Source organism: Lytechinus variegatus, chromosome 8 (assembly GCF_018143015.1).
Source record: "Lytechinus variegatus isolate NC3 chromosome 8, Lvar_3.0, whole genome shotgun sequence".
Classification (NCBI taxonomy): Eukaryota; Metazoa; Echinodermata; class Echinoidea; order Temnopleuroida; family Toxopneustidae; genus Lytechinus; species Lytechinus variegatus.
In genome coordinates this window covers 14,486,973-14,631,151 of record NC_054747.1, presented here as the reverse complement: position 1 = coordinate 14,631,151, position 144,179 = coordinate 14,486,973, and the positions used below count along the sequence as shown (strand labels likewise).

The 144,179-nt window shown below is 36.8% G+C and overlaps 6 protein-coding genes and 4 long non-coding RNA genes across 12 annotated transcripts; 3 read left to right on the top strand and 7 right to left on the bottom strand.

Moving 5' to 3' along the window:
• Positions 1 to 3,206: 3,206 nt before the first annotated feature.
• On the top strand, positions 3,207 to 9,898 carry LOC121420035. The gene is made up of 3 exons (XM_041614560.1): positions 3,207 to 3,304; positions 3,999 to 4,249; positions 9,189 to 9,898. Exons 1-3 carry the CDS (start codon positions 3,243 to 3,245, stop codon positions 9,290 to 9,292), a joined length of 417 nt encoding a protein of 138 aa, XP_041470494.1. The 5' UTR covers positions 3,207 to 3,242; the 3' UTR covers positions 9,293 to 9,898.
• Positions 9,899 to 13,194: 3,296 nt separating this feature from the next.
• LOC121420807 lies at positions 13,195 to 18,681 on the top strand. The gene is made up of 3 exons (XM_041615440.1): positions 13,195 to 13,279; positions 14,591 to 14,859; positions 18,206 to 18,681. Exons 2-3 carry the CDS (start codon positions 14,625 to 14,627, stop codon positions 18,301 to 18,303), a joined length of 333 nt encoding a protein of 110 aa, XP_041471374.1. The 5' UTR covers positions 13,195 to 13,279; positions 14,591 to 14,624; the 3' UTR covers positions 18,304 to 18,681.
• Positions 18,682 to 22,047: 3,366 nt separating this feature from the next.
• On the bottom strand, positions 22,048 to 26,377 carry LOC121420779. Its single transcript, XR_005970833.1, has 3 exons — positions 25,876 to 26,377; positions 24,841 to 25,050; positions 22,048 to 22,674 (listed from the first exon to the last, which is right to left on the bottom strand). It is a non-coding gene; the product is annotated as an uncharacterized LOC121420779 (long non-coding RNA).
• A 16,475-nt stretch (positions 26,378 to 42,852) lies between these two features.
• On the bottom strand, positions 42,853 to 52,759 carry LOC121420680 (angiopoietin-4-like). The gene is made up of 5 exons (XM_041615342.1): positions 52,744 to 52,759; positions 48,922 to 49,077; positions 47,045 to 47,196; positions 44,176 to 44,455; positions 42,853 to 43,064 (listed from the first exon to the last, which is right to left on the bottom strand). The coding sequence occupies exons 1-5, from the start codon at positions 52,757 to 52,759 to the stop codon at positions 42,853 to 42,855; spliced, it is 816 nt and encodes a 271-aa protein (XP_041471276.1).
• A 4,432-nt stretch (positions 52,760 to 57,191) lies between these two features.
• Positions 57,192 to 61,579, bottom strand: LOC121420034. Its single transcript, XR_005970684.1, has 3 exons — positions 61,346 to 61,579; positions 58,523 to 58,667; positions 57,192 to 57,728 (listed from the first exon to the last, which is right to left on the bottom strand). It is a non-coding gene; the product is annotated as an uncharacterized LOC121420034 (long non-coding RNA).
• A 3,086-nt stretch (positions 61,580 to 64,665) lies between these two features.
• LOC121420033 lies at positions 64,666 to 68,816 on the bottom strand. Its single transcript, XR_005970683.1, has 3 exons — positions 68,618 to 68,816; positions 65,785 to 65,929; positions 64,666 to 64,943 (listed from the first exon to the last, which is right to left on the bottom strand). It is a non-coding gene; the product is annotated as an uncharacterized LOC121420033 (long non-coding RNA).
• A 1,982-nt stretch (positions 68,817 to 70,798) lies between these two features.
• Positions 70,799 to 76,405, bottom strand: LOC121420032. Its single transcript, XR_005970682.1, has 3 exons — positions 76,358 to 76,405; positions 72,357 to 72,507; positions 70,799 to 71,519 (listed from the first exon to the last, which is right to left on the bottom strand). It is a non-coding gene; the product is annotated as an uncharacterized LOC121420032 (long non-coding RNA).
• A 1,146-nt stretch (positions 76,406 to 77,551) lies between these two features.
• LOC121420722 (proline-rich receptor-like protein kinase PERK1) lies at positions 77,552 to 79,881 on the top strand. The gene is made up of 2 exons (XM_041615375.1): positions 77,552 to 77,818; positions 78,824 to 79,881. The coding sequence occupies exons 1-2, from the start codon at positions 77,665 to 77,667 to the stop codon at positions 79,771 to 79,773; spliced, it is 1,104 nt and encodes a 367-aa protein (XP_041471309.1). The 5' UTR covers positions 77,552 to 77,664; the 3' UTR covers positions 79,774 to 79,881.
• A 7,593-nt stretch (positions 79,882 to 87,474) lies between these two features.
• On the bottom strand, positions 87,475 to 107,275 carry LOC121420031. Its single transcript, XM_041614558.1, has 18 exons — positions 107,067 to 107,275; positions 104,723 to 104,843; positions 103,901 to 104,073; positions 103,112 to 103,241; positions 102,806 to 102,945; positions 101,128 to 101,263; positions 99,570 to 99,774; positions 98,209 to 98,354; positions 97,222 to 97,431; positions 96,633 to 96,850; positions 95,830 to 96,061; positions 94,545 to 94,818; positions 93,706 to 93,968; positions 93,276 to 93,507; positions 92,740 to 92,846; positions 90,138 to 90,314; positions 89,299 to 89,620; positions 87,475 to 88,106 (listed from the first exon to the last, which is right to left on the bottom strand). The coding sequence occupies exons 1-18, from the start codon at positions 107,234 to 107,236 to the stop codon at positions 87,973 to 87,975; spliced, it is 3,390 nt and encodes a 1,129-aa protein (XP_041470492.1). The 5' UTR covers positions 107,237 to 107,275; the 3' UTR covers positions 87,475 to 87,972.
• A 10,321-nt stretch (positions 107,276 to 117,596) lies between these two features.
• On the bottom strand, positions 117,597 to 143,881 carry LOC121420030 (double-strand break repair protein MRE11-like). Of its 3 annotated transcripts, none has more exons than XM_041614555.1 (19): positions 143,810 to 143,881; positions 139,835 to 139,906; positions 138,806 to 138,950; positions 138,280 to 138,440; positions 137,815 to 137,902; positions 136,078 to 136,219; positions 133,860 to 133,974; positions 132,746 to 132,931; positions 131,971 to 132,136; positions 129,801 to 129,881; positions 128,267 to 128,393; positions 125,936 to 126,039; positions 124,251 to 124,418; positions 122,295 to 122,360; positions 121,273 to 121,441; positions 120,480 to 120,637; positions 119,641 to 119,711; positions 119,124 to 119,160; positions 117,597 to 118,411 (listed from the first exon to the last, which is right to left on the bottom strand). In XM_041614555.1, exons 2-19 carry the CDS (start codon positions 139,885 to 139,887, stop codon positions 118,337 to 118,339), a joined length of 2,112 nt encoding a protein of 703 aa, XP_041470489.1. In that variant the 5' UTR covers positions 139,888 to 139,906; positions 143,810 to 143,881; the 3' UTR covers positions 117,597 to 118,336. The 3 variants fall into 3 exon arrangements, with proteins under 3 accessions (XP_041470489.1, XP_041470490.1, XP_041470491.1); XM_041614556.1 differs by having other exon boundaries at positions 143,805 to 143,874; XM_041614557.1 differs by lacking the exon at positions 143,810 to 143,881 and adding an exon at positions 142,108 to 142,187.
• Positions 143,882 to 144,179: the final 298 nt, after the last annotated feature.

The following is a 144,179-nucleotide window of genomic DNA, read 5'->3' as shown; positions in this document are numbered from 1 at the left end:
ATCCAAAAAATATTCTTTACATGGCCAAATTTTGTTGACCCTAAATGAGATATGGCCTTGGTCAATGGACCTGAAACAAGCATATAATGTTAAGTGATTCACGATTATCCTTAGGTCTAGGTTTTATGAACTGGTTTCATATACCTTCTAAGTTATGATATTTCACAAACTTAACCTTGGTTAAGATTTTTTTTGTTTTTGCTTGTTTTGTCAAAATAAAGACATAATGAAAGTAAAATTGCAACATTTACAACTTATTAAGACAGATCAGAGTTATTGTGGCAAAAACAAACAAATCAATGAAATAATACAAGACAAACACACTAACAACATAGCATTGCACAGTTGTTACTTGCTGTACACGAATGAGTTCAAAAAGACTTGAAAAATCCAAGAAAAAACAGCGAATTAAAATCACATTTATAAATATTAGGATTACATTTCAAATTTCAAGTTTTGGAAGTGGATGGAGACCTTATTTCTCCTTTTTGGGCCAAAGAGTATTCCAAATCTGTTGGTTTTTTTTTAAACAAACAATGTAAAGGCCTGAATGTTTAGTAAAACATTTTTGAATTTACAAGCATATATAATATTTAGCCTAGTAAAAACAAATAAGACAAAAAAAACTTATCAGTTGGTACTCCAAAGAGTTTTCAATGTGGCGACTATATAGTCTCACTCTGCTATCATGGCTAAATGCAAGCCAAATAATACGATTTAGGGGGGTAGTCATGGATGGCTCGTGATTTGACAAGTGTGATTAAGATTCCGTTTTAAATTCTAAACTTAATTCGCGTTTAAGGTGCTGTGGAATGGAGTTCCAGAAGTTTGCTCTGATTTAGCTAAAACTCCTCTTCTTGAAAAATGAACTAATTTCGGCAGTAAAAAAATTGATTGAATTTCCCACGTTGTAATTTAAGTGCTTTAGTTCAAAAAAGTTTAGCAAGTTTATATATGTTATTCATTGGAGATACACCATCACTATGTAGCACTAGTGCGTCTGTTGGGCCAAAGCACAAGTTTAAGTTAATGCTTCTCGTTAACCACTTTTTGGTGGGAAAGGGTTTCGTGTCGGAAACTACCATCTTCCCTCTCGTTAGTGTCTGTCCGCATCTCCGTTTCGCTCCGATGACAGAGAACAACGCATATTCTACCATCCATCCGCATCCATCTTAAAGTCATGAGGCATCTCCTTTCAAGTGGCTGAACCCGACTTTGCTTTTAATTGACCACCTACCGTTATTGGAAATACTGCAAATGTAGAAGTAATATCAAAGTCATGCATCTATGCCTTTCCAAGTATTGAAGGAGAAATGCCATTCGCTATCGTGTCGCATATCCCCAGACCCCTTTGTTTCCCTCTTTTGGGGGAATGAAACCTGATACTGTTGCGATGGGGGAAGTCTTGGACATCTAATAATTTTGAACCAAAGCGGTGGATATATTTTAATAATAACGGAAAACTTCATGAAAGAAATGGCGTCATTTCCGCATCATTTGATTTTTTTAAGCATTTCATCTTGCTCGTTAATACTAATTCTAATGTGTCAAGCGATTTTCAAATTACGGTCGCTGCACAATGGTAATGATGTTGAGGATTAATACTTCACGTGAAACTAGTAAAAGATCAAACATGCCAAATGTCCTTCGCCGTCTTTTTTTTCTTCCTTCCTTATATTCCTTAAATTTTTACTTGTTTAATTATTGTATTGTATCAACAATAAAGTCGTCCCTCGGGTATTTCGATGACGATGGCGTACTTAATGATTAGACATTTCAAGGGGCAGAAGTTTTAGACAGATTTTGAAATCATTCTCATAAAATTATTATCATATGTCATGTATGTTATCCTTTTTTTCTTCATTTTTTCTATTTTCTTTTTTTTCCAGGGGCAGGGGTCTCCAAGACACCATCTCTGTGTCCATGGTGATTAAAAGCTATTAAATAGAAATAAAGGATTTTCATAATTGGAATGTAATGATGTACCAAATTTAAACGGTATAATTAAAATGTCAGTACTTGAATGTGATAATTGAGATAAATGTGGCTAACATGCACTGTAGTGTGGACAAAGTAAAAATCACTTAACTGGTGTATACAGTACAAAAGTGTCAACTCTCGTCAATACATGCCGTAAAAAATATTTAAGATCCTAGGACAATTTTTTAAGGGAAAATTCAAGTTTTGGAAATTTGAAATGAATATAAGATACTTTGAATGATTTAAAAAAATTGTCTGTACACCGTTTAAAGCAAATGAAATTTATTTTACGAAAAAAAAGTATAGCGTTGTCCTTGAAGGAATAAAAGGATCTGCTGAAAAGGTATGCTTATCGAGTCTGAATCTCTCAAAAAGATGTATCATGGTAAGCAAAACTTTAATCCTGCCCTTTTGTTCTCTCACGTCGTTCTTTTGTTTCAAACATGAATTATGCTAATTAAAAAACCTATAAAACGCACATTGAGTAAAATGTATACTACAATATTCAATATTACAAATAATTTAAACAACGATGTTTACTACGTAAATCTCACAATAGTTGTCTAAACAGTTTAAACAAGTGTTTAAAATCTTCAATAACCATGCTTAAATTATTGATAATTAAATATTTGAATTCTAACTTTGTTGCTTGAAATTTTAAACACTTGTTTAAAATGTTTAAACAACTACTGTGCGATTCATGTGGTAAAAAGTGTTGTTTAAATTAGTTTTAACTTTGTAGGCCCTACAAAAAGACTTTTAATTAAAGTCTTTAAAGTTGAAGACTCCGATCACATCGCGAAGAAAGTTCGAAGAAACACAACTAGAGTATGGCATTGCATGTCGTCAATCTCTTCAATTTGAAAAAATTAAAGGGGAAATGCAAAAAGAAAATGTAATTAAATAAAAATTTTGCCATGTTGAGCACCATTGAACTGCATCCAACATCGAAATCCTAATGTAAGAGAGAGAGAAAGGGGAGAGAGAGAGTGAAATATTGCAAACACTTCGCTGACGACTCGACAATTGAGATATTTAATTACCTCTTGCGATATAAGAAAACCACAAATTATCTTGAAACTCCATCAATCGCTCCCCCTTCCCCGGAGGGTTTGTTAATTGGTCCGATAGATATGGAGGTGTGTATGTCGTTTTATAATTACTTTATTCAAATATTCGGTAAGAAGGGGGCAGTCATGGGCGGGGCTGCTGGGTTGTGTCGGATGCAGATACATTAAGGGAAAAGGTATATAAGGAGAAGAATGCATCAGAGTCTTCATCTCATCTCGTCTGGCAGAAGAAAGCATCCAAGCTCTTATTTTTTGTGAGTATATCTTGATATTTCTCAAATTATCTCAATTATCATCAGATTAACTCGATTCTTTGTAATCTATTCGCCTTTTTTCCCGTTTATAAAGGAAAATGAAGATGTAGTCCGCCTCATTAAAATTTTATTTTTCTTAATCAGAATATTTCATATTTCATTTTCGGGACAATTATGATGATGCGCATGCATGGCACAGTTATTTCTAAAAGCGCTGAATGAAACAACTAATTGGTACTAATGTATTTATTTCGTGGGTGTATTATATAACAGTTTCAAGAGTCTTGGTAGTATTTCTTTGCACACTGTAAATTCATTTGAAAAAAGAATTTTCATTAGTAAAGGTCTAACTTAAACAAATCAAATTCATTTTTGTATTCCCATTCGCGTATATCAAATATAAATATATTTAAATTCGTGTACATATAAATATATGTCACAGAATTATGCGAATATCACTACAGAAACGATTTTTTTTTTATTTAGATTGGCCAGAATAATAAACAATGCTTTCTACCTGATACATTGACAGTATGACAGAAAATACGACATTTTAAAGTGGCTGACTGTTAAAAAAAGATTTTATACATGTCTTACTTTTTAATTTTATTGTTGAAAATTTGAAATGAAACAAGTATAGTCTTTCTATCTGTCAACTAACCCTTTTTTATTACATTCATTCATCGTCATTCAGGCTACAATCAACTCTTCCGTTAACACCCAACCAAACCATAATGGCTTCCAAGGTGCTCATCATGATCTTTGCTGCTGCCATGGCAACCGCCTTGGTTACCGCCGAAGCGTTCGACGATCTCACAGGCGCCGATCTGGATGAGATTCTGGGCTTGATTTCTAAGAGGGTTGATTCAAACGACGCCGGAATGGTGTTCGACGAGGGCTTCGACGAAATGGACAAACGAGGACGAGGAGGGAGGATGTTTTTCCGTAAGTACATTTTGGTTCTCTTGATGTTCGTTAAATCCAATCTTCCGTAGGGGAAGGCGGGGTAAGTTGAGCATAGGGGCAAGTTGAGCCACCACGCCCAGGCCAATACTGAATGAGTCAGGCATTATGGTGGTGTTATGTATTGATGACCCATTACATAACCCTTAACCCCACCACATTGTTTTTAACTTTGAAACAAAAAGTACTTTTTTAGAGGGAAAAATACAAATTTCAGCCAAAAAAGTACAAAAGGGTGTGAAATAGATCATTGCTTTTTACACACACATGTCTTTAAATATAATAGAGAAATACGAACAATATTGTTAGTCCAGGTATAGATTCTTATTCTTGTCATGGTCTTTTACAAGATGGATGCATAAAAAATGTGTGGATGTGAAAATACTGCATTAAGTTTGGACTGGGGTAAGTTGTGCCAAACAACATGGGGCAAGTTGAGCCATGGTAATTCTAATGGTAATGTAAATAAAAAAAAAAAACCTTAAAAAGCCATCGATATGCAGGCAGAAAAGAGCAAATTCATGTGACAGTTCTTTTACTTTTAGAGATTAGAGAATGTTAGTATTTATAGAGAATTAGCAAGTGAAAAGACTTCGAATAAAAAAAATTGACATTCTGGTTCTGGTTCCTGCATACATTTTGTACATAGTTTTTGTGGCTCAACTTACCCCAGAAGGTGGCACAACTTACCCCACAGATGGGGCAAGTTGTGCCACTTGACATCGTTTTTTTTTCAAAGGTCACAGCGACTTTCAGTGTGGGGGTAGAAAGTTGTATATAGGTGAAAAAGATTTCCCAAGAATCAACTTTAAAGGCAAGGTATTTATTTCTACAATATTATTAGTCATATCAATTCTATCACGCAAAATGCAAAAAGTGTCACAACTTACCCCGCCTTCCCCTACTCATTATTGCTTAGCAAATCGTGCTTTACTCAATCATGAATTCTAGTCTGCAAACACAGACTCAAGTTTGATCGTTTAACCGATTATCATGTCTATCGAATGAAGACTACTCCAAATTCTCTGTATCAAATAGAAGCGGAGACAGTACATGAGCGAATCTAGTCTCATTACTTCAGACTGTGCGTTATGCACTATGCGACTTGTGAAGAAAAAAAAAGTTTGTGCTTCCAGACTAGATGGGCAGTGATGATAGGCTTCATTTTCGATCCACTATCCTTGAGTGAAGGGTTTGCACAGCAGAATAAAGTAATTGATAATATCTTAAAAACCATTCGCGCCCTGAAGTTGCAATCTTGCACATTCGTACAATTGAATTAAACTATGATTAGTTTTCTACCTACCTTCAAATTGGAAACGCTAATAAAAAGCAGTAGGTCTTGAATAACATCTATATAATAATAATAAGTAACGACGGTGCAATATAGATATCGTAAATTAAAGAAAACCACATGGAAACAGTTGTCATTATCATCCCTCCAAAAAAATAATTCAGCGTGCAAAGAGTTGATTAGATGTAAAGTGTCTGATGAAAATATTTGATGATTTTCTTCATTTCGAATAAACTGTATTGTTTTGTTCTTTATACGGTATATAAAACTAAACAAAAAGGAAACGTAGTGCAGTTATGCAGTAGTAGTAGTAGTATTAGTAGTAGCAGTAGTTGCAGTATTATTATTATTATTAGTAGTAGTAGTAGTAGTACAAGTAGTAGTAGTAGTAGTAGTAGTAGTAGTAGTAGTAGCAGCAGCAGTAGTGGTAGTAGTAGTAGTAGTAGTAGTAGTAGTAGTAGTAGTAGTAGTAGTAGTAGTAGTAGTAGTAGTAGTAGTAGTAGTAAAAGTGGTATATAGCAGCAGCAGCAGCAGCAGTAGTACCATTTATTGCCGTATAAAAAAAATCATATACAATAAAATACGGTGGACACATTCAGCTCGACTGGCATAGTCATGCTTATCTTCCATGGGGTCCTGGCCCCGTCTTGCAAAGAGTTACGATTGATCCAATCAGTCGTAACTCTATGGAAATCCATCAGTGTCATAATTTTTAAACAGGGAATTTGCAAAATGTCCATGGTAAACAAAGGAGATCACACCAAATTGTCAAGAAATGAATTAATTTGTGGATATACATTCATATCTAGGTTTTTTTTAACTAACATTTATTTCATATGTTGACTTTGATGGCTTTTCATAGTTACTGGAAAGGAAAAAGGTGTCCCCCAGTGTGTCCACAGAGTGGAACACACTGTGAATCACGTTCACACTGGTAAATTTGAGCTTTTGTGACAGTGGGAATCACATATTCTCACAATCGAGCATGTGAACACGCTATGAACAGACTGTCAAGGTTACCACAGCGTAAAAATTTCTCCGCACTGTTGAATTTGGACAATGTTCCAAAGTGTGATCACAGTGTGTTCACAGAGTGGACTAAAGCCCGGCGCACACTGTGCGATCCGATGCGATTTTCTAATAAATCGTATTTTGCCTTAAATGAGAAGGAAAAGGTAAAATTATTTCATTTAGAGTTCGACATTGTGTGAGGAGTAATAAAATCATTAATTTTCTTTGCGACAAGTCCTATGGTCATGATGGTCGGAGTAAAGTCCAAGTCGGTTTTAAGTCGCAGCCGATGATGGCATCATTGCGATTTGAAATTTAACTTGCTTTCGATGTCAGGATTCCTTACCACTATTCTGAACCTTTTTTTTTTATTTTTTTTTCGGTTGGAATCTTCATCTCAAAAGTTATTACAATTCATTTGAAATTCGGATCGCAACGAATCGCATAGTGAGCGCTGGGCTTTATGTGAGCACACTGCATGGCCCTTATTCTGAAGTCAGGTTTAACTTAGACCATGGTCTAACTCTGTGCTAAAATTATGGGAAGCCAAAAGTGTCAAAATTTTTATTAACTTGAATGTTTCGTATTATTTACTGTGCTCTTTCCCGATTCTTCAATGGTGAAGACAATCATCTATGTATGCTCCCTAGACAATCAGGAATGATTTGAGAGCAAAATGAGCTGAAATAATTATGATCTCTACTGTCAGTGATTTGTGTATCAATTGGCTATCCATACTTAAACCACAACTTTAAACTTGATTTTAAGGGGATGATCCGGGCTTAAAATATTTATAAATTATACATAGAGTAGATTTCACTGAGCGAAATGCCGAAAATTTCATCAAAATTGGATAACAAATAATAAAGTTATTGAAGTTTAAAGTTTAGCAATATTTTGTGAAAACGGTCGTCATGAATATTCTTTAGGGTTGATGATGTCACATCTCAACTTTCCGTTTTCTTATGTTATTACATAAACTCATATTTCGTTCATTATTTCATAATTGTGTGAATAATATGTCTCCCTTATAATGTAATAAGCTGCAGCAATAAATATCTAATGGACTAGATCAGTTGTCAATACAATTTTTCTAGTTCTTGAAGGAAAAAGATTGAATAAACCTAATTTCATACAACAAAATACAAAAGAACAAGTGGGGATGTGACATCATCAGCCCACCTTATGAATATTCATTACGACTGTTTTCACAAAATATTGCTAAACTTTAAAATTCAATAGCTCTGTTATTTGTTACCCGATTTTGATGAAATTTGCGGAATTTTGCTCAGTGAATTCTACTCTTTTTATTAAGCTCTAAACCCATGGTGATACACTATGAATATTACTATTACTAATACCAATACTACTATTACTACTACTACTACTACTACTACTATACTACTACTACTATTACACTACTACTAATATAACTACCGTACTACTACTACTACTATTACCACTATTAACAATCACAACAATAACAACAATACTAATAAACAACATAGGATATCCCTAAGGTGCAATATTCATATAAATTTTGATTATGTCAAAATACAACTGTATAAACTTCTCACTTTATATTTTGAGCATATCTTCATTCCGTTTACATAAACTGTTTCTTACTCTATCACAGCAATTGATGTACATGTAATCCTGGAAGCATTATAAAACAAGGCCGTTAAACAATGATTATGTTATGTTTATGTTTTTGAATTAGTGATTATATGTAATGATTTAATAATTTTTCATAATTTTTCTCCATTCGTTTATACATCATGACCATTATCAAATGTACGTATTTTACTTTGATATACATGTATATATATATATATGTATTATTTCAATCAATATCAGGTGTGTCTGGTCAGGTATGGGGAGGAAGGTCTGCGGACCATAGTTATTAAGTTAACTTTTTCCATACCCTGGCAGCTTGACCAGACGCACCTGATACAACGTAATTTTGTCTTGAATTTTATATTATGATCTGTATGACTCTATTGCATTTTGTGTTCACTTGTTTGTAATATTTGATTTGATTCTGTATGCCGAATAAAATAATAATAATAATAATACTTTCAGCCCGGACCATCCTATTGAGTTAAACCCGACTTCAGAATACGGGCCACTGTGATCACGCTGGTCTTTCCAGCAGGGAAGCCTTTTGGGAGCTGGGGCCGCGGAACCAGGGGGATGCACTCTTTACAGTGGCCATGCACACACAAAGCGAAAATGACCATCATATTGTGATTTCATGTAATCATGCCCCCTCCCCCAAATTTTATTTTATCCTCCAATTCCTTTCAAATCTTCCCGCGGCCTACTAACCTATCAATATTATAACCTGTCTGATCTAGTGGGTGTTTCATAAAGCTGTTCGTAAAGTTACGAACGACTTTACGTACGACTGGAACCTGTTCTTAGGTCATAAATCAATTACGGATATCACATAGGACAAGAAAGGATCACCAGTCGTGCGTAAAGTCATCTGTATCTTACGAACAGCTTTTATGAAACACCCACCTGTTAGCTGGTTTTGCCTAGTCGCGGCTAACTTTCGACCGATTTACTCATCACTAATACATATTTTTCTCTTTCTCAATCGTTATTTTCCAGGCTGTACACACCCTCTGAATGGCTTTAACTGCATCTGTGACAAGCGATTCCGCGAGACCAGCCCAAAATACTACAGAGTGTGCGGATACGGCGGAGGTCAGTAGACGGAGACCTATCATGGCTGACCACCGGGTAGCACATTGAAGGACCGAAAGTTGAACAAACCAAGACCCGGCTGGACCGAGATCCGGTTAACAATGAAGACAACACGTCCGAACAACATACAGATTGCAAACAATTAAACTACTAAATGATTTTTGGGAAAAAAAACGTGTCGAATACACATTGGATAGAATGGTTGTCCTATCCATACGCCTTTACCTTGGTAACTTCACAAATATTGGGTAGGACGACCGTTCTTGTCAGACAGAGACTAACATGACTAATATAAGCTCGCTTCCGATAGCAGACTTTTACATTTACAATATTCATCATGCTCTCTACAGATATTTCTCTTCAAACTGTTCAACTATTATAATACGAGTGTGCCTGCGAACTGATTTCTTTCGTTGTTTAAGGTGCACGAATTGATATTCACCTCAACGTCACGTGACACCAATCTATTATGACGTATCAATGCGTGCACCACTTTGTACTTCCCTTTTTATATTACATTTTTATATACAATTATGAATACCGTTTGTGAAATGTAACATTATTTTGAAGCACAATTTGTTTAAATTGGTAATTATGATTTACTAAAAAGCATTATAAAAAGACTCAATCTATAGTCGATAGCTAGGATTAGTTATACAAAAAGAAGACTCATCGATTAATGTATAAGTCAAGTTTTGATAATACTGTCTTGCAATGTAGGTAGAAGGTTAGAATTGTGAAAATCTGTAGAGGATAGTCTGATAGCGTCTGATAGTGTCTCCTAGAACTCATGATTTGTAATCAACATGCTCCTGGAATCAAGTGATCGAAGTGTTTCTATTTTGGTACATCACTAATTCTTAATAAAAACGTGGTATTCATAACATATCTGTTCTCCATTTCATTGCATTGTACGAACGTATCAATTGTGCATGTATAGAGGAGGAGTTTGTGGTCTGTCACACCAACTAAACCGACTCCAGACCGATCAAAGTTATTACATTATTTATAATGTTAAATCATCGGTCGGTTTTGAATAGGTTTCAATAAGGCATTTATGTGATCAAGAGCAAATGTAGGATGCTATTTGAATGTAATTGTCTTTTCCCTTATTACCTCGGACACAATTGCTCTACGGCGGTCGTATGGCAAGTGGAAAACAGCCGTTTTAACAATTTCTGTACCAGCTAGATAGGTTTGCATTTAAAAAATGAATAAAACGGCTGTTTTCGACTCGCCGTACGGTCGCCGTAGAGCAAATGTGACCGAGGTATTACTATCATGGGAGGGACGAGAGTCGTGTCAAGAGATGCACGGACATAAAATATAAGTTTGGATTAATGGAGAGTAGTGAAAACGGGAGGATGTAATATTTTGTGAGAGGGTGTGTGTGTGGGTGTGATGGTGTGTGTGTGTGTGAGAGAGATATATATATATATATATAGAGAGAGAGAGAATGTTTGTGTTCAACATCTAAAGAGTGTTAAGATGCCGGTTACACTTCGTAATTCCGAAGGTTCGTAATTCCGAAACACGTACATGTAAATTGCCTATACCTCGATGTTCGTTAATCCGAAAACGTAAAAGGGTTCGTTAATCCGAACATTTGTGGCGTTATTCCGAAGGTTCTATAATCCGAAAACGAAATAACGTTCGTTGTTCCGAAGGTTTGTTTATCCGAAAACAAAATAATGTTCGTTGTTCCGAAGGTTCGTTAATCCGAAAACAAAATAAGGTTCGTTGTTCCGAAGGTTCGTTAGTCCGAAAAACGAAATAAGGTTCGTTAATCATTACGTTTTCGGACTAGCGAACCTTCGGAATTACGAACCTCATTTCGTTTTCGGATTAACGAACCTTCGGAATTACGAACATCACTTTGTTTTCGGACTAACGAACCTTCGGAATTACGAACCTCATTTCGTTTTCGGAGTCACGAACCTTCGGAATTACGAACCTTCGGAATTACGAACCTTCGGAAATGCGAACCTTCGGAATATCCGAACCTTCGGAATAACGAAGCTTCGGAATTACGAATGTATGCGAAGATGCCAGTCATTTGCCCATAGTTTTGGCACAACTCAGAGCCATTTTCATTGCACAACCAAATGAGAAAGGTGTATTATACATAGAATGGTGCTAAAAATTTAGGGGCCCCCACCATAAGACGAACATATATGTCAAGTCTTCAAATTCTTAGATATTTTATTGTGAATTCGGGTGATAAACTATTACATTCAATAAAGTTGGTTTCTCTGGGCGCGCCGAACATTGTCATGATTGTAGTGTTGTTGTCTCCATTCAACACTCGGCATGATTTTTCTGGTGGGGTCCACTTACTTTTTAGCACTACTGTAATATGTAAACTAGAAAAATGGAGGGTGAGGGGATATGAATCGAGAGACGGGTTGTACTAGAGGGGAGAGAGATTAAATTGAGAGAGGGGGAGATTGTAATTCAAGGGGAAAGCGGGAAGGGGAAACTACAATAAATATGAGAGTCTTGGGGCTTTATAAGAACACTTGCTTTACTCCACCCATCTCCATAGCCAGTCAAAACTATGATTAAGCCTCAATTTTTCAGAAATTTTTAGAATGTATTTGTTTTTAAAGAGAGAGACTGGTTCTATTTCTGGGTGGGAAATGCATGTTTTCTCTTTTGTAAAGTAAAAAAAAATGATTTTTGCTTGTTAGTCATACATCATTTTCTTGTTTAACTATTAACTTGATTTAACTATTAACTTGATTTTATCGTTTTTACCGCTGTTTAATATTTGACAGTGCCTGTATTTTTTCCTACGCTTCTATTTACTATACAATGCATGTTTGTATATGTACATGTATACGAGGGCCCTCGAAGTATATCCCAGGGCTCTCTTGTAAATCAGTTTATGTAACTGAAGGGACTACCCTAGTAAAATTGAAACTGAAATGAATAAATACTGTAGGGTTTTGTTATTCTCCTATTATAATATGCTGTACTCTGAGTGTATTTGATTGTTCAGGAGTCTCTTGTCATACAGTGTTATACTGAAGAGATCATACACTAGTTAATTAAAACATGATAAATAAACTAAGAAGAAAAAACCTGGGGATAATCCCAGGTGTCTTCCCACTCTATACGATTTAGGTCCTTGATCTTCACGACATTTCAAGCAATCTCATCACTTCTAGAATGGATTACCTTGAATAGAAATAGCTCCATTAAAACGCCATGGATTCTCCACGAGAATCTTTTTCCATTTCCCTTTTATACTTTGTCACTTCTCACCGCTGTAGGTACTGGTTTTATGAAAAATCAATGAAAACGGATGATAGCAATTCTATAAGCAAATCAACGAGTGCGATGATAACCAAGGCTACCTTCGTGTGACCATATAGTAGCAAAAGAAATGCTGGGCCTATGCACCCTTCCTTTCTACCTCTATCATGTCTATCATGGCCTTCAAATTTCGACACCTGCAAATTACGATTCATTCAATTTGCACTCAATTTAAACATGATAAAACAAAATCCATGAAGCACGGAATACCGACCGGTATATCAATGCAATTTAAATTTCAAACTGAAAATTGCAATGCCACATGAGTATTACCACATCAATAATTAACCAAAACTAATAGACCTTTGTTGTTAACCTCAAGATGTATATTTCATCATCTCAATAATAATAAAAAAAATAATAAATAATAAACAGTTATTGAAAAGCGCATTATGATTATAACATCTCTCAGCGCTTCCAAACGACTTGGATATTATTACCCCGGCTTCAGCTTGGCGGCCGTAATTATTTACAGCGCACACGCATTTCAAAGAATTAATTCCAATACCAGGTACCTATTTATCTTAACTCGACTGCCTTCCGTCTTGCGTAACGAATAATCACAATAAAACTTCCAACTGAAATATAAACTCTGGGAATTTTGAAAATCCTAACATTCCTGAAGTTATCTTTTGACTGCGAGTTTTGTACAGGGAGAGCAATTTCAAACACTACAGGTAAGTTTTCATTTCATATTATAGTTACCTTCATTTTCTCGTTTTTTTTTTTTTTGGGGGGGGGGGAATTATCCTGTCTTTTTACCGCCAATTTCTATTCTGGTAGTTTTGGAGCGATTTTACGTCTTGGTCTCACATCCTCCAGTTTAAACTTTATACTGTGAGTTAAGGTGAGGTCGCTCCTGATGAATAGTTATTTTGTCATGCTTTTTTGTAATTTTCTGCCTTCCCGTTTTTACTATTGTTGTTGTTATACTTTTAAGCGACTTCCTCCCATTATTGATCTCTTGTAAATATTGTGATTTTTTTAGATGGATTTATTTACTAATTAAAACATAAATAACATTATGAAAAACAGCTCTCATTTCATTAACCACTTGTTAGTTAATTAGAACAAATTTTCTTTACTGCAATTCTTAAATATTAGTAAAAAATGAAGTGCTAATTCAGCTCTTAAAGAGCGTGTATAGTGACTGCACTTCGGAGTGGTGATTTGTCTAGTTCAAATTTGAACGAGAAAAATCGAAGTGCAGTCTATATATACACGCTCTTTATGAGCTGAATTAGCACTTAATTTTTTAGAATGTATGAACCTTATAACTATATTGATTTGCAAATCCAGGGGCTTGCTACTGATAAAGCGTTATTATTTCATTATGATGATGTTGAATTTGTAGTCCCCCTGAATATAATTTTGATCGTCGCATAATAATAGAGTTCACATTTTGCGTCAGTTCACAGTCACTTGAAACAACTATTTTGTATTCATTATCATGATTTTTTTAATCATAAAATATGTAATATTTCAATCTTGCAATACGCTTTGATGCCGTACAGATAATTTTAATGCACCGCTCAAATTCCTTATGATAAAAAAGAATTACCCAATATTGGTTAAAATGGAAACATGCATGTTGGATGGGTAAAAAATGTCACTGTCAATTCATAACTATACGAATATTTTAATGACAAAGAGGCCCATGTGTTTGTATAATGAGAAGCTTCATTATCTGCTTGCAAAATAATAGCAGATATCATTAACTATTTTTGTTCTAAATATTGTGTTTAGAAATTAATAGCTTATTTAAAAAAGGTGCTCAATCTATTAATTTGATAATTAGTATGATGACATCATTTCTATATACTTTTACCTTTGAACAGGAGTTTTTTGTGAGAATTTCGAAAAAACTGGTTTCATTTTGTTTGGGTCGATCCTTTGAGGATTCTTTCGAAAAATCAATTTCCCTTCAGTTAGCTATAAAAATTAGTGTTTAACCTTTGAAAAAAAAAATCATTTTCATTATATGTCAGACTCCCACAAGAGAACACATCAACATTTGATAGAATGGCGGGAAAAACGGGTATCCTCTTCCTTCTCGTGGTCCTCGCTCTCGCCTCGACGTCGGCGATTCAGTTAAGTGACATCAGTGAAGACGAACTCAACGCCTTGTTGGACATGGCAGTATCCAAGCGGAACTACGAGCAAACGGTGTTGGGTGGCGGGCCCGATGACTTGGAGGGGTTTGATGGGCAGTTCGACAAGCGCGGTCGGGGACGGGGAAGGAAAGCACCTTTGGAAAGTAAGAAAACTTGAATATTTTGGGTCTGGGTTGGTTGCCAAGGATTCTTTTTTATTGTAAATATTTATAGATATTTTCGTATTCTTTTTCACACATTTTTAAAGGTCAAGTCCACCTCAGAAAAATGTTGATTGGAATCAATAGAGAAAAATCAGACAAGCACAATGCTGAAAATTTCATCAAAATCGGATGTAAAATAAGAAAAAAATTATGACATTTAAAAGTTTCGCTCATTTTCAACAAAATAGTTATATGAACGAGCCAGTTACATCTAAATGAGAGAGTCAATGATTTCACTCACTCACTATTTCTTTTGTTTTTTATTGTTTGAATTATACAATATTTCAATTTTTATGAATTTGACAATTAGGACCTCCTTGCCTGAAGCACAAAATGTTAAAATAATGGAATTCCACGTGTTTAAGGAGGAATGAAACTTCATTTTATATGACAATGACGAGAAAATCAAAATATTTAATATAATAGAATACAAAGAAATAGTGAGTTAGTGATGTTATCATCTCTCTCATTTGGATGTAAAACTGACTCGTACATATAACTATTTTGTTGAAAATAAGCGAAACTTTAAAATGCCATAACTTTCTTATTTTACATCCATTTTTGATGAAATTTTCAGTTTTGTGCTTGTTGAATTTTTCTCTTTTTATTCAAATCAAGTTTTTGTTGGGGTGGATTTGTCCTTTAAAGATTATATTGTCCTCCACTTTGCACTAATTCAAGGTCAATTTATTAGTATGAGAGAGCGTGACTCTTATTTCAGAAGATTATTGTGTGAAATTTTATTTACAATGTCAGATACGAGTTACACTCTTAGAATGTTGGGCAACATACTGTCCACAAATAATTGGTTAAAATGTTATCCAACTTTGGGTAGTTTTCAACCACTACTGCGTAATTTTCACCCAAAGCACACATTAATGGTTTAAAACTACCCAGAATTGGATAAAGTTTTAACCAGTATAGTGTGTGGCCAGAAAGTTGCCCAACATTTTTAAGACTGTACCCTTCAGTATGGAAATATTTAATGGTATGAAATGAATCGACAGCTCTCTTTTTTGTGAAATCAAATTTTTTTTTCAAATTCAGAATTGGAGTTCTGAATGAAAGCTATAACCAATGAATAGATTAAAGGAATTATTTTCTTCCCTTAGAAATGGCGAGAGTACATGAAATACAATGAATTAGACGCCAGCAAACTGTTAAAAGAAAGGCGGCGATTGGTTTTACTCATGATATATTGTCTGTGTTTACACATTTCAGTCAGATCTTAATGCTGATTATTGAAATAGTACACATCAAAAACTGTGGTGTTAACCGGTGTACATAGAGGACCACACCAGTTATTTTACACCGGTGTTGAATTGGTGGTGTTAGTTTTACACCTATAGGTGTTATTACAACACCTATGGTTGTTACATTTACACTCTTTGGTGTTATGTTCAATCTCTAGGGTGTTATTTTAACACTTCAGGGTGTGGTCCTCTATTAACACCAATTGGTGTCAGTTTAAACACCGCAGTTTTTACAGTGTAACAATAATGGAATCATCAATGGTGACAAACATGTTTTCCCTTGATAATCTACAATTACTTAAGTTGATTAATAGTCATGTTAATAGATAAGAACATAACTTGGTTGGATTTAGCCCCACAAGCCTTTTAATTCGTACAGGCATTTTATTTCAAGGATTTTAATTCCTGTCAACGGGTACACGTTATCAATATTAACGTACATAGAGTCATTTACCTCACCTGGGTAGAGTGCAGTCCAATGTACTAATTTATTGTTGTAACATCGTCTGGAGACCTATCCATTAGTAATTGTGGTGGTGACCAATGGCGGCGGAAGCCAACAAAATTAGGAGGGGTCCACCTGAATTTTTTGATGGACACAGGTAAAAACTTTGACAAGCAAAAAAAAAAGGTCATCCACCTAAATTTTAGGGGGGACAAAACACATTTTAGGAGGGTCCATATGAATTTAGGGGGACGCAGAAAACAAAATTGACAAGCAAAAAAAAAAAAGTTATCAACTAAAATTTTAGGGGGATCGTCCCCCCCACCTCAATTTTTTTTTGGGTGGGGATCTGTCCCCCATCCCCCCCCCCCCGCTTCCGCCGCCTACAGTGGTGACGAACATTTTATAGAAGAAGTAAGTGGTGTTAGATGTCATTTTGTTGCCTCGTGTTGCATTTAGGCAAAAGCCATTAAAAAAAACACCGAATTGATTCAGAATATATACAAAAGCCAGTCAAAGTCAGTGTGATATTGCTTAAGTGATAGAATGTAGAACATAGCAAAACAAATTCATGCACTTCATAAATATTTGAAAACAGAACCTTGCAATTATAGACGACTCTACTACAGCATTGGCGCCGCATGTTGAAAAGGGTTCAGTTTTAAGATTCCTAGCCCAAAAGAAACCTTTGGAATAAGCAGGCTTGTGTCGAAACAGAAAAATCAAAGATTACGAACAAAGAAAGTTTGAAGAAAAATCGGACAAATGATGAATATTTGAATATTGCAATCACTAATGCTATGGAGATCCTCCCATTGGCAATGCGACAAGGATGTGTGATGTCACATGTGAACAACTTTCCCTTTGATGGACAATAAAATACCCTCAAAATGTTTCTTTCTGCTTTTTCTTGTGATGATACAAACTCTATATCCATGATGTATTCCCTAAAAATCTGTATTACATGCCCTCCAATAGAAAGAACAAATGATCTACTGATAGATTTTTATAAAATAGGCAATTTAAGTGAAATATATACTAAAGTAATGGGGAGAGTTGTTCACAAGTGACATCACACATCTTAGTCGCGTTGCCAATTTGAGGATCTCCATAGCATTAGTGATCGCAATATTCAAATGCTCATAACTTTCTCATTATTTGTCTGATATTCCTCAAACTTTCGTTGATCTATTTCTTTGATTTTTTTTCTGTTTTCACACAAGCTATCTTGTTCCAAAGGTTTCATTCTCTTTTAACAATACAGGAGTGATTTTTTTTTGTATTATCATATTCATTAATCCATTAGAATTAACATTTGTTTTCTCCCACCAACCGCCTCTATTTGTTTCTCTATCTCCCTCCCTCACCTTCTCACCTCCGCTATCATGACTGTATACCCTTTATTTCTTTATACCCGTTTCCCGTAAAATACCAATTTTTATTTGCCCCCCCCCCCCTCTCTCTCTCTTATGACATTTTTAAATGTTATTCTCTGTCTTGTATGTCCCTTCCCACCTTCTCTTGCGCTCTCTCGGCCTATTCTTCTTCCTTCTCTCTCCTCTCCGTTTGGTTATTTATCGCTCAACAGAATGCGTGAATCCTGTGAGTTTGCGGAACTGCATGTGTGATCCTAGATTCACGGACGACGAACCGTTGAAACGCTACAAGGTCTGCTTCAACAACTAAAGCCTGGTGGACTTCTGGGCTCCATAACACAAAGATTAGTCGCTAAAAAGATCAAAGATCAATCGCTTAATGAACTGACCAATCAATATCAATGTTACACGCGCAATAGGTTTAAAATACTGACAAGGGACCAATCAGGGCGGTTCTTTCATATTTGCAATTCATCGCAAACCTTTTTTGTGATACGGAGCCCTGATCGTCGAGGAATATGGACCATCAACAATGGAGACATTATATACTGCAAAGTTTGTTAACCAGGAAAAATGAAAACGTGGTCATGAAAGGCCTCCAGATTTTGCTTACTTGTGGTGTTTTACAATGATTTATGCATCCTTATATTGCGGTCGAGTTCGTCTCCGAAATAAAGCAACTTGCTATGCACTAAAATAATTTGTTTGTTTTTCATTAATCTAATCATGGTTAAGTTAGCAGTTGTGAGGGTTATGTTACTACTATTGGCGGCGGAAGCCAAAAAAATTAGGGGGTGTCCACCTGAAATTTTGGGATGGACACAGGTAAAAAATTGGACAAGCGCCCCCAAAAAAGGTTATCAACCGAAATTTAAGGTGTGGCTAACCAAAGAATTTTGACAAGCCCCCCCCCCCAAAAAAAAAAAAGTCATCAACCTAAATTTTAGGGGTGGGGACAACACACGTTTCAGGTGGTGTCCACGTGAATTTAGGGGGGGACGCAGATAAAAAATTGACAAGCAAAAAAAAAAGGTTATCAAAAAAAAAATAGGGGGGACCGTCCCCCCCCCCATCTAAAATTTAGGGGGGGGGGCACGTCCCCCCCCCCGCTTCCGCCGCCTATGGTTACTACAATTTCTCCCTCTGTTCTATTTCCCTCCCTTCGTTTCCAATTTCTCTGTCCCCGTTCCACCTCCCCCTTCCCGTGCTCTTTTCGGGGGGAGGGGGCGCTGATCATCTCTTCAACGGGATGTACACATGCCGCGATCCAAGATCATGTCGTCTGATCATCTCTTTCACTAGCCTCTTGTCGAGGCCCTATCAGCTGCTTTCCGAGCGAATATGGCGAAGCAAGTGATGTAGCGAAGCAGAGCGCCGCGGCTAGCGCCAGGCCTAATTCCCTTCGCGAATTAAGGAATCCATCGCTTCGCTCGGGAAGCAGCCGTCAGGGCCGAGACAAGAGGCTACTCCTTCACAGGATGTAGACATGACGAGATCCGAGATCTTGTTATCTCATCATCTCTGCCACAAGGATGTAAACAAGACGAGATCTAAGATCACGGCGTCTGATTATCTCTCCTAAAGCATGCAGGACAAAATGCATTTTTGTATGCAAATGTTACGCTGGAAAATGAAACATGAATTCCGATACACCAAACGTTTTTACTTGTTGAATGACAACTTCAGTACACCATGCGCATATTTCGTACACCAAGCGTATATTTAATGTAGGCTTTTGTTTTTAAAAGACGTCAATTGGTACTCTGCTGTTTATAAGTATGAATACCAGACATGATTGAGTAATTATAATATGAGCAGTTTATAAGGATACTTCCAAATTTAGTAATTACACTATACTAACACCTACATTTCAAGGCAGAGCTGTTGAAAGTAATACTATTAGATTGAATTATTTGTATTTTTATTAATGCGCTCAAATTTAATTCCTCCTTTTACCATGTTAACGCATATGTCATATTTCGCAGGAAGTCATGTAGATCAAATGCGATTTTAAATTGCATAATCATACGATAATTGAAATACACCACATGCATACTTTAATTAAAATGTATAACGTGCTTATATTTGAATACAAATTTTGATACACCATACGTATTTTGATACGTTGTTCTCATTCAAAATATATAGCCAAAAGTAATAAGGTGGCTAAAACGATTACTCTCCCAAACATGGCAGTGGATAAAAAATTCACAATGCAAATTTATTTTTCGAATAGATATCTAAAACAGAAATACTCCGAGAATTCATTTGCTCAATTTCATCGTGGGTCCGGCAGTCACTACGCAGCGCCAGATGAAGTAAATGAAAAAGCACTTACTGTTTTTGTCGCGTTGAGACCATTATATTTAAAGATGTGACCGTTATCGTTCCAAAATTTGGGTTTAAAATATATCTATTGACTTGCGAATAATCACCGTTTTGGAAAAGATATGTTTTTTTTACCTTTTACTCAAACTGGAAAAAAGGATTTTTTTTTAATGAAAAGTGGGTGTTGGGGGACCTAAAATCTTTTTGTTTTCCATCAGGTTTTTTTTTTCTTCTATATTTCACGAGAACATGCTACCTTAAATTAATACTTCCATACCGATTAGGAAATAAATGCATAATAAATGATACATTTTTATCTTTCCTTCATACCATAACCTTTCGTTTGGAAATTTTTCCAAACTACTAGTAAATACGAATGAAGATATTGGACATATCGCAATGATAGATTCACATGTTACATCTTTGCTAAAAGGGGATTAAGTACACATTTCCGATAGTTCTCATTTAATTGGATATATTCTTGCTGTCTTTTATAGGATGGTGAAAACATTTCAGACCATCATAGATTTTTGTCGTTCGGTATGAATACTCTGAATATCACAGTGACAGTGTCACGTGACCAGAACAATATTCCTTAAAACTGTTGTCATATTTAACATCGCTATTCAGATTTTAAGATAATGATCAGAACATCAAATATAATAATACTGATGATAAATAAATTCATAACGAACACATAGCCATTCCAAGGAAGGAATGCCCATGGCCGCTTTAAATAAAATCATATATGAATAAAAAATGTGATGCAATTCATAGGGATCAAATGTAATATTAAAGGCGCTGTCACACCTTGGCGTTTTAGACAGCGTATGCCCGACGTATGAGGAATTTGGCGAATACGCTGGCGTACGTCGAATACGTTACGGGTAAGTTTTGCATACGTTAAGAGTACGCTAAAACACGCTGGTATACGTCGTCATACGGCGAGGTCGTCGAAAAAATTTGTGCAAGCACAAAATTTTTCGACGTATGCCAGCGTACGGCTCATACGTCCCGCATACGCGGGCCATAAGTTGTAGGCAAGTTACGCGATCGTTGATACACGTTGACACACGTTACTCGTAAGTTACTCATAAGTCGATGTACGTCGAGATAATGTCCAGCGTACCCTTAAACTTACTTCTAACCTATGAGTAACGTGCTTTGAACGTAAGTGTAACTTAACTCCAACGTATATTGACGTATGAAGACGTATGAAGACGTGCTCCGGACGACCACAAAACTTACTGAACGTGTTTATAACTTACAGCTACCGTATAATGGCGTATTGACAACGTTTATAGGAATTGGTATATAAAGGTGGGGTTCACAGGAGTTTTCTTCGGCATGGCGGTGGTGTTGATAGGTGATGTATCGTGCGGTTATGATTTGAATAGTCGAGCGGCAGCCTTTTTGTAGGCTACGACACGTGTTCGTCAGCGATACGCTGCCGCGCGCTATGCGTAAGTTAGGCTATCGTAGGGCATAAGTTGTGTACGCCAGCAATACGCTAAGCATTCGTTGGAATACGTTACTTATAAGTTAACGAAGCGTTCGATATAAGTTACTAATACGTTATGTATACGTCCAACTCGTTATGAATACGCTAAGTATACGCCAAGAGTTGAAAAAAAATCAAAGTTTAGCGTATGCCGACGTTTTAGAGAAATTTTGATACGTCGGGCATACGCTGTCTAAAACGCCAAGGTGTGACAGCGCCTTAAGGTTTGCAAGTTTCTTTAGAATGACTAAAGAGACTGTGAGATTTAATATTGTGTGGGAAAGAGAGTTCGAGAGACGGGTTGAAGCAGTGAAGAATGTTCTATCACCACAAGTCCTTTTTGTACATATCTTCAAATGTTATTGAATCAATAATGTCTGGTGATTAAGATTTTGTTTTTCTTAACCACGATCATCATCACCGTTCAGACCTATCTCTGTTTTCCAGTTGAATGCAATTGCTAAAACGAAATTGACATTAACATGATAGAATAAGTAAAATTTAACCTTTTGCCCATAACATCATAGCTTGTTGTTCTATACATCAAAAGTTCACACAAATGACCATATAAATAACAAGAATGTTACATTTGAATATTGAATACAGAAATTTTACATGAATTCTCTCGTACGTGAATTTCGATGAAATGTTCAAGAATATGACTTCAGTCTTTATAACAATACTCGAAACTAGTTCTTTCAAGATGATTTCTGTCAGGACCCAGGTTTTGAAATGTTCCTCAATCGTCGTCCGTATTACCCAATACCGCCCGTAGCCCGCAAGCCGAATAACGCCTTTCGTCTTTAAATCTGTAGTCACACCAGCAGTATTGGTTTTCTGGATTCACGCATACTGCAAATAAAAAATAAAAAGAAAAGATGAAAAGCGACTTACGATGAGAGTAGTAATATCAATGACGACGACAATGATGATGGTGGTGGTGGTGTTGATGGTGATGATGGTGATGGTGGTGATGATGATGATGATATTGATAATGATGATGATGATGATGGTGATGATGATGGTGGTGGTGGTGGTGATGATGATGGTGGTGGTGGTGGTGGTGATGATGGTGATGATGATGATGATAATAATATGGTGGTGATGGTATTGATGATGGTGATGATCGTAATGGTGGTGGTAGAGGTGGTGATATTGATGATGATGATAATAATACATGGTATGGTAATGACAAGGAATTATAGCAAGAATATTTCTCTTCCAGGAATGACCCTAATAGGCTGAACAGAAGGTTGGAAACTCCTTTCCTAATTATCTACGGTACAAGTCACCCCACACACACACACACACACACACACACAGCTGCTATCTACTGCTGATAGCAAGCTAGTGCAACAGCTGTGTTCCATCAAAAGAGTAATCGTTGTAAAACTACATTCAATAACTGTGTTAAAATGATTTTTCAGATCTTGCCACCATTAACTAATACCGTGTGAGTCTGAAATTTTTTTTTAGACGTTTAAACCAGTCAATGTAATGCAAAATCCTTTCCAGGTACAAGTCATCATATATTAATAATAATAATCACACAACGGATCAGTGCCCACCTATTGTTCTCGCGCTTGTGCGTACGGTCTTGGAGATTAGTATAAATACAGTACGATATCGGACAATCCTTGTCACTTGATAAAGAGTTGCAGCGGCACTCGAAAGCTCGTGAACTTGTAAGCTAGTGAACACTTTTTGCGAGAGTGATCACGAATTTCCTAGAAAGCCAGTGAACACTTTTTGCGAGAGTGATCACGAATTTCCTTGTTGACCATAGTAGATTGCGAGACAAATGAATACCCTCTAGCGATTATTAAGAGTTATTTTTGAAAAGTTAACTTTTCTTCGTAACAACGTAAATTAATATATGAGCAAAGTCTGCAATATTTTATGACATGAGCTTTTAGTCTTCCAAAACCCAAAATTAGATAGTAGCTTTCAAAATCTGAAAGGGCAATTCTTAACTTTCATACTGTGAAAATTTAAAGTCATGAAGTTGAATAAAAGAAAAGATATACAAGAGTTTCTTAAACACTACTTTTTCGGACACTTGCAAGTTTCACCGAGATTACACAATACGCATTCTCATGCTTGGGTGCACCCCAAACTTCAAACCGTGTTTTCTCCCTGTTTTAAAAGCTCTTGCTGAATTTCCTCTGCATTCAGTCAGGTACTTGTAATGGTTTTTGCTGGTCAATTTTAACATATTATACATCCTTCTAAAGCTTGGGAAATAAATTTTCAAGCTCAATAAAAATCTCAATATTCATTTTGGTTGACATATTGTTAGTTTTGGGGCGGCAGGTCAGATTTTCCTCTGGTGGTAAACTTCATCAAAATACTGAATGTTCCTCTTGTTTGAATTACTGTACACCTGACTATTTAATAATAATAATAATAATAATGGTGGCTACTTATATAGCGCACAGGTCCACCTTTCGGTGCTCATGGCGCTTTAAAAAGGCACTGCTATTATTATTACCCCGGCTAAGCTAGGCAACCGATTAAGGCGCACACAGCTTTTTGAGGAATTACTTCCTGCCGGTACCCATTTACATCACCTAGGTCGTGTGCAGCACACAGTGGATGAATTTCTTGCTGAAGGGAATTACGCCCTGGCTGGGATTTGAACCCACGACCCTCTGTTTCAAAGGGCCACTGGGCCACAACGCTCCATTTCAATGAGACAGGTTAAAACAATACACGTGATATATTGCGGGATTTTTTTTTTTTTTTCTTAGGGGGTAGAAATGGTATGAAATATGTCGTCCTTTTCGCTCATTTTAGCCCGGAACTATGGAAATATCAATTAATCAACTATGACCGTATGCATTGGAAAGTAGATTTTACATCATTATTAACTTGATGATTTTGATGATTTGTAAGTCCAACTGGACTTACAATATTAATATATTACTTAAGTAGTAATAGCAATTCCAACCTTTTTAACTACATGTAGTTCCGACTATACCCTATCAAAGCGGGGTATATTGTATTATATTTACTTACAAAATGGCTTCGCCCTCTTCACCACGACATCTAAGAAATTTACTTCCGGTCCTGCAATGGGCGGTTCGCCCCTTTTTTCCTCCTCGAAATCATCGAACAGGTCATCTGCATTCCATTCCTCGTCAATCAGGGGAAAGGTTGCCATAGTAACAGCAATACACACCACCAATGTGAAGATGAAGATTTTAAAATCCATATTTAGCTCAATATCTGAGATAGATAGAGGAAATGTGAAGAATTTTGCCAAAGACTTTTTTATATTATCATTTCACTTGATATTTCTAAACAGCATGAAAAAAGAATGAAAATGAAAATATAACGACTTTTACTTATTTACTTTTTACTAGAATATTTGTAATTTATATATTTCAATGCTTGAAAAATAAACATTGCAAACCAAGGTCTGATGTGTTTTTCTCAATGATATCATCTGAGACAATATGTTACTTATTATATACTAAAGAATCAATATAAATATTGCTATCAATGGAATATGGCCTTTTACTTATAAAACAATCTTTAATTCACATTTTCTACATGCCTTATTGGTAGCTAGGTGTGAACTTGTTTTAAAAAAAAATAATTAATTCATATTTGCATGTTAAATTTCAGGACATGCATGTGCCATCACAGATCTGTGGCGGTCAAACTTAAAAAAAATCTATATATGAACACCAATAGAATCAAATCATTGCATCATACTAACAAAATTTGTTAACATAGTAAAATTATGATTTCCAAATTTTAGGATTCATAATGAATCTTGAAAAAAAACATAGTATACGATAGGGATATACTTGGTATTTGATGGTATATCGTGGTCTTATATGAAATCCATTGTGAGCCTCTCACTTAGGAGAATATATGAATCAAAGAAAGTGTTAATGAATAAGAAGCCAAGTCTTGAATTTGCAGTTGGAATGAAGAAAGAAATGTACTAGCACATGCATGAATATTATAATCCCTGACCTAGATGAGATAAACATTTAGAAAAAAATTGTTAGTTTGGGGAATGATCAACAACGGTTTACTTACCCGAACCTCGCGTTAGCTGTTATCGCGTCCACTGTTATTCTCTAGAAATGAACTTAGCTTTGGCGAACTTCCCATTTATATACCACCCTCCAAACATATCGTAAAGCTTGATCACTACATTAATAATCCTTGCCCAATGGTTTGAAACGGAACTATTGTGCGGAACCTATGCAATAATTTGAGACAGTAGGGGATAATTAAAGTATTTATGCATCATATCCTCGTCATAAACAGCGTATGAACCAAGCCGTGGGATCTATGTTCCTTATTTTATTTTAATCGAAACATTAGCCTTTCTCCTTCAAATTTCCAAGAGGCATCTCTACCAAAAGTATACGAATTCCTTATCGAGTAATTGGAAAAAGAGGTTTACGCGATAGTCCTCTTCAAAAGATTTATTAAACTTCTCCACATATTGCAGTTAGACTGAAATTGCAAGTGAAATACACAATTAAAAGCCACAGGTATGTAGATGTCAATAATTACATTTACGGTACAGTGCCTTGATGTGTAAAAAAAATAGTATCTTGTACTGCATACCATTGATCTTAGGATAAAATTAAACCTATGAAAACCACTTGCATATGCCTATGGATATTGCCAGGATCATGTAGAGAGAGAAAAGTAAGAAAGGACATCTAAGTTAAAGAAGTTATGGCGTCTGCACACTATACGGTTCGTTGCGATCATATTTTCAAGGAAATTATAATAACATTTGATATAAAATTCCAACTGATGAAATCTTACTGATCAAACTTCATAATAGTGGTAGGAATAGGGTCCGTTGCAGTAAGAGTTGCGTTTAAAAGCAAGTAAAAAAAAATCAAAAGCAAGTTCAAAATGCGCGCTGTTGAAAATCAAATTGCACATTTAGAGGTATTGAGATTGATTGCAAATCTTTCTGCAACGGGCCCCTGAAATCGAAATTCAAGACCAGAGTTTTGCAGTGTACATCGGAAATTATTAGGGAAGTGTTGAAACAACGCCAGTTAAGAACCAAACCGATGTGGTTTTAAGACTATGATTAGTGTTGTTTAAAATACATGTATCTGATGTTAGCCTACAGTCAAAGTGCATGTGCAACAACAATCCTTTAGTGTCTTCCTATATTGATACCGAACCGGTGTTAAATTAACACAGGTATCTTTGTAGCCAAATTTCTCTATATATTTCACCATGGCTATTTTTAATATCTCACCAAAATAACTTGGTATATTTCCACCCCCTTTCATCCCATAATCTGACCTTCATTGGACCATCACAACAAACCTCATCAACCTTGGTATTAATAATCCATCCGTGGAAAGACCATATTGAGCTAATCTGATCTGGGGGTATTTCACAACGATTTAAGTATGACCTAGGTGCAAAACGATGATTCTCACATGATATGTAATAACGAGCGATTTTCTTTATTATTACACAGTAAACGCGCGTCCGCTCACCATAATTTGACCAGTCGGTGATGTATAAATTTTATACCGCAGGCAACTGTAATTGTTAAACTCTAAGACACTCTTAAAAATCAATGTTGCATGCGGTATAAAATACATCACCGTATCACCATCCCCAAAGATGTCTGTCACTTCGAAGTTATCTTCGCAACAACCCTCTCCGTTCGTTTTATTTAGTTTTTGGTCAAAAAATACCACATTGACGTAGTTTTAAGTGATTTCTCTTTGCATACTACCAGAACAAATGTAAAACCCTTCAAAACATGGATTCCTAAATCACACAAATGGACGTTAGGGCGTACTTCCGTAATTCTAGCCCAGTATGGGGATTTTCATCGAGCCCTTGTCACATCTTTCGGATGGTGACGTTAATAGCCGATCTCAGTCGTAAATAATCATGGATGACTAAAACACGACTGATAAAACTTAAACACACACAAGTATTATGTACATTTTTAGAACCGTGTCGTCCAATGTACATAATACTATAGATATATTAAAAGTGGGCCAAACACAGAAGATATTTATATTTTCTTTCAAGACATACCACCCTCTCACATATACAGACCATCGGCCAAAATTTCCAACTGTTTTTTGCCAAGTGATATACATTGAAAGGGGGAACCAATCATTCCTCGATTTATTCATATTATTATCATCAACATCATCATCACTATTATTATCATTATTTTTATTATTATTATAAATAATTATCATCAGCAGCAGCATCATTCTGTAACGGGCGCCAACTTTGCACTTGATACCATCATTTAAAGCACGATAATTTTTTTTTTCAATCTAACACAAAGACGTTATCACAATTAATATACATAGCCCATGTTCGCATCTGACGGCGATTTTTTTTTCTTTCAATTACTTTATTTACTGCAGCAAGGTCAATAACTGTTTTTTTAAGTATTGAACAAGACTTGCACACGATAATATTTATGTAAATATGAAAAAATAAATGTTGAAAACTTCGCACTGGTAAACTCGAACTCATTTTGAATTATACATGTGAGTGTGTGTATGTATATATATATATATATACATTTTTTCACTTCATTAATAATACCTACATGAAGAAACAGCTCAAGTACACCAAAAACTCTAATGGACCATATAATACGGAGAAACATCAAATTGATTCATTGCACTATTTCACTTCCTTAATGATACCTACATAAAAAATAACTCAAGTACATCAAATCTTTAACATGTTTAATGTACCGAATAATACGGTAAAATATCAAACTGATAAGTTGCACTATTTGATACTTTCGATGGCTATCAGCTCTGTATTGAAACTTCGATTTATAATGGGCTTTACTCTTCGGTTTCGCCTAAAACTCGGCATAAGTTCTCTAAACTCGTTCATCCTCCACCAGTAAACGATTGAATTCGCCACCGAATTCAAAACGGTTGACAAATTAGCCAGATATATAACGGGCCCCCAGACCCTTCCAACGACTAGCATCATCCAGTAGGTCGAAGGAGGTATAGCGAGGAAAAGGTCAGTGCCATATACCAGGGCGATCGTCTGAAGGATTCGACCATTTTCTTCTTTTCGCTGGTCCGATTCTACGCTTGCGGTTGTCGTTCCCGTCACACTCCCGACCTTTCGTTTGAGGACGCGGACGCTTATTTACAACGGTAGTTGACTTTGGAAGGGACTTTTTGGGCCCGTCATCATGGTCGTAAAACTCAGTCCTGCAATGCAAATTGTGTGACATGAGATTTTTTTTTCGTTTCGCATCTGCGACGGAAACATTCAATATGCGTTTCGTGTGCAAAATTCTGGTTGCTACTATGGTAACAGCGATTTATCCGATTGAGGACGACTTTCCAAAGCCACATTTGACTCCTCCTAGAGCTCGAGAGGCCGCCCGGGGGGGCCCACTTCCATTGATTAGTGGATACCAGTAGCGACCACCCGTAAAAGGGGACAGAGTGGGCAGGTACGTTACGTATATAGGCCTATGTAACGTTATAAGGGTGTCAAAACGATGTTTAAAATGCTGAAATAAGGGATATATATTCAATACTTGTAGGGTTTCACAAGCCAAATACTTGTTAAGAGATGCATTTTCATAATCTGGAAAAGAATTGCTTCCCTTGTTTAGCATGTTTAGGGTACTTTTCGAAACCCCATGGTCGTGCCTGGTATCCACTCATCAATGGAAGTGGTCCCCCCGGAATTTGAATCTAACCCCCATTTCTGGGGAATGTAAAACATAATGCCCCTCACATCGTGTGCGAGAGGCATATCGTTTGTGTATAAGGAGTAAACAAAAGAAACAAAGAAACAAAAGAAACAAAAGGAAACGAGTTCAAAGGTATCGCATATGATGTGTACATATCAACGCATGCGAAATGTTCGGCTGGAGAGGTTGATCTTATCCATGAAATCAATTGCCAGTGATCCACCAATAATCCACATTAAATGTAATATCGATTCGATGGACTGTAATGATCTATATTTAAGCCTTCATTCAGTAAGTTTTTCCTCACTCAATATGTTCTCGATTTGTTTGAAAAACCACTTTATTCTCCATGTCATAAATGTATTTTAGGTCCTGCATTTTGAATATCTCCAGCCATCAGTCGTAATATACATGCATGTATGCGGTACGGGTGTCGCGGAAAGGGATTTTGCACACGAAAAGCAGATTTGTAGGGCCTGTAACCCCCCTGTTACACAAAGCTTAGCATTGATCGTAGAGCAGTTTTCTACGTTTGATTCTATTGACTGTAATACCATGGTCACATTTGTTCTACGGCGGCCGTACGGCGAGTCAAAAACAGCCGTTTTAACATTTTTGTGCCAGCTAAATATAGGTGGTTTGAAGAAAAATGAATAAAACGGCTGTTTTCGACTTGCCGTACGGCCGCCGTAGAGCAAATGTGACCATGGTATAATGCACAATCAATCTTAAAAATCAAGTGTATGATTAAGCGTTAACTTTTGTGTTAGGGGACCCTTATACTAGCGTCCGTGATGATTGCGAAAGGTCCCACACTCCTGTAAATAAGGAGGTAGGAGCAGCCTGTCAACACGATGCTTGATATTGATACGATGGTGAGGATTAATAAGAATACATCCGTGGGAGAAAAGAGAATTGCGATTATTCCTAGGGCGCCAACTATCGACCATGTCAGTAGGACGACGGCGACACATCGGGCAGTCGTGACAATTCCTCGCGACCCAAACGGGTCGATACGTATGTTGATAAGTTGGTAGACGGCGACAGAGAGGATACTTATATTGGTCACCAGGGCGGCAAAGCACGGAGTGTAAACCAGGAGTTCGCAAAACGTACGACATTCCTGGAAAAAAGGACAAGAAAATATCTAGGTAACGTGATGCTTCTGAAAGGTATGTTAGAAGTGGACTGTGAAAATGAATGATACAGGTGAGATGATAATCCTGTCCCTTATCAATCAAAGTTATGTCTATAAAATGTATACGCCCACAACTAACACAATAACTGCAATTAAAATGATTTAACTTGCTTATCAATATTAGTATACATGTTAACAATTTTTTCCTCTATCTTCTACCTCATATGCTCTCTTGAAATCGACATTCCTGTCTTAATAGTTTTGGCGTTTTAAAGGATTTTTGACTAATAAATGATTAAGTTTACCTTTTTTCTATCAATGCATAAGTTTAACATATATCTAAGCATTTCCTTTGGGGCTGCAAATTAAGTATTTCTTTAAAGACATTTTATGATTTCACCTAATGATAATGAATTATTTATTTTTTCTTTCATTTACATGAATGTGAAATATTCATAATTTGATCCAACATTGCATACAATTATTATATCATTATAGATATAATTTACTGAAATCTAGTTATTAAGCTTTTTAATCGCAGATCTCCTACAGTTGAAATAGTTATTATATGAATAACAAATTAAATCACTACTATGTAACATCATGAGCTATCTCGTTTTAGCATCTACCAAAATCTGCAATGATTTGTTCTTATGTATTTCATGTGACCTCAGACATTGATTAAAGTATCAGTAATATGGTCAATCCCAGCCATGGCGTAATTTCCTTCAGCAAGAAATTTATCCACATTGTGCTGCACTCAACCCAGGTGAGGTGAATGGGTACCTGGCAGGAATTTATTCCTTGAAATGCGTGTGCGCTGTAATCATAGTAATTACGGCAGCCAAGCTACAGCTGGGGTAATAATATCCAAGTCCTTTGGAAGCGCATAGAGACATTATTCATAATTGTGATATGCGCTATACAAGAACTGTTTATTATTATTATTATCAATATTCGCTGGAATATTCTCCCTTTGAATTGTACAGAACAAGCCGAGATGTGAACCATGGAATCTAGATATTTCTAAAGTGTTGATTTGTAGATTTTATTCAATCTGAAATGACAAACAAAACAGCATATTTTGAGTCATCTCAATTAAAACATGCACTAAAAATGAATATCTTGTGTAACCTGGTCTTGATGCATTTACATATGTCCTTCAAAGTATTACTAAATATTCTGACCAAAACTTTCTTTCATTGTTTATAGTAAAAGCATGGATTAAGACTGATTTTAATCAACTGAAAGTCTGAATGTAGTATACAATATAATCTTCTATCAAAATCACTCCTGATACAAAAGGCAGAAAAAATCATTGCCCAATTTTTGTAGGACGCCATCAATGCATAGTTGAGTCCAACTATGCCGATTCATATCCCTATTAACTGCTTTTCTCTAAATTAAATGTACATGCAATTATTCATGAACCCAAACTAGTTTTGTCAGAAACTTATTTCTACTTTTTTTTAAAATACAATTCATGAGTTCACCAAACGTTCATGTATCAGACTTATGACCATGTTTTTGTCTCTTTTTGTATAGATTTAGGGGAGAGTGGGCTAATGACGAACACCTTTCTGATCAGAGCGATAGCAAGAATCAAAGTGAGCCTTATTCCCAAACTAGTACATAATTTGATAATAAACACACCATATTTGACTGTAACAACGCCTTTATTCAACATCAAGCATTCCTTTAGAATTTATAGTACAAAACGCAGATTTTTGGGATTACCCCGCACTCCCGGGCCACAGGGTAATCGCGAACGCCATTCGTGGAAACGCAAACAAGTAAAGATATGTAATTTGTATTCTTTTCGATTATTCTTTAATCGGAAGAGACAAGCCAACAGATCTTTGCATGGGAAGTCAGACAACATTCTGTGTTACAGCTATTACGTCGTGACAGCAGAACCTCACCTCTCCTAGGAGATGTTAAAGTGTTCGGGATTACCCCGCGTTCGGGATTTCCCCACTCTCCCCTATATAAATTTATGCACTTTCACCTCACAAAGAGCAACTTGTCTTTAAGCATTGATATGCTTTAAAATACAATCCAAACTTTGTAATATAAAACTAAACCCAAATATTTTGTCTCTTAACTCTCACTAAAAGATGTCTTATATTTTCATGCTCTTGCTAAGATTATGAATCCAAACCGCACTAAAAGTTCCTGGAAATGTTCATATTCACATTTTCCAACATCACTAATTGCTCCCAAAAACTAAACAAAGCTTTCAACTGAGGCCTTTCATTATTAATATTCAGATGTTAGACATCTTGTATCTTTTACCATATTTACCTTATAACATAAATCTCATTTCATAAAATGTGCATTTAAGACAATTGGGATCAGATTGAACACGAGCCTTTCGAGCCAAAAATTGTCTACTAACTTCAACCTCTTTTCACGTGTACATTTATAATGAATTATTACTTCTGTTTTTGTCAATTACTCTCTTTGATTTTCTTTACATAATTATATAATCAACACATTACAAATGAACACTGCTGAATTTTGGACATAAAAGTTAACGAACTGCAACACCTTCGTTAATTCATGTACGTGAAAAATAGCGCACTGTTGTAAATTGATTTATTTCTTATTATTATTTCTGTTGCGTCAGACGTAGAGATAAATCCTGGTCCAAGGACCCCGAAGTATCCCTGTCAGATATGTTCGAGAGCAGTGACATGGAAACATCGTGCAGTGGTATGCGATGACTGTGATGGCTGGTACCACAGTGAGTGCATGGGCATGTCTACCCAAGTTTATGAAGCTCTTCACGGATCTAACGTCTCTTGGCATTGAGTGCAGTGTGGTCTGCCACAGTTCTCTAGTAGCCTCTTTGATCAAGGGGGACTTGAAACATCAAACACCTTCGAAATGCTAGCCAACAGCACTGATTCGAGCAACCGGGACTTAAGTAGGGATTCTTCTACGTCCTCCTCGTCCGTGAATAGCTTTGGTCAGCATCAGTTTACATCTTCTCCTATAAGAAGTAGGAATAGGGAAGCCAAGCGTAAGCAGCATCTTAGTAACATGAAGATACTCAATATTAATTTTCAGAGTATCCGGAATAAGAAGGAGGAGCTTTCCTTGCTTATAGAATCAGCAGAACCTGATATCATCATTGGGACTGAAACGTGGTTGAACAGCACGATCTTCACTTCTGAACTCTTTCCACCAAACTTCCGTGTTCTACGTAAAGACCGACGCGATGGCTATGGGGAAGTTTTGCTAGCAGTGCGTAATGACTTTGTTTATGACACCATCGCAGTACGGGATACAGAAGAACATATTTATATTAAGCCTTCGTTTGGTAAAAACACTCGTCTCATTGTAGGAGCAGTGTATCGCCCGCCCAGTAGTGATGCACAGTATATGGATAACATCTGCTCTACTATCGAAGACCTAGCTATTCAGAACAGGAAATCGGTCTTCTGGATTGGTGGTGATTTCAACTTGCCAGACATCAACTGGGAGGACCTGAGTACTAGAGGCCACAGCAATCCTGTTTCTTTTAACAACAGGTTCCTAGACATGATTCAGAGCTGCAATATGCAGCAAATGGTTTCCTTGCCAACAAGAGGAGACAGTGTACTCGATCTCTTCCTCACTAATCGGCCAACTCTGATCAACAAATGTATTATTCTACCAGGGCTTAGAAATCATGATATTGTTTGTGTTGATTCAAATGTCACAGCGAAGCGATCCAAGCCTGTGAAGAGAAAGGTTTACATATGGAAACAAGCTAATCTGTCAGACATGAGAGAGGATTGCAGTCGCTTTCAGCAAGAATTCTTGAACAAGTACAGTATACAGAGCTCAGTGCATGAGATGTGGGACTGTATCAAGTCCAGTCTTCTAGAAATGTTGGATACCCATGTACCATCAAAGACTACATCTTGCCGATTTAGTCAGCCATGGTTTACAAGGACTGTTAAACGCATGTCAAGACGGAAGAAACGGGCCTTCAACCGTGCCCGGGCAACTGGCCGTGAACAAGACTTTAGCAAATGTCGGAAATTAAGAAATCCACAAGAACTGCTTGTCAACAGGCCTACAATGAGTATATCAACAACATTATTAGTCCTGACTCGTCTGCAAGCCCTAAAAAATTCTGGTCGTTCATTAACAGTAAAAGGAATGACAGTACTGGCGTTGCTCCACTAAAGGACATGAATGGGAAGACAGTCACAGATAGCACAGAGAAGGCCAATATACTAAATCAGCAGTTTACATCAGGGGGCGTTTCATGAAAGGACTTGTCGGACGTTTTATCCAACAAGTCCCATTTTATCCGACAGTTACCATAGGAACAGTGCCTCTCAGCCAATCAAAATCATGGTAAGATGTCAGATCTGACAACTTGTCGGATGGAAATATTGATGAAACGCTCCCCTGTATTCAACAAGCATGAAGACATGTCCAGCATGAAGGATAAGGGACCAAGCCCATTCCCAGATATGGATGATATCCAGATCTCTCCAACTGGTGTGTACAAGCTACTTTCCACTCTTCAGGTACACAAGGCAGCCGGCCCCGACAGATTTCCGGCACAACTACTCAAGGAGCTATCATCGAAAATCACGCCAGTCTTGTGTGTGCTTTTTCAGGCATCCATTGATCAGGCAGTCATTCCACTAAACACTTGACAAGCACAAGGTACGATAATACGCCAGTGGCGGACTGTGCCAGACTGGAAGAAGAAGAAGACGTGTAGACAAATTTGTTATGGTATCATTGAGATATATAATTAAAAACATACGTTATAATAATCATATGGCGTTTAATCCAAAACAAATCCATTTTCCAAAGTTTAATCTTCTCTCCAATTTAGCCTTTCTGAAGGATTAAATTTTCTCATATATTCGGGTTCTTACCAAAACATCCTCCCCTCACAATGAGGGGATTGTCCTCATTACAAATTGAAACAAAAAACAGCCAAATTCGCGCTCCAGATAATTTGTCTCAAAACTTACAGTCCTTTACCGTCTTCACCTGGATAAACTTCAATCATGCGAGCGATTGTCCACTTGTTGCGTAGAATAGTTCATGTCGGCGAGCATTACAACATCCCCAACGCAGACATTACGTCGATGAACATTCCACTGCCTTCTTGGAGCGGACAGTGCCAAAACATCCCTTGTCCACCGTTGCCAGAAAGAATCTACAATGCGCTGAACCAGTCCCACTCTGTGTCTTGGATTTCGTGTCTTCAAGAATGGTCCTTGCGCTACGCTCCCCGAAGCTCGTCCTAGAAGCATGTCGTTCGGTGAGATATAGCTGCCATCGTCTGGATCAGTTGGAAGTCGGCCGATAGATCTTTGGTTGACAAGATTCGATACCGCCACAAAGCATGTATACAGTTCAAAAGGGACAACACTTGATCACCTATCGCCCTTTTCAATGCATGCTTGCAACTCTTGACTAAGGATTCGGCGCACCCGTTTTGATGTGGTGTCCCTGGAGTTACAAACTTCCATGTAGTGCCTCTCTCTGCACAAAAGTCCTTCAGCTCGTTGTCAGACAGTCCTTCCGTCATCTTCCTTAGTTCTCGTTCTGCACCCTATGAACTGGGTACCATTGTCGCTCATGATCATCGTTGGTTGTCCTCTGATAGAGAAGAAACGTCTTAGCACCTGTATGAATTCCATCGTACTACAATCCACTGCCAGTTCCAGATGAACAGCACGAATGTTCAAGCAGGTGAATATCACACCATAATATTTTGATGTCTTGTTACGTCCCACTTTCACCGTTAGCGGTCCGAAATAAACACAATAGGACGTAAAAGGTGACGAAATGCAACACCTCCGTTAATTCATGAACGTGAAAAATCTGATGCTGAAGATAGCGCACTGTTGTAAATTGACGTGTTGACAAATTTGTTAAGGTATATTTGAGATAGATAATTATACCAAACGTTATAATAATTATATGGCGTTTAATCCAAAAACAAATCCATTTTTCCAAAGTTTAATCTTCTCTCCAATTTAGCCTTTCTGAAGGATTAAATTTTCTCCTATATTCGGGTTCTTACCAAAACACCATTGTTCAACTAAACATTTAATATCCGACTAATCCTTTAACTCTCCGCCCACCTCAGAGTTAACGATGAAAACAGGATCCCAAACTCTTTAATGGTTTTTTTTTAATGAGTAGTTTTCATTGACAACTTCAATTCATATAAAAAATAAAATATATAGAACTTTGATATCTTTACAAATACCTAGACAATTCATAAATGTAACCTTTTTTTTAATGAATGTTACAATAAAACACAATGTCAGACATCTTCCAATAAATAATTATAAATAACATTGATGATGATCATAAGCATCAAGAAGAAACTTCTACAGTAAATTCAACATATTGAATTTTCTTTTCAGTGTCAAATAAAAAAAAACATAGAAGAGATTTTCCAAATACAAAAAAAAATAAATCATTAATGAAGCTTAACGAATTGAAGCCATCAGCATATATATTTTTTTAAACCCATCACCTCGGCCTCTTCACCCAAGTAAATTCAAACTCAACTACAAAACTCAGCCCTGGTCCCTACCCCCCCCCCCCCCCCCCCACCCTCCCTTAGACACCCCCATCCCCTATCCGGTGGAGAACTGGCTCTGGGCTCCAATACATGGTCTAATATTTAAGTTTTCCCATTTAGAGAAATGGATTGTAAGAGTCTCCCTCTTTGTTGCTAATTTCTTTTCTTCTCTTAGATCCCCTTATACTATTTTTTATTTCAATCAATGATTTTTTTTCGGTTTTTGTAAATAAGATATTTTACTAAAATCAAGACATGATTATATTTACCTTTACTTTTCTCCTGCTTCCCGAAAAGAATTTCCTGCCAGCTAAATTTATTTATTTATTTCAAAATTTAAACTTCTTGCACACAAATCCCAAAGTGATTTTGAAAATTCACAAGTATAAAATAGATGAAATAAGACCAAGACGGAAAAGGTGGTGGTTAGTGTATATAATATTATGCAAGAGTTTATACTAGAACTCCCTTAATCGACTATTCAGTGTGCAATATCTTAGCCTTAAAAATATACTTTCTATTCCCTTATTGGTAAGATCACAATTCGTTCTAATTCTATCAAAAATAGAAGGTTTAATTTCATTTTTATACAACAGTTGTTCGTAAAGTTCTTTAAAAGTTAAAAACATTAAATTAGTCGTTTTCTTACCCAAATTTAAATCGAATCCAGAGTTATGATTTGCATTTATTTCAACATTGTTCTTCCAACTAACGGGTATAAAGGCATAAATATGCTTAATCTTTTCAATATCATTTGCATCTGAATTCAAATTAAGTAAATGTGTATCACATTTTAGTTTACCGTTATTATCCCAAATATGATGCAATCTATAAACCTCTTTATCGTATAGAATCTTATCAAATATACAACTCCCTTTATATCGAATATGCTTATTATTAAAGGTGTCGTGGAGGTGGAGGTGCCGTGGCCGAGTGGTCTAAGGCGCCTGGCTATACATGAAAACGTCCGGGGTTTGATCCCCGGCCGCGGCAGATATGCCCGTGAGCAAGGTATTAAATCTACAATGCTCTTTTATCCTGCTTGAAAATAAATGGAAATGCTACATGTATATGCATTATTGGTAAATAGGTGTGCACTTGTTAAAAAAAAATTTAAAAAATAAAAAAAAATCACCACTTTCCCAAACTCTGTATTTCTAATATGTCTTATATTTACCCACTCTTCTAATAGGTCCATGTAAAATTTGGAAGCTGTTACTTTTAATAAACCTGGTATATAGTCACATGAAAATAACAAATCTCCACCAAAATGTTGAGTGGCACAATCAAAGTACTGTTTCTATTTCATATCTTCATCTTTATGAAGTCTTTTAATCCACATTATTCGCTGTGCCTTTACCTGTACAGGGAAGTTTAACATCTTTAATCCTCCTTGCTTATAGTCTAAAAACATTGTATTCATATTACTTTTGTCTTTCTTACCTTTCAATAAAAAATCCATAGATAATTCATCCAATGATTCATAAACCCACTTAGGAACAGGAGTAAGAGACGCTCGGAAGAGGACTTTAGAATAGATATGCACCTTCAATAGTTGAATTTTCCCCATAAGCTTTATATACCTTAGCTTCCTAAAGTTTAAAGTTCAAAATGTTTGCCATTTTTAATCGATCTTATACGATAATCAACGATAATTGAATCTGCAATAATATTGTTTTTAAAAACAGCCACTTTAAAAAGAAAGAATAACCTTTACCTGGCCATGGAAGTCGATTGCGATCCTCAAACCAATACTGCAAGCTGTTACAAGTCCTGAAACAATGATGTTTGCCGAGAAAATAAGATGCTGCTTATGTAGTCTCCTGTTCACTATCACCACCAAGAGTGTTGCAGCCGTTGCTACAATCGCAGTCAAAGTGAGAACATCGAGGATTCTTTCAAGGTAAGTACTGACATCCCCGTAAACACTCCCGAAGTACGAATTAACTCCATACTCATCCGAGTCATCAGTGTAGTTCCCATTACTGTTTCCCCAGTATTGCCAATATGTAGTGTTGATCGCGGGATCACCGGTTGGTGGTGATGGACTTGCAATGTCCTGGTTATTCGTTGAGGAAGCTTGGTTATACCCCCAATACGCGTCCATCTTGACCAAACTCCAGCTCTTTGCACATCTCTAATAAATTAACGCAGTTTAGAACGAGCAAGCTGGAGCTGGCATCGTCCAAAGGATCTTCTCTCGGAGTTTAAGATAGCTGAAGAATACACTCAAGTCTAGAGAAGACAGCTGACTATAATAACTCGAATTTTTAAGAAGTATTGTCCCAAAAATGAAGACGCTGTCAAGACGCAGTGTCAGGTAATCCCGTAACAGTATTCTTGTAAACTTTATACAGTGCAATGTGTGCAATGTCTGCGTCTGAGCCCCTCTTAAAAAGAACACATTAATGAAGGCGAGAGACTGGCAAGATGTTTTAGACGATGAGCAAGGCTTCATACGTTGCAGTTACAGCATAAAAGGATGTTTTCCAAAAACGGACGGCGCTTTGAAACATTTTGTTCATGTTAGTCATGGACAAAGCAACGTACGATGTAAAATGTCGAGGAGCGAAATTTGATATTAGATGCTCTAATCTCGAATCCGTTGACTGACTGGGGTTAAGACATATCAAACCGATTCCAAGTTACAGTTTTATTGCCCTTCATTTGAGAAGTTTTGCAATACAGAGTCCCCATCCCTATTTGATAATAAATAACAGTAGATATGCGTGATCGAGTTATTGACAGCCACTAAAAATGAACGGAATCAATTTTGGCGGTTACTCTAGTAAATGATGGTCTTGGCGCAGACCCGCTATTAAAAAAGGCGAGTATTATTATTCGATCAGTGGTGATTTAAATCTTGGCTGGGATTGTGACTGTAATCGACAGGTCAGATTTCTGACTTTTTCTTAATTAAAATTACGGAAAGAGTGATTGATCACTTTCATCCCCCCCCCCCCTTTGTCAATTTAGCCATGTAGACAATAGTATTTAAGAATGCATTCTCTGATGAAATGACTTTCCGAGCGTCCCCGGTGCCTCGCAACTAAATGTTTCATACGCGTAAAATCCGTAGCAATTAGCTTGACCAAATAGAATTTACAGTTTCATTAGGTCCACTAGTGGTAATCTCTTCTCGCAGTCATGGAATCCTTCGCTCGGTATTCTCGGTTAATGTATTGATTCGTTAGATTATATCCATTTTCAGCTGAACTATGAATAAGCGGAATTCCATATCGTATGTAATGTACTAACACTTAAATGTATTCAAAGAACAATAATTACTTGTACAATATTACCTCGAAATTAGATAGATGGCATTTTAAAAATGTTTATTCTCACTTTTCCAATAATTAAAAAATTAAATTGATGCGTTTTAATATTGACCAACTTGACTGAACCACAACACGTTAAAACAAAGATAGACCTTATTATGTTCAGGGAGGAATACTTTGTTTTACATGTCAATAAGAAGACAATAAAAATATTTTATTCAATGAAATACAAAACAAATAATGAGTGAGTGATGTCATCAGTTCCCCATTTGCATAGGGACTAGGGTGTGCATATATTAACTGTTTTGTGAGATTAACTGAAAATTTAAAATATCATAATTTTTTTATCTAACATCCGATTTTGATGAAATTTTAAGTGTAATGCTTGTTGGATTTTCATCTATTTATTCGATTGAACTTTTTGTTGGTGTGGACTTGTCCTTTATGATGATCACAATAAATATTGTTAACATGATTTCACAGAGAGTCCCATACGTTGTGCGACATATTTTGGAACACGCTGTAAGAAAGGTGTTATGAGGCAAGAATAATCATACCACAATGGTGTCGGATTATCAAATTCTCTATGTTTCTTTTGATTTAAAGGACAAGTCCACCCCAACAACGAGCTGACTTGAATAGAAAGAGAAAAATCAAACAAGCATAACAATGAAAATTTCATCAAATCGGATGTAAAATAAGAAAGTTATAACATTTTAAAGTTTCGCATAATTTCTCAAAAACAGTTATATGCACATCCTGTTCGGTATGCAAATGAGGGGACGGATGACATCACCCAATCACTATTTCTTTTGTAATTTGTTATATGAAGTATGAAATATTTTAATTTTCACGTCTTTGTCATGTGAAAGAAAGTTTCATTTCTCCCTGAAAACATGGAAATCCATTATTTTAACATTTTGTTGTTCAAGCAAGGGGGTCCTAATTGTCAAATTCGTGAAAATTGAAATATTGTATAATTCAAACAATAAAAAACAAAAGAAATAGTGAGTGAGTGACATCATCAACTCTCTCATTTGCATAACACTGAGTTGAGCATAGAACTGTTTTGTGAAAAATAAGCAAAACTTTAAAATGTCATAACTTTCTTAATTTACATCCGATTTTGATGAAGTTTTTGGCGTTATTCATGTTTGATTTTTCTCTATTTATTTAAATCAACTTTTTTTCTGGGATGGACTTGACCTTTAAATCAGCATAGGTAATATTAATATGATAAATGAATTTCGAGTCGGCATGCGTCTTCATTCATTAGTTTTACTACTAAAGAGGTATTACTTGTACATTGTACACTTTAAAAAATGAAGTGCTAATTTAACACTTAAAGTGCTTGTATAGTGACTGCACTACGAGTGCTGATTTTCTAGTTTAAATTTTAGCTTAAAAAAAACAGCACTCGTAGTGCCGTCACTTTACAAGCACTGTAAGTGCTAAATTAGCACTTCATTTTTTACAGTGTATGTAGCCTATGGAATCAGTCGGGAAAAAAACCTGCGATGATCTCTCCATTTTATGCTCTTCTTTCTTCATTTGTCTTCCTTTCTTTCTTTTGGTTTCCCCCTTCTTCTTTTCACTATTTGAAAATACAGAAGGGGTGGTTGACAGTCTGCCCCCCCCCCCTCCGGCTAGCATCGCATGTCATGAAAGCGTTGTTAGGACCTATGCGAGGCCTTAAAGGACAAGCCCACCCAAACAAAAACTTGATTTGAATAAAAAGAGAAAAATTCAACAAGCATAACACTGAAAAAATCATCGAAATCGGATGTAAAATATGAAAGTTATGACATTTTAAAGTTTCGCTACATTTCACAAAACAGTTATATGCACATCTCGGACGGTATGCAAATGAGGGAACTGATGGCATCACCCACTCACAATTTCTTTTGTATTTTATTATATGAAGTATGAAATATTTTTATTTTCTCGTCATTGTCATGTAAAATGAAGTTTCATTCCTCCCTGAACACGTGGAATTCCATTATTCTAACATTTTGTGCTTCAGGCAAGGAGGTCGTAATCGTCAAATTCGTAAAAATTGAAATATTGTATAATTCAAACAATAAAAAGCAAAAGAAATAGTGATGACATCATCAACTCTCTCATTAAATGAGAGAAAAAAATAGTTATATGAACGAGCCAGTTACATCCAAATTTTTGATGTAACTGGCTCGTTCATATAACTATTTTGTTAAAAATAAGCGAAACTTTGAAATGTCATAACTTTCTTATTTTAAATCCGATTTTGATGAAATTTTCAGCACTGTGCTTGTATGATTTTTCTCTATTGATTCGAATCAATCTTTTTCTGAGGTGGACTTGGCCTTTAAGCAGGACGAATTTTCATCTCCGATGAGTGTGCGATGAGATTATGGGCCCAACCAAAATAGTTCGGTGCTTCGAGCCAATCTGACGGAACACCGTTAGGAAAGTAGGCCGGAGTGCAAGAGTGGAAATCACGCCACCAACCCCCTCGGCAGTAGACTGTCCAGGTGGGGTTAAAGAAGGGCAGGCCAGAGAGAAATGACATTTCATCATCTGTGAAAAAAAAGTGTATCAAGATATTCATATACTAATTTGAAAGGGAAACTCCATAAAATACAGAAAGCAATGTATTTGCACAAAAGAAATTATGTGTGCATGAGAAATAGCACCTGGCTTCTAAAGTAAAGAATTGGAAAAACCGTGAAAAAGAAATTACAAATGAGAAAAGTGTGGTTTCAGCAGCAAAAGCTAGCTAAATCATGTTATATTAACCATTTCACCAAAATTTTAAAAAATTTGGAAAATGCCAATATTTCGGGGTTTTTTTATCAATTAAAGATATTTTTTCTTTTGTGAAAGATATCAAATTTCTGTTTTAAAATCTGTAAAATCAAATGTAAGGGTCCAATCTACTCTCAGACTCTTTGAGGGTTGTTGAGTTCAGATGTGATTTGTTTTAGGTGCTTTGTTTATTATATGGGATGGGAAATTAAAAGCCACCACTCGTATCACATTAGCCTATAATAGACCTATAAAAATGAAATAGTGATTTTTGTTATATTTTTATTGTACCGTTATCTTAAAAATCTGTTCTACTAACTACTCTTTGCGGTTTCTTTTATTAACAATTTAATGTACATGTATGATAAAAAATAATAAATTTTCCAATACCAAATGAATGAAAAACAAACCATCTTTTCTTCTACTCTTCTTTCTTCTTCTTCTTCTCCTCCTCCTCCTTCTTCTTCCTCTTCTTCTTCTTCCCTTTCTTCTCCTTCTTCTTTTTGCCTTCTTTTTCTTCTTCCTCTTCCTCTTCTTCTTTTTTTCTTTTTCTTCTGCTCCATTACCTCTCATAATACTCATTCTACTATTACCATGATTACGGAGTCTTAGGCCCTACTTCTCATTGTTTCAATATTGATTTTATTTCAATTCAGCTTTTTTTCAAATAGAAATGATTAACAAACATAATGTGCAACATAAAAAGAGTTGTGATACATTTCCTTTTACAAAAATAAATACAAATGATATTTAATTGGTAAAAATGTGTATAAGTACTATTAGTCTGTAATATTATATGTTGTACTTTGTTGAGTAGACAAAAAAATGCTAGAGACCGATACTACCGCTGATATTACAATTGTAATAAACCAGTCTGTTTTACCTGCACTACCAGAATGGTTTGAGATCTTCAGTGAATATTTTGAACTATCATTCCCGATGGAGAACTGGCCATATTCAGCGTAAACAGGTTCCTCGGTGTGGATAAGCGTGATATCCACCCGTAGTTTGTACGTTCCTTGGAGTGTGAGACGATGGAGCTTCTCATTACCAAGCCAATGATCACCGGCGACACTGCCAAAACCCTCTTTGTAGGACGTCGTGTTCCTATCAAAGGTTACGGGATTGGGTCTGTTCAAGGGGTTCAGCCTCCGTTGAAACATCTTGTTCGAACAATCGAAAATAATGATTGAGTTCCAGTCTTATCATGATACACATAAGTCTTTGTAAAGCCCACTGACATGAATGAAAGTCTTAAGCCCCTTTTACACCTTCACGGATGCAACACGGATCTCAGTCCGTGATGATCCGGGGTGCCAAATTTTTATTTTACTAACATTCCCGGAGTGAGTACGGAGTTTACTGGTTATTAACACGGATATGTACGGAAAAGTGCGGAGTCTACAAGGATAGGCAAGGTAGCAATAGGGATCCTGTTTGATATGCTCCCGGAGCCAACACGGAATACCCGGATGATCACGGATGTTACTGGGTCTTTACACGGACCTTCACGGTTGCTCACATTCTGTGCTGGCTAGAATGAAGTTTCGTCCGTTTTTGCAGCATCTGGAGCATGCTCGTGCTTGGTTATGAATACGGACTATTGTTCATGTACGCAAACAATACAAAAATTTGACCCCGGATAAAGCCGTTATCAACAAGGATCACCCGGTTCTTACAAGGAGCCTCCCGGATGCATTCGGTAGCTACACGGATGTACAAGGAGGATACAAGGATGAACACGGATGATTATCAGTCCGTGTACTCCGGGATGAAAAATTGAACATGTTCAATTTTTCTCCCGGACATGCCGGTACATCAAGGATGGCGCCGGATGAGTAGCCGGAGTGTACACGGTAGTCCCGGCCTGTACACGGATGACCCCGGATTGACAATCCGAGATGATCCGTGTTGCTTCCGTGAAGGTGTAAAAGGGGCTTTAGGGGATTACCTGACATTGCAATAACACTTGGCTCAAAAAGACTGGATTCCGACCGCGGAGCATTATTGAGTGCAAAAATGAGCGAATGCCAAAAATTCTTCTCGAGAAGCATGTAGCAAAAAGCTGCATAGAATTCAACGCCTTACAGGGCCTGGTTTCACAAAACTTGATATCATTAAAAATTTGCAATAACAGTGTAAAGGTACTGAACCAATTCAACTTTATAGGCTGACAGCAAACTTGTTAAAGAAATTAAGCTTTTGTTATTATAACAATTCGTCCTATGAAATGGGACCCATGCCAAAAACTATCTACTCTTTATTCCTGATGCAATTATGATATCCAGATGGAGATGTATGTGTTTTAAAAGGGAACGAGACACCCGCTGGGTACTTCTGAAACCTCAGGAACATATGCCGTTTTCAGTAACTTGCGATTTTTGGGGTCCGCATCAGGCCTTTGCTAAAAATAGTCTGCACCATAGAGTTCAGTAACTAAAGCAGAGCGTGGGCTACACTCTAAAAAATGGAATGTTAAATCAATATTTTGAAAGGTTGGAGGAGTGACAACATTTTCTAAATGTTGCATTTACCACTTTAAATGGTTCTACCCAACACTTAAAATGTTGGATTTAGCTTTATACAAAGTTGGATGTAACATATGGAAAAGGTTGTCACTCCTCCAACCTTTTAAATGTTGATTTAACATTCCATTTTTTAGAGTGTTCACGATCGCCCATTAATAAACTCGGGCACGCGGGCCTAGCACTGATCTGGTGCTGATAATAGCAGCTTCAAAATAGCCCTAACCAGACATAAATTCAACTACCGTTTTCAGTAAACTCATAATATTTTGGTATCCACCAGGCCCGCACGAGCGAACGTAGTCCGCATCAAAAGCGTTCAGAAACTACATAACAGTGGCGCTACTTTCACCATGTTCACGACCAATTCAAATACTCGGGCACGTGATGGATGGCCCGGGAGATGGCTCTGGTCTGGTGCTGCTAATGGCACCGGTCTGGAGCGGACTATTTTAGCACGCGGCATTCATAAACTTATTTATTTCAGGTCTGGACCAGCGAGTTCCCGAAAGTGGTATTAGAGACCTCTCCATGTCTTTAGATATATATGTATGTGAATATCAGTGCTCATTTTTGGTCACTTTAAACTGGATTATTAAAACGATGGATTGTTCTCCCCTGACCTTTTCCAATTTTCCTGTTGTATTTTTCCAACAATACAGATTTTGTGCATTTACTACGGAGCCGCTCTCTACAACCATGGATCCATGCTACAACGCACCAAATCCTTTGAAAATGCAAGTCAAATCGCACTAGAGAGTTGAGGGGCTTTTGTCAAAAGATATTGGACCGGGGTAGCAGATCATCCGAAGATTTACACCGACCAACAATTTCAAATAATTATGTTGTTGCCCAGAGTCGAGACACTGCGCGGCTTTCCCCGTTCCATATCAACTTTCGACAACACCCTCCCAGCTCTGCATTGGGATTGGACTGGCATTTTCAAAGGAATTTTTTTTTATTATAGAGAGCGGCTCCGTAGTAGATGCGAAAACTCTCTAATAATCACGAAACACTTCTATTTGTTCTACCCTCCGGTTGCCGGAAATTAAATACCTTGGACAACCCTGCTAGGGCTATGTTGGTTATGAAATCATTTATTGCGAACCATACCAATCTTTCAAGTACATCTGCCACAACATAGTTTTGTGTTGTCTTTGTTCATTCACAGGTATAAGTCTTGTTTTTATTAATCTCGTTTCCATACTATTTTAACCCTTAACTCACGGTCCAGCCGCCGCCTTCGGTCTCCATATCGCAGTAGACATGAAACGGATTATCCACTCCTAGCGGATGAATGAGGTAGATACCGCTGATAGTTGCCCCTTCTGCCTGAACATCAGCACAGTCACGTGGTGTCCTAGAAGTATGATGCCTGCCTGATTTAGCAACATAGTGGGATTTTTTTTTTACTTTTAAGGTTTAACTGAAACATGTCACACCGAATTCCAAAATAAAGTACAATGTTTACATATTTAGTATTTTACTGGAATCATTTACAATAGAGCGGAATGGGAAGTGGGACTGTTCAGTGGGCTTTTGACGGGCCTGGGTCAGGTGAGAGGCGAATTCCCCCCCCCCCCCCCCCCCCTCCAAAAATGACATGACAATTCAAATATTGAAGAAAATAAAAGTGAAAATGGGAAGAAAATGAATAAAGACCAAGAAAAAGTACTAACCTGACAAAATAAAACAAAGAAAGGTATCAAAAACAGAGTTCTGGGGCCCGTTTCATTAAGAGTTACAACGGTTGCAACTTTGTCATTATGGCAACTACCATGGTAACCTTGATTTTGATTGGCTGCTGAGCAATGTTACCATGGTAGTTGCCATAATGACAAAGTTACAACAGTTGTAACTCTTTATGAAACGGGCCCCTGGTCTGTTAACCAGTACATGTATACACCTGAGAAGAAGAAAAAAACGTGCCCCCTTTATGTTGCCATCCCCCACATCTTACCTAAATAGCTTGGCGCCCCTCCTGGGTAAGTGTGGTCTGCTCCTTAATTTGGAAATACGAAAATGCAGATTATTAAAGCCATCAGTAGCGGACCGTGACCCGGAGGAGACAAAGCATTGGGGTGGGCACTGCATTGTTTGTGAACAATGCCGTGCCCCCCCCCCCCCCAATGCTTTGTCTCCTCGGGGTCACGGTCCGCCACTGAAAGCCATCTATTCATTAATCCATGTTAATCCATCTATTCATTAATCCATGTTAATCCATCTATTCATTAATCCATGTTAATCCATCTATTCATTAATCCATGTTAATCCATCTATTCATTAATCCAAGTACACTATCCATCTTCTCTTTGGAAATCTTCATCCATAAAATTATCGATCGATTTAATAAACACATTTTTACGTTGTAATATCGTTCAGATAAACATTACTTATGCCTTTGGTTATGTGCATTATTCGCAATTTTTACAATTACCGTTTATCACAGAAGAACCAGCCACCTTTTCCACCGAAGCACTCAGATGATTATTTTTTTAATGCTAAACCAAATTATAGTTGCAGCAAAACAATATTTTTGGTGAGAAAATTTCGATATTATCTCTTCTCAATTGTCACAGCATCTTTGTACATTTAGATCTTGTTTCATTTGCATCGACATATTTAACCTAAGTTTAAAACACAGTGATTCGAAGTTTTAAAATAAAAACATCACAGTGAACATTGCCAACACAGAAACTCACATGTGGGACAGTCAAACCTTAGTCCGGCTGACACTGAATTGCCATACTCAATCTCATAATTTCCAAGCAATGACAACGTATAATTACTCTAAAAGAATAAAGGGTATAGATCTATTTTTTGTTGTTTTGAATTAGATCTGTTGTATATGTTACTTCAACCTAGCATGATGTTTATCTATATGAATGTACAGAATTTGTATCTTTTTTGAGATATGTTTTTTAAAATGTGAATTACAAATAAAACTCATAAAAAAAAAAAAAAAAAAAAAGCAATGACAACGTTTCCTCACTGCATGAATCATCATATTCTTTACTTAATCTTACATTAAACAGACTGATTCTCTTCGAACTTATTCTTAGATCAGTACCACAAATGTCATTCATTCATAACTAATTCCTTACCTATATCACATGTCTTCTTCATCACTGAACGTGACATGGTAGACTCCGGTTTTCCAAAAGACCTCTTCTTGTCTTTAAGAAACTTTATCGTACCGGTTATTTCCCTCTCGTTTCCAACCTCTGCTCTGCATTTCTCACCTTCCTTCACTCTCGTATCTAATGAACAAGAAATATTAATTAATGTTGTACAGCGCATATGAAATTGGAATGGGAGATTAAACATCTCCTACCCATCCCCCCCCCAAAAAAAAAGAGAGGGAAAAGCCTCTTATAATAAAAGGAGTCAAAGACGCATAACACTGACCATTTTATCAAATTAAGACAGTTCAAACGTGTGCGTGTTATGCACAGAACTGGCAATCTGAAAAGAAAAAAAAAGAATAACGTAAACACAATCGCATTTTATTTTTTTTTTGCGAAAACTTTGCGATTTTAGTAATAGTTATTGTATGATAAAAATCCTTTATCTTGTGAGATTGCAATCATTTGTGTGCTATATCCTGTATCATGTATGTTTTTAGGGCAAATACATAATGATAAATAATAATATCAACGGTTTATTTACCCAGTATAATTACATCAGTTCCAAAAACTTCTCCCAGCGGGCCTGCTATTATTATTACCAGGCTAAGCTAGGCTACCGACTTGGGTGCATACAGCTTTATGAGGAATTACTTCCTGCCGGTACCCATTAACCTCACCCGGGTTGAGTGCAGCACAGTGTGGATAAATTTCTTGCTGAAAGAAAACACGCCATGGCTAGGATTCGAACCCACGACCCTCTGTTTAAAAGGCGAGTAAGAACCACTAAACAACGACGCGCCCACATTCATAAATATAACTTGTACTTTATTTGAATAGTGACATGCACTTCGGGAATTTATGCTGAGAGTCCACTTGGCCAGCGTCAGTTCCAGTTTGCGCCAGTTCGCGCCAATCCAAAGCGGCTGTGCCCTAGCGTTGCCAATAAAGTGCCTAGTAGCATGCACTGGCTCAAACTGCCTCTCAATAGCCGCGTGGTGGCCCGTAACGGCGCCAAACGAAAAAAATAAAAATGTTTGAAAACACGGCGATTAAATTACATTTTAGTGTTTCATTGCGCGTTCTATGTACTGTTCGATCTTTTCCCTGTAGTATATTTGATTTGGCACGATCGAAGTTTTGAATTGTCTGAAAATTTCGTCGCGCAAAATCCAATTTTTTGCGCCGTTGCACGCCACCACGCGCGAGTTGGTAGGCAGTTTGAGCCACAACACGCCACTAGGCACCTCACTGACTACTTCTAATAACAATACTCAATATTTATAATCGGACTTGAAATGATGAAGAAGAAGCATTTTCAAATCGTGGACGGGCGACAGACGACGAACGCCACGGCATAAGCTCATTTGGCCCTTTGGGCCTGATGAGCAAAAAGAAATCAGCTCGCGATGTTTTATCAAATGGATGCGTATAAACTTTCCTGCAAACAGTTCTTAAAATGTCTCATTTCAAGGTTATGAACTAAAAATACAACTCGTTTCACCTAAAATTTATCAGCAAGCCAAAAAAAGTTCTTCACTTTCAAAGGGGGGGGGGGCACCCTTGAATAAAAAACGGTACATTTACATTACAATTCTTGATTATGGCTCTCAAAGGGGGCACGGGCTGGCTGCCCCCCCCCCCCCCGGTACGCCACTGAGATTAAATATCAGCTCGGGCTTCGCGCACGGATGTAACTTAAAATAATCTTTTTTATCTTAAAAAAGCTAGTACTTCGTATACTATTTATTTGTTATTTATTAACAGTGTCTTTATACAGTGCGTTTCATAAAAAAGGTAATCCAAATCTAAAGGGCGGATATTCGAAGCGTATTTAATTTTGTGACATTGCTGTGCATAAATACAAAAGAGACACTCATCAGCTTTCCATTGAAACCCCATTTATTTTTTTGTAATTCAAGTTTTATTGATCCTTTTCATCAAAATATACGTAACAAAACATTTATGGTATAATGGATCACATATTAAAGTTCAGATGACGTTGGCATATAAAATAACATGTCTAACATACAAAATAGTATAAAATAAGAAAACATATATGTTTGTTTACAACAACAAAAAAAATTCAGGCACTTGGCCTATAAAAAAATAAACAAAGCAAAATAGCCTTCTGCTTTATCGCCTCTTTAAAGTATTCAGAATGATAGCCCACTTGCCATCATGTTTTTCTAATTTGCATTTCCTTTGTGCAATGGTATGTTCAACAGTTTCAAATGATAAAAGAAAGTTACAAAAATGGGAGAGAGTAGGATTTGTTTCGTCACATCGACATCTAAAAATATTGTTTACCTGACAGGAGCAGAAAGTTCAATATAAATATATTCCTGGGAATTTGGGGCTTACAGATACCAAAAAGAACATAACTTTCTGAGAGGAAATCAGGAAGATCTAGTGAAGCAAAAAGTGTACCAACATTATTCCAAAATTGGTTAACAACATGGCAAGAATAAAAAAAAGATGCACTAGAGTTTCTGGTGATACTTTACAAAATGTACAAAGTGTATCCGTTACCTTTTTAATACGGAATAACCAAACCTTGGTAGGAATCAAATTATTAAGAATCTTAAATTGTAAAGCTCTAAGTCTCTTATCTATAGTAGTACGTAGAGGTAGTTTTAAAAGTTCTCTTACTTCTTCTTGTTGAAATCCATAGGTGTCTTTTAAACGTGTAAATATATTTGAAATTGATGGGTTATTTTCCTTCATAAAAAATGTGTAAAAAAATATACTTTGGTACACCTGTTAATTCTCTAGTGATGTCATCAATAGTTAAAGTTGGAATCGATGAAATGTTGTCAAGAATGGGATGAAACCCCATTTATGCCATCTGCACTCCGCACGACCGAATTAATTGATGTTTAAGACAAAAGGTGCAGAGACCACTTTTTCCAAGTTTTTGAAAACTTGATGAAAAGGCAGATGCTGATGTGAATACTTTCATCAATGTCTTAGCTGGCAAAATTTTTAATAAGTGAATGTACTTGTAAACCATTAGCGAGGAGATCGTACCCCATTTGGACCAACATTTTGAGAGATAATTATGAGGAGTGCACAGGCATCTTTGGTGGATTCAGGACGGCGCTCCTCCACATCGTTTCAGCATCATTCGTGATAGACTCTTTGGACATTGCGCTGTTGCCCTCAACCATGGCATTGAAGGGCCACCAATTGCGCCTGATCGCACGCCCTGTGATTGTTTCCTTTAGCATGTTTAGGGACACTTAAAAATAAGGTTTTAGCAGCTCTTCCCCAGGATTTTGATGACTTGCACAGCCGAATTCGATATGAGGTGGATGCTTTGGACAATGATCCGGCATTGCTATTGGTGAGACAAGCTGTCCAAGCTATCCTTCCACGCTTCTGGCTTTGTTTTCAAAAGAGAAGAGGGCATGTTGAAGGTGTGTTTCAATAAGAACAGTTCCATGATAAGACATAAACTTTTCACTCATCATTTCAGAGAAATGCCTTAAGTAACACTTCATTCAAAATATTACTTTAGAAAACATATTACTCTATCAAGTGCACACCTTACTAAACCTTGGAAAAATGCGGAATAATTTCACAAAATTAAATATGATCCGAATATCAGCCCTCTAGATTTGGATTACCTTTTTTTCTGAAACGCACTGTTTAGTAAACAAACAAACAAAATATGCCATACAAATTAGAACCAATTACGACATTACGTAAAAACTACAAAATCAAAACAGATGATAGAAATAACAGCGTACTTAATAGAATATTAAAATGGGTTTTGAGAATAGATCTCGATGTACTTACCACACGTGATAGCCATAACAGAGATAACCAGGAGAGAAATAATGCATGTCAACTTCATGATGCCACTTTGCTAAAAAAGGATAGGCATTTAGATTGATAATTTTCGATGGAGCCAATTTATTGCTTTGGTCTTCTAAAATGTTGTGTGAAAATGAAGAACATAATGATTTGTTATATATTGTAACAAACACGGCATACATATAGTCTGTCCCTCCATATACCCCGGACCTGTTTTTTTTTTCATTCTCTTTCACCCCCGCCCCCTCTCCCTCCCTCCCCCCCCCCCCTCCTCTCTCTCTCCTTCTCTATCTTTTTCTCTTCCTCTTTCACTCGCTTCCTGTACTAGATGAAAGTACACTCACATCTGTCAAGATATTCACCCAAGTAATATTTCCTAATAAACAATAAGTCACAAACTGCATGATCATATACCCTTCTCTGAGTTTATGATGTTTCGTTCTAATCATGACGAGATAAAACGTTCCAATCTTGGAAATGTTTGATTTTCATAGACCCCAACCAAGCACTCGAAAGTACTCCGAGGGTTGAAAAAACTTTATATATCATTGTACTGCGTTTTTTATGTGAATTTCATGACACGCGCTATACATGTATACGACTAAACTATTATATTTTATCATCGTTATCATTTCGGTGATAAAGCACGGCTTACGCTTTAGAAAAAGTGCAGTGAAAGCCCTTTTTCCTTTCATATTTAGATTCTTTGGGTAAAAAAATAAAGTTTAACAAATACTGGTAATGATATCTAGCGCCCTCTCTCGGCGACTTTTATTCTGGGCGTTGTGGCGTGCGCCTGTAATCCAAACTATAATTGATACAGAGATTCGAGCCCTGGTCACGTCTTTCGGATGGTGACGTTAAAGGTCGGTCCCAGACGTAAATAATTTTTCTGATTGATACAAGTCTGATAAAACTCAGATACACACACCCACACTATCACATAGAAAAAAAAATATCAAGGCTAGTTTAGTTCTGCTTTGTTCAGGGTCCAATACGTTATGACAGAAACCCCTCTTCAAAGAGATCAAAAAGATCAATAAAATAAATTTACACCATGAAACGCGCGCTAATTGCCTGTGCAGACTCGGCTTCGTGTTTACACGGAGAAAAATTGCCGTGTCTGCACCGGCTCGCGGTTCTGATCCTACTATTTTGGCGGAGCAAAAGTGCCGTGTCTACACCGCGAGCCGATGCAGCGTAAATATGGTACTTATCTGTATGATGGCCATTTATCTCTTTCATGCTCCATAACAATTTCAATACTATTGTGAAAATAACCACTCGAAACACGCAGCACAAGCCGTTTAATCTATTGGAAAATTTATTGTTTTATCCTTTGTTTATGTACATTGTCATTGCTACGCAATGGAAGTTAATGACTTCATGCAGAATAAACAATTCATGAAAATTAGTTACTTTTGGCTTTCGGTTTTGTGCCTATGATGGTCATTTCCTGAAACATAAAAGGGCATTTATATAATTTCTTCCTGTTTATTATTCGACTATAAGTCGTGAAAGTAAGCTGTGATCATATTAAGGCCTATAATTGTTGCGGCTGTTGTCCGCACAAAAGTCCAAGTTTTTTCCAGACGTGATTCCGGATCTTACTCGGATGAAAGAAGCAATTTGTTTGAGGTGGCGAGCCAGTTGAGACAGCGACTACTTTGAATTATTTCTCCTTTTGCATATATTTATGTGATTGTACTGATGCAGGTAAGGACATCAACACATCTGGGGCCCGTTGCAGAAAGAGTTTCAATCAATCGCAACTCTGAAAATCACGCGCAATTTGATTTTTGACCAATCAACAACGCGCATTCGGGACTTGCGCATGATTTTTAGAGTTGCGATTGATTGCAACTCTTTCTGCAACGGGCCCCTGTACACTGTAAAAACTGTGGTGTTAAAACTGACACCAATTGGTGTAAATAGAGGACCACACCATGAGTTGTTCAAATTACACTCTAAAGATTGAACATAACACCTAAGAGTGTAAATGTAACAACCAAAGCTGTTGTAATAACACCTATAGGTGTAAAACTAACACCGGTGTAAAATAACTGATGTGGTCCTCTATATACACCGGTTAACACCACAGTTTTTGCTGTGTAGATTCTTTGTCGGTGTAGGTAGCTATCGAGTCGAGGTAACCGCTCAGTTAAGTTATGGGAACACTGTTAAAAATACCCTGATTTTACAGAAAAAAGAAAGACTATTTTGCAAAGAGCAATCACAGAATCATTCTGTAAATTCATATAACAGGAATTTTTCTGCAATTTAACAGATCTGGGCCCTGTTGCATAAAAGTTTATGTATTGATTTATGTCATGATTTATGTCACGATTTATGTCATATAGCATAAATCATGACATAAACACAAATATTGACATAAATCCGTTGCATAAAGCTTTATGTCTTAAATCACGACATAAAATCATGACATAATCCATTTGAATGACATAAATTTATGTCATGATTAAAATCAAGACATAAACGGCGGCTTTCCGCAATAAGTGACTTAAGGGTAATTTTACGATTATTTTCCATAATTATGTCCTCTGTAATTTGATGATATTTTGAGTTTTACTTGGACTTTCGAAATAATTTTTGTGTCATTGGATAGCGTATGATGTATTCTTTCAATATTTGAAAAAACTAACAATCATAAATATTTCCCTTATTTTTATAAGCAAAACTAGTCCCAAGCATAATAGTTAATGTGTTTACTTCGTTGAGGTTGGGACATTTTCCTTAGAATGATAACATAATTTATATCAACGCCACATATTTTTCAAGTACCACCCTCCCTCCCAAAATAATGATAATAACTCTGACTTTCAGTCTAGAATCGCCCCTTTTGTGTTTAATTCAAATGTGATTAAACAAGAAATTCGGTACGCACACTTGATGATATCAAGTCCGGTGTTTGCGTTGGTATTGGAATTTGAATTGCTTCCCGTAGCTTTAAAATCTATTTTGTATGTCAGAATTCATGTTGCCATGGTAACGGCATATTATATGACATAAAATTGGTAAAAACTTTCAGGTTTAATTACTAGATCAATTTTTAACCAATTTTCATGAAATTTGGTTCATATATTGAGTTTGAGGTAAAGATGTGAGAGACACATATTTTGTGTGTGTCGGAAATCATGTTGCCATGGTTACCACATACTATTTGCCCAAAACTAAGTAAAAATCTATTGGTTCCTGCTTCTTAGTAAGTTTTCAACCAATTCTCATGAAATTTGGCTCACACAGTGGTCTCGAGGTAAAGGACATATTTTTTTAATGTGTCGGAATCGTGTTGCCATGGTAACAATATATATGTCAGAAATTAGGCAAAATCTTGCGGTTCAAACAACTTCATAAGTAATGCTCATGACTTGCTAGTGGAGGTCTCCTTCACAGAGAACAATATTTGTGTCAGTCATCCCCAAACCATGAACACCAATTGAAAACCATGCATATATCCCTGTAATCAATGATTTTTTTTTTCTTTATAATTTCAATTTTGTATTTTATAAGCATGTCATGGAACCACCTTGCCAGTGCAGTTGGGGCGAGGGTTACAAATGTGAAAGCACAATGGGGGGAATTTCTTCAAGAAAATATTTGACAGAAAAAAAACAACAAATAAACAAGCCTAAATAAAAAAGAAAAGAGACGGGGTTTAATCCTTGCCCAAAACTGGCGATTAGAGATGGGGCGATGGGGGGGGGGGGATTCCACTTTATAATACGCTCACTTATTGCCCAAATTCCAAGAGGAGTGCACATGAGGGGCCACTACTCATCACGGCTTTGTGCCTTAATTGGGACACGTTCATACCACCTGTGTCCCTTAATCCATATTTCTGTCACCAATCATTTACATTTATTCATCTTTGAGCACATTTTCAGGACATTTTCTTTCTATCACTCTCTCTCATCAAATGTAACCCCCCCCCCCGAAAAAAAATGCTTTATCCTTTTATCGCTTCCGTTATCTCCCTCCCTCCGAGATTAGGCCACTATCGTTCACGAAATCTTATCTTTACAATTCTCTATACATCTCTCTTTCTCTGTTAATGACTCTTTCACATATATACTTTTTCATTTCCCTTTTCCCTTTCTAATTCACCTCGCCCGCGCTTTCTCTTTATTACTTATACATTGCATCTCTACATAGATCTATCTCATTTTCATTTCTCGCCCTCAATTACTTTCCAAATTTGACAATTCATGGGACAATATTTAGAGTTCATAAAAACATTCCTACAATTTTCTACAAATATTAATTACTATTTTTAGTAGGGAAACAAGTGTGTTCTGCGCGGCAAATCATATTTTGACCACCCTCACCCCCCCCCCCCCCCCCCGATTCAATAAAATAAACAAAGAGATGAAGCAAAAAGAATGACATTTTATGTAGATTTATTACTTTTAAAATAAATACACACTAAAATTTGTGAAACAATGTTATCTTGTCACCTGTCCTATGACTTTATAAACATGATTAAAAGTGGAACTTGGATTTAAATAAAATGTATTTTTCATACATTATATATTATATTATTCATAAATATTTCCACTTAAAGATGAAGATTTCTGTAATATCATGAAGAGGAACTCAGTGTTGTAATTTATTCTTCTTCTCCTTTTCTCCTCTTCCACCCCTCTTCTTTTTCTTCTTTTCCTCCTCCTTCTTGGTTGTCTTTTTTTCTACTTATTGTTCATTGGTATTAGTATGACCTATCATCATTTACATTATAATAATTTTATGATAATCATAAAATATATTCACAATGTCAATATAATTATTATCTTTGAAAAATGAAAATTAGTACTTTTGTTAATGTTCAAATTTTTAAAGCGTTTTTAGGATACTTGAGTAATAGATTTATGAACAGTAATATAGTTCCCTTGCCAGGTGCTACCAGGTCCATGACGTCACCTCTTCAACAGTCTTGACTCTTGAACAATCTGAAATAAGAAGAATCAGTGAAAACAACTTTAGCAACTCAACTTGATAATAGCAGAGTGTTCACATACATTTACATGTATGATGTATCTCTAAAAGATTATGAAAGAGCCTTTTGAGATGGCAGTCACAAGCATAATTAAAAAAAATATAGAATAAATAAAAATTGGGTAAATAGCTTCCGAATATTATTTTTTTATATCCTTATAATTAAAGTCAGAATATATTTAATTTCAATCAAGTCATTTGAGAAAATTTTCATATGTCGTGTTACTTGAAAATAAAAATATACCCTTCTACTACTACTATTATTTTATTCTTGAATGCACTTACCGGTAAATTGCGTTTATGCTTGTAAGCTCTCATTGTTAGTCTCTTTGTTAAGTGGAAAATAATTGTTACAATAGTATGGATCCAATAGCCTTCCTAGATTTTGTTTTCACTTTGACGAGTTACATTGTTGTTGCTCTTACATATTTTTGAAAATGCATTCCATAATAATACTATCATTAATTGAAATATTAAGAGGGCTCAGTTGTCTATTAAAACTTGAATTTCTATAAAAATTCACGAGATTGATATCATCCATTTTTTGTGAGTAAATTTAAGATGAATTTATTACAAGATGTGGATGAATTTTAAGAGATTCATCTTTGAAAATTACTATAACAGGACATCACATTTACAACTGCTCTTAAGAACAATAAAATAAACAAGAATAAATATTACCGTACAGTAGTATACTTGTATTAACAAGTAGAATGTTCAATAAACTCAACTTTACATAAAGACTCACCTTCATACTAGAAGCTTGACCCCCTGATCCAAAGAGAGACTTCTTATTCAATGGCAGACCGTGGTAGAGTGTCTGGACTTCCCTCTCCTTTCAGTTGCTGTGCCCCTTTCTCTCTCTACCTCTTCTCACCGTTTGTGTGGGTCACCTGTTAGAAAAGTGAATACCAAATTTTTCATATAGTGACAGATGAGAATGAATTCATATTTACATTTTATATAAAAAAAACAACTGAAGTCCCTTCTTTTAAAAAATATATTTTTATCATTACAGATTTTGTCAAATATATTTGACAGGGGTGTTGGTACAGCTATACACAATATTTTATTTTAAGGCAAATGAGGTCTAGTCTTTCAACCTTGAAATGGTTTGATGAATACACTAAAAATCAGGACTCAAATTTTAACCTTAGGGGTTGGTACAATAAGGGGTGCTAATTGTTTATGGGTGAAGCACAAGTTATATTAATCACCATATAGGGTGCAGATATGAACCATGTAATAGAGGTTAAAAAATTGAACATTTTTAATCTTTAAGTATTATGCACCTTTATAAAAGGTTAAATGTTGCCCCTTTTATTGTGTAAACGAACTTTATGGGTGCAAACAATAACAAGACAACTTTTTTGCACCTTTTATCAGTTAGGGTGCAATATTAAAAGGATAGTACAAGTGATTCATTTAGGCTTTTTTTTTAAATGTTAGAAAAATGATTCACACACTCCATAGATAAATACTTCTAATGAAGATAGGTTTTGATAGGTAAGAAAATTGTAGGCCCTATAATTCTATTATTTATACAATTAGGGATTTTCTTTAACTTCAAATTGCCAGGGTTTGTTTTCTAAAAAAAGCACCCCTCTAATAATTGATCTAAAAAAATCCTCTTTACAGTAAATAGGTAAAAGGAATAGAATGTACTCTGAGGAATTCTTACTAACAGTCATCAAGAGAATTTCATTTATCATGGTTATTTTTATCCACAGATCAGAAACCAAATCCTGTAGTTACCAGTAATTGAAATGCCTTTTCTCCAAGCACATTATTTGTGCACTGTTTTGTAAATTAATAGAAAAGGCATTTGATAATTTTTTTTTAACCTGTAAAACAAATCAAGGAACTGAAATGTGTATCCATCATAGATGTACTTTAATATCTTTATTAGATATTAACATACAACGTAGTCATCAGTTTTTCGTGAAGTTACGTCTTTTCAGTTCAATGTTTAACTTAATTAGTTCAGTGTGTAATTCTTTTTTTTCTTCCCCCCCCCCCCCCCCCCCCCCCCCCTCTTTCCCTTCCTGTTCAGTAGTCTCCAGTCTTCGTTAACACAGAGGGTGACCCAGGATTTTCTAAATTATTTTATCTTCTTTATTACACACCAATCACTTTGTTTTTTCTGAAAGGAGAGGGACCCCCCCCCCCTCCCGACTCGGTGCTAGGGTCGTATACTGTACACATGTTATTGTAGTGCACATCTACCAACTAATGAATCATTTATCCCTCTACTCCTGGCACTAGAAAATAATATTATATTAGAGCTAGACACCCTATTCCATAGCTCTACCATAAACCCAGGGGGCTCCATCACCGTAGCGTCGGCAGTGGAGGACCCGTCTCCCATAGGCCTAAGTTTAATTGTATTTGAATTTTGATGTCAGAGTTAAAAAGTCAGGCTTAAGATTAGACATAGAATAGATCTAAAGTAACTTTTGTAGTTCTAGTAGATCTATATTACTTGTTTCATATAGATGATATATAGGCCCAACCAATGATTAGCTTACTATAAATGATGTAAACACAGTTTCAATTTTGGGCCCTGAGCTAGATATATTCTGGATCTCTTACTAGATTAGGTCTTCAATAGTTGATTTTGATCTATTAATAAAAGCATGAATGGAAGGAGCCCCAGCCAGACTCAGTCCAGGGGCAGGGCTGCACCACCTCATTCACTGGCCAGGACCAAGGCCCAAACCAGGGTAGGCCTAGTCAATTGTAGGGCCAGCTCAGCTCACCTGACTAAGATAAGTTAAACTTCTTAGAAAGTTTTAGAGCTAGACTTGATCTAGTCCTAGATAGAAAACTAGATAACGAAAGATCTAGATCTAGACAAGAACTTAATAACAAAACAGGGCCAAGCTATTACTTGCTAGGGCCTAGCCCTGCATTGACACTGACATGCCTAAATTTCAGGTTTTGTCGTTTTTTTAATCTCCGAACATAGGCTCAGCACAACTAATTATTTAGGCCTGGGGCTGGGCTTAGGCCATCACGGTGAGTGACAGAGCTGTTTTGTATAGACTCTAGAGTATCTATTCTAGACTTCTAGTCTAATCGTAGTTAGACAGTCCGGCTCTAACGTTAGACTAGGCCTAACGAGTAACGTTAACGTAGATCTACTTTCCTGGGAGAGCAGGGTTCTCTTAAAAAAAAATTTAATTTCAAATCAATGAAAATGTCCAATAAAATGTAGTGAAGATAAATTAAAACTGTTTTCTGTCAGTGTTCATCCCATGAATTATTTGTTTTTGTCCGACACCGGAACCTTAAAATCAATGTTCAATGTCGTGAAGATTATTTAACACTGTTCTGTTGGTGTTGATTCCATGCATTATTTGTCTTTGTCAGACGCCGGAACCTCCGGCTAGCACTGCCAGCGCAGTATGGCTAAGAGCAGCCGGAGAGTATCCGAGCAATCGTTACATAAAATTGACGGCGATAATGATTTATTTAAACATCCCTTCATACTTAGAATCTTTGAATTTTGGTCAGAACTTGAGATATATCTATTATCTACGATATACAACAATGAAAATTTGATACATACCAAAATATGCCTCTTTCCCGTCCAAATAGGAAGCCGAAGACCCTTTTTCGCAAGAGCTTCCTGCGGCTGAAAAATGACAACTTATGCCAAGTTTATGTCAACAGGCTCGTTCATGACTATTCAGTTTATGTATATCGCGTGATAACTTGACATAAGCTAAAACAATACAGAAATATTTTTATGCAACGGAATTTATGTCAACGACATAAGCTATGCATGATTTTATGTCATGATCGAGATTTATGTCATAATGACATAAATTTTTATGCAACAGGGCCCAGGATTGTTAGTGGCCCTGTTGCATAAAAGTTTATGTATTGATTTATGTCATGATTTATGTCACGATTTACGTCATATAGCATAAATCATGACATAAACACAAATAATGACATAAATCCGTTGCATAAAGCTTAATGTCTTAAATCACGACATAAGATCATGACATAAATCCCTTTGAATGACATAAATTTATGTTGTGATTAAAATCAAGACATAAACGGCGGCTTTCCGCAATAAGCGACTTAAGGGTAATTTTACGATTATTTTCTATAATTATGCCCTCTGTAATTTGATGATATTTTGAGTTTTACTTGGACTTTCGAAATATTTTTTGTGTCATTGGATAGCGTATGATGTATTCTTTTAATATTTGAAAAACTAACAATCATAAATATTTCTTTTATTTTTATAAGCAAAACTAGGCCTAAGCATAATAGTTAATGTGTTTACTTCGTTGAGGATAGGACACTTTTCTTAGAATGATAACATAATTTATATCAACGTCACATATTTTTCAAGCACCACCCCTACCTCCCAAAATAATGCTAATAACTCTGACTTTCAGTCTAGAATCGCCTCTTTTGTGCATAATTCAGATGTGATTAAACAAGAAATTTGGTACACACATTGGGTGATTTCAAGTCCGGTGTTGGCGTTGGTATTGGAATATGAATTGCTTCCCCTAGCTTTTAAATCTATTTTGTGTGTCAGAAATCATGTTGCCATGGTAACAGCATATTATATGACATAAAATTGGTAAAAACTTTCAGTCTTAATTACTAGATCAATATTCAACCAATTCTCATGAAATTTGGTTCACATGTTGAGTTTGAGGTAAAGATGTGAGAGACACATATTTTGTGTGTGTCGGAAATCATGTTGCCATGGTTACAACATACTATATGCCCCAAATTAGGTAAAAATCTATTGGTTCCTGCTTCTTGGTTAGTTTTCAACCAATTCGCATGAAATTTGGCTTACACATTGGTCTCGAGGTAAAAATGTACAGGACATATTTTTTTAATGTGTCAGAATCGTGTTGCCATGGTAACAATATATAATATGTCAAAAATTAGGCAAAATCTTGCGGTTCAAACTACTTCATCAGTAATGCTCATGACTTGCTCGTGGAGGTCTTGGGTAAAGGATGGGCAAGACACATTTTTTTCACAGTTGGAAACTGTTGCCAATGTAATGGCTAAGGGCAAGGGTATTTATCACCTTCATTGATAATTCTAGTTTAATTTTCCTTCCCCGCAACAAAGTGCATATAGGACGTGCCTCGTTTATTTCATCATCCTTTTTAATATCGCCTTTTATTTGTTAATTTTCTTTATTCAGGTTCATAGACTAAAATGGTAGGCCTAGAAGAAATACGAATTGTAATTTAAAAGAGGAAAGAAAAGGGAAATATCAAAAGGTCATCAAAATTGATAATTTATAGGTCATCCAATTCTTTTCGAAAATCTCAGATGCAGCTTCCCGCTTGCATTTTTCATCTAGTTCTTAGTTAATAGTTTGTTGGAGAAAGAAAGGTATCATTATCATGAAAACTTCGGTCTGACAAAAGAAAGGAAAAGAAAAAAAAGTGAAATATGATGTATGTTATTTCATATCATATCAACATCGATCATAAAATTAGATTTGTATTAAAAAGTAAAAATGTTTGCTCGCTCGCAGTTTTTATAAATTTTGTCCTTTATGCCATGTCTGCCCCATAACAATTTAGATTTCTAAAGCCTTAAACTGAAAGAAAACTCCTTCACAGAGAACAGTATTTGTGTCAGTCATCCCCAAACAATGAACACCGATTGACAACCATGCATATATCCTGTAATCAATGATCAATTTTTGCTTTATTATTTCAATTTTGTACTATATAAGCATGTCATGGAACCACCTTGCCAGTGCAGTTGGGGCGAGGGTTACAAATGTGGAAGCACAATGGGGGAATTTCTTCAAGAAAACATTTGACAGAAAAAAAACAAATAAACAAGCCTAAATAAAAAAGAAGAGACGGGGTTTAATCCTTGCCAAAAACTGGCGATTAGAGATGGGGCGATGGGGGGGGGGCTCCACTTTAAAATATGCTCACTTATCACCCATCACTTATCACCCAAATTTTAAGAGGAGTGCACATGAGGGGCCACTACTCATCACGGCTTTGTGCATTAATTGGGACACGTTCATACCACCTGTATCCCTTAATCCATACCTCCGTCACCAATCATTTATATTTATTCATCTTTGATGAGCACCTGGCCATTTTCTTTCTATCTCTCTCATCAAATGCATCCCCCCCCCAAAAAAAAATGCTTTATCCTTTTATCACTTTCATTATCTCCCTCCCTCCGAGATTAGGCCACTATCATTCACAAAATTTATATTTACAATTCTCTATACATCTCTATCTCTGTTAATGACTCCTTCACATTTATACTTTTTCATTTCTCTTCTCCCATTCTAATTCACCTCGCCCCCGCTTTCTCATTATTACTTATACAGTGTAATCTTTGCATCTCTACATAGATCTATCTCATTTTCATTTCTCGCCCTCAATCAATTACTTTCCAAATTTGACAATTCATGGGACAATATGTTCATAAAAACAATCCTACAATTTTCTACAAATATTAATTACTATTTTTAGTTTAGGGAAACAAGTGTGTTCTGAGGGGCAAATCATATTTTGACCACACCCCCCCTCCCGATTCAATAAAAGCAACAAAGAGATGAAGCAAAGAGAATGACATTTTATGTAAATTTATTACTTTTAAAATAAATACACACTAAAATTTGTGAAACAATGTTATCTTGTCACCTGTCCTATGACTTTATAAACATGATTAAAAGTGGAACTTGGATTTAAATAAAATGCATTTTTCATATCACTATATATTATATTATTCATAAATATTTCCACTTAAAAGAGATGAAGATTTCTGTAATATCATGAAGAGGAACTCACAGTGTTGTAATTTCTTCTTCTTCTCCTTTTCTCCTCTTCCACCCCTCTTCTTTTTCTTCTTCTTCTCTCCTCCTTCTTGGTTGTCTTCTTTTCTACTTATTGTTCCATTTGTATTATTATGACCTATCATCATTAACATTATACTAATTTTATGATAATCATAAAATATATTCACTAAATGTCAATATAATGCTTATTATCTTTGAAAAAATGAAAATTAGTACTTTTGTTAATGTTAAAATTTTTAAAGCGTTTATAGGATACTTGAGTGTGAACAGTAATATAGTTCCCTTGCCAGGTGCTACCAGGTCCATGACGTCACCTCTTCAACAGTCTTGACTCTTGAACAATCTGAAATGAGAAGAATCAGTGAAAACAACTTTAGCAACTCAACTTGATAATAGCAGAGTGTTCACATACATTTACATGTATGATGTATCTCTAAAAGATTATGAAAGAGCCTTTTGAGATTGCAATCACAGGCATAATTAAAAAATATATAGAATGTTAAATAAAAATTGGATAAATAGCTTCCGAATATCATTTTTTATATCCTTATAATTAAAGTCAGAATATATTTAATTTCAATCAAGTCATTTGAGAAAATTGTCATATGTGGTTTTACTTGAAAATGAAAACATACCCTTCTACTACTATTATTTTATTCTTAAATGCACTTAAATTGCGTTTATGCTTGTAAGCTCTCATTGTTAGTCTTTTGTTGAGATTCTAATAAAAAATATAAATCAACTGAATCTGAATCTCTTGCAAAAGTTAAGTGGAAAATAATGGTTACAATAGTATGGATCCAATAGCCTTCCTAGATTTTGTTTTCCCTTTGACTAGTAACATTTTTGTTGCTCTTACATATTTTTGAGAATACATTCCATAATAATAATATTAACATTAATTGAAACATTAAGAGGGTTCATTTGTCAATTGAAACTTGAATTTCTATAAAAATTCATGAGATTGACATTATCCATTTTTGTGAGTAACTTTAAGATGAATTTATTACAAGATGTAGATGAATTTTAAGAGATTCATATTTGAAAATTACTATAACATGACATCACATTTACAACTGCTCTTAAGGACAATAAAATAAACAAGAATAAATATTACCGTACAGTAGTATACTTGTATTTACAAGTAGAATGTTCAATAAACACAACTTTATATAAAGACTCACCTTCATACTAGAAGCTTGACCCCCTGATCCAAAGAGAGACTTCTTATTCAATGGCAGACAGTGGTAGAGTGTCTGGACTTCCCTCTCCTTCCAGTTGCTGTGCCCCTTTCTCTCTTTACCTCTTCTCACCATTTGTGTGGGTCACCTGTTAGAAAAGTGAATACCAAATTTTTCATATAGTAACAGATGAGAATGAATTCATATTTACATTTTGTATAAACAACAACTGAAGTTCCTTCTTTGAAATTTTTTTTTTTTATCATTACAGATTTTGTCAAATATATTTGACAGGGGTGTTGGTACAGTTATTTAGAATATTTTATTTTAAGGCAAATGATGTCTAGTCTTTCAACCTTGAAACGGTTTGATGAACACACCAAGAATCGGGATTCAAATTTGAACTTTAGGGGTTGGCACAATAAGGGGTGCTAATGAGAGCAAGTATGCTCATTGTTTATGGGTGTAGCATAAGTTATATTAATCACCATATAGGGCCAGATTTGAACCATGTAATAGTGGTTAAAAAATTTAACATTTTTAATCTTTAAGTATTATGCACCTTAAAAGGTTAAATGTTGCCCCTTTTATTGTGCAAACGAACGTTAAGTGTGCAAACAATAACAAGACCACTTTTTTGCACCTTTTATCACTTGGTGTGCAATATTAAAAGGATAGTACAAGTGATTCATTTAGGCTTTATTTTTTTTTAAATGTTAGAAAAATGATTTACACACTCAATACTTCTAATGAAGATAGGTTTTGATAGGTAAGAAAATTGTAGGCCCCATAATTCTATTATTTATACAGTTGGGGATTTTCTTTACTTCAAATTGCCAGGGTTTGTTTTCTAAAAAAAAGCACCCCTATAATAATTGATCTAAAAGAAATCCTCTTTACAGTAAATAGTTAAAAGGAATAGAATATACTATGAGGAATCCTTAATAACAGTCATCAAGAGAATTTCATTTATCATGATGGTTATTTTCATCCACAGATCAGAAACCAAATCCTGTAGTTACCAGTAATTGAAATGCCTTTTCTCCAAGCATATTATTTGTGCACTGGTTTAAAATCCATAGAAAAAGCATTTGATAATTTTTTTAACCTGTAAAACAAATCAAAGAACTAAAATGTGTATCCATCATAGATGTACAGTAATATCTTTATTAGATATTAACATACAACGTAGTCATCAGTTTTGCGTGAAGTTACATGTCTTTTCAGTTCAGTGTTTAACTTAATTAGTTCAGTGTGTAATTCTTTTTTTTTGTTCCCCCTTCTTTCCCTTCCTGTTCAGTAGTCTCCAGTCTTCGTTAACACAGAGGGTGACCCAGGATTTTCTAAATTATTTTATCACCTTTATTACAAACCAATCACTTTGTTTTTTCTGAACAGAGAGGGACCCCCCCACACTCGCTGCTAGGCTCTTATACTCTACACATGTTATTGTAGTTTACATCTACCAATAAATCATCTAGGCCTCTACTCCTGGCACTAGAAAACAATATTATATTAGAGCTAGACACCCTATTCCATAGCTCTATCATAAACCCAGGGGCTCCATCACCGTAGCGTCGGCAGTGGAGGACCCGTCTCCCAAAGGTCTAAGTTTAATTGTATTTGAATTTTTATGTCAGAGTTAAAAAGTCAGGCTTAAGATTAGACATAGAATAGATCTAAAGTAACTTTTGTAGTTCTAGTAGATCTATGTTACTTGTTTCATATAGATGATATATAGGCCCAACAAATGATTAGCTTACTAATGATGTAAACACAGTTTCAATTTTGGGCCCTGAGCTAGATCTATTCTAGTCTCTCTTGTATTGCTAAACAGTTACTAGATTAGGTCTCGATTTTGATCTATTAATAAAAGCATGAATGGAAGAAGCCCCAGCCAGACTCAGTCCAGGGGCAGGGCTGCATCACCTCATTCACTGGCCAGGACCAATTAGGCCCAAACCAGGGTAGGCCTAGTCAATGGTAGGGCCAGCTCAGCTCACCTAAGGCTAAGTAAGACAAGTTTAACTTAGAAATTTTTAGAGCTAGATTAAGTCTAAATTAGACCCTAGACTTGATCTAGTCCTAGATAGAAAACTAGATAACGATAGATCTAGATCTAGACAAGAACTTAATAAAGGGGCCAAGCTATTACTTGCTAGGGCCTAGCCCTGCATTAACACTGACAGTGACATGCCTAAATTTCAGGTTTTGGTTTTTTTTTAATCTCCGAACATAGGCTCAGCACAACTAATTATTTAGGCCTGGGCTAGGCCCTCACGGTGAGTGACAGAGCTGTTTTGTATAGACTCTGGAGTGTCTAGTCTAGACTTCTAGTCTAATCGTAGGTAGACAGTCTGGCTCTAACGTTAGACTAGGCCTAACGAGTAACGTTAACGTAGATCTTTTCAGGAAGAACAGGGATGCTCTTGAAAAAAACCTTTAATTTCAAATCAATGAAAATGTACAATAAAATGACGTGAAGATTAATTAAAACTGTTTTCTGTCAGTGTTCATCCCATTAATTATTTGTGTTTATCCGACGCCGGAACCTTAAAATCAATGTTCAATGTCGTGAAGATTATTTTAACACTGTTCTGTTGGTGTTGATTCCATGCATTATTTGTCTTTGTCAGACGCCGGAACCTCCGGCTAGCACTGCCAGCGTTGTACGGCTAAGAGCAGCCGGAGAGTATCCGAGCAATCGTTACATAAAATTGACGGCGATAATGATTTATTTAAAACATCTCTTCATACTTAGAATCTTTGAATTTTGGTCAGAACGTGAGATATATCTATTATCTATGATATACAACAATGAAAATTTTATACATACCAAAATATGCCTCTTTCCCGTCCAAATAGGAAGCCGAAGACCCTTTTTCGCAAGAGCTTCCTGCGGCTGAAAAATGACAACTTATGCCAAGTTTATGTCAACAGGCTCGTTCATGACTATTCAGTTTACGTATATCGCGTAATAACTTGACATAAGCTAAAACAATACATAAATATCTTTATGCAACGAAATTTATGTCAACGACATATCATAAGCTATGCATGATTTTATGTCACGATCGAAATTTATGTCATTATGACATAAACTTTTATGCAACAGGGCCCTGGGCCCTGTTGCATAAAAGTTTATGTATTGATTTATGTCATGATTTATGTCACGATTTACGTCATATAGCATAAATCATGACATAAACACAAATAATGACATAAATCCGTTGCATAAAGCTTTATGTCTGAAATCATGACATAAAATCATGACATAAATCCATTTGAATGACATAAATTTATGTCGTGATTAAAATCAAGACATAAACGGCGGCTTTCCGCAATAAGTGACTTAAGGGTAATTTTACGATCATTTTCTATAATTGTGTCCTCTGTAATTTGATGATATTTTGAGTTTTACTTGGACTTTCGAAATAATTTTTGTGTCATTGGATAGCGTATGATGTATTCTTTCAATATTTGAAAAACTAACAATCAAATATTTCCCTTATTTTTATAAGCAAAACTAGTCCCAAGCATAATATTTAATGTGTTTACTTCGTTGAGGATAGGACATTTTCCTTAGAATGATAACATAATTTATATCAACGCCACATATTTTTCAAGCACAACCCTCCCTCCCAAAATAATGATAATAACTCTGACTTTCAGTCTAGAATCGCCCCTTTTGTGCTTAATTCAAATGTGATTAAACAAGAAATTTGGTACGCACACTGGATGATTTCAAGTCCGGTGTTGGCGTTGGTATTGGAATTTGAATTGCTTCCCGTAGCTTTAAAATCTATTTTGTGTGTCAGAATTCATGTTGCCATGGTAACGGCATATTATATGACATAAAATTGGTAAAAAACTTTCAGTTTTAATTACTAGATCAATTTTTAACCAATTTTCATGAAATTTGGTTCATATATTGAGTTTGAGGTAAAGATGTGAGAGACACATATTTTGTGTGTCGGAAATCATGTTGCCATGGTTACCACATACTATTTGCCCCAAATTAGGTAAAAATCTATTGGTTCCTGCTTCTTGGTTAGTTTTCAACCAATTCTCATGAAATTTGGCTCACACATTGGTCTCGAGGTAAAAAAGTAAAGGACATATTTTTTTAATGTGTCGGAATCGTGTTGCCGTGGTAACAATATATATGTCAGAAATTAGGCAAAATCTTGCGGTTCAAACTACTTCATAAGTAATGCTCATGACTTGCTAGTGGAGGTCTCCTTCACAGAGAACAATATTTGTATCAGTCATTCCCAAACCATGAACACCGATTGCAAACCATGCATATATCCCTGTAATCAATGATTTTTTTTTCTTTATAATTTAAATTTCGTATTTTATAAGCATGTCACGAAACCACCTTGCGAATGCAGTTGGGGCGAGGGTTACAAATGTGGAAGCACAATGAGGGAATTTCTTCAAGAAAATATTTGACAGAAAAAAAAAACAAGCCTAAATAAAAAAGAAAAGAGACGGGGTTTAATCCTTGCCCAAAACTGGCGATTAGAGATGGGGCGATTTGGGGGGGTCCACTTTAAAATATGCTCACTTATTGCCCAAATTCCAAGAGGAGTGCACATGAGGGGCCACTACTCATCACGGCTTTGTGCCTTAATTGGGACACGTTCATACCACCTGTATCCCTTAATCCATACCTCTGTCACCAATCATTTACATTTATTCATCTTTGAGCACCAGGACATTTTCTTTCTATCTCTCTCTCTCATCAAATGTAACCCCCCCCCCCGAAAAAAGATGCTTTATCCTTTTATCGCTTTCATTATCTCCCTCCCTCCGAGATTAGGCCACTATCATTCACGAAATTTATCTTTACAATTCTCTATACATCTCTCCCTCTCTGTTAATGACTCTTTCACATTTATACTTTTTCATTTCCCTTTTCCCTTTCTAATTCACCTCGCCCGCGCTTTCTCATTATTACTTATACATTGCATCTCTACATAGATCTATCTCATTTTCATTTCTCGCTCTCAATTACTTTCCAAATTTGATAAAAACAATCCTACAATTTTCTACAAATATTAATACTATTTTTAGTAGGGAAACAAGTTTGTTCTGAGGGGCAAATCATATTTTGACCACCCTCACCCCCCACCCCCGATTCAATAAAATAAACAAAGAGATGAAGCAAAAAGAATGACATTTCATGTAAATTTATTACTTTTAAAATAAATAAACACTAAAATTTGTGAAACAATGTTATCTTGTCACCTGTCCTATGACTTTATAAACATGATTAAAGTGGAACTTGGATTTAGATAAAATGTTTTTTTCATACATTATATATTATACTATTCATAAATATTTCCACTTAAAGATGAAGATTTCTGTAATATCATGAAGAGGAACTCAGTGTTGTTATTTATTCTTCTTCTCCTTTTCTCCTCTTCCACCCCTCTTCTTTTTCTTCTTCTCCTTCTTGGTTGTCTTCTTTTCTACTTATTGTTTATTTGTATTAGTATGACCTATCATCATTTACATTATAATAATTTTATGATAATCATAAAATATATTCACAATGTCAATATAATGATTATCTTTGAAAAATGAAAATTAGTACTTTTGTTAATGTTCAAATTTTTAAAGCGTTTTTAGGATACTTGAGTAATAGATTTATGAACAGTAATATAGTTCCCTTGCCAGGTGCTACCAGGTCCATGACGTCACCTCTTCAACAGTCTTGACTCTTGAACAATCTGAAATAAGAAGAATCAGTGAAAACAACTTTAGCAACTCAACTTGATAATAGCAGAGTGTTCACATACATTTACATGTATGATGTATCTCTAAAAGATTATGAAAGAGCCTTTTGAGATGGCAGTCACAAGCATAATTAAAAAAATATAGAATGTTAAATAAAATTGGGTAAATAGCTTCCGAATATTATTTTTTATATCCTTATAATTAAAGTCAGAATATATTTAATTTCAATCAAGTCATTTGAGAAAATTTTCATATGTGGTGTTACTTGAAAATGAAAATATACCCTTCTACTACTACTATTATTTTATTCTTAAATGCACTTAAATTGCGTTTATGCTTGTAAGCTGTCATTGTTAGTCTCTTAGTTGAGATTCTAATAAATATAAATCAACCAAATCTGAATCTCTTGCAAAAGTTAAGTGGAAAATAATTGTTACAATAGTATGGATCCAATAGCCTTCCTAGATTTTGTTTTCACTTTGACGAGTTACATTGTTGTTGCTCTTACATATTTTTGAAAATGCATTCCACAATAATATTATCATTAATTGAAATATTAAGAGGGATCAGTTGTCTATTAAAACTTGAATTTCTATAAAAATTCATGAGATTGATATTATCCATTTTTGTGAGTAAATTTAAGATGAATTTATTACAAGATGTGGATGAATTTTAAGAGATTCATCTTTGAAAATTACTATAACAGGACATCACATTTACAACTGCTCTTAAGAACAATAAAATAAACAAGAATAAATATTACCGTACAGTAGTAGACTTGTATTTACAAGTAGAATGTTCAATAAACTCAACTTTACATAAAGACTCACCTTCATACTAGGAGCTTGACCCCCTGATCCAAAGAGAGACTTCTTATTCAATGGCAGACCGTGGTAGAGTGTCTGGACTTCCCTCTCCTTTCAGTTGCTGTGCCCCTTTCTCTCTATACATGTACCTCTTCTCACCGTTTGTGTGGGTCACCTGTTAGAAAAGTGAATACCAAATTTTTCATATAGTAACAGATGAGAATGAATTCATATTTACATTTTGTATAAAAAACAACTGAAGTCCCTTCTTTAAAAAAATATATTTTTATCATTACAGATTTTGTCAAATATATTTGACAGGGGTGTTGGTACAGCTATACACAATATTTTATTTTAAGGCAAATGAGGTCTAGTCTTTCAACCTTGAAATGGTTTGATTAATACACTTAAAATCGGGATTCAAATTTTAACCTTAGGGGTTGGTACAATAAGGGGTGCTAATTGTTTATGGGTGAAGCATAAGTTATATTAATCACCATATAGGGCGCAGATTTGAACCATGTAATAGAGGTTAAAAATTTGAACATTTTTAATCTTAAGTATTATGCACCTTTATAAAAGGTTAAATGTTTCCCCTTTTATTGTTTAAACAAACTTTATGGGTGCAAACAATAGCAAGGCAACTTTTTTGCACCTTTATCACTTAGGGTGCAATATTAAAAGGATAGTACAAGTGATTCATTTAGGCTTTATTTTTTTTAAATGTTAGAAAAATGATTCACACACTCCATAGATAAATACTTCTAATGAAGATAGGTTTTGATAGGTAAGAAAATTGTAGGCCCTATAATTCTATTATTTATACAATTAGGAATTTTCTTTAACTTCAAATTGCCAGGGTTTGTTTTCTAAAAAAAGCACTCCTCTAATAATTGATCTAAAAAAAAATCCTCTTTACAGTAAATAGGTAAAAGGAATAGAATGTACTATGAGGAATTCTTAATAACAGTCATCAAGAGAACTTCATTTATCATGGTTATTTTTATCCACAGATCAGAAACCAAATCCTGTAGTTACCAGTAATTGAAATGCCTTTTCTCCAAGCACATTATTTGTGCACGGTTTTGTAAATTAATAGAAAAGGCATTTGATATTTTTTTTTAACCTGTTTAACAAATCAAGGAACTAAAATGTGTATCTATCATAGATGTACTTTAATATATTTATTAGATATTAACATACAACGTAGTCATCAGTTTTCGTGAAGTTACATGTCTTTTCAGTTCAATGTTTAACTTAAATAGTTCAGTGTGTAATTCTTTTTTTTCTTCCCCCCCCCCCCCCTTCTTTCCTTTCCTGTTCAGTAGTCTCCAGTCTTCGTTAACACAGAGGGTGACCCAGGATTTTCTAAATTATTTTATCTTCTTTATTACACACCAATCACTTTGTTGTTTTTTCTGAACGGAGAGGGACCCCCCCCCCACTCGCTGCTAGGGTCTTATACTCTACACATGTTATTGTAGTGCACATCTACCAACTAATGAATCATCTAGGCCTCTACTCCTGGCACTAGAAAACAATATTATATTAGAGCTAGACACCCTATTCCATACATGTAGCTCTACCATAAACCTAGGGGGCTCCATCACCGTAGCGTCGGCAGTGGAGGACCCGTCTCCCAAAGGTCTAAGTTTAATTGTATTTGAATTTTGATGTCAGAGTTCAAAAGTCAGGCTTAAGATTAGACATAGAATAGATCTAAAGTAACTTTTGTAGTTCTAGTAGATCTATATTACTTATTTCATATAGATGATATATAGGCCCAACAAATGATTAGCTTCAGTCAGACTGCAGGTCCTAAGAAAGTGGCTTCTTTCATCCAAGTGATATTCATGATTTGAGTTGTTTTGCATATTTAATGAGCTTGATGCGGACCAAAACACCTCTTTTCATTCGGTCATTGCTGCTCTAATTGTGCATCGAATTTCATGAATTTGGTACCATTGTAAAGAAGAATCATTCTTTCAGGTCATGTGTTTGGATTTATTCAAAGATTTTGTAATATAGGTTAAAATTTTGATCTAAAATGTGCTACAAAATAAATATTTTCACCTGACAAAAGCTGCTATTTTCACACTTTATTTATGTTTGAGCCCAAATGATTTTTATATCATGATAAAGCTGAATCTGTATGCTTTGAAATGATATAGGTTTCAAAATAAGAATTGGTTTAATCGGGTCAAGATCACACTTTTCATTTGCCAAGTACATAAAGCAGTTTGAAAATAAGAATACTGCACTCTGATTGGTCAAAGAGACCACCCAGTGGCAAATTCCAACGGTTCCAGTGCCTGGGTTGGTGGGAAGGTCACACTTCCCATGTGGTAATCTCCTCAAATACCCCGCGCCTGTTGTTCTGTGAACCTTATCCAGCCAATCAGGACTCTGGATTTCATGCAAGTACAAAATTTCAGAAATCTCGTCTTGTACCTTGGTGGGAAAAGTGTGATCTTGACCCGATTAAAAGGTGCCGCATATCAAGAGTGGCATTGTGAGAAAGTAGAGAAGTTCAGCTTTATGGTGATATAGATATCATTGAGGCTCAAAATAAAAAGTTTTGCACAATTTGCAAAAGAAAACAGAGGAAGAAAATTCAGTTTTGAGGCACACTTTCAGGCCAGAAATTTACTTATTTAACAAAATATTGTATACAAAATAAATGACCAATATGAAAGAGTAACTTTTACTCTATCTGATGGCTTAATAATATTTCATTTAACTTGAGGTTAAAACAGGTAAATTCTTAGAGAAAGAAAATCTCACGAATCACGAGATTTTGCAAGGAGGAGGATTCAGCCACGAGATGATTTGGATGAATCTGGCCTTTTTGCTCATTAGCACAGGGACCTGCGGTCTGACTGGCTTACTATAAGTGATGTAAACACAGTTTCAATTTTGGGCCCTGAGCTAGATCTATTCTGGATTTCTTGTATTGCTAAACAGTTACTAGATTAGGTCTCGATTTTGATCTATTAATAAAAGCATGAATGGAAGGAGCCCCAGCCAGACTCAGTCCAGGGGCAGGGCTGCACCACCTCATTCACTGGCCAGGACCAAGGCCCAAACAAGGGTAGGCCTAGTCAATTGTAGGGCCAGCTCAGCTCACCTAGGTAAGATAAGTTTAACTTAGAAATTTTTAGAGCTAGACTAAGTCTAAATTAGACCCTAGACTTAATCTAGTCCTAGATAGATAACTAGATAACGAGAGATCTAGATCTACACAAGAACTTAATAACGGGGCCAAGCTATTACTTGCTAGGGCCTAGCCCTGCATTGACACTGACATGCCTAAATTTCAGTTTTTTTTTTAAATCTCCGAACATATGCTCAGCATTACTGCGGCAGCCCGAACACGTGACACTGTCTAAAGACGTGTCGGGGTCCCCGGGGCAAGGCTCAGCACAACTACGGTACTTAGGCCTGGGCTAGGCCCTCACGGTGAGTGACAGAGCTGTTTTGTATACTCTAGAGTGTCTAGCCTAGACTTCTAGTCTAATCGTAGACAGTCCGGCTCTAACGTTGGGCTAGGCCTAACAAGTACCGTTAACGTAGATCTAGTCATCTAGGCCTAGATCTTTCCAAGGGAGAGCAAGGATGCTCTTAAAAAAACTTTAATTTCAAATCAATGAAAATGTCCAATAAAATGACGTGAAGATTAATTAAAACTGTTTTCTGTCAGTGTTCATCCCATGAATTATTTGTGTTTATCCGACGCCGGAACCTTAAAATCAATGTTCAATGTCGTGAAGATAATTTAACACTGTTCTGTTGGTGTTGATTCCATGCATTATTTGTCTTTGTCAGACGCCGGAACCTCCGGCTAGCACTGCCAGCGGTGTACGGCTAAGAGCAGCCGGAGAGTATCCGAGCAATCGTTACATAAAATTGACGGCGATAATGATTTATTTAAAACATCTCTTCATACTTAGAATCTTTGAATTTTGGTCAGAACGTGAGATATATCTATGATCTACGATATACAACAATGAAAATTTGATACATACCAAAATATGCCTCTTTCCCGTCCAAATAGGAAGCCGAAGACCCCTATTTCGCAAGAGCTTCCTGCGGCTGAAAAATGACAACTTATGCCAAGTTTATGTCAACAGGCTCGTTCATGACTATTCAGTTTATGTATATCGCGTGATAACTTGACATAAGCTAAAACAATACATAAATATTTTTATGCAACGAAATTTATGTCAACGACATAAGCTATGCATGATTTTATGTCATGATCGAAATTTATGTCATTATGACATAAATTTTTATGCAACAGGGCCAGGTCTGTTTAAAAAGGGGAAAAGGGTGTTTTATTAAAGGAAATTTGTAAGGTTCTATACACCTAATACCAATTTCCTGTACGATTACGCTATTTGGTAAGATTACAGGTGTTCTCGAGACTCTGCTGCAGGAACTTCTTTTATTTTAAGGACAAATTTTCTAACAGTGAAACGTGTTAGGAATGAATAAATATAATAATAATATTGACAATTATAATAATGATAACAATAATAACATAAACAGTAACAATAAAACTCACAATCGTGATCGTGATAGTAATATAACGATAACAATAATGATAATAATAATGATGATAATAATGATACAATGCTTATAATGGCATAATTACTCTTACTATTACCATATTGTTACTGAGTTTTTATTCTTAAGGTTGCCTCTTATTCTCTTTCCAGTTTTCACCTCTTGCCTTCCCTTTTCTTTTGACTTATCTCTGTTTCTTTCTCTTTTCTCTTCCTTTTCATCCTCTCTTTCCTCTTCCATCCTAAATCTTTCACTCCCCTTTTCATCATTGGTGACACCTTGTAGTAATTATGTTACGGCTTTTGACATTAACTTATAAATCATTTCTTTTTCATCTGTATGAATCTATATTGTATTTGACTATTTATAATGTTTACTTCATATTTTGTTATGTGTCTATTTGTACATGTAAACAGTCACACATTTCAGTCTTTGACTGCTTTTGATGATATTTTGATAGTTTTATCGCAATAAAATCCAATAATTATACTAAAAGTAACAATTATTATAATAATGATACGTGGGCTCCCCGAAGAATATACTTTCTTACACACTCAAACACCTGATTAGGGTAGCCGTGCTAAAGCCGGGTAACAGTATAGGTCTACAGTCGTGAAACCTTGGTTTAAACGCCAAATGAATACTGTATATTAATCATTATCATCATCATAAGATTCAAAATCAACCGGGAAAGAGCAATACCATAATAGGTCTCCAAGACATAAAGTTGCCTCCTCAATGTGATAACTTTCCGTTGACAGGTGTTATGGCGACCACTATCATACCGACACATTCACCGGACACGCCGCATCGAGACAGCCCAACCACGGTGCATTTATTTTCAATCTATGCTACCAAACGAGCCGGTCCGACGAGACAGCCTTACGTAACCACGGCAGTAGACTCAGTTTCCCGATTCGGTAAGTCTTGATGGCGACAAGAGTAGTTTAACAAATCTCAGTTCTCAGCACCACCATAAATACCTGCGTAATTTCACAGAACACTAACATGCCAATACCTGTACAAGAAAAAAATGAAAGGGATTAAAAGCTTCCGTGACAACTCCTGCCCTACCCCCCTCCTATCCCCCTCCCCACCACCCACATGTTAAACATCACCCGTCATAATTCACCATTCTAATAGACCACTCTGGAAGAATTTCAGTAACAAAAACGTTCTTCAAAAAATGATGGAATGATCTTGGTATATTTTTCTAATGAAAATGCATTAATCTATTATTATTTATTTATTTATTTATTTATTTCACATCTTTATCCAGAGTAGCCTGTTCAGCTTTATACAAACAAATATGCAAAATTACACAATATATACAATTAAAAAAATTCATTAAAATGAATTAAACAGATATATAACTTTTTACGGCTGTAGATCTAGCGTTCCAGGATTTTTTCCCGGACACTGGAACGTCCGAAATAATTGATTTGCCCGGGGAGCCTTTCATTAGCATTTATTTTTTGACAAGTTTTCAGATCAGGGGCCTGTTGCAGAAAGAGTTGCGTTTAAACGCAAGTCAAAAAATCAAACGCAAGTCCCAAATGCGCGCTGTTGATTGGTTGAAAATCAAGTTGCGCATGATTTTTAGAGTTGCGATCGATTGCAACTCTTTCTGCAACGGGCCCCTGACAGCTTACCTTGATTTTGATTAGCTATAAAGCACTGTTACTAAACAGGACTTGTCGGATAAAACGCACGATAAGTCATTTCATGAAACGTTCCCAATGTCTACTTCTTCTCGATTTCATTTGAGCATGTTGAGATTGAATTATGTTTCGTTTCACTTTGGAGACCTTAATAGTATTTGGCATAAATATTCCAGTTTCTTTAATAAGCACTTCAGGTATTACTTTCAACCTTGGTACATCATTTTTATGTAATCAAAATTCCTTATTATATTGTTTTTAAAGCCACATCGAAAGTCCGTCTTACGACCTCAGCACCCAGTACACTTTCAACATCATCTGTGACACCACCATCCCGTTTGACTACCAGTCGGCCATCACCAACACCACCACCCGTGCCGGTCAACACCCCAAAGAAACCGCCGTCCTCAACCTATCCTGTCACAACGATTCCTCCAACCTACCGAATATCCACACCAAGACTTACATCACAGGAGGGCGTACAGGATGTCAATTTCGTAGCTATTGCACTTGGAATCATCCTTGTACTATCGTATGTTGTCTTCATCTTTGTGTACCTCCGTCGTCGGAGACCTAATCGCTTGGGACGCAAGACCAACGACGCAGAGTTGAAAGAGTCAACGTTCTCTCCATCACCGCATCTTTCAAAGCTAAAGATCCTTGCAGAGACGAAAACCATCGGTGTGCCACATGGCAAAGAGGCACAGCTTCATCAACCAAACAGGCCTCAGGTTGAAGAAGGTGGCTACACATCACTGCTGCCTGTGAATCAGCCTGCCGACGGCGATAGGGGAATTCTCAAGGCGGCCCTTGCTACTCATTGGTCTAATAGGAAGGCCGGTCAATTGGAGGATACGCCAGAAAGTGACGGGTACGAGATCGTCAAGACTGCCCGTCCTTCTCCTGTGCCCATCGGCAAGGTTCGGCAGACTGGTCAAAGGACGGAAGACGATGGCTATGAGAATACCAAGACCATCCGTCCCATCCCCGTGCCTAAACTTATGGCTCGCCCGGTGATGAAAGCAGGAGACAATGACGGGTACGAAAACACCAAGAGGACAAGGCCCATTCCGATGCCTCAAAGAATGGGTCACAAGAGCGGGAAAGGGCAAGACGATGATGAGGATGATGATTATGAGCTTGTACAAACGGGTAAAGAGAAACCCAAGCCGAAGCCGAAGCCTATTTTTAGATGTAAGCAAACTTATTTTTGAACTGACACTAATTGAATAACGAATTGTTCATCTTGAATTTAAGGATACGTGTTCGAAACGATTTCGTAATTAACAATACCTCATGACCTCTTAAGAATCTAAGTTATGGACCCCCCCCCCCCCCCCCATAGTCAGAACTCGAGTCTCAAACACACGCTTCTGATTCTGATGGCAACGGGTTTGTTCATGTCCAGATGTTTGAGGTAATTATGATTCATGAATGTGCATATTTTATAGCTGTCCCCTTTATAGGAGAAAATACAATGACAATCAAATTACTTTAAAATTTACACGACATACTCAAAAAGGACAATTTTTATTTTATACAAAAGCATAATTTATAAACTTTTGTTGTACAATACTACAATACAATAGACAGATTATCAGAAAAAATGTGGGAAAAGACTGGCAGTTAGAAACCTGATGATGATAACTCGTTAGCAAAGCTTTTTTTTTACTAATTCAAACTATATCTTCAATCTGATGTTTATCGCGATTCAAATGCATGCACATCAACCATCGTTCCTTAGCGATATTATTATTCTACCAAATGCTATATGATCATTTTTTCACCGCGGAAAATGATTATATAAAAAGAAAATGTGCTCTAGAGCAGTGAAATAAAAAAGATGAAATTAACATAAATTGCAGTTACCATTAGTCTGATTAGAACAATTCACAACAATAGTAACATAGTAATATAGTCTTTATGTAATAATGATAATAATGGTTATTCATATATGCGCTATACACAAAGGTATCACAGCACTTACAATGGTCGTACATAGAACATACATATAAATCTTAAGTAGCAAAAACATATATATATGTATATCTACAGTGCATCCCAGAATAAACGAAACCGAGAATGATAGATGATTTATCACAACTTATTCTTAGCTTAGGGTCTCCTCATTGATTTGAAGAAATCAATAAATCCATACGTCACGCATGAATACGTAAAAACAATTTAAAGAGAGGAAACCAAAAAGTCATTTTTGGGAGCGATATCTGACATTCTCTTTAAAATTTGCATATTCGATAAGTTCATTTCCCATCCTTTCGTATGACACCACAACCAATAAAAATGCCTCAGAAATAAGAAAGTTATGTTCGTTTGAAACAGTGCTTGCATTTCAATAATTTCAATCGATAAATTTGTTTGACAGTTACCTTTCCTCGCACTAGACAGAGGTAACAAAATAATTTATGCATGGATGATCGGTAATGAAAGGAACTGGTTGGTCGATGTTAATCAAGCTAGCTGAAAATGACTAGCAAACGAGTTTGGTGAATGAAATTTTTTAATGCAAGCACTTGTTAAAATGAACATAACTTTCTTATTTCCGGGCATCTTTATTGGTTGTGGTGTCATATGAAATGGCAGGGACATGAGGGAATGAACTTTCTGAATCTGTAAATTTTAAAGACAATTTCAGATACCGCTCGCCAAACGGCTTTTTGATTTCCTCTTTTCAAATTGCTTTTACTTATTCATGCCTGACGTACGGGTCATATTGATATCGTTACATGCAAGAGGAGACCCTAAGCTTTAAAATGATTGGTCATTTATGAAATTTGATGAAGAATAGGTTATGATAAATCATCGATCAATCTCGGTTTCGTTTATTCTGGGACGCACTGTGTATACATATATACATTGCGTATCAAGAAGGTTTACACTTTGAATAAGCCCTGGGTATTTTTCACATATAATCTTGAGTTGGGGTCTCATCTATCCAACGAAAGTAAAATTTTTGACAGAATGTTACACTTGAGTGAGCACTGTCAATATTTGTAAAGCTCGCAGAAATCTGTTTGCGCAGAAATGCTCGTTTTTACGCTGTGTCAAGGGGAAAGGGCGAAATCAAACTTACCCTGCGAAACATTTCTCATACATTTCCCTTGCACTTTTAGTCATTTGAAATAAAACGGATACATTCAAGCATTTTGTAAGAGTGTTGCCACCCAAATTGAAATTTCAACACTTAGTAAGCACACCCTTTACCCTTTTGGTGCCAGCTGGATCTGAGGACATAACTGAATCCCGAACTGAATCTGAACAAAAGTTTATACCAGACATCTCCAGCATTTTTCACTAAGTTTTTTTTTTAATATATCTAAAGTGGGTTAACATTTCATATTACCTCTTTCTCCACACTTTTCCCAAGCTTGACAATGATTAACAAGACGAAAATCAAGCCTTAACAATTTCATATAAATCACAGCTCAGTGTAAAGCAAATATCGTCACGATGGCCTCGGTGTGTGGGGAGTGGGGTTGGATGCAATGTACTCTTCGAAGTGTTTTGGGCAATGAAACAAGTTTAAAAAGGTAAAAGATATCTTCAAATCAATTTTACTAGCTAAATTCCGCTTGTTCTTTATGATCAAGGTCTACTTTTATTCGCATAACTATTTCAAAGTTCTACGCAAATCATTTTTCACTAACTTTTCAAAAGTAAGTGGTGCTCACTGAAGCGGAAATATTTTTTGACAATTATATCGTCATTTGCTTAAACATTAAATGGATCTGTACCAATGTTAAAATGTGGAAAAATCTTCAGGATATTAAAAATGTATAATTTTACTGGACTTTTTCTAAGTGTAAACTTCTTTTGATACGCAGTATATATATATATATTCATATATATAATTGTGTAGATTAAATTGAATCACCTATTTGTATTCTCAGCTGCGCCGTGGTGGCCTCCTGCTTGCTGCTCCGTTCACCAACAATTTAAGGGACAAGCCCGGTCAGCACATCATTCACACATCATGTCATAATTATGTATCATTATTGATCTATATATTCAAGATGCAGGCACAACATGTCAATAAAATGATTATTGATTTGCGATAGGTTATCCACTCTATAGGAGTCTGTTGGCATATTTGATGTTTTAATAACAAATTCTATCGTCACACCAACGAATTAGACTCTGAACCGACCAATAATATTGTCTGGTATTGGAATATTTTTGTCGATTTGCCTACATTGTATAGTATAGCGTAACATACACACTAAATGCTATTGACGAATGTCTACTTCAAAATCCAGTAGGTCACCAACTTTATATTTCATGAATCTGATGAAAATTTGGTTTAACCGGGCATGTTGGCTCAGTGGTAGAGCGTCCGCCTCATGAACGGGAGGTCGTGGGTTCGATCCCCGGCCGAGTCATACCAAAGACTTATAACAATGCGACCTTCTGCCTTCTTGCTTGGCGCTCAGCATTTAGACTGGAGAAGGGTAATAATAACATATTATGCTATGCAGGACCCGCTGGAAGAGAGTCTTACGATTGAAGTGGCTACCCTGGGTAAATAAAACGTTATTATTATGATTATTATTATGCTAGCTACGGTCATGCCAACGCAACTGACTCCCAAATCAACCTTATGATATGTCGTTGGTAATAACGTAAAAAGTTTTGTCAGTATGCAGTTAGTTTATGTTGATCTCTTTGTATTTGAGAACATTCTATTGGATTAAAAATGATTCGCACAAATGTTATCAAATATTTCTGGACACTTATTTCTGTACCACTATAGTTATTTAACTTGCTCTTCTATTAGCTTACCCACCTGTTTATAATTTGTATCGTCTTTCATGTCTTATTTCTAACGTTGTCTTTTCTACATTTTCGAAAGTAAAGTTATTTCGCTTTATCACATTGATAAAGAAGGGAAACCTTCGTATTTATACACGACATTGACAGTATTCATGGTATTTGCAGGTATAAAATTTTGCATTTGCACTTTCGTGAAGGTCACCAAAAGAACGGGAAGATGTTTTACTTTTATCAAACGGTTTTTCTAAGGAGACCGTTTCATTAACATATTTTGATCAATATAAAAGGGGCAGATGTGACAACTTTTCTTGATTTTGAGAAGCATGGTTCATATGGTAACTATCGGATAAAACATCTCACAAATTCTTTCATGAAACTCTCCCTTTTCCGATTCAATCCATGATTTTGGCGATACTTGTTTATTTTAGGCCTAGATTCCTAAATTGCTTTACTTAGTAGGCACAGAATACAAGTTACAAATTTTATTTCCACAAGAGAATGAAATTTCATTCCAGTAATGCGAACTAATGGCTATTTCTGGCTGAGTGAGGGGACAATTGATGAAATGAAAACATGAACGGTGCGAACTGGTTTACAGCTATAGGCCCGTATTCTGAAGTCGGGTTTAACTTAGACCATGGTCTAACTCTGTGCTAAAATTATGGGAAGCCAAAAGTGTCAAAATTTTTATTAAGTTGTATGTTTCGTATGTTGAATGTGCTCTTTCCTGATCCATCGATAGTGAAGACAATCATCTATTTATACTTCCAACACAATTATGAATGATTTGAGAGCCAAATGAGGTGATATATTATATCTCTACTGGTAGTGATTTATGTAGCATATTGGCTATCCATACTTAAACCACAACTTTGAACCTCAGTTTAAGTTAAACCCGACTTCAGAATACGGGCCATAGTGTCCTTGTCTCCTTGGAGCATGCGCATAGGCGGCGGAAGGGGGGACGTGTCCCCCCCCCCTAAAAAAATTTGACTTTTTTTTTTTTTTTTTTGCTTGTCAATTTTTTTTATGCGTCCCCCCTAACTTCACGTGGCCCCCCCTGAAACGTGTGTTGTCCCCCCAAAAAAAAATTTAGGTTGATGACCTTTCTTTTTTTTCTTTTTTTTTGCTTGTCAAAAATTTTTGGTTAGCAACTACTAAAATTTAGGTTGATAACCTTTTTGGGGGGCGCTTCTCAAATTTTTTACCTGTGTCCATCCCAAAATTTCAGGTGGAAACCCCCTAAATTTTTTGGCTTCCGCCGCCAATGAGCATGCACTCCAATTTTCAAGGAAACAAATCATGATCGGCATGATCGGCGATGGTTCGTGACCAGTCGAGCTATTGATATCGATTTAAATCTTACAGGTTTGAATTTAAACCATATTAAGTTGACATTATGAAATAAAGATTGAATGAATAAAGATTTGTATCTTAATCTACGTTTCGACTGGTAAATGACGTAAAGGTCAATTCCACCTTAGAAAATGTTGATAACAATCAATAGAGAATAATCAGGCAAGCATAATGCTAAAATTTTCATCAAAATCGGATGTAAAATAAGAAAGTTATGACATTTTTAAGTTTTACTAATTTTACACAAAATAGTTATATGCATAACTTAGTCACATGAAAATGAGAGAATCGATGATGTCCTTCACTCACTATTTCTTTTGTTTAGACTTTAGTGTTTTTGTTTGAATTATACAATATTTCAATTTTACAGATTTGACAATAAGGACCAACTTGCCTAATAAACAATAAAATGTTAAACAATGGTAATTTCACATGTTTAGGGAGGAATAAAACTTTGTTCACAGGACAATAAGGAGAAAATACTAACTTTTCATATTTCAAGTAATAAAATACAATAGAAATAGGGAGTGATGTCATCATCTCCTCATTTGCATACTGGCCGGGATGTGCAAGTAACTATTTTGTGAAATTAAGCGAAACTTAAAAATGTCAAAACTTTCTTATTTTACATCCGATTTGATAAAATTTTCAGTGTTATGCTTGCTGGATTTTTCTCTTTTTATTCAACTCACTCCTTTGTTGGGGTGGACTTGTCAAATCAGGATTCATGTTAAATGCGTGTACGCTATCATAACTAGATGCTTTAGCAATCTCCTAATTGATTCCTAGTAATCGGGTCAGTGAGGTCAGTAAAGTGCTGTCTTCCTTTCCGTATAACAAAACAGGGGAATTCTGATTTTTTTTGGGGGGGATCAACGTTTACCTTCACGCTATAGTGTCATTGCGGGGACACGACATTTACCTCTGCGACATTTTGCTATAGTCTTAAAGGTCAAGTCCACCTCAGAAAAATGTTGATTTAAATCAATAGAGAAAAATCAGACAAGCACAATGCTGAAAATTTCATCAAAATCGGATGTAAAATAAGAAAGTTATGACATTTCAAAGTTTCGCTTATTTTCAACAAAATAGTTATATGAACGAATATGAACGAGCTAGTTACATCCAAATGAGATAGTCGATGATGTCACTCACTCACTATTTCTTTTGTTTTTTTATTGTTTGAATTATACAATATTTCAATTTATACGAATTTGATGATTAGGACCTCATTGCCTGAAGCACAAAATGTTAAAATAATGGAATTCCACGTGTTCAGGGAGGAATGAAACTTCATTTCACATGACAATGATGAGAAAATAAAAATATTTCATATAATAAAATACAAAAAAATAGTGAGTGAATGACGTCATCAACTCTCTCATTTGGATGTAACTGGCTCGTTCACATAACTATTTTGTTGAAAATAAGCGAAACTTTAAAATGCCATAACTTTCTTATTTTAAATCCGATTTTGATGAAATTTTCAGTGTTATGCGTGTTGGATTTTTCTCTTTTTATTAAAATCAACTTGTTGGGGTGGACTTGTCCTTTAATACCTCAGAATGCAAGGATTGGGATTGTACTAAAGTTTTAAGTTCAGAGTAATGTAAAAATGAAGATTAGGATTTATTTAGTTTTGACGGTTATGTTTAATGTTTGGCTTAACGTGCATATTTTCCATGGGAGCAAATGTCGCCGGAGCAAATGTCATGGAACCGTCATTGCATTAATTCTATGAAGACGATTAAGATATTGTATTGCTCAAAAATTGATATAATGAAAAAGCACATAGGAAGATGTCCTTGTTCGTTTTCCATCATGCTTTTCCTGGCCTGCTGTGTGTAAAAAATCTAAGGAAATTACTACGCGTTCCGGCTTTCACTCTTAGAATAAATATTCGTATGTTTATTACTTCTTTCATTTTCGAGTTCTACATTTCTCGTGATTACCATACGTAATTTGTGTAGTTAGATATTGCTTTGTTAAAAATAAAAGTATGAATTCATGCATCTAACATTAACAGTATTACGTTTTGGGGACAAACAATGTACTAAATTGTAATACATGAGCAGACACTTGCGAGAAAGAACAGTGTTACACAATGTGTTCACACAATGGCTCGTATTCTGAAGTCAGGTTTAACTTAGACCATGGTCTAACTCTGTTCTAAAATTATGGGAAGCCAAAAGTGTCAAAATGTTTTATCAAGTTGCATGTTTCCTATGTTTACTGTGCTCTTTCCTGATTCATTGATGGTGAAGACAATCATCTATTTGTACATGTACTTCCTAGACAATTATGAATGATTTGAGAGCCAAATGAGGTGAAATATCTCTACTGTCAGTGATTTATGTAACAATTGGCTATCCATACTTAAACCACAACTTTAAACCTGGGTTAAAGTTAAACCCGACTTCAGAATACGGGCCAATGGATCTAAAGATGCGATTGAAATATTAAAATGATCATATTTAACAGTCGGAAGATAATATCATACTCTGGATACCTCGTGAGTGCGAGTGCTCACATCACGTTCACACTTCTAAAAGGATCAAGATTAACAGTGTGAAGTGAATTTCACATAATATTGTTTAAACACTGTAAACATGGTAAACACAATGTGGGACACTTTGTTTTTCTTTTGATGAAAAGAGGACATTGGTTATCTTTTCATTGAAGATGAAAAGATACAATGAGAATCGAACGCATTACTTCATCTAAAAAGAAAACGAATTATTTCTTTCATATCTTTAAATTCATTCAATCTTTGAAATGCATGATTTCTTTTCATTAAAAATAGCGTATACAAGGTATACGTGACGATTAGAGTTCGACACATTAACGGTCTGTGATAAATTAATGCAAATATCACTGTCAGAAACGGTGAGGTTAAGATGGCAATTTGTAAACCAAAGCTCCCGAGCTGCACGGGCAAACACATACACAAACACACACGCCCTTCCTCACAAACAAATACCAAGTCATTAATGTCGCCAACATACTTCCACGTCGTCACAGAAAAGAGTTTGAAAGCTCGAGAGTTATCTAAACAAAAAAAAAGTCAGCAGCGTATTCTCAACCACAACTGATTTGGTCGAACCTGGTTGACAAAACCACCCGACCATTCATATTTTTCTACTGCCTTTCAAAACTTACAGCCCGATTAGAAACCTTCACACACATAACAATTTTCAAGGTAGAATAAAGTCTTTCATGTTTCATGAATACATCCATGATTCAAATTATTCCATAAACTATCAACATGATCAAAGAAGTAAGCAAGTCGATGATTTCTTGTTGCTTTTTCCCGAAGAAGATCTCGATGAGTTGTTCTTTTCTGTGTGTTCTCTCGGTGGATGGTGTCCAGGATCTGTGACGTTAGTAGCAGCAGAGGATGTTTCTTTTAAAAATAAATATTGCATACACAATGCGATAATTAAATAGCTTTTATTTTGAGTCGGTCCTTAGATTAGTAAACGCTAGAAATTCTTCTAACTTTAAGTAGTTCAATAACTGGATTTCAACCTTTAATAGAAATGGCAGTGTATTGGGATGCTTTTGGAGGGCATAATTTTCCAGGTTATATGGTTAATCAAGGGATGTAGATAATCGTATGTAGATAATAGTAGATAGTAGATCATAGTAGATATTGCTCTGTAAAAAGGTGGTATGCATTCATGGATTTAATATTAAGAGTACTACATCCTTTTGACAAATCATTGTTAAAATGTGCTACATGAGCAAAAACTTCACTTAAAAGTACCATTTCATAAAAATTTTGCTATTATGACTATCACTATTATTTTAATCATTGGTAGTATTACCATCCTGGTCATCATTACTATAAATAATATCTGTATATATCATTATTGATATTTAAACAAGACATAAGCAATTTTGTGTCTCGCCCACGTACGAAAATAACCAGAAATATTGTGATTACGAGGGCACGCAACAGAATTGTACCGAAACTTCATTGTGAATTGACTGGGATGGAATAAAACTAACAAAACAGTCTTGCCCATAAACTTTAATGTTGACCTCAAAATGAACTTTGACTATATACCACGTGACATCCGAACACAATAACATGCAGGCCCCCAAGTCCATCTACCATCCAAGTTTGGTTGAAAAGTGACTTGCGGTTGCGGGGTTAGGTGTCATAAGAGAGTCTTGCATGTAAACTTTAACGTTGACCTGAAAATGACATTTAACCTTACCATGTGACCTCCGACTGTAGCATAACATGCAGGTCCCCCAAGTCTATCTATCATCCAAGTTTGGTTGAAAAGTGACTTACGGTTGCGGATCGAGTTATGTGTCATGAGCTTTGTGACGGACGGACGACGGACGACATTTTGATCCCTAAGCCTCGCCTTCACCTCCGGTGGGCGAGACAAAACTTGTTGTCATTATTACAATAGTCATTAATAAAACGGCTATTATCGTTGTCTCATCCTTATTACTATTATTACTATCATTCTCATTATGGTCCATCTTATTCATCTCTGCTATTAATTACTATGTTTCTTAATCACGTCGGACAATGCTTTCTTCCGAAACCATTATCGACGATATGAATTGGTACTTACCTTTTGACTTTGGCGAGGTCGCTTGCTCATCAACCGGTCTGTCTTCACTACCACTGCCATCTATCGACGGCTGAACATGCGCATTTATCTTCTCAATGAGTTCATCGAACTTTTCATCCTCGAACCTGGCTTGAGTTGTCTCTTTGGTGAAATCGATGTAGAGAAGCTGGGTGAAAGTCATGCTCATCGGTCCTTCCGGTGGCCATACCATGTCTTCAAGCAGCAGGGGAATGATTGGTTTGCGGAGCGCGTCAGAAAGACTCACTTCACGTCGGCAGTTGGCGGAGAGGGCGTACTTCGGTGTCACGCAGGAAATGACCACCTGTGGTATGAATCAAACCCGGAATTATTCCATGGTTCCTGACGTTTGAAGTTAGCCACTTCGGCTTTCAAGCGCCACCCTGTCAAGGTATTTTGTTATTTTACTTCTTTTGGGGGCGGTAAATCAATCAATCATTTAGTCTGGATGATCTATGTTATCATCAAGTTAAGAAGACAGCATAGAAAGGACTTTGCCAAAATCAAAGTGCCGCTAGACATTCGATCAAACAACAAGCCTCAGCATTTTCCACAAATTCCCCAGACCGTAGAGAACACTAGAAACACCCCTCTCATGAATACCAACTAGCGTTACCTGAAGATGAGAAATAATATATTCAGGATGTTTTGAACAAACAGCATACTTAGCTATGTAATAACCAATCGATACTATCTCGGGTTAAAGATGAAACCCTTTATGGTTCAACTATAGATTAAGAGTGCCCATTATTTTATTTTTTTTTTTGGGGGGGGGGGCATTTCGCTAATCATTTTGATATGGTGATCATGGATATTAATACCTTAGCATTCCTGACTCCCTTGTCAATCTTGGAATAGAGTGGATCCCCACCACCCATTTGATTGATATCTAACCAACAGTGGTAGCCTAAACCACTGAGACGTGAGAACAGTCTCTTGATCTCGGGTTGCTTGCCCCACTGGTATGAGATGAACACCGATGGGTGCTCTGAAGATTCCTGGAGTGAGGAGAAAAAAAGAGAGAATGATTGATAAATGCGAAGATTTTGAATCAATTCAACTCAAGCAATAGTTTTGAAAGAAATATTTCAGAAAAAATACCCGTTAATGACATAGGACTGAAAAAAAAATCAATGGGATACCATAGATGGAATAGGTAGAGTGTACGATGCAATTTGTTTTATAAGGCAGTGATAGTGTGAAAGTTACATATTGTTTCCAGGTCATAAAGTTAAGGTGACGTCAGAAGCGTAGGTTTTTGTTGCCGGTCAATATGGGGCGTTGTATTTTCCCCATGTTTTTACTTAGTTTGGGAAAACTTGCTAATTTGTTGTCATCGTTATTTCTGCATTTAGACCAAGCCCAATGTGGTAAATATTCAGAAATCGATGTTTATATGATAAAGAATCGTTGACTGATAGTATGCTTTGACAAATGATATTTAGTTGAAAATTTCGTTCTAAAAGTTGGATGAATTATCGCTCATATTCAGTGAAAGTTATTTTTGCCTTTTCGGTGTGTCTATCACAAGTACAGTTATTTTTGCGAAATTTGAACGCAGCACTCACGTGTGTTGATTTAGGCTAGTTAGCGTGTCTATTTACTTAAGATATAAAAAGTAAATGGTGCATAATTGCATGAAGTGGTGTGTTAGTGACGAGATGATTTATGTTTTCTTATGATAATAGCGATATGTCACAATAGCCGCATGCACAAGTAGCATATGAAAGTAGGGCAAATGTTACAATAAATCTAGAGATACCTTGGCTAGGACTAGGCGCATACTCTCTGCAGTTTAATGCATAACTGGATGTGTTTTGAATATAGACTTTTGGATATGAGAAACAAATGAGGGAATTTAATCATACTTAAAACACATGTTTCAGTTGAGGTTATAGTTACACAATGGTTTGCTATTGTAGTTATTTCATTTGGATGCAGCCTAATGATGAATGATTGAAAGTTTTTATGATAACAACATGATAAGTAAATTAAGGGCAGTCGTTAGATTTTCTGGTCAATTGATGTTTCAGACTCAAGTACAATTAAAGGCTTTGTGTTTAGTTATTGGATTGTTAACGCTACATTCGTCAATTGTATAATTTTTTTTCGTGACATTCAATTTATGGTTGTTTTTCATCAAACTGCAGGTCGAACCATACATTCAAGCATTCAGCAATTGGAATCTCAACTCGGTCTGATTTTGTGATTTTTGCTGATGGTGGACATACAGATTAGGTGTCACAGGACTAAAACATTTCCCATAGACTCGTGTGTTAAAGTGGCACTTTAAAAATTCGTTAACAAATAAGGATGAAATTCGAGGGTTGAATGTTTACTGCATGTACCACTGGATAGGATTATGTCTGACATTATTCAACATCTGATCAAAAAAGGGTATTTCGACTGGCTCATTTTAAAAATAAATCGGCATTTATGAAGACTACACCTGACAGGATCAAATTCATCACTTGAGACAGCAAAATGGCCCTAACTCTAAATTCAGTAGGTATCCTCCCTAGAATCAATTTCAAATTTAAAAATTGAGAATGAGTTAGCTCGAATGAATATATTTTGCCTGCCAGATGTACATGTAATTAGGCCCCTGAAACATTTAATGAGACTTAAACGTCACAGCCATTTAGAAAATGGAGGAAGGGTATTTGTAGCCATTTGACAAGGCCTCGTGAATTGGCTAGGCCTATATTCTTTCTCAAATAGTGGCTGAAATGAGGGTAGCGGTCGAACTGGCGAAACTTGGGTGAATGCGAAATGGACGGCTCTGGATGGCTCGTTCACCCGGTTGACGGCGATTAGTCTTTTCTTACTTGTCGCTCAGTTCAAGAAATGCGCGTCATCAGACATGAGGCTTGGCTGAAAGCTGGGGTATTTGGGGAGATTGTTACGAATGACAAAATTCCACTGTCGCATCCCCTCCAATCCACAACAAATACTTGTAATATTTTTACTCTCTATGGTCGTTTCCTATTTCCATACGCTTTATAAAAAGGGCCCGTCACAAAAGTATTAAAGAATAAACACCCATCCAAACCATATGCTTTTCTCCTCGATTCATCATCGGATTTTTTAACTTTCAGCTCATGAATTACAAGGTTTCAGTACAAATAAAATGTTTCCTGTATTTGTTTTTTGTGTGTGGGTGTGTGTGTGTGTATTTGAGTTTTGTCAGATGTGTATCAATCAGATATGATTATTTACGTCTGGGACCGACCTTTAACGTTACCATCCGAAAGACGTGACCAGGATTCGAACCTCGAACCTCTGCATCAATTTGTAACTTCCCCCACATAGCTTGGATCGCAGGCGCACGCCACAACGCCCATTTGTTTTGCCCTCCAATGTTTAACCCCTTATTTCAGAGATCCTGTGCCGCCACTAGCGCTTATAAATTCTGGTGCTCACCGTTACTGCTATGTTCTGTTGCAGCGCCGTCGTGTTCCCTGCTTCATCCGATACCTTCTTTACGGTGACTGGAGTGTCTTCCACTTGAGGAATCCAGTCCCGGTACTCTGCAGTAAATGGAAATGGGCAAAGGGGTTAACAATAAGGAGTTAGACTACTAATTCGACACGCCACCGACTTCAAACTCGACCTGTCTTCCCCTTGACCAAGTCTGGAGTTAAAACTACAAAACAAGTACGTCACTCTAGTGAGTTTAAAATCAAATTCTGCACAAACATTTGGAGCAATGTCAAAGGTACTTTCTGTTTGCTTGAATCATCATTGTCGTATTTGAAATCTTCATTACGAGACTTCAATCAAACAAAGCAAAAAATATACTTAAACGTTCTATTGAAATAAGAAGTTGTAAGTTTCTCAGTGCTGACAGATCATTTCAAAACTTCCTGCACATGTTCACTCAGAAATGTCTTTACTAAATAAACATTACATTGATATTCCGTAAGTCATTCTTAATCAAACATGGTGTGTTCTCTTACCGTCGGAAACCATGCTTTCATCCGGGGTGGCATGGTATGATATCTGGCCCAGAAGTTCTGAGAACTTGGCATCGTCCCAGAACTTTTCTCCCCTCACGTATTCTTTCTCGTTGAAGAATTGAATGTAAAGTAGCTGTGCGAAAAGCATGCTCATGGCGCCCTCTGGCGGCCATCTGGTTTGGTCGATGAGGACGGGAATGATTGGCTTGTTCAGCAGATTGGCAAGATTCACCTTTATCAAAACAAGTGAAAGGATTAGGATACATACACCGAAACTGAGGTTTGATTAATACTTCTGAAGCAATTTAACACAGAACATCTAATGAAGATTACCAGAAGGAAAGTCTAATCATTTAAAATCATAACTTTGATGGATTGCATGGTTACTCGATCGAACAGACATGATTACACCAAAGTCAATTCAGCTTACCTCTTTGTTACAGTTCTCAGAGTTGGAGTATTTCTCTGTCACCATACAGAGTACCACTTTGGATGACCTCATGCCCTGGCTGATCTTGGCGAACAACTGATCTCCTCCACCCATCTGACCAATGTCCATCCAACAAGGAAACCCTGCCATCTCTAGGTGCTTCCGGATGGCCTTCACTTCCGGTTGGTGGTCCCACTGGTAGCTTAAGAATACTGTCGGGGGCTTCTCAAAGTCGTCTGAGGGTGCTTGTGGCACCAGCATTTCTGTGAGAGACACATGGGAGCATACGAATCCCGATTCATACTATTGAAGAAACTTCACCAAACGATAACTATCAGGGGAACAGCCAGGACTAGGCGGCGAATCTAAATCAAAGTTTCCATGGTAGTTTCTATAACGAAAAAAATAACTGGATGCCAGTCCTCCGTAAAACACAGTCGGCTTGACATATCATCAGACCTTTTCCATCTGTTGTGCTATTCTACTACCACACCACTTTTGATGAAATTCAAATGAGTTCATTGTGTGTAAGTGGTTTTGTGGACATTCTCATCGCATTGTATGAGATTTCCGAGCATCAAAATTTTGATGTCCACTCTAATCCAGAATTTGACATGATACCTTTCACATTCTTTTGGGAAAGATATTTAAAATCTGCATACGGGGTGCAGTCACCATCAGATAAAGTATTACAATACAGTTGAACAAAAATAGCGACAATGCTAAATGATATCATAAAGATAAAACTACCAATTTAATCGTTCATTAGACTTTCTTCTATTATGCCAACTTTCATATCATCGTATTCCTTAGAAAGCGAACTTAAAGTATTTGCAAACCTGCTTCCTCTAGTGACTGTGTGATGATTTCTGCAGCATCGGTCCTGCCCATGTCCTCCAAGGCACTGAGTATGGCGTAGGTAGCATCACTGCTCTTGTGAGTGGTATACCATTCTGCCAGGATGGCCATGGTAGGGTCGGGTGACAGAGCCCAGTTGCGGATGTCTTCACCGGAGTAGCCGAGACGGACGGCCAGGAACCTCCAATCGTGCTCATGCTCAGGGTTCAACAGCTTTGAAACGTCCCTTGACCATTTGGGAGCGTTAGTAATGGTCTGTGTAAGGATATCAATCATGTTATATCATGAATGGTGCATTTTAATGATAATGCAAACCAAGTTGGTAAAACGACTTTTGCTCGATCCGGGCATTATTTCGTCTTAAGATTTAGGGTTAGGGTTGCAATAGGATGGGGTTTGATGATCGGTGTATGGTTACGTTTAGGATAGTGTGTAGTGTTAATCCCAGGGTTGAAGTTGGCCATTCCTTTGATGTGTGGAATTGAGGCGGAGCAATTGTGGCCGGAGCATATGTCATGGAACCGTTACGATATCTAACGTATCTTGTAAAGGCATGTCACACCGCCCGAGCGTTGTTGGAGCGGTCGTGGAGCGGTAGGGAAAGAAGGCCGAATCTCGCTCACAAAATTTGGGAAAAAATCGAAAACGTGAATCGAAAACAAACAAAAAACAATAGAAATTGAAAATGGTGAACGGTAGCGAGCGGTGATGATTTTTTTTCTCTCCACTCCACCACCGCTCCAACAACGCTCGGGCGGTGTGACCATGCCTTAAAGGGGTGCATTTGCAATAGCTCCAGTATAAGTAGTACTTGATGCGCCAACAGCAGCACCAGCAGCAGCGGTAATATTAGTAGTAGCAGGAATGGTCGGCATAGCAGTGTGATAAACTTTACAGCAGCACTACCCGCCGATAGTGCCTGTCATGAGGTGAATAACACGTATCACAAACTAGACACAAAAACGTTCCATAAATATGTAATCGAAATTTTAAAGAGTTGACTCGGCTGAATAAGCGCTTGTGGGCATGCCATCCAGGCAGAAGACAAATAAGGTATTCCAAAAGATATGTTATTACAATTTCCATGCCATTTGCTATCTAGGTAATCGGCTATCTCTCTTTAATCTGGTGATGATAACCCAATACCTCTAAAATGAAAACGATTGGCGCAGATGAGGAATCCCAATTGCACTTCACCTCATCATGCTCAAATACTTGTTGCCTTCATTCAATAATGAAAATCTAAAATATGAACATCATTTTCACCTTGTGGTCAATCTCTTCCACTTTCTCCACCGTCTCGTCCACGACTTCTTCCAGCTCATCAAGTCTTTGGCCCTGGTCGTTGACGTCGCTCTTCACATTCTCAATATTTTCAGCTTGCTGGGCCACTGTCTCGTCGATTCTTGAGACATCATTCTCAGTGTTGGTTACCCTATTGTCCAAATTGTCGATGTCTTCTCTTTGCTCAGCGACATCTTCAGTGAGTCCCAGAAGGCTAGAATTGTAATAGAAAGTGGAAAAAATATATCAGTCCTTCAGTGAGTAATAACAGTAATATACGTGCAGTTGTTCTCAAAAGTTAGTGAAACCAACCACAAAATCCACTCATTCGTACCGAGTGTTGAATGTAGACAACAACTCTACAATGTTCAGCGAGCCCAGATAAGCAAAAAAAATATCATTGCCTGACTTTACAATTAAATATCTAAAACATGACAGAACTTGAACACTTTTAGATCTGCTCATTTCTGGTAGGGTTTGCACACTTCAGAGCACAACGGTAATTATGTAACGCTTTATACATTAGACTGACGTCTCCACGCGCTTCACAGACACATTAGTACCCCTAATCAGCAGATCTTGGCTTATCCGTCCACAACTTACATGTATGCATGCATACATTTCCTTCTCTCCATGTGGAATACTGCGGTAGAAGTTAATAATCTCAATTAGTCGCTTTGCAGGAAAGAAGTGCGCAATACGTCTATTAGTAAATAAAACATTAGTCCCTTAGTGACTGTAGGAAAAGGATAACAGTATCGACGTGATATCAATCGTTACATTACCTTCTGCCTTCTAGAAAATCGATCAAGTCCTGGACCAGATCTGGAACCCCGATCTGTTGGCACGTCCTAAGCTTCTCAATGTCCGGTTTGTAGACCGCAAAGCATTCTTTGTGGTCCCTGGCCACCCTCTTGACTTCCATGAGCACCACACCCGTCCACATTGCATCAATGCTCTTTAGTTTGGTGAACAAGATCTTCAAACATCTAGCTGCCTCTTTCTGAAATTATTAACACAATGGAAGCTAATAATATGCAGCATTTATATACTGAAATGTTTTTAAGCGGTGCATACTATTATCCCGGCTTAATTACACATCTTGTTGGTAAGACAATTAGAAAATAAACATGCATCCTAAAATTAAAGGTGGCTTCAAATGCATCTCTTTGTACATGTTGTAAGACGGGACCAAGCTCAGACAGCCTTCGTTGATTTTGAACACAAATGTTTTTTATGAGTCTTTTTCATGAAATGCTTCCCAGACCAATGTGTTGATGCCCTACAAAAATGGAATTTTAATTATTATATTATGTTGTCGTACTTAAATTCAGTCACATTTAAATCATTGTCTAAAAATACCCCCGTCCATACCTCATTGAGACGACCGACACTTGCGATGACTCTACAAGCCGAAGCAGCTTCATTTGGGTTTTGCTTCCAGGCTTTAACACACCTGTCTATATGCTTGACGAAAGGCTCCGCGTGTTTTAGGGATATGTTGGCCAAGGTCATGAAGCAGAAGTGCACCAGAGAAGCGTTGCAGACATCCTCGAACATCAGGTCGATATGAGGTACTAAAACCTAGGACACGGGTGGAACGGGAAAAAAAGCTCACAACGATTTCCTTAGTATTACTCAAGAGAAATCTGTAACTCTACAGTGATATTCCTCGAAATAACTTCAACGTATACCGAATCTGCCAGTTGCAATTCAGCATTATGCAAATTTACATTTGATGTCATCCTAGCTAGCCATTAGAGAGGCGAGAATGCGGACCTTTATATTTCCTGAGACGCTTCAGTGAATAAAATGTACTTGCCATAGCCGTAACAGCCAAAGATTTATGTGGTAAGTTGAACAAGAATTTCGTTTAAATCTTCTCGGGGTCCGCGGCTTGACATAACGTCAAGTCCCATTCCACAAAATGTACATTTCTGACGTTTGGTTAAAAATCAGGTTATGTTTGATTTTTATAATTGCGAATGAAATTGACACGTCGAGCAAGGCATCGTGCTTTCATGGCCATTCTGGAAGATTGTTCATATAGACATGATAGAAGAGGAAAAATCTACTGCGGCCCAATGGGGTAATATATCAACTACTGAGATGATTCATTAAATGTATCAATCACTAATTTATATCCAATTTCACATGTTAATTGTTACGCTATAAGTAACCTTAATTACTATTATTGTCATTATTATTATTGTTGTTGTTGTTACATCCTTAATGTCCTTAATGAATCCCATAAGCGTAAAGTAAAAAAAAAGTTCCATACGAATATGTTGATTTTACTATTTCTATTTTCTTGACATTTATTTATTTTTCTAATTTAGGAGCAAAAATCTAAAGACGCACCTTCGGGTTCTGTTTGCTGACATCGTCGAGTAGCATATACAGTCTCATTTTGTCGTGACTTCCCATATCCTCGAGCAGTACAACAATGCGGTCAATTCGTGAAAGGACAACTTCAGGGTTAAATCGAAAGTAGCTGTTGAGAGCCACTGTTTCGAGAAAATAGAAATCAAATTAATGTAACCATTTCAAACTGTGTAAAATACGATTGTGTCGTATGATTGTTTTTCGAAATAGCGAAAGATAAGCTCTTGGGTTTTTGCTATTCATAATTCTGTCTCGGTCCCAAGCAACCTGGATGGACTGATTGACTTTCCAGCATGGATTCTTCACCTTGTCTTAACACAATGCATCAAGGATAATGTGAATGTTTCATGACAACGAGTAAAGCCATGGTTCATTGCAACTTTATCATGGTAGATTCAGATCTTGTACAGTCACGTTAACTGAACTTTGTAAAATCATGAAATCCAAGCTGAAAAAACAATTGAACTGAAGATCAGCACCATCACAGATAAGCACTTGTGGAAGCGTGTTTTATTATTTCTTGCAAACGAACCTACATCAGGCTGACATGCCTTGCTTGCAGTATGTCGCTAATTTCTAAGGAATTACATAAATTCTTCAAAATCATGCACTAAATCATGTAAACGCTAATTCTGTCCAAACAGTGCATTGGCGGCGGAAGCCAAAATTTTTAGGAGGGGACAACCAAAAATATTTTGACAAGCAAAAAAAAAAGTTCTCTACCCAAAAATTTTTGGGAGGACGTAGGAAAATAAATTGACAAGCAAAAAAAAAAGGTCATCAGCAACAAATTTAGGGGGGGACCGTCCCACAGTTGGCATTTTCCATGAAGCATTAGTCGACTCATTATATTTGCGCCTATCGGTATGATTTTTCAAGATATATATGACTATAAACTGACTGCATTTCGTCTGCGCACAGATATTATTGTCATTGTAGTCCTCATACACTAGTGAAAAAAAAAACCAAATGTAGACGTCCTTAGCCCCCTCCAACACACACACAAACACACACACCCTCTCACACTTTACCATCATCACGCGCACTCGAACCCACACACAGACCATCGTAAGTATTCGGAATCCAAGTAAAAGCTGCAACTATCTGACTATGAGCACGAGGAGCGTATGCATGTGGATGCCGAGTGTGCGGTCAGCTAGGACCTTCGAGACCAGGGGCCCGTTGCAGAAAGAGTTGCAATCAATTGCAACTCTAAAAATCACGCGCAACTTGATTTTCAACCAATCAACAGCGCGCATTTGGGACTTGCGATTGATTTTTTGGCTTGCGTTTAAACGCAACTCTTTCTGCAACGGGCCCCAGGAAGCTATACTCACAGACACCGGAAGAGCCCTTGAACTTGTTGTCCAAGAAGGCATCAGCTATGGCGTCCCCAAATGGCGCCAGAAGCTCTCCGTTTTCGTAGATTTCCGATTGTCCAATGGCGTCTGCCGCCTTTTTTTCTAGCACTGTGACGTCGCAACTGAGAAGTTTCACAACGAATGGCATCAGATCCTGGTATGCATTGACGTTGTCCTTTTTCTGATGATATAAACATGTGATCGTTTCAACAACATTGACGAGTTTTAGGATCTACAAAAATCCTTGTCTGTGATTGAATAATATCAAAATTGTCAATATCTGAACTGGGTTCCGAAAGAAACTAATTAAACTTCACAAGCACACGACACCTATTCCACTCAGACAAAGGGAACAAAATTTGGAAACAAGCTAGCTTCAATAATCTTGACTATGCACATGCCAATAATTAAGAGATTGGTTTAATCACAAAGAGGCTGTAGCCCCTCAAATCAATTAGTTCACAAAATGGCAAAAAAAGACCAATAAAAATGAGATGGGTTTAAACAAACTTACCAGTATATTAAAGTTCACAGTATGACCATCTGCATGTTTAATTGAGTGCCTCAAAAACTATAAGAAGTTACAGAAGAAGTTTACATTTTAAACACACCTACATGTATTGAGGTTAAAAAAGCTCAATGCATGAAAAGAATCAACAGAAGTCAAGCGAAGAATGTACATTTGGTTAAGACTGAGACTTTCGTGACTTTGGATTCAGGAACCAATTGCTTTGAGGGGCTACAGCTTCTTTGTTATTAAACCAATCCCTTAATTTTTGACATTTGCCTAGTGAAGACTATTGGAACTAGCCTGTGTAAAAAAATGTGTTTATTACACTGAGTAGGATTTGTTTAGTGCGCTTGTGATGTTCGCCAAGTTTCTTTGGGAACCCAGTTTATTACTCACCTAATGCTTCATTAAACCACCGCAGTTCACAATTTCGAATCTTCAAGTGCAAAACCCCGTTTACGAGATCAGAAAGATTTATAATCATCTAAACGTTTTGTATGGGCATTCAATACAAATATTCAAATGAAAAAGAGCAATGATTTCAATGTCACAAAATTGCGAGGTTCGGCCCAATCTCCAATTGTTATATTATGCATTTTCCCGGTTATCATTTGCATATAATTGTGTTTGCTGTGACATTGATATCATGCATGGACTAATCAAATGCTTAACGATTGATTTCTTTCTATTCAGCAGTCACCATTATTACCATCGATAAGAAAAGGTTGCTTCCTCTATCCATTTTCTTCCTTCCACGATTACGTCTTTTAGGGACAAAAAAGTTTTAGAATTCGAAATGATATCTCTACCCGATAGGATGTGAATGTCATTGTAGCTTGTCCAGTACTATGTGCGCCTCACCGGCGACTGACTGGAATAATCCCCAGGGAGTGGAGGATGTGCACACGTTGTGTGCTCGAATTACTCTTTGAATCCAATGACAGAGGTAATAATAGATCTGGAAAGCCTTTAGAAACGTAGTTCCGATGTATTAAGCGCTAGATAAAAGCGGATTGTTATTACCTTTATGATGAATCCTGAAACTATTTTTCGAAGGATATTCCCATGAACCGATAGACCTAAAGATTGCTCATCTCCTTCAAGTTCTTGCTCTATACAATATTGCATGATTTTCTTTAAAGGTTCCTGGCTCGATTTTCTGAAGTGAAAGTATACACCAAAAGAAACAGTATGAAAGACTACTAACCTCTGTCCAATGTCTAAACTACGAAGTATAATCGGCAATTGTACTCAGTTGCCTCAGCTATGTGAAAATATGTTACAGATTACAGACATGAAATTAAGTTACAAATTGCAGGTACACCTTACAGGAGTACACACAAAATAATTAAGAATTCAAATGAGAACCGAAAGGTTGATTCTAGCTGCCAAGATTATTCTTTTTTTTTTCTTTTTCAAAGAAAGTCTTTATTCAATATTTCTCCACAACGCATATAAACAAATGCAAAATGTATGTGATACATCAAATTCAATATCATACATATACACAATACATAATTTAAATAAGCTCGATGTGCCTCGATTCATCAAGATATACAATAACCTTATTTTGTTGCATATGCATAGTTCGTTCTATCTCATGCTGATATTTTAATTTCTTTTGAAATGATGAGAATGATAAGTTTCCTTTTAAACATTTAGTTGAAAAGATATAATATTTGGCATATAAAATATCAAAATTAAAAGAAGAATTTCCAGCTGGTATGCCAAATACAAAGTCATTGAAAGATGATTTTATTTCACTTTTAAGAGTGTATTTTTCAGAATCATCTAAAAATCGACGAGTAAGGGGACATTCCCAAAATAAATGAGCAATAGTTTCCGTGTGTGCTGAACAAAAGGAACATAAATCAGAATGTGATATACCAACAGTTTTCATGTACTTGTTAACGCCAAGAATATTATGAAAAATTTTGTACTGAAAATATCTAAGCTTTGTTGAAAAAGTACATTTAAAAGGAATCATATAGATTTTGTCCCAAGTAACGATTGGATCTGAAATAATACTTTTCCATTTGTTTTGTGAAATAGGAATTTTAAAAATTTTCTCAACACACGTTTTATGAATATATTTACACACTTTTGTTACCTTGTTTATGTTATATATAATTTCCATTATCCATTTTGCTTCCTGTAATCTTGTGCACACAGCAAGTACTTGACTTATATCAACATTTGTGATATTTCTACTTATGATAATATGCAACAGATACTAAAGCTTGTAATGTAAATACAATCAGTGCATACCAATTACCCCCATGCCGTTTTTGTAAGTCGACCGTGCAAGACTTTGAGGATTCAAGGATACCCGGTGGCAAAATACTGTACATTGATCATTTGATGGGGGGGTGTCTGACGTAGATGGGCAACTTGCCAAAGGTTTTAGGCGCTATGGAGGGATTTTAACTTCGGACTCTGTGGTTCAAAGACCAGGGGCCCGTTGCAGAAAGAGTTGCGTTTAAACGCAAGTCAAAAAATCAATCGCAAGTCAAAAATGCGCGCTGTTGATTGGTTGAAAATCAAGTTTCGCATGATTTTTGCATGAGTTGCGATTGATTGCAACTCTTTCTGCAACGGGCCCCTGAGACCTATTCTCTGATCCGCAATACCTCTCTGGGGATCCAGACCCCTTTACTATATACGTACAGTCCCTACAAGCAGAACAGAAGGCAGAACTTACCCTGCATTTTCTAAGAATTCAATGTCTATGACACCATTAGCTAGGTACTTGTGATCAAGATTCCCTTCAAAGTCAGTGTCATCACGACGAAGCCATGTACAAAAAGCCTCAAGAACACCTGGTATCTGTTTTTCAGTTCCCTGAAGAGGACAAAAACATTATGTGCCAGGTTTTGGGAGTGTGTAGTGTTTCAGAAATGCAATCAAACCAAACCACAGTTATCAGACGCAAATCGAATTTTAACCATACATACCCATGCATTTGAGAATGATATTTATTTCATTAGTTGTAAACTGAATATCTTACCTCCCACGTCATTTCAGTTGTTTCCACTATCCCAAGAGCCACCACGACGTGCATATCTGACGCACTATCAAGACAAACCTTCAGGAGGGTAAGGAAGGACCCAGCAACCTTCTTCAGAACTTTGTCTCGACTGAAAGGAAATTTAATGGAAAATAAACCCTTATTTTCAAAATGGCTTATTTGTCATTATACGGACAATACAATGTAAGTTGTTCGTTAGCTCTACAGTTGCTATTTGATTTTTTTTTCATTGGCGTTGAAATTATCATGATGATAACAAGTGAAAGTCTTCAACCGAAGTTCAAAGTGAAATTGACAATTCGAAAAAAACATGTTGGCTAGAACCACAACGATGCATAATATTTAATCCATGATATTCTTAATGAAACGATAATGAAGAAAATCAAAAGTGTAATCTGGAAAAGGAAGGATCTATTTGATTTGTCAATTTCTCTTTTTGATCTGGTCGCGGTCTTTAAAGCAACAGATAAAGTTTATGAGAGACATAGTGGGATCAACCCCCAAACAGGGATAAAAGAAAAGAAGGCCGGTTGGATAGATGAGAAGAGGGAAAGCAACTTGAATTTCAAGAACCAAAATCAAACAAATTATCTGGTTGAGGATGAGCAAGAAACATTGAACTATTTACTCCAAAAATGGTTGGAAGCAAGAATGTAATACAACAGGGATGTGAGGGGGGAGGGGGTCACAAAGATTTTAAGTCTGACTTAAAATAGCAGTTATATATCACGCTGTGGAAACTCTCTTCAGTGGTCTACCTGATCTCACCTGAATGCCTCTATCATCTCCTCAATTGTTCTCTTGAGATGTTTACCTGATTCCCACCAGGACAGGTTCTTCTCCTCGCCCGACTCCATGTCTCTCTTCTCGCGATCTGTAGGTACCCACGGAATGGGTTGTGCAAGGTCTTGGAGAATCCTTTCTATGGCACCCTCGTGGCCCTAGAAGATGAAAGAGATATCATTGGCATAACCTGGACACCACTAAGATATATTAGGATGAGAAGTATGACAGGGAAGGGGAATTTACCTACCATTCTTATTTCTTGACCATTACGGATACTACGAAGAATATTTAAGAATATATAGGGCATTGTAGTTCCATTCCCTGAAGTCCTCCACAAGGAAGGGTATCTCAGGGCTAACGAAAGTGTGAGTATTGTTACTCTGTTTTGCTTTGTTGCAGGTTTTGCATGTTTAGCTTTACTTTAAGTATGTCAGTGCTTTTGGAGGATACCATATCGGCTGTGAGACTATTCCAGTGGGAGATTGCTTCAGGGAAGAAGGAATTAGCCAGTTGGGTAGTTGTGATGAACTTTGAAGTGACCTGTCTCTAGAAGTGTGGGGTGGGCTTTTTTATCATTGCTTTAAATAATTATATTATCAAGTCATTTTCCTTTGTTTATTCTGGGTCCAATATTAATGCTTTGTTGGCAATAGAACTCATTCAAATTCCTGATGACTGATTATTGGTCATGTCGGCCGGTAGCTATTCGAGTAAAAACAAAAAAAGATGGGAGTGCTCGTATAACATTGAAAAAAAACGATTGACTATGCCAGCTTACTCGAAAAGGAAATTAATGATCAATACCTTCCATTTGATCACGTTTTTCTCGTTAAATATATCCTTGGCCCTGGCCAGGTACAACTCTGTCTTCTTCTTCATGCATTCCACGCATATGTCAGCCATGATTTGTTCGTGCTTATTTTTCCTAAAAACAATGAAAAAATAAGAACCATTTCTAATGAAATATCTTTGTGAATATTTGAGCGAATCATTGAGTGGTAAGCAGTACTAGTGTATGTACGTCGTCACAAAAGATAGGCATACAGGACCCGGGGGCCACTTACATTGACGAGTGGATACCATGCGCGACCAAAAAACACGTAAAAAGGATGTCTTTTTCACGATAGGGCACGTTAGGTACGTATAACGTGATAAGGGTGTCAAAAACAAAAAAAATAATGAAAAAAGGGTATCTATTTCGCTAGGAAAATTAGGTGTTTAGGGTCGAATTGGCGGGGATGATAAAACATAATTAAAATGTTATATAAAGGATGTCCTTTTTGCCCCAACACTTCGTGTTTAGAGTCCGAATTGCGCGAGGTGTAGAAGGTGGGGTCGTACTAAATCAAATAAGGTAAAGCCGACGACTGAACGACCCGTAACAATAAAACATTCCTCTACTTGTTTAGGGGTTCATTTCTGGGAATGTTTGCCAAGAGTATCGTTTCGTTTCCAAGGGTAGGGTTTCACACACCAATACTTGTTAAGGGGTGCATTTTCAGAATATGAAAATTACGTGTTTAGGGTGCTTTTCGAGACCCCACGGTAGCGTATGGTATCCATTCGTGAATGGAAGTGCCCCCCCCCCCCCGGGATACGGGAACACTTCTTACATAGTGCATTTTGGTAGCGTTTAATCAATTTTCTGTCATGTATTCATCCAACTTTCCTTGATATCAGCTGAGAAGCAAAGTGTCCGAAATGAAATTAACAAATGCAATATAACAAAAGAATCAAGAAATAACGACAGAATTACAATATAGATTCAAACTATTACTGTATGCTCAAAATATCATATTGGTATAATGTGAGATATTATTTGAAACGCAATGAAGAGATGTATTTTCACTCAAGCGATTCACACAGGTTACTAAAATACAGTATATACTCATATTTAATGTTTCATTATCTAATAGAGTACCGAAGTGATGACGTCACATTTTTTTTCATTTCAGAATTGTTGATACCCTATGTTTTGGTGGGGCATGATAGCCCCACTACCACATTTTGTGCGAATCGGTCCATGGTGAGCCCAAGATATGACCTCATGAATACACAATTAGCCCCATTGAAGTCAATGTACTCTTGGTCTGGTTCTAAATTGATGACGTCACATTTCGGTGCTCTATTAATGAGACAATTCCGCAATATGTTCCACCATTTAACACACTGTGAACACAACGTAGGTCACTGTTTCTGTTTGTGGTAACTCCCGTAGGAACTCGACAGGACAGCATTTTTTGCTGGTAAACGCCAAGCTGGTATATAACCAATTACCTTGGAAACATTTTGCGTCTAGGTTAAATCAGTCACAGTGGCTGACGTAATAGACTACAGATATCCCTCTTGGGCCTTTTTTATCAAAGTGGAGACAATGGTAGAGCTGGGATTCGAACTCAAACACCTTGCGATTATGAGTCCAATCATTGGCGGCGGCGGAAGCCAAAAATTTTAGGAGGGGACAACCAAATTTTTTTTGACAAGCCCAAAAAAAAAAGGTTCTAAACCCAAAAATTTTAGGGGGACGTAGGAAAATAAATTGACAAGCAAAAAAAAAAAAAAAAGGTCATCAACTAAAAAAATTAGGGGGGGACCGTCCGCCCTCCTCAAATTTAGAGGGACACGCCCCCCCCCCCCCCGCTTCCGCCGCCTATGAGTCCAATGCTCGAACCACTGGACCACACGACCCATAGTTCATTGTTTTTTCCAGGGTGATACAATCCAGGGTCCCGTCTTACAAAGAGTTACGATTGATCTGATCAATCGTAACTCTATGAAATCCATCAGTGTCATAATTTTCTATAAAGGAAATTTGTAGAATGTCCTTTGTAAACATGATGAACAAAGGAGACTCACCAAATTGTCAAGAAATCAATGAATTAATGGATATACATTCATTATCTAGATTTTTTTTTCTTTTTGAACAAAAATGCATTTCATTTCTTGACTTTGCTTGCTTTCCATAGTTGCGATTGATCGGATCAATCACAAGTTTCTGGAAATCCATCAATGTCATGATTCTTCTTCAGGAAATTTGAAAACAAAGAGAAGCATACTGAATCGTCGAGAAAACAGTGAATGTATTGAATATACAGTCATTTCTAGAAAATATTTTGAACAAACATGTGATCTCGATCTATATACTCACGCCGCCTTGGCCGCATCCATCATCTCATCCCGCAGTGCATATTTCAACTCCTTGATGAACTCGCCATCGTCATCCTTCTTGATACCTTCTAAGACTCGAGGAAGATAGTCGTTCAGTTTCGATGGATTCTTCTCGATGAATTCCCTCAACGCCTCCGGATTTTCCGCCATGTTGTTAATCACGGAAATAGGTTTGTTATAGGGCGATCACTAGCTCTATAAAATGATAAACAGTGAAACTTGTATTTGAAGATCCTTCTGTAAAACATGTTACATTTGCCACAGGTTTTCTGACAGTTCATGTACGAGCATTAATGACATCTGCCCACCCCCGACCCCCCCCCCAAAAAAAAAAACAGGTTTACTATACCGAAATACGACCTATTACAGATTTCTTTCGTCAGTTTAAAAACATATTTTTATTTCAACCGTCAGGGAAATTACTAGCCTTTTTTATTAATTCATATAGATGGCAATGTGTGCGAATGAACTATGGCTAAAACATGTATATATTATGTTTTTAGATATCTTGTTTTGTGTGGCATGACAACGTCCATGCATGCACGAGCGGCTTGTTGATATTCAGTAGATATGTGTGATAAAGATCAAATTCATTTAGTTCGTTTACTCATGTCCTCGCTGAATAGGAATGACTGACGTCTATTGATTCTGCACACGTGCCCTGCGAAATATTGACTCGTTACCATGGAGATGGACGCGACGCTTTTCAGCTTTCAAGATTTACCTGATAAAAACCTCGCCATGGGGTTAAGGGCACTTCGCCGAGTCCGCCCCCTCCACTACCCCCTCAGATCGATATATTGAACAAATAAAAACAGGACCATCATGCTATAATGCATCTGGTTGCGTTTAATGTCTACGATATAAATTAAATGCGATCAAAGCGTAATTACTTGAAAAACAATGTATATTTACCGTATATTTATGGTCCCTATACATACGTGCTGATAATAATATAGTCTGCAAGTAAAACTCATACTTGACACTTAAACCAATAAACGGGCTAGAGTGAAGACTAGCCTCCAAGGACTCTGTCTTTGAGAGCCAGCCACAGTACATAGTGAATCTAGTCTCACTCCTTCAGACTCTGCATGATACAGTAAGCGAATTGCAAAAACTTAGAGTCTGTGCCTGCAGACTAGCAGACCTGCAGACATAGGCCTCTCAGATGCTATGTGAAATAGCAAAACCGGAAAGCTTGTCGGATTAACATACATCAACGGAATAATTATGACCATACTCACTAATTGTGGGTATAACTGTAGCTAGTCGCATCAGTGGTATAGGTGGCTCATGATCCGTGGTGACTAAATCAATGAAGTATAATTGCGAAGTATCCTGTATCCCCTATGTATCACACGAAGTCTACACTATACCATGTAGTATCATATGAATTGTACGTGTTCATTCATTTCAAACGGCAGAGGATAATGACCAAACGCTGTGGCTTATAATTGTAACCATTCTATCACTAATCCATTAGAGTCATATATTTTCCACAGAAAGACTTACAAAGTAGATGCATGGGCGATCATTGTCATTGCCGTGTAAATATTGGCGTGCGTTGCATGGCAATCGTGTACGGACTCGACATGACCTTTGTACAAGTTTATATTGATTATTTCTGATGAACCACGGAGCCAAGTATAATAGGCCCGGGGGCCACTTACATCGACGAGTGGATACCATGCGCGACCAAAAAAACACGTAAAAAGGATGTCTTTTTCACGATAGGGCACGTTACGTAAGTAACGTGATAAGGGTGTCAAAAACACGAAAATTATGAAAAAAGGGTATCTATTTCGCTAGGAAAATTACGTGTTTAGGGTCGAATTTGCGGGAATGATAAAACAAAATTAAAAATGTTTTATTAAGGATGTCCTTTTTGCCCCAACACTACGTGTTTAGAGTCCGATTTGCGCGAGGTGTAGAAGCTGGGGTCGTACTAAACCAAATAAGGTAAAGCCGACGACCGAAGGTACGGTAACAATTAAACATTCCTGTACTTGTTTAGGGGTTAATTTCAGGAATATTTGTCAAGAGTATCGATTTGTTTCCTATACTTGTTAAGGGTAGGGTTTCACACGACAATACTTGTTAAGGTGCATTTTCAGAATATGGAAATTACGTGTTTAGGGTGCTTTTCGAGACCCCATGGTCGCGCATGGTATCCACTCGTGAATGGAAGTGCCCCCCCCCCCGGGATAATAGGGCATGGCTTTTAGCAAAAATATGCATAATTTCAAACTCTTTTACATCATTAAAGACCAAATACACATTTGGTAAGCCGTCATTTGATATTTTTTCAAGAAATTGTCACGAAATTGTTAGAACCAATCAATCGCCGAGAGATTTTTTTTTTTTGTATCTTTGAAGTATAGTACGAAGCAGGCCGGTATGAACAAGTATAATAGGGCCTGGTATGTAGTAAAAATATGGTTTTACATATGATTTAAGACGTCTTTTTTTATATATCTTTAATTGAAGACCGAATCCACTTTAGGTAAGTTGTCAAGGTTTTCTTTTTTATAAGACATGGTCACGAAATTGTACCACAATCAGTGGCAGAATTTATTTTTTATATATTATTATTTCCTTCTCTTTTCCTAATAAAGTAGGTCATTTCTAAACGAGTCCTACGTATCTATAGTCCGGGCCTATAGTAGATGTCAAAGATCAGGGGCCTAGAAAGTTGAAAGAGAAAACATCCTGTCCATGTGCCATGTGTGCGACACTCACGGTATCCGAAATGTTTTTTTTCGGATGAATCTAGGTCTGATTTCTATTTAAAACAAAATAGGGGTTTTCCTAATTTTTTTTTCATCCATGATGCGATACTTTACCAAATTGTATCTGAATCTTAAACAGTTGGCATATTATTCCTCAACAGATTCAGAGATTGAGATTCATTTGGACCATACCATTTCAGCATGTGCGTGTCGCTAAAATCATTACTATTTCGCAAAGGTTTCCTGACAAGTGACAACCTGTTATTTGGTATCCACTTTATAAAATTAATGGTTGAAATACTTGAAATGGGCATAATTTTGAAGCATATTTAAAGGTCAAGTCCACCTCAGAAAAATGTTGATTTGAATCAATAGAGAAAAATCAGACAAGCACAATGCTGAAAATTTCATCAAAATCGGATGCAAAATAAGAAAGTTATGACATTTCAAAGTTTCGCTTATTTTCAACAAAATAGTTATATGAACGAGCCAGTTACATCCAAATGAGAGAGTCGATGATGTCACTCACTCACTATTTCTTTTGTTTTTTATTGTTTGAATTATACAATATTTCAATTTTTACGAATTTGACGATTAGGACCTCCTTGCCTGAAGCACAAAATGTTAAAATAATGGAATTCCACGTGTTCAGGGAGGAATGAAACTTCATTTCACATGACAATAACGAGAAAATAAAAATATTTTGTATTTCATATAATAAAATACGAAAGAAATAGTGAGTGAGTGATGTCATCAACTCTCTCATTTGAATGTAACTGGCTCGTTCATATAACTATTTTGTTGAAAATAAGCGAAACTTTAAAATGCCATAACGTTCTTATTTTACATCCGATTTTGATGAAATTTTCAGTGTTATGCTTGTTTAATTTTTCTCTTTTATTTCAAATCAAGTTTTTGTTGAGGTGGACTTGTCCTTTAACAAAATTTTAATGGCGCAGTTACATTTCCCCTGCGGCGGCCGTACGGCTAGCAGAAAAAAAACCGTTTTAACATTTCTTTTTAATACCAACTACATATAGATGTTGTTTCAAGGATTGCATGGTGGCATGTACAATCGCTGATGTGGTTAACGGTACGCCATATGGAGTGTTCTAGAAACAGTGGATAGAAGAAATGGATAGGCGAAAAAGGTGAAGATTTGAGAGTATTCTTTCTTGAAAGTAGTCCTGAAAAGGACTGTAAACTAGACCCGGGGGGGGGGGGCACTTCCATTCACGAGTGGATACCATGCGCGACCATGGGGTCTCGAAAAGCACCCTAAACACGTAATTTCCATATTCTGAAAATGCACCCCTTAACAAGTATTTGCGTGTGAAACCCTACCCTTAACAAGTTATTGGAAACAAAACGAAACTCTTGGCAAATATTCCCTGAAATGAACCCCTAAACAAGTACAGGAATGTTTTATTGTTACGGGTCCTTCGGTCGTCGGCTTTACCTTATTTGGTTTAGTACGACCCCCACCTTCTACACCTCGCGCAAATAGGACTCTAAACACGTAGTGTTGGGGCAAAAAGTACATCCTTTATAAGACATTTTTAATTTTGTTTTCATCTCCGCAAATTCGACCCTAAACACGTAATTTTCCTAGCGAAATAGATACCCTTTTTTCATTATTTTTGTGTTTTTGACACCCTTATCACGTTACGTACGTAACGTGCCCTATCGTGAAAAGGACATCCTTTTTACGTGTTTTTTTGGTCGCGCATGGTATCCACTCGTCAATGTAAGTGCCCCCCCCCCGGGAAACTAGAAGAGAATTGATGAGTTGAGAACAGCTTGAGTAGTAGAGCTGGTGAGATGCTGTCTTGAGTCGGCCAGTAGAGATGATGAGTAGTAGAGAGTAATACAACGGCTGTTTTCGACTCACCGCATGGTCACCGTAGGGGAAATGTCACTGCAGCATAACCAAATCATTTGCATATCAATAGGAAACCATGGCAACCCAACGGGTAATTACTAGAACACCCCGGGGGCCACTTACATCGACGAGTGGGTACCATGCGCGACCAAAAAAACACGTAAAAAATATGCCTTTTGCACGATAGGGCACGTTACGTACGTAACGTGATAAGGGTGTCAAAAACACGAAAATTATGAAAAAAGGGTATCTATTTCGCTAGGAAAATTACGTGTTTAGGGTCGAATTTGCGGGGATGATTAAACAAAATTAAAATGTTTTATAAAGGATGTCCTTTTTGCCCCAACACTTCGTGTTTAGAGTCCGATTTGCGCGAGGTGTAGAAGGTGGGGTCGTACTAAACCAAATAAGGTAAAGCCGACGACCGAAGGACCCGTAACAATACTTGTTTAGGGGTTCATTTCAAGGAATATTTGCTAAGAACGGTTTTTTTTTCTAATACTTGTTAAGGGTAGGGTTTCACACGCCAATACTTGTTAAGAGTGCATTTTCAGAACATTGAAATTACGTGTTTAGGGTGCTTTTCGAGACCCCATGGTCGCGCATGGTATCCACTCGTGAATGGAAGTGCCCCCCCCCCCCCCCCTGGGTAGAACACTTGGTGTGAAGTTTGATGGTAAGCCCTAAAGATGTTACTTTGAAAATTGTAAATGCATTTTAAAAAAAAATAGCCGTCCAAACTAACTGATGACAGGTAAAAAAAAAAGGCAGAGACGAGGACGTGTGAAAGAGTGGGGGTACAGGTTTGAGAGATTTTGTAAAATACATATGAAATTTTCACAACAAAAAATATTAATTCTAGGGGGGGGGGTTGCAAAGATGGAAGAATTACATATTGAGATAGATAAAGCGGGTTAAAGGGATACTCCGGGCAGAAAATATTTATATCTAAATAAAGAGTTAAAATTCACCGAGCTAAATGCTGAAAATTTAAAATCAGATAAAAAAAAACGAAGTTATTGAATTCTAAATTTTAGCAAAATATTGTGAAAATAGTTATATGCACGCCACCATGAATACTCATTAGGAGGGCTGATGATGTCACATCCCCACTTTTCTTGACATAAAATCATAATTGTTTCATTTTTTTCATACATGGGTGAATAATGCGTCTCCTTTATAATGAAATACGTTGCAGCAAAATATCAATTCCACTTAATCAGTCGTCGATCACTTTTTTTTCGAAAATTGAAGAAAAAAAACTAATTTGATATATAAAATACAAAAGAACAAGTGGGGATATAACATCATCAAGTTGCTCATTGAATATTCATGAAGACATGCCTAGAACTGTTTCACCGGAAATTAAAAAGAATCTTTAAAGTGCCATAACTTTATTCCTTGTCCGATTTTGATCAAATTTTCAGTATTTTGTTTGTCTGATTTTACTTTGATCTGTTTAAATCATATTATTCTCAGCCCAAAGCATCCCTTTAAGAGCATAAAAGGGAAGTATGGCAAATATCGAGCAAATAACTTATTTCCCTCGTTCCTATATACTCGTCTTGACATTCTTCTGTTTTAAACGTATTTAATCCACCAAGGCAAGCATAGTGAATATGCATTAAAAACAGAATTGTCACCTTACATACTTCCCACGAGACATTTTTCAGACATATTGAAAAAAATTTCAGGATATTTGCCACTTATTTGAATGTCGTTTTTCTCAGCTGTGGTATCAAATTTGCCTCCAAGTGTTTAACCCTATCTAGGCCGGGGGGGGGCCTCGGAGGCCCCCCCCCCTCAACGAATCGCGCAATATTTTCGCTGCGCGAAATTTTTTGACCGCGCCGCTCGCTGACTTTTTACTTTCAAGTCTTGCGCAACTTTTGAGACCAACTTTGCGTCACCCTGGTACGTGGTTCCGAAATTACGCAACATTATGTAAGTGCATGTCAGACCGAAAATTGCTCAAAAACGTGATTTCATGTACAAAGTCAATGCAAATTGTGTTTTCAACCAAAATTCATAAATGTATGATTATTTTTAGTTTTGCTGGTCTAAATGTATTTATTTTATGCTTTTTATGATCACAGAAGAGTCCCCAACAAATTTCATTGAAAAAACAATGAAAAACAAAAGGTCAAAAAACAAAGAAATACATAAGAAATTGCAAAAAACAATAAAATACATAAGAAAATGATTTGATATCGCAATTTTTTTCATGTACACTTGCTAAGAACACCACAAAGGGTTTCTATACCAAAAATTAGTACATTTGGAGCTTTATAGGGAGTTAGAGGAAAAAGTATGATTTCGCATACTAATTACGCATAAATTAGCATAATCACTTAATAGCGATTCGCATGAAATAAATTACCATACAATCTTGTAGATTATGTCCCAGGCAACCCGCGTGCCAATTTTTGGCGCAATCGCGCGGTCGACGGCCGAGATCTTAGGGGGGGGGCCTGGGAGGCCCCCCCCCCCAGCCATATGAACTCCCAAAATACCCCAGCCTAGATAGGGTTAAACGACACTGTTTGGTAGAAATATCATTTTCCAACCTTTGTTTTTCAATTACCCTGAAGGATTTATTGACTCTAAATTTAGGAATGCTCAACATCAGAAATTTCCCCTTAAACTATGTTCACAGTCCCATGCAAAAGAGAACGAGTCAGGATATAACCCTTGAACCCACCGGAAAAAAAAATCCTCCCCCCCAAAAAAAAAAAAAAAAAATCCTAAAATGTTCCCTTGAAAGTTTTGGCTTTTATGTTTGCTCACTTACGCATAATAACTCCATGGATCATTTTATCATTCTCTTATGAGCAACTTGGTCAATCAGTGTAGATATTGAGCTATAAACCAGTTAGATATCAAAATAGGTAATTTAGATTGTGGGGAGATTCACCTTTTGTGTAACTTATATGATTATATGCATTCACAGGGAATATTAAGCTGGTGGCCAGAATAAAATTAATATCAGCAAATCAAGAACATGATCACCTTAGAGATATTCATATATGAATTTTGCGCTAAATTATTTATTGCTTTGGTACATAATTAAAGAAACATAATTATATAATACAACTTTTTACATTTGTCTAAAAGTATATAAATGGATGCATCATTTTAGCAAAATGAAAGTGAAAATGCAAAGAAAGGAAGTTAATCCACTTCAAGAGCACTTTACACAGAAATATGAATTTTTGACCTGGGTCCTTAAAACATCAAACATAAACCAATTGTATGATTAAAGGGGCAAATCACCCTAACAAAGAGTTTAGTGTACAAATAGCAGAAAAAAATAATTAAAAACACATGGGCAAAGGTTTGAGAAAAATCCATCAAAGAATGAAAAAAAATATTAGAATATTAAGTTGTTTGATCTGTGATGTCATATGCAAGCATCTTTCTCACATATCATATGGAAGATAATCAATAAAATGTCATTTTCTTAGAGAATTCAAAATAGTGTTTATTGTGCCTTCAGTATATCAATAGACAAATCATTTCACACCCACTACTGAAAGAACTAAAATCATATGTCACCAAGGCAAGAACCATTAAAAAATTGAAATTTACCGATTTTACATTACATAACATATGGGGAAGCTGCTCGTATATGACGTCACAAATCAAAAACTTAAAATTCAAATAACTTTCAGTTTGATGGATTTTTGTCAAACCTTCAACAATACTTTTTATTTATTTTATCTGCTATTTTTACAACAAACTTTTCGTCAGGGGGAACTACTTCAAATACATAACTGTAAGTCTACGACCAACAGCGTACAAACAATTACTAGTACAGTCAATAGTAAGCATCAATTTACCTCTGGGTGAAACTAGTTTTCAATTTTCCCTCTCTGTGTATTTGATTTTGGAGTGAAGTATCAATTGAGCTTCAAATTGGGTCTGATATCATTTAATCTCATTTTTCCTTGAAATAATACCAACATGCTTATACAGCGCATATCACTGCCAAATGCGTCACTATGCGCTTCGTTGGATATTATTACCCTGGCTTTAGCCCCGCAGCCTTTTACAGCCCGGTGGCATTTCAAGGAATAAATTCCTGCCAGGTACCCACTTACCTCACCTGGGTCGAGTGCAGCACAACGTGGACAAATTTCTTGCTGAAGGAAATTGTGCCATGGCTGGGATTCGAACCCACGACCCTATGTTTCAAAGTCCAAAGACTAATCCACTGGGCCACAACGCTCCACAGTAAGTGGAGTGGAGTGAAAGTATCGAATCTAATAGATTTTCAGTTGATTTTCATTGAATTTACCCTGTATAAAGCCATAAAATTACCATCAAATTGTGATTTGAATTGCAAATTTGTTCCTTGGTGCTTGTCTTGTGTCAAATTATATGATTGTACATACACATGCTCTTGACGTTTAAGTGGAGGAACTCTAATTCAATTCTATTTCATTTGTTAGTGATTGCAGCAAAAGAAAGGTCTCAAAATACCTTGTTATTCTGAGTACATGATACATTCACAACACACACAAACACATTGCATCACTGGATATTTCTCAACATAAGCAGTGACAACAACAATAAAATTATCACCTATGTGTAGAGTCTGATTGATTCATTGGGCGGTACACATACCGTATAAAGCACGTTCAAAGGTAACAATTTGTGTATGATGGATCATTAGCAAACTGAATATAATGAAATAGTTTTTACTTGATGTGGGTAATGTTACAAAACTTTATCACTCATTCACAGCAGGATTGGACGAGTGAATCGAAAGTATAGCTCTGTGAATGTGATTTAATAATCTAAAGAAGATACTTTGGTATTTGACTAGGATTAATTATCATATATATGTTGCTAGCAAAGCATTCAGATACTAGACATTTCTTTTTAAAATTATCTTCCATGTGTTGACTCAAAGACTAATGTGTGAGCAAAGTCTAATGAGCATTGGGTGAAAACCGAGAAAGTAGTTTGATCAGAAGAGTCCGCTAGACTGTTCTCCTGCCCGACTGTGCACTGAATCATATACAACAGATGGCCTTTTCCTTAGATCGCCCAAAGCATCATGGCTGAACATACATGGTCTAATAACAATTCAGTCTACTTCCCATTTCATAGAACAATCACTTAGTCATTTATTATTTATCATAATGCAAAGACGTTCTAATTTCCTCGTCATCTCCTTAACTTATTATGTTGCACTTTGTCAAATGAAACTTTGGTTCGTAAATGGGCTAAATGCCAATTGGACCAAATTCTTACTAGGAAAATTGATTGGAGACGAAGTAAGGTTAGAGCATGTGGGATGAGATTAAAGGGGAATGAAACCTTTGGAACAAATAGGCTTGTGTAGAAACAGAAAAATCAAAGAATAAGAATAAAGAAAGTTTGAGAAAAATCAGACAAATAGTGAGAAAGTTATGAGCATTTGAATATTGCAATCACTAATGCTATGGAGATCCTCACATTGGCAATGCGACAAGGATGTGTGATGTCACTGATGAACAATTTTCCCTTTGGTGGACTATAAAATACCCTCAAAATGTCTCTTTTTGCTTTTTGTTATGATACAAACTCTTTATCCATGATGTATTCTTAAAAAATATGTATTACATGCCCTCATGTAGACAGAACACATGGTTTATGGATAGATGTGATAAAAGAGGCAATTCTAGTGAAATATATACTAAAGTAATGGGGAGAGTTGTTCACAAGTGACATCACACATCTTTGTCGCATTGCCAATTCGCTATCTCCATAGCATTAGTGATCGCAATATTCAAATGCTCATAACTTTCTCATTATTTGTCCGATTTTTCTCAAACTTTCGTTGATCTGTTTCTTTGATTTTTCTGTTTTCACACAAGCGATCTTGTTCCAAAGGTTTCATTCTCCTTTAAAAGGAAAGACGACAAAGTGGGTGTAGACCAAGCGGCAATTTTCCAAATAAAAGCTCATACCTGGAATGGTAAAAGCCACTTGTATACAAAAAAATTGTTGGTGAAGTACAATATGTATTTGTCTAACTCTAAATCTATGTTGGCAGTTATGTCATAGATGCCAGATTATGATTCATAGATATAGATCGACTACAGTGCATTTCAAGGTTGTCATTTCAAAAGTGCCAAAGGATGCCTTTCTACAAGTAGTTCTGAAATTATACAGTGCCTCAAAAAATGGGGGTCTGCAAGGGCAATCACATATTGCTTCAGAGATGCACTTTTGCTGAGGCACTGTGTAAAGTGCAAGGCAAAGAGCAGCGCTAACAGTCTGGTACAATGTCCCATCTTTGCATTCTCAGACCATAGACAAGAATGGGTTTTAGTACTGAGATGTTAGTACGGTCTCTCCCTCTTTGCTTGACTCCTATAAAAAGACTGGTTAGATACCAGATCTTTGCATTCTCGGTCAATAGGCATGAATGGTTTGGTAGTGTTGAAATGTTAGTACCGTCTGCCTCTCTTGGCTTGACTCCTGCACTAATTTAACAGATTTGTAAGATGTTGTATCTTAGCATTCTCAGTCCATATAATTCTTAAAGTGCATATTTCCATCATTCAAACTGCAGTGCTAAGACTGGTAACATGTCCTATCTTTGCATTCTCAGTCCATGGGCATGAATGGGTTTGCTGTGTTGAGATCTTAGTACAGTCTGCCTCTCTTAGCTTGACTCCGGTTGGACGAGCTCATTGCACTGAACGGGTCATCACTGTCATTCTGTAATTAAAATTACAACACATTCAAATGAGTTTGAATTCACACAAAAAGGACAACTGTGAAGAATGTGAAGAAGAAGAAGAAAATGAAGAAGAATAAAGAATGTGAAGAAGGAGGAGGAGAAAGAGAAGGGGAAAGAGAGAGAGGAGCAAGAAGTAGGAGGAGAAGAAGAAGGAGAAAAAAAGAGAAGGAGTAAATGGAGAAGAAGAAGAAGAAGGAGAAAAGGGAGGAGATGAAGAAGGGGGAGGAGGGAGAGGGGAATAAGAAGATGAACAACAGAACAAGAAGCAGAAAATAAAGAAATTGAAGTGTGATCTACTTCACTCGACCTCTACAACACATACATGTATAAAAACAGTGACATGAAATTCGTTCTGGCAAGGAGTCAATGTCATTTGCTCCGGTCTTGATATCTCAGAGGATATAGGGTTAGAGTTAGGATTGTAAGTGTTTGGCCCGGAATAATATAAAGAAAATAATTAGGAGTTATTTAGGTTTGGAGGTTAGGTTTTATGTTTGGCTTTAGCATTCAGATCAGATTTTCCATCGGAGTAATTGTCGCCACAGCAAATATCATGGAACCATAAAAACATAACATATAAATCATCTGAGGTAAACCGTTACATTTAATTCAAAGAGATGCGATGGCAGATTGGCAATCAACCGTTTGAAATCCAAATTTGTGAAAAGTGTTTCTAGAGTTCATTCTTACCTCTGAGGAGTCACTGATTTCGATCACTTTGTTTGACCTAGCAAGCAAACAAAAAAGAAGTATCCATTAAATAATAAAACAAATAATACATCAAGAAAAATATTTCTATGTAGATCTTTAAATGATCCTTACATTTGAATTTTTAACGTGTCAAAATATTTGGAATTTGTCGCAATTCAAACAGCGCCAGCTCAAGTCTAAGAACTACTCATACAGTCTCTGACGCATTACCCAGGATTTAACATTTTTCAAAACAAATACCAACTAGAATGATTATCTATTTCCCAAAATTTCATACAAGACTTGAAAAGAAACAAGATGTTACAGTATGCCTCCAGGCAATTTTTTTTTCGAAATAAAGGAAAAAAAAAATCATAAATCAGAATTTACAAAATATTTCTGGTTGTTTTTAGAGTTTATGAATGAAGGGTACAAGATATCCTATTAAACAAAATGAAGACAAAGAAGAAAAATGAGAAAAGTTCCTAACAGACGGGTTTGCACAAAAGACACTTACGTTGTTTTCCTTTTAGCTGTTTTATTGTTTCTTGACACTGGCATGGAATCCATATCATCGTCATCATCATCCTAGGAGAAAAATCATCATTATCATCATTGCCATCACTATCGTAATCAGTGTTGTCATCACCTTCACAATAATAATCATTCCTCGTCCACTTTCTCCTTCTCATCATCATCTTCTTCATCATCATCGTCATCATCATCATCATTATCATTATCATCACCATCATCATCTTCTTCATCATTATTTTCATTACTATCGTAATCAGTATTGTCATCATCTTCACAATCATTTCATTTCATTTTATTTTACACAAATCAATCAAAATACAACAAAAAACATACAACTCATTCCGAAATAGTATGCATAATTACAATATAAATGCAGATTCTAAGTGGATGGACCTAAAGTAAAGCAAAAAATTGTTGTGGATAGGCCCTTAACAAATAACTAATCCGTGATCATTGATAGCTTAATAGTGTTATAGAAAGAATAGAGCTGAGCTCGGAGAGAGTTACAGAAACTAGACAAGGACGAAAACGGAGAACGTTACAAAGAACAGGGACACACAGATTATTAGACAAGACAAGGAAGACAAAGCAAAACAAAAAAGACAGAAAGAAGGAAAGAAAACCTGTCTATTATATTGCTGTTCACAATTGCAACGTTTAAGTATGACATGAAATTTTTGTACAGAATTGGTCGCATGCCAATGAAATAGAAAATAGTAGACGGGTCCTTTGTAAGGGTATCATCATTCCTCATTATCATCAAAATAAGACAGAATCATCATAATCATCACCATCGTCCTTGTACCTTCATCTCAATCTCACCTCAAAGGCAATGGCTCCCGGCTTGGTCCTGTTGCTTGATAAAGGTGCGTTTGCAAAGGATGTCATCAGGAGGCTCTGTTTGGAAGCTGCCGACCCTCGACTCGATGAACTTTGACCCCTTCCTCCTCTGCTACCCCTGCCACCTCTGCTTCCTCTACCTGTGCCCAAGTTTTGCATAAACATGTAACATGAATGATGATGATAACTCCCACAAAAATGTAGAAAAGTATCATTCAATATCAGACATGAACTTGATATTTTCCCTCTGCTTAAATTGCCATTGATGCTGATTTGCTGTTGTTCTCTTTCTAATTATCAGTCATATGATTAATAAAACCTACGTTTCAAAATAACCGTCAAGTGTTTTGTCTTCCGCCCGCCCCGTTACTCCCTGGTAGTGACAAAGGAGTCATCCCCATTGTTCTTTAGTACTAGTATTGTGCATAACTATTCCCCTCATCTTCACAGGGCAATTTGAGTCATACCTCTTGTGGTGCAGACAGTTGCCCCGACTTCCTCCTGCACCCTCCTTGTAAGCACAAAGAGGTTATTCCCAACGTCCCTTTTTATCCACTACACTATCCTATTATGCAGGCAACTTAAAAAAAATAATTCGGGGACTACTTTTCACAAGTTACTGTCTAAACCTGCAACATTCAATGAGCTTTAACACAGACATGAATGGGGATTTCCAATGCTCTGATGAGCATTTCGGGTGCTAAATTGCCCATACCCCCCTCGTAACTTTTTTGCTATCCCCCCCCCATTTCCACAGCTTGCTTTTGCTTCATACCTCTTGTGGCGGAGCTGCCAGCTGCTCCTTTTCCTCTCCCGCTCCTCCCCCTGCCACGCCCTCTGGACGAGGCGTCTCCATTGCCCGTCACCATGCTATCGTCGTCACTGTCTCCGCCGTAGTCCTGGGAGTAGGCATCCGGTCTCTGACTTCGATCTTCATCAATGGCCTAAGGTTGGTGAGATTTAATAAAAAAGTAATGATTATGACAATAATTGTTCAAATAACTGTTGCAACATGCAGGACACAAACAAACTACAACCATTGGGGTTATTTATTGTGGGGGCGGAGGAACAAAAAAACCTGTGGCCAAATACCGGTACATGTACATTAGACTGAGAGGAATACCTAGAATCAAAATTGCCTCATACAAAAATGGTAAAATACAACTAAGAGCCGCCTTTCAAATAGGTATTTTGCATCCACCATTCCCCCTCCCTCTCCAAACTCCATCCCGCATCATTGCAAATCTATGCACACCACGGGCCGTGGAAGGCTTTTGAAAGTGGGGTGGGGGGCTAACCATGCAAAAAATCACAATAAGATGGTAATTTTTATGTTTTGTACACTGTTTTGGAAAAAATGTGGGGGAGGGGCTGAAGCCCACCCAGCCATCCCTTCCTTCCCCCCCCCCCAGCCCCTGCACATCTAAAGATGTAACTTACCAAAGAATGCATTTTTTAAACTCTATTTTAATATTGGGTGATTTCAAGTCCGGTGTTGGCCTTGGTGTTGGTGTTGAAATTTTGATTGCTTCCCCTTGCTCCAAAACTTACTCAGAATTTGTAAAACTGTTCCAGATCACATTATTGACATCTAAACAACTAGTGAGTGACTTCTCGGGACCAACTTCATTTTATGTTTGGTGTTATAATCATGTAAAAATTGACCTAACACCAACACCAAAAGGTCAACACTGAACTTGAAATCACCCATTGTAGCCAAAAGCTAGAAGTCATGTATTTCGTGTGCATCATCCACTTCCAATAACTTTTGAATTGAAAATAAACGATCTCACTTACTGCTTTGACTTCATTGGTGACGTCTGCTTCACTCATTTGTCTTCTCTCCTCTTTAAATCGATGCAGCTAGGGGAAAAAAAATACAATCACAAGCAACATTATGTATCAGCTCTGAATAATGGCAAATACTGGCAAAGGGTCTCGGTATCTTGATGAAACGTTGAATACATAATCTTTGAAGTGAGCAAAAAAAAAAGAGGTATGGCCACAATCAAATCATCAAGCAGCAATATTATTCAAGCAGGGTTCCCACAGAAATTTGAAAACAAAATTACATGACTTTTCCCAGACTGAATTGCTGCTTTTAATGACTTCCTTTCTGGCACGGTTTCCAAAATCAGACATGTTACGATGGCCTCCACCTCCCCTCACAGCCATCCATTCCACCCACTATCTTTCTCATGACATGTACATCTAATATCATTTGTATATGGGCTGTTTCTGACGAGGGTACCATTTTCGTTTCACCAACACCCAAAATTCAAAAGTATCTTCATCACAATTCCATGACTTTTCACAAATTTTCAAAATTCCCTGACTTTTCCCTGATTTTCCATGACCACAATTTTTTCCAGGATTTTCCATGACAGTGGGAACCCTATCATGGCTAACAAACATTCCTAATGAGTCTACGTAATTTTGTCAAAACTTGAATAATCTTGAGCTTTATTTTGTAAGACCTTAACACAGCATGTGGAGCGATGCAGCCAATATTCCACGGTGATCCGAAGTCACTTTAAAACAATTACAAACAGAAAGAAGAATTTGTTAGAACGCGTAAGGAGTGCTTGTTGTTCAGAGGTGATTATCTCCAATAAATGGGTTAAAAGACAAGTCCACCCCAACAAAAAGCTGATTTGAATAGAAAGAGAAAATTCAAATAAGCACAACACTGAAAATTTCATCAAAATCAGATGTAAAATAAGAAAGTTATTATATTTTTAAGTTTCACTTAATTTCTCAGAACAGGTATATGCACGTCCTGGTCGGTATGGAAATCAAGGCTGATGACATCACCCACTCACTATTTCTTTTGTATCTTATTAATAATAATAATAATAATCCGCTTTTATATAGCGCTTAATCCATCGGAACAACGTTTCTAAGCGCTTTACAGATATATTATTACCCTGGTCATCGGATTCAATCAGTCATTCCCGCACACAATGTGTGCACATCCTCCACTCCCTGGGGAGTATTCCAGTCAGTCGCCTGTGAGGCACACACAATACTGGACAAGCTACAATGACTTTCACATCCTACCGGGTACCCATTTAGCACCTGGGTCGAGAGTGACAAAGTGTGGATTAACGCCTTGCCAAAGGACGCCAGACCGCTGTGGGATTCGAACACACGACCCTCTGTTTACAAGGCGAGAGTCAGAACCACTACACCACGGATCCTCCACATAAATGAAATATATGAAATATTTTTATTTTCTCGTCATTGTCATGTGAAACGAAGTTTCATTCCTCTCTGAACACATGGAATTCCATTATTTTAACATTTTGTGGTTCAGGCAAGGAGGTCATAATTGTCAAATTTGTAAAAATTGAAATATTGTATTATTCAAACAATAAAAAACAAAAGAAATAGTTAGTAAATGAGTAACATCATCGACTCTCATTTGCATATCACAGAGTTCAGCATAGAACTGTTCTGTGAAAAATAGGTAAAACTTCAAAATGTCATAATTTTTTATTTTACATCTGATTGTGATGAAGTTTTCAGTGTTATTCATGTTTGATTTTTCTCTATTTATTTAAATCAACTGTTTTTTGGGGTGGACTTGACCTTTAAACGCAAGGACAGATTAAGGTTTCCTAGATGATCAGAAATGGACACACATGGGGATGGATTTACTATGATATTCATAAAGGTGTGATCAATACCTACAAATGTAATCTTTAATTCAATTAAATCTACATCAAACATCCCCCGATCATAAATCCCTACCTCGTCGTCGATGTGATCTTCCGTTGTTCTCCTGGTCTTGAGTTGACCCTGTGTTTGCGTCAGCTGGTGTTTAACGAGGGCTTGGATAGCTTCCTTCTCTTCCTTGTCCACATATTCCCGGACGGCTTGGCCCAAACCCTTCTCCGACAACAGTTCCAGCTGTTTTGACTACATATAAACAAAGATCAAAGATACATGTATATAAATACGTATTCCCGGACGGCTTGGCCTAAATCCTTCTCTGACAACAGTTGAAGCTGCTCTGACTTTATATAAGCAAAGATCAAAGATATATAAATATGTATTCCACAAGGGCTTGGCCCACACCCTTTCTGACAACAGTTCTAGCTACTTTTACTACGAGCAAATGAAAGATGGGTTCAAGTTTTTTCAAGTTTCAAAATTTATTGATCAAAATCCACACATATTGGATCCTTCTCAATTTAAAAAACAAACACTTATATGTACAATTACAGTGAGACACAAAGTTACAAATAAAATATATAAATAAATATGAATACAAAATACAGAAAAATTATGGTTAACAATCTTCATGTTGAGCCCTAAAACATATTCGATACATATTCAAATCAATAATTGACCTCTTATAGCATGGGTAAAATTATGGGTTTTTTCTTTTGAAAGTTTCTTGCCCGATGAAAGATGATAAAAAAACATTAATACAGAGCAATCTGCATAAGGAATATAGTTAACATCATTTAGTTGGCATGAAACCTTACTTAAAGGAGAATGAAACCTTTGGATCAAGATAGCTTGTTTGAAAACAGAAAAATCAAAGAAACAGATCAACGAAAGTTTGAGAAAAATCGGACAAGTAAGAAGAAAGTTGAATATTGCAATCACTAATGCTATGGAGATCCTCACATTGACAATGCGACAAACATGTGTGATGTCACTCTTGAACAACTCTCCCCATTACTTTAGTATATATTTCACTTAAATTGCCTCTTTTATTACATCTATCAGTAGAACATGTATTCTTTCTATAGGAGGGCATGTAATACAGTTTTAAAGAATACATCATGGATAAAGAGTTTGTATCACCATACGAAAAAGCAAAAAGACACATTTTCAGGGTATTTCATAGTCCATCAAAGGGAAAGTTGTTCATCAGTGACATCACACATCCTTGTCGCGTTGCCAATGGGAGGATCTCCATAGCATTAGAGATTGCAATATTCAAATGCTCATAACTTTCTCATTATTTGTCCTATTTTTCTCAAACTTTCTTTGTTCTTATTCTTTGATTTTTCTGTTTCGACACAAGCCTACTTGTTCCAAAGGTTTCATTCCCCTTTAAACATTACACTAAAAAGGTTCTCAAAGTATATATCTCTATACAATTCATCTATTAACATTACACAAAACCAGCATATTATATTATAAAAAACATATTATTTCTATTTTAATGAAACAATGTTCCTTGCCCCGAACTCCCTGTCTAATAGATCATATTTCTCTCTTAGGAACTGTTCTGAATATTTAAATAAGTATTAAATCAATGGAATAAACCTTCCAAGAATTCACCTAAAGTTGAGCACATAGATGTGAAATGCCTTTCCAGAGGATCACTGATGCTTTACCAGGGATTTGAATCATGATCTTTGCATTGCCAATAAGTGAAAAAATATCATTAGGACTACTTATTTTAAGGGTAATTTTACCTCTTCTGTTTCTGAGAAATACTTCCGGACAAGGTCTTCAACTCTTTCTGTTTCCAGGGCTTCTGGCTTGAGGAACTCGCCCAAGTCTTCTCCAGGTTTGGTATCTACAATAAAAGTGAAAGTAACATTTAGTTACATTTTAGTTGAAACGCAGTGCACATAGCACCTCCTCTGCTATAGCCAGGGTGATTATGCTACATTACTGTGGAGTGCTTAGATAAAGTAATTGTTATTATAACAGCCCTAACTAATTGTTCATAGACATAACATGAAACTTTTATTTTGGTTAGCTGTCTCAACTTCATCATAAATAATTCATCACTTTTAATGGATATTACATGTACATATGAAATTATTTAATAGACTTCCCCCCCCCTCCCGCAATCTTTGTGACATGTCAATTTTTTTTTACCAAGATAGGGGAGAATTCTGGTGAGCAATTCATCAACATTTGTTGTCTGACAACTTTCCTTGACTCTGATTTGCTTAGAAGTGCTGTTACTATGGTTACTGTGGGACAAAACAGGATGACAATGATGATGCACAGCATTTGTATAGCGACATTATCTTTCAAAGACATTCAAAGGAGCAATTTTGGAGGAGCCAGCCAATCTGGGTCGCCAAGAAGGGCGCGCACACAGAACTGTGACCCGCAGGTCTCTCCTCCCAATATAACTGGTTGGGGGAATGCAGGTGGACCACTACACCGGGGTTTCCCCCAACTCACCAGAGCACAATTTCACACAGAGCAATGATAAAAAAAGCAAGAAACACAATAATAGAGACATCCCCCTCCCCCTTCTGCCTCTTTCTCATCCTCCTTTTCCCCCCCCCCCTCTTCCAACTTCTCACCTTCCCTCCTCAGGTATAAAGTCAAAGCCGGCCTCAAGACCACATCTTACCGGCCTTGAATTTGGCCTCGGGCCGAGTCACATGTACAAATCCTATGAAAGGTTTTCTCCAGGAGGTATCCTGATTTGGAAGTATCGGCCTCAACTGCAATACATCCCTGCTCCTCCTCACGATGATGATGAAAATAATTGAGATGCTACTAATGACAATGATAAAGATTACATCCTAACCACAATACCTGTATAACACCATCAACAGCAGCATTTAAAGTCTCTTTTTCCTACTTTGTTCGGTTGCCCCATGAATTGCAGGAGGTCTTTGTTTCTCATTTTCTTGGTGGCTCTCGTCAATACTGTCCTGTCATTTGGGTTAAATGTGATTAATATTTCACACCTTTTTGTCTTCTCTGACAGTTTCCCTCATGTCTTGTGAGGTAATAATAATATGCTTTTATATAGCGCTTAATACATCGGAATGACGTTTCTAAGCGCTTTACAGCGGTCATCGGATTCAATCAGTCATTCCCGCACACAATGTGTGCACATCCTCCACTCCCTGGGGAGTATTCCAGTCAGTTGCCAGTGAGGAGCACACGATACTGGACAAGCTACAATGACTTCCACATCCTACCGGGTACCCATTTAGCACCTGGGTCGAGAGTGGCAAAGTGTGGATTAACGACTTGCCAAAGGACGCCAGACCGCGGTGGGATTCGAACACACGACCCTTTGTTTACAAGGGGAGAGTCAGAACCACTAGACCACGGCTCCTCCACAGGAGGTATCCGACACAGATTTCCCACAGCTACTGAGATTTCCCCAAGCAACGGAAAAAAATCAGAATTCTCGAGAGCCATTGGCCCGAATTCACAAAGGTGGCCTTGAAAACCAACGGTTGAATCCATGGTTTATGTAGATTCCTGCATAAATTACACTTAATTTAGTGTGTATTGGCGCGTGTATGAAAAATGCCCAGTGCTGCTGCATGCTTTTGTCACAGTGCACCAAATTGACGCCCGTTACCATGGTTAAATACGCTATTTCATTCATGAGTCCACTGTTTTGAGTAAATAGTCCACTCTTCAAACAGTGGACTTATGAATAAAATAGTGTGGATAACCAAGGCAACAGGCGTCAATTTGGCGCACTGTGACAAAAGCACGCATCAGCACTGGACATCTCTTAATATAAGTGGTAAAATAAGCGTAATTTAAACATGAAATCTGCATTAACTATGGACTCAACCGTTGGTTTTCAAAACCACCTTTGTGAATTCGGGCCCATTGGGTCTCTTCTCTCCTAGCCACACGAGCATACCAACTCAGCCTACTCTTTCTCATCACCTGCCCTATCGTTTACCAGGTCCATTGACTGCAGGAAGTCTTTGTTTCTCTTTCTCTCGCAAACTGATACCCTGCACATCCATCTGACCATCCTTATCTCAGGATCTATATATACAACAACAAAAAATCCAGCTCACCTTCTTTCTTGAGTTGTACCCTTCTCTTTGTAAAGCGGATAAGATCCTTGGTGTTTGCCACCCGACCAACAAACTTCTGACCAAACCGATTCACATTGAATGTATCGAATCCCCCGCTGTAGTCCACCTGCGGAGAAAACAGTCATTCAGACTAAAGATTATGAACAAAGAAATTTCAAACTGATGACTCTCAAATATTGCATTGTTAGGGTGGATATCAAGGTACTGAGAACTTGCCAATTCAATTATCAACAAAAATCTATAAAACCTTGGGAAATCTAGAATAAAGCAGCTTTCAAAGATTATATCATGAAAGTTAACCCAATGCCCATTGAAACTGGGAGGATGATGTAAAAAGACTATAGGATTTTCATTCAAATTTAAAACCAATGAGTGAAGAACATACACGATGTAACAGCCAAGGGCATTTCTGGATGGGGAATCTCTGCCTTATATTTCAACAAAACTAGGGAGGATTGTGGCCCAGCCAAGGGCATGTCTGGATGGGGAATCTCTGCCTTATATTTCAACAAAACTAGGGAGGATTGTGGCCCAGCAGATTAGTCTCCACAGAGGGCTGTTGGTTTGAATTCCAGCCATGGCTAATTTCCTTCAGCAATAAATTGATCCACAGTTTGCTGCACTCAACCCATGTGTGGTGAATGGACCATTTCTAGATAAATGGCATGATCTAAATACCTATTATCATAATATTAAATAATATCAAGTAATATTAAATAAAAGAGCATTAATAGATTAGCTTTTTTTTTTATTTTAACATACACCTTAACAACGGTGGCACTCACAGAGTATGTGGTGCGTTCATAGCAACAAAAATCATACAACATGCAATAAAAACATAAAAGGGCAGTGTAAAAAATGAAAAAAAATATAAAGAAAATTTAGGAATTAATATTGTGCAGCTACTATGAAAATATGCTACTGTGTATAGCAAAATATATTGTGCATTTCAAAGAACATTATCAGGTGTGAATTTCTTCGCAATTTTACAGATACTCTGTGTGGGTGTTTTAAACTAAAAAGAGCAATTGAGCTTGCCCCCTGAAACTCCAAGATTTTACCAACTTTAAAATGAAGGTGCAATACACGTATAAGCCTGCTGGTTAAATGGGCAATGCTGCCCAAGGTCATGTGCGCTTATGGGATTTTGCCTTTCCCTTACAGTATTTTTGCTCCCTTTTCATAGATTACTACAGGGATAAACTTTTTTTTTCATATTTTCACTAAATTCTGAGGCAATGTACAACACAAATAGCGAATATTCTTATTCGTGCAATGGTGCGAGATTTCGCATTCGGTGAAAGAAAGAGACGCTCTATTCAACTCGGCTAACGCCTCGTTGAATAGAGCATCTTTCTTTCACCGAATGCAAATCTCGCACCATCGCACTCATGCCTATTCGCTATTTGTATACTGTATAAATGCCTATAATAATTATTAGGTGTGCATTCTTTGAAGTTTTACTTATATCGGATAACTTTATAAACTACAAAGTGCAATTGACACAGCTTACCCTTAGTCGAATGAGAGGGAGGTCTGGCTGCTTTCTGTTCCCTGTGTGCTCATCAGCTGCTTTTTGTATCAAGGATTCAACCTGTGTAGAAAACATAAGCAAATACCATACCTACAAATGTGTGGAAATACAAAATCTGAAGTTCTGAGCTGGAGGCCAGGGGGCCAGGAGACTGCCAGCCAGGGCCCCCGCAGTGTGCCCAGGCGCAGAGCTTGCCCCCTGAAACTCCAAGATTTTACCAACTTTAAAGAGTAAGGAAACACAATTTTCAGACTTAAAAGTGATGTATTGAAGGTTGCAAAATATTTCGAAGTATACTGTAGTGTAATGACATTGGGCTTGTGAATTTCTATCGTTGTTCCTATTTGTTTTTCTTACAAGAAATTTAGAAGTGTAGACATCTAGATTTTTTGCCATTTTGAAAGCTGAAAATCTGGATGATCCAGTTAAGACCTCGGCCCCATTGCATATACAGTACTTACCGGTAATATAAAATTAACTTTGCCATCGAATGATTGATAACTACCATGGTAACAAGGCTGATCAGCCAATCAAAATCAAGGATTCCATGAAAGACACCAATGACAAAGTTACAGTGGCGTACCTAGGATTTTCAACAGGGGGGGGGGGGCAAATTTGTATGCCAAAAAATTCGACAAGCAAAAGAAACAACAAAGGTCTTCAACCACAAATAAAGGATTAGTACCAGAAGATAAATTAGACAAGAAAAAAAAAGGAAAAAAAAGGAGCGACTCGTCAGTGGGGGGGGGGGGCAGTCTGCCCCCTCTACCATCCCCCCCCTGTAGGTACGCTAGTGCAAAGTTACCATAATGGTAACTATTATATCATGGGGCCATGGACAGTTGGAAGGTCAGTAACAAGGTTGAAATCTAACTGATACTTGATTTTATCAGCCCACAGACAAACAGAAACCTAGTTTGATTCTTAGTGGAACATGTAAAATCCTCTCCATCATAATTTATTATTTGGTAAGGATCCTCTATATCATCAAATCCATGCAATTGCACTGTTGCATATATTTCTAAGATTAAAAAAAAAAAAAATTGTGAATGTATGAAATTGTCTACATCATGGTCTGCGTTTGCAACGATCATACAATCGCATTTTTTCATTTCATTTCATTTGATTCCACTTTTAAAACAAATATCATAATATACGTACCAAATGTGGTCATAAACATAGTGTATCAATGATAAAATTAAGTATCTAACATAATTTTTTAAGCATAAGGTACACTACAAAATGTAAAAAAAGTGAGGAGCCTAAATAAAAGCAGAGCTTTTCGATAAGCCCATGGGATATGTCTTACAATTTTAGAAAATTTGCCAAACCTTTTGGAGACTGTTAAAAGTATATTTGCACAGAGCTTGCCTCTCTAAGAAGATTGACAAATATGACGATGCCTCCCACTGACAAAAGAAACTCTATGGTCTGTTTAAAAAAAAAATTCTTGACCTTGGATATTCTGTATGCAATTCATGATGCTAAATCAATAGGAGTTGCATAGCCCCTAATTTCTGATACATAGACGTTTCAAAAGCAGGTAACTATATATTTGCACATAAAACAATGAAACATTTTCATCATTGAGAAACTCACTCCACAGAGTTGCTTGTTTTGGTCAGTAGATGGCAGAAGAGATTAATGGCTAATGTTATTAATAGGAGCATCAAATGTACCATGGTATAAAACCATGGTTTATACAGGTTTGTGCACATAATTACGCTTATTTCATTGCTTACACTAGAAAAGTCCAATTGTAAATGCATGCTTTTGGCACAGGGCCCCTAATTGGATAATAGGAGAAATCTGCATAAACCATGGTTTTGTACCATGGCAGAGCTGCCAACCTGAACAAGAACATTTCAGTATTTTCAAGGCTGAAAATCAGTATTTTGGTGAGGAAATTAGTATTTTCACAGGAATACCATAGGACAACACTTAAACTGAAACTTTAGAAATCAGTATTTTGCATGAAACCATCAGTATTCTTCTCTATTTTCAGTACTAAATACGGAAAATCAGTACTACTTGGCAGCTCTGCCATGGTATAATCAAAACCTCTTTCAAGAATATTTGCCTTTTTTACAGGCTGCAGAGGGGCACTGCATACAAAAATAACCAAGGCATTACATCTGCCACCATTTACCTTTTCTGTACAGAATGCAACAGTTTTCTCTGTGATCTTGACATCGTTTGGATCGAGTGTGGTGTCTTGGAGGGTGATATCCTCTAGATAGAATGGACGGACGGTCTCAAGCTTGAGCTTAGTGCACTTCATGGCCTTACCGCGAACCTGCAAGAGACCTACGTGTCTTTGGGTGGAAAGGTAGAGAGGGTGCGAAAAAGGGAATAGAATATAATAAACACAGAAACTAGGAAAATACAGATCTGTGTTTATGATTCCATGGCCTTAACACTAACCTGCACTATTTTACCTTTACCTTGATAACAAAATTATAATATTAATAATTTTTTGCCAGAGGATACAAGGCCCTGCATGCAAGGAATTAATCCTGCCGGGTACCCATTCACCTCACCTGGGTCGAGTGCAGCACAGTGTGGATAAATTTCTTGCTGAAGGAAAACACGCCATGGCTACGATTCGAACACACGAACCTCTGTTTCAAAGGCGAGAGTCAGAACCACTAGACCACAACGCACCCACAATTTAGTCTCCACTTTCAAGAGAGAGGCTGCTACTTCCCAAGAGATTTCCACTTTGCAAGAAGAATATGAATAAACTAGAATATACTTCACACTACAAATCTAAAAAAAAAACAGCCATGGTGAACTTCAGGGAATATTTACAAGAGAAGGGCAAGGATATGGATGTCAACACAAAATTTCAATATATGGATATCAACACAAAGTTTCAATAAGTTCAACAACAGGAAAATTACAAAATGAAAGCTTGAACTCACTTTGGCACTGCCTCACCCGGCGATAATGATGTGGCTATACTACTACCAGGTTGACTGATGAAGAAATTCTGTGATGCATTCCATACGGGGTCAATCAGGCATTCGTGCTCGTGACCCCAAATAACCAGGTCAATAAAGTTGTCAAGGAACTGCTCGGGTATGTAGTTGTGTTCTCCATGTTTCGCTCTGTAATGGAAAATACACATTGCCGATTAAACCAATAAAGTAGGAGAAGATGATGATTACCACGAAAAGGGGAAAAGGGAAAGAAGAAGCGAACGCACGAGAAAAAATAAAATTGTCGAGGAACTGCTCAGGGATATAGTTGTGCTCTCCATGCTTTGCTCTGTAAGATTAAGTTGATAAACAAAATGAAAAAAATAAAATAAAATCCATACTTCATTGTTTAAAACTGATGTCATCCAAAAATTAATTTTGCCCAATTGATCATGGGCCCGGCAGCCACTGAGCAGTACTAGATTGATGTTGCTCTATCCATTAAATCTTTGAACGCCAAACAGGGTAGCAGCAACTCCCATCTAACAGCAAAGGCTCGAACTCCCGACCTCCCGGTTGTATGCGGATCCTCTACCAACTGAGACAACACATCAGTAAAGATGAAGATGCAGATATAGAGAAGAGAGGAGGAGGAAATTTGAAGATCGTGACTAACAACAAAGAGGAATAGGGGAATTTCAACAAGAAAAACTAAGACAATAATCTCAACATGAATCAAAATGTGCAATCCTAAGAATCTGGTTGGTGTCTCATAAACCTGTTTGTAAGTCACGAGTGACTTTACGAACGACTGGCGATCCTGAACACCAATGAAAACCTGGTGTGTATCATTTACAACAAAGAGGTATCATCAGTCGTTCATAAAGTTGTTTTGTAAATTATTGTACAGGGCCCCATCCTTGCAAGCTTTGCTTTTCTTGGGGTCCTTCCGATTTTCATTTATGAATTTTGTATGTATTTATTTTGATTGAGCTTTTAATGGAAAATGAATGAACTGAAAACTGAACTTACAAACCGCTTCATGAAACATCCACCAGGATAAAAACAAGAAAGTTAATAAAGTGATTGTCTCAGCATTTAGTAATAAAAGTATTACCTGTTTTGATGAATGACAAAGATATTAAACCAGGAGTCTGCATTCTGCTTCGGTCTCAGCATGGATATCTTCCCCGATAGAAACATCCGATGAAGACGTTCATCTCGTATGGAACCTGTAACCATGGAAACCGAAGTATTTAATAATAATAGAAAATGAAATAACAATAAAATAATTACATTTATGTACATTTTAATAATAAATGTTAACCTAATTATCAGCAAAGCCCCTTCCGCATTTCGGAATTTTTTTTTTACAATTACATTTGTTTGACACTGAATTTACATACATTACTTGTAGCTTAAAAACTGTATATATTATAATCACACAGAATGGAATACAGACAGTGATAAAAGAAATTACAGGATAACATCACAGAACTGTAAATGTTTCCAGAGGAAACAATATTCATATCATATTGGACGGCTCAGAATAGAGGACTAGGAATATTCCAAGAATTTGGGAAAATATTCCCAAATCACATACGAGTGGATATTGTCCCTAAAAAGCGGAATATGTCTGGTATTCCATGAAATAAAGCCATCCAATACAATTATTATCTATCCTACCCCCCCCCACAGAAAAAATAGAGGGAAAATTTTGATTGAGCAAGTAAATGGCCTCACAACATGAGATCAAATTCGATGATCGAAATGCGTATACATGTATTAAGACGTGCTCTATTGTGCTCTATGCTGCGCATTGCATTGCATTCATGGTTGTATGCGTTGTATACGTCACGTGTCGGCACATGCATACTACACTGTTGAATACGGTCTCACATTGAACAGCAAGTTTGCACCGGAGCCTGTAGGATATTCATCAGATTTGGGTCTCTTTTGGAATACACTCTCATATTGAACAGGCAAATGATGCAAACCAAAATACATGTTTTTGCTGCATCACTTAACAATTCAATTCTTTTTATTTCGTTTCCATTCAAAACATAATACAAAGTAATATAAAGCAATACAAATCAAGTACAATTTTATAGGCAGAGCTGCCAAGTTGTATTTTGCATTTTCAGTATTCTTATCCCCCAAAATCAGTATTTTGACCAAAAAATCCGTATTTTTACCATGAGATAAATATGCATGCATAATGGCAAAGTTCGATCACTTCTTACATTATTTTGTGCCCCACACCGTCGCACACGAGACCGAAAGCTTCAGTCTAGATTTTGGTTGTTCCGCTGAACTGCGTTGGCTGATTCACCCATACATAGACTGAAGAATTTGGAGGCCCGTACGTACAGACAACGTATTAGCAGTAACATTAGATCTAACATTCGACGGAAACCCGTTTTTTTTCGATCGTTTTTTGCACATAAAATCATAAAATATCACATTATGAAAAAGAAATTGCATCCATATTTACGGAAAAATGTATGAAATTCAGAAATATCGTACCGTAGACCGCAGTTACGGCTAATTCGTTTCAAATTATGATCGAAACATTAAACATCGTCATCTTCGATCCTTCCGTCGGTCAACGTAAGTTGCCATCTTGGATGACGTCATCATCCTTACAGACGTATTTACCAGTCGCAAAATATCGCGATTTGAGCCGCTGCTTTGCGCTTGTAAACGTAAACTACATGCGTGCGCTCGGAACTTGTCATCCGCATTGATTCGCGAGCATATCGAAAATTCTAATCGGAAAGCCTTGATGAAAGCATAACTCATTGAACGTAGAGGGCAGCAACACACGGAATACCTTTTCTTCTCTAATTTGTTTTTTCCCGTATTTCATCATGAAAAAGCGTACTGCCGTATTTTAAATTGATTTCCGTATGAAATACGGAAAAATCGTACTACTTGGCAGCTCTGTATAGGGCATTCCTACTTCGTGAAACAGAAAAAAAAACCCGGTATAATATAGAGCATAAATGGAAATATAGATTTAATAACAAGCATTATTTTATGTTACAGGGCTCTGGAGAAGGCTTCATCGGCATTTTTTTGGCCCACGATTTGTCAGAGCTGACAATTTCTTTGATTCTGATTGGCTGAGAAGCACTGTTACTGTAATTCTTGCTGTCAGATAAAAAATCTGACAAATCCATTCATGAAACACTCCCCTGGGTACCGAAACATCATGCGCTTTGATTTTCACAATCGATTGAACACTGTAGTCAAAGCAATCAATCGTAGAAATATGTTCTACTATCATTGCTAAGCTTTTTGTTACGAGGCCCTGATCATTATTAGAATCTTACCCAAGCCAAAGATAGCTAGTTTGGTTGTTCCTTTCTGAAGAAGGATGGGTGAGATCTCTACCGATTCCAGTGAGGTACTCTTCCCAAAGTAGTTTACCAAACCCGACACACTCAGCATGTCCAAAGCACACAGATTACCTAGCTGTAAGAGCAAGTAGAAGGAAAGGATGGTTTTATTTTCATTTATTCATTCTTTATGTATAGAGGCCAAAATAGATGGATTTAGACGATTGTTTAATGATTTGCGTTATATATGTGCATATATATCCTGGGCCCTGCTGTACAAAGAGTTACGATTGATTCGATCCATTGTAACTCTATGGAAATCCATTAGTGTCATAATTTTTTCTATGAAAAATTTGCACAATGTCCTTTATATGCAAAGAGAAGTGCAGTGAATTTTCAAGTAAACAATGAATGCATGAATATACATCACAGCAAGAAAATATTTTGAACAAACATGCATAATAGATGTTGCTGGCCGTCAATAGTTGCGATTGATCAGATCAATCGTAACTCTTTGTACAACAGGGCCCTGATGGGGATACAATGTCAGTGCGTTGCTTCATACATTAACAACTTGTTAAAAGCAATACAAAGCGAATTTACAGCGAAAGTAAGAATATCTTTAGCTTCATTTGGTACTTTGTAGGTCTAACTTACACATTAATATGAATGACGAATTACATAATGCATTATTTCATATATTTTACTATGAAAATTGGCAGGTGTGAAATCCGCCCTATTCCCCCCCCCCCCACCTCTATCCCCTAGGGTGCTACATAAGCACTTGCCTGATTGCCCGGGGCAAGTAAAAGTTACAGTCGGGCAGGTGTTTTGAAGTAAAAGCCAAACCTACTTGCCTGAATTGAAAAAGAAATGCAATATCAAGGTAGACCAGTTCATGTCAAAAGAGGGAAAAAGATCAATGGTTTAAATACCTGCAAAACTTTCCCTTGAAGAGGTAAACCTTTTTTTTTTCAAGGATTTTATCGGGTGAGTGAAATAGATTTTTGGGCAAGTGCTTCTAAAAAGTTATGTAGCACCTGATCCCCAACATCATAGGGGAAGAAAATAACTTTTTTACAGAGCTAATTTCTAGCTCACCGGTCCAATTTCACTACATTGTATTACAGTTTACATTGGAACCTAAGGCAATTTCCACGGTTATTTTTCATTTATCAGGGCTTTTGGAAGCAAACTTGCCCCCTCCCCTATGTAATTCCCCGCCCCCCCTGCTTGACAGGGATGCAGGAAGGGAAAAAACAGTTGATTTACAGGGCTTATGCATTTGTCATTTTCATATAATTTACATTGACTCAGAGGAGATTAAAGAGAAATGCCAGTAGTTGCAGTAAACACTGATTTCATGAGAAAGTCTGTAAAACCAGGATTAATTGACAGTATATCACCGAGGATCCTGATCTGGTACAGTTACATAAACTGACGCTTGACCCGAATCCTGTGCTTATCTGCTAATTTCTCAGCAATTACACAGTTTCTTCCAGAATCCTTTGTCACGTATTGTTTATTTCTACAAACAGACACTTAGGTGGCCATTTCATTGGATTCTGTACGAAACTCATTTTGATATCGTTATCACAACTGGCATGTACCTTTAATGTCAATCATGCTGGTGATATTGGATAGAGTTCTAAAAGTTCTAACTGCTGCCAACCACTGTTTAGTGATAACACTGGTCAATTCAACATTTTGTTTTAGTTTGTGTGAACTCACCCCAGCAGGATCATCATGGTTTCCATGTATAGAGAAGACAGGCATGTCAATGTTCAGGTTCGGATCTTCATAGTTCACATTGGGGAATCTAGTCGTAAACAAGAGAGAAGATCGCTAACGCTGAAAATGGTTAACTTTTGATAAATGATGATCAAATTACAAACTTTTCCCTGGAGTTTGTTACTTGTTAATAGACACTTCAAGTGAGAATGAAAAATTCAACAAATATTGAACTAGGAAACAATTAAGAAACAATTCCCAAAGCAAGAAAGAATCTGTAAATCTACAAGCCGGGATCCCAGGGAAAGCATATAAAATTGTTTAAATGGGGTTTATAATCACTTTGAATCATTGATCCTACCAATGTCACAGGATTAACACAAAAGATTGTCATCGCAAAAAGGGTGCAAATTTTTCACATCCACTATGAAACACCCAAATTAGCTAGCCAAGAACTATACTTACGGACTGGCTGAAAAGTTGACGCTCTGATCGCTGAGAAACTCAATCTGGACCGGTCTGTCTCCCATGCAGTACTTCCTGAAGAGGGTCATGACCCCATGCAAGGACTTCCTTGAAGGTTTGTTTTCATGAAACAGGTCTCCACCAAGTAACACCATGTCAACCTGAAAACAGAGAAGTCAATGCAGATATGATAATAATAAATGCAACTTTAAAAAGCTGGCGACAGAGTACTCACTGCTCAAGGTACTAAGTGGGGGCATCGAGGTCTAGTGATTATGACTCTCGTCTTTCAATCTGAGGGACGCAAGTTCCATTCCTAGCCATGGTGTGTTTTCCTTCAGCAAGAAAGCAAGAAATTTTCCCACATTGTTCTGCACTCAACCCAGGTGACGTGAATAGCAGGATTAATTCCTTGAGTGCATCAAGTGTCTTTAGCAGCAGGAGCTATAGCTGAGTTAATATATAGTATGCCATTGGATAGACGACTAGATAATCAGCGCCTCTAAAACGCTTTATCATCTCTTACCTTGTTTTTGCGAGCCAGCTGAAGAATCTCTTCAAACGTGTTGATGGAGTCACTGTGTCGGATGTTGTCTTTCTCCATGTATCCTATGTGACAGTCCGTAGCTACCATGATCTTGATAGTGTTCGCATCGCCATCCTCAAGGTTTCTGAAACATCAACAGTGAAAATAAAGTAGTGGGAGAGGGTAAACACTTGAGGGGAAAATGACAAGGGGCAATTTTGCCCTGAAATGGTCAAAAGAGCCCTATAAAATCCCCACTCATGGCAATGTTAAAGCTTATCCAATGTGGCAGATTTAGGCAGTTTAGTTGTGTAAAGTAGCCCCAGGAAGAAGTGTCACTTTATGACCAACCGCTTTGTCTACTTCCCATTTGGTCTCATCCTAGTTTGTCTACAAACTATTTGGTCTAGTACTCTAAATGACATTTAGGCCATTTAAATTCAGGTTTAATTTTCAGTTAGGCGATTCCCATTCATCCAATACCCACTTGGTCTAACCGTGTCTATTTGATCTGATGAACCGACATTTGACAGAGTACATAATAAGCAGGCAAGGTGAAGTTACCGGTATACCAGTGCACACTTTTAGACCAAAACCGAGTGAGCATTAGACTATATAATAATTGGAACAAATGGTTACTGGACCAAATTCAGAGAATTCAGAGAATGATAGGGATAGCCAACTTGAGAAATAGACCATCTGCTTGTAAATCAATTTGATACAAAATTTGGAAGAGATGGTTCTTCATATTATAATAAACTACTTTTCTTAAAGTAAGCTAGAAAAAGTGACTAGTTACAATTTACATTGATGTTAGATCGTAAAAAGAACGCCACTTATTTCATAACTCCAAAATTAAGCTTTCAGATTCATCAAATGTTTTCTGAGCCATCCTCAAATTCCTTTAGTCGTTTTTCTACAAGGTTTTGAACTTTTTAACACAACAATATGCTGATTAGGAATAATAAGAATATTACTATTATTATTATTATTCGTCATGAAGTTTTGATAAAAACAAGAAGTGCATACCCAGGTAGTTGCTGAACCTCCTGATCGGAATCTTCAGAGGATGAATTGGCCATTGCAGATTCTGATGTTCTCCTGAAATACGACACAGATTATTATGAATGCGATTAATCACAATTCTAGAGCCCTGTTACAGACGACATACTTTCCAATGTACAATTAGGCACAACTGGGACCTGATTCATGTAACTATTGTAACTTCGCTCATATGGTAACTACCATGGTAACAGGGCTAAGCAGCCAATCTCAATCAAAGATTCCGTCGAAGTTACAATAGCTGTAAGTCTTTGTGAAACGGGACCGTTTGTGATTGTGTGAAACGTTATCATTGATTACAAATATTGTTTCATGCTACATACCCAGATCTAATACAATTTAGTCCATCTGGAAAACTATGTTTTTTCTGCAGCCACTTTAGAGAGAAAGAGCAAGCAGCAAATTCAGCCAACCTTAAGGCTTAAAGGTCAAGTCCACCCCAGAAAAAAAAATTATTTGAATAAATAGAGAAAAATCAAACATGAATAACGCCGAAAGTGTCATCAAAATTGGATGTAAAATAAGAAAGAAATTTCAAAGTTTCGCTTATTTTTCACAAAAAAGTTCTATGCTCAACTCAGTGATATGCAAATGAGAGTCGATGATGTCACTCACTATTTCTTGTTTTTTATTGTTTGAATACAATATTTCAATTTTTACGAATTCGACAATTAGGACCCCCTTGCTCGAACCACAAAAGGTTAAAAAAATGGAATTACATGTGTTCAGAAAGGAATGAAACTTTGCTCACATGACAACGAGAAAATAAAAATATTTCATATAATAAAATACAAAAGAAATAGTGGTTGGATGATGACATCGGTCCCCTCATTTGCATACCGACTAGGATGTGCATATAACTGTTTTGAAAAATTAAGCAAAACTTAAAAATGTTTTAACTATCTTATTTTACATTTGATTTTGATGAAATTTTCAGTGTTATGCTTGTTTGATTTTTCTCTATCTGATTCAAATCAGCTTTTTGTTGGGGTGGACTTGTCCTTTAAGAACAAACAAAGAAGATAAAGACTGTGAGCGATGCAGGGGATCTAGCACATGTACCGTTTATAAATCTTTGAATCCCTGATATTTATCCTTGAACAGGTTAGAATAGATCTTTAAAACAAAATGAAAATCCATATTTCATTGTTTGAAATAGAAATTGTGATTGTGGGCTTGCCTTGGCAGTCACTGTGTAGCGCCAATTCAAGAAGCACATCCGAGAGACCAGTATATTTGGGCCGAGGACTCTGTGACGGTGGCATGACCTTTGCCACTGTGGCAAAGGTCGTTTTTAATTCTAAACTAAAGACAAACGACATGACAATGCAATGTCATAAAATTTCATTTCCCGCCAGCCCATGGCCATAGCATGGCCAGGTCAATTTCTATTTACATTGTCAAGACACAAGTGATAACCGTTGTCTTGTCACACGACTCAACACTCACCTGTGTCGGAACTTTTTTTTTTTTTTCAGCAAAGTTTAAAAAAGGAGAATCTGGAGACAAACTAGTGAGTATTTAGTGCACAAATAAATAAGTGAGCGATGTCTGAGTCAATAGACAAAAAATGGAGGAAAGAGTTCAATATGCACCCCCATCAAAAATAACAAAAGATTGTTGAGACTTCCGGTCTGTTCACTTCAGATTGTTCTATCATTTTTTTACTGTTGGAGTGTTCCTTACCTAAGTTGGGACTCGAACTCACCTCGTGTCTCCAGTCAAGTCTCTTCCCGCTATGCTAGCGAGAAGCGCTGATACTGGAAGGGGTATTTTAACGTTTATCAGCTGATAGTTCGACTCGTCTATACTCACAGACCCTTTACTGACTAAATAAACCGATGTCTATGGACAATTTAATACACGCACTAGATCCTGCTCAGAATTTGACGGAATAAAGCCATAATGTGGTATTTCCACTCCCCCATCATATATTCTATATTAGGGCTAGATATATTATTCTAAACCTTATCCATGTTTTTATTTTCAAAATGCCAAAATGGAATTTAACGTTAGAGTTTAGTTTCGACACTCATCCTACGAACGAGGTTATAAATATAACCTTGTTCTCGGCACTATACCGTGCAATAGTGAAAATATACATTGCTCATTTTCCCCCCATCCCTTGCCACAAAAGCATCGCGAATCAATGCAAACTTGAACAGATGTCTTTATTCAAATTGTTATTTTGACGGAATAGCAATTTAAGTCATCAATATAAAAAATGAATAGAAGCTCACCGATTTCTCTACGTGAACCTCATCCAGCTGCCTCCATTACGTCTATGGTGTTTCACAGTGACAAATCGAAAAAGAAAAAAGATCTCACAAAACCATAGAGGCTTATCAACCCGTTTGGACCACTGACCTCTGAGGTTTCGACAAACAGACTTGATTTCAATGCATTCTAAGGAAGTCACGATAGCCTCAATCAAGACAAATTTGCAATTTTGTTTCGTATCGATAAAATTTGCAATTTAAAATCCAAACCTAAAGGATTTTCATTAAAAAAATAAATAAGATTAAAAAATCTCTTACCACAAAGGCCTATTTAGGGGCAGATCCAAATTTTCAAGAGGGCTGGCGGTGAAGTGTGGTGAAGTTTCAAGTTAATTTTATTTATTTCAAATCCAAACTTAAAGGATTAAAATCAAATGAAATTAAAAATTTTTACAATTAAATTATCACATAAAATGAATGCAAAACAAATCTGTTCTATGGCTTTCAAGGGGATGAATTAAACTAAAAAAAAAAAAAAATTGGAACTTAATAATGTTCTGTTTTATCACTTGAGTTCCTTGCCCCTTTTCATTCTTTTCATATTTCACTCGAATTACTTTTACAATTCTATAAAGAATTTTGTCTATGACTATGCCTCACATACCTCTAGTCCCATCTCCTACCTTTTGCTGTATGGCAAAAGGTCGGGGATGAGGAGTGAGTTTCGACTCTAATTCGAGTCATTGACACTTTCATTTGACATCATCACACATCAACCTTCTTGAACACGTTGAACAGCACTGCCCATCAATCATGCCATCCATCTTAAAGTTAAATATAATTCATCTTGCAGCAAAATGAGAGCGAAAAAAAAACGCAGGGACTTGGTTCATAAATCTAGGCCTATTCAGTTTGGTTGACGAATTCGAGCGGCGCGGCGCCGGAGCCAGAAGTATACCCCTTTCATAAATTATGCGGCTAATAGCAGCATAATTTGGTCGTAAAATCGGAGGAGGGCCAGAGTTATCCGCATTATTTTGATGCTACTATTATCCGCATAATAGCAGCATCGGGACAAGAGTTTGACTTTATGAACGCATTTCCAAATAATGCGGATAATTGCCATGCCGGTGCGGTCACAAGTAGTCTAGAGGACGTAATGATGATTTTTTTAGATATGTCATATACTTCTTCATCATTGATGAAGAAGTATATGACATATCTAAAAAAATCATCATCATTGATGAAGAAGTATATGACATATCTAAAAAAATCATCATCATTGCGTCCTCAGGCTCAAGACTAGACTAGGTCACAAGGCCAGCAAGGACAAGGTCACGCTTTTCCAACACAACAGCATCGGCGGGGTGCAGTTGTCATGACGATTATCCGCCTTTTTCAGGACAGGCGCTCGTAAAAATAGTGCAGATTATTTTCGGAGTTTGTGAAAGTCATTTTTATTGAATTGTAGGCGGCTTATTCATTGGAGGATGGGTTTATGAAAAGGGTATTAGTTACACAAAATCCAGTTAGTGGGACTGCACTGTGTCTGGGAATTTCACCGTTATTCGTTAATCAATGTTTCCATGAATGATACTTTAACAAAAACACATCTCTCTTTTTTAGTTACATAAGGATCACCAGGATCACAATCTAGATTAGCAAAAAAAAATACTTCGTTTAAATAAAAACACTCCATTTAAAGATTATCAGAATACCTTACCACCGTTTGTTATCACTCTCTCGGCTTTGCCTCTGGCCTGGGATTCCCACGAGTTCCCAAATTTCCCGCAATGCAAATTTTTACAGCAAGCAAGCCCTCTACGGTACCAGTAGAAGATCAAAATAATAAAACGTAGATATTTGCAAACTGCATGTTTAGTTAGTCATGTTAGTTCAAGGGCCCTGGGAACGATTTTGTTTTACTGCGGGTGCTTATATAAATTTGAAAATCAATGAAAATAAAATAAAAGATAAAAGATAAAGGCTTCATTTTGGTCCAGAAAAATTATGAAAAGCAAAAAAAATGATTTATTAAATAAATAAATGAATAAATAAATAAATGAATAAATAAATGAATAAATAAATAAATA

Coding starts and splice junctions, on each gene's coding strand:
- LOC121420035 (XM_041614560.1), top strand. CDS start 3,243: ATGCATCAGAGTCTTCATCTCATCTCGTCTGGCAGAAGAAAGCATCCA. Junction 3,305..3,998: donor CATCCAAGCTCTTATTTTTT/GTGAGTATATCT, acceptor ATCGTCATTCAG/GCTACAATCAACTCTTCCGT. Junction 4,250..9,188: donor AGGAGGGAGGATGTTTTTCC/GTAAGTACATTT, acceptor GTTATTTTCCAG/GCTGTACACACCCTCTGAAT.
- LOC121420807 (XM_041615440.1), top strand. CDS start 14,625: ATGGCGGGAAAAACGGGTATCCTCTTCCTTCTCGTGGTCCTCGCTCTC. Junction 14,860..18,205: donor AAGGAAAGCACCTTTGGAAA/GTAAGAAAACTT, acceptor ATCGCTCAACAG/AATGCGTGAATCCTGTGAGT.
- LOC121420680 (XM_041615342.1), bottom strand. Junction 47,197..48,921: donor GAAGAAGACATGTGATATAG/GTAAGGAATTAG, acceptor TTGCTAAATCAG/GCAGGCATCATACTTCTAGG. Junction 44,456..47,044: donor CCGAAGGCGGCGGCTGGACC/GTGAGTTAAGGG, acceptor TGTTCGAACAAG/ATGTTTCAACGGAGGCTGAA.
- LOC121420722 (XM_041615375.1), top strand. CDS start 77,665: ATGGCGACCACTATCATACCGACACATTCACCGGACACGCCGCATCGA. Junction 77,819..78,823: donor AGACTCAGTTTCCCGATTCG/GTAAGTCTTGAT, acceptor TTGTTTTTAAAG/CCACATCGAAAGTCCGTCTT.
- LOC121420031 (XM_041614558.1), bottom strand. CDS start 107,236: ATGGCGGAAAATCCGGAGGCGTTGAGGGAATTCATCGAGAAGAATCCA. Junction 96,851..97,221: donor GTGTCGGTCGTCTCAATGAG/GTATGGACGGGG, acceptor TAATAATTTCAG/AAAGAGGCAGCTAGATGTTT. Junction 88,107..89,298: donor GACCTCGCCAAAGTCAAAAG/GTAAGTACCAAT, acceptor TATTTTTAAAAG/AAACATCCTCTGCTGCTACT.
- LOC121420030 (XM_041614555.1), bottom strand. CDS start 139,887: ATGGCCAATTCATCCTCTGAAGATTCCGATCAGGAGGTTCAGCAACTA. Junction 121,442..122,294: donor TCACCAATGAAGTCAAAGCA/GTAAGTGAGATC, acceptor CACCAACCTTAG/GCCATTGATGAAGATCGAAG. Junction 119,712..120,479: donor CGGGAGCCATTGCCTTTGAG/GTGAGATTGAGA, acceptor TTTTTCTCCTAG/GATGATGATGACGATGATAT.